This window comes from Coregonus lavaretus (assembly GCF_964263955.1).
Source record: "Coregonus lavaretus genome assembly, chromosome: 26".
NCBI classification, from domain to species: domain Eukaryota; kingdom Metazoa; phylum Chordata; class Actinopteri; order Salmoniformes; family Salmonidae; genus Coregonus; species Coregonus lavaretus.
Window position 1 is genome coordinate 24,531,326 of NC_140013.1, and position 144,179 is coordinate 24,675,504.

The 144,179-nt window shown below is 42.6% G+C and overlaps 6 protein-coding genes and 2 pseudogenes across 17 annotated transcripts in view; 2 read left to right on the forward strand and 6 right to left on the reverse strand.

Moving 5' to 3' along the window:
- Nucleotides 1–12,495: 12,495 nt before the first annotated feature.
- Nucleotides 12,496–24,597, forward strand: LOC311101299 (leucine-rich repeat and fibronectin type III domain-containing protein 1-like; the record flags this gene model as incomplete). Its single annotated transcript, XM_084142427.1, has 2 exons — nt 12,496–13,892; nt 23,682–24,597. The coding sequence occupies 2 exons, from the start codon at nt 12,496–12,498 to the stop codon at nt 24,595–24,597; spliced, it is 2,313 nt and encodes a 770-aa protein (XP_083998553.1).
- A 1,148-nt stretch (nt 24,598–25,745) lies between these two features.
- On the reverse strand, nt 25,746–30,435 carry LOC311101319 (uncharacterized protein NKAPD1-like). 2 transcript variants are annotated; one of them, XM_084142445.1, is made up of 6 exons: nt 30,364–30,435; nt 29,036–29,112; nt 28,867–28,961; nt 27,917–28,069; nt 27,731–27,784; nt 25,746–27,603 (listed from the first exon to the last, which is right to left on the reverse strand). In XM_084142445.1, exons 2-6 carry the CDS (start codon nt 29,102–29,104, stop codon nt 27,192–27,194), a joined length of 783 nt encoding a protein of 260 aa, XP_083998571.1. In that variant the 5' UTR covers nt 29,105–29,112; nt 30,364–30,435; the 3' UTR covers nt 25,746–27,191. The 2 variants fall into 2 exon arrangements, with proteins under 2 accessions (XP_083998571.1, XP_083998572.1); XM_084142446.1 differs by having other exon boundaries at nt 29,565–30,428.
- A 4,057-nt stretch (nt 30,436–34,492) lies between these two features.
- On the forward strand, nt 34,493–48,983 carry LOC311101589 (dixin-A-like). 4 transcript variants are annotated; one of them, XM_084142717.1, is made up of 15 exons: nt 34,493–35,090; nt 39,101–39,258; nt 39,479–39,627; nt 41,805–41,894; nt 42,152–42,205; nt 42,317–42,367; nt 42,616–42,720; nt 42,875–42,928; nt 43,050–43,139; nt 43,245–43,319; nt 43,550–43,717; nt 43,932–43,998; nt 46,655–46,763; nt 47,040–47,148; nt 48,597–48,983. In XM_084142717.1, the coding sequence occupies exons 1-15, from the start codon at nt 35,068–35,070 to the stop codon at nt 48,678–48,680; spliced, it is 1,386 nt and encodes a 461-aa protein (XP_083998843.1). In that variant the 5' UTR covers nt 34,493–35,067; the 3' UTR covers nt 48,681–48,983. The 4 variants fall into 4 exon arrangements, with proteins under 4 accessions (XP_083998843.1, XP_083998845.1, XP_083998844.1 ...); XM_084142719.1 differs by having other exon boundaries at nt 34,497–35,090; nt 43,053–43,139; nt 48,597–48,976; XM_084142718.1 differs by having other exon boundaries at nt 34,543–35,090; nt 43,553–43,717; nt 48,597–48,976.
- Nucleotides 48,984–49,352: 369 nt separating this feature from the next.
- On the reverse strand, nt 49,353–51,118 carry LOC311101617 (PIH1 domain-containing protein 2-like; annotated as a pseudogene). The gene is made up of 5 exons: nt 50,933–51,118; nt 50,571–50,699; nt 50,116–50,346; nt 49,669–49,923; nt 49,353–49,486 (listed from the first exon to the last, which is right to left on the reverse strand). The product of its transcript is annotated as a PIH1 domain-containing protein 2-like (transcript).
- A 1,583-nt stretch (nt 51,119–52,701) lies between these two features.
- LOC311102208 (transmembrane protease serine 5-like) lies at nt 52,702–60,771 on the reverse strand. Of its 2 annotated transcripts, XM_084143466.1 has the most exons (13): nt 60,621–60,771; nt 59,296–59,446; nt 58,689–58,775; nt 58,281–58,394; nt 56,038–56,179; nt 55,682–55,795; nt 55,528–55,571; nt 54,579–54,741; nt 54,213–54,397; nt 53,931–54,029; nt 53,642–53,784; nt 53,101–53,259; nt 52,702–52,998 (listed from the first exon to the last, which is right to left on the reverse strand). In XM_084143466.1, the coding sequence occupies exons 1-12, from the start codon at nt 60,621–60,623 to the stop codon at nt 53,107–53,109; spliced, it is 1,398 nt and encodes a 465-aa protein (XP_083999592.1). In that variant the 5' UTR covers nt 60,624–60,771; the 3' UTR covers nt 52,702–52,998; nt 53,101–53,106. The 2 variants fall into 2 exon arrangements, with proteins under 2 accessions (XP_083999592.1, XP_083999591.1); XM_084143465.1 differs by having other exon boundaries at nt 52,702–53,259.
- A 480-nt stretch (nt 60,772–61,251) lies between these two features.
- LOC311101258 (G protein-activated inward rectifier potassium channel 3-like) lies at nt 61,252–67,416 on the reverse strand. Of its 2 annotated transcripts, XM_084142382.1 has the most exons (4): nt 67,334–67,416; nt 64,576–64,765; nt 63,305–64,457; nt 61,252–63,058 (listed from the first exon to the last, which is right to left on the reverse strand). In XM_084142382.1, the coding sequence occupies exons 2-4, from the start codon at nt 64,720–64,722 to the stop codon at nt 62,715–62,717; spliced, it is 1,644 nt and encodes a 547-aa protein (XP_083998508.1). In that variant the 5' UTR covers nt 64,723–64,765; nt 67,334–67,416; the 3' UTR covers nt 61,252–62,714. The 2 variants fall into 2 exon arrangements, with proteins under 2 accessions (XP_083998508.1, XP_083998509.1); XM_084142383.1 differs by lacking the exon at nt 67,334–67,416 and having other exon boundaries at nt 64,576–64,818.
- A 30-nt stretch (nt 67,417–67,446) lies between these two features.
- Nucleotides 67,447–92,934, reverse strand: LOC311101257 (zinc finger and BTB domain-containing protein 16-A-like). 4 transcript variants are annotated; one of them, XM_084142381.1, is made up of 8 exons: nt 92,832–92,934; nt 89,645–90,935; nt 84,048–84,148; nt 81,015–81,101; nt 72,654–72,824; nt 71,166–71,333; nt 70,740–70,950; nt 67,447–67,547 (listed from the first exon to the last, which is right to left on the reverse strand). In XM_084142381.1, exons 2-8 carry the CDS (start codon nt 90,838–90,840, stop codon nt 67,529–67,531), a joined length of 1,953 nt encoding a protein of 650 aa, XP_083998507.1. In that variant the 5' UTR covers nt 90,841–90,935; nt 92,832–92,934; the 3' UTR covers nt 67,447–67,528. The 4 variants fall into 4 exon arrangements, with proteins under 4 accessions (XP_083998507.1, XP_083998504.1, XP_083998505.1 ...); XM_084142378.1 differs by lacking the exon at nt 67,447–67,547 and having other exon boundaries at nt 68,111–70,950; XM_084142379.1 differs by lacking the exon at nt 67,447–67,547 and having other exon boundaries at nt 68,111–70,950; nt 92,761–92,836.
- Nucleotides 92,935–95,996: 3,062 nt separating this feature from the next.
- LOC311101953 (neural cell adhesion molecule 1-like) overlaps nt 95,997–144,179 on the reverse strand; it is a 111,491-nt pseudogene continuing 63,308 nt past the window's right edge. Inside the window, exons 2-21 of the transcript in view lie at nt 125,170–125,244; nt 124,607–124,816; nt 123,637–123,780; nt 123,020–123,157; nt 122,705–122,822; nt 121,672–121,832; nt 121,210–121,352; nt 119,512–119,535; nt 115,549–115,578; nt 112,958–113,108; nt 112,466–112,653; nt 112,024–112,120; nt 111,709–111,879; nt 111,293–111,421; nt 106,385–106,509; nt 105,613–105,793; nt 99,654–99,846; nt 99,224–99,340; nt 96,953–98,236; nt 95,997–96,117 (exon numbers count right to left, since the gene is read on the reverse strand). The product of the transcript in view is annotated as a neural cell adhesion molecule 1-like (transcript). The remainder of the gene's footprint in view (nt 96,118–96,952; nt 98,237–99,223; nt 99,341–99,653; nt 99,847–105,612; nt 105,794–106,384; nt 106,510–111,292; nt 111,422–111,708; nt 111,880–112,023; nt 112,121–112,465; nt 112,654–112,957; nt 113,109–115,548; nt 115,579–119,511; nt 119,536–121,209; nt 121,353–121,671; nt 121,833–122,704; nt 122,823–123,019; nt 123,158–123,636; nt 123,781–124,606; nt 124,817–125,169; nt 125,245–144,179) is intronic.

Sequence of the window (144,179 nt, forward strand, 5' to 3'; positions counted from 1 at the left end):
GGACTATGACGGAGGTTAAGTTGAGGTATCACCCTCAAACACTCCCATTCCAAATGAAGAAGGAAGGATAGGACTCAGCGACATTACATTACCCAGCGCTCTCCTCATCTCCTCCTCTCCTCCTCTCCTCCTCTCCTCCTTTTCCTCCTCGTGTTGTGTGGTCAGATCTCTCCTTCTCACAGTAATATGAGCCTTTTCCTCTCTGGTTCCTGGAATACCAAGTATGGGAGGCTGAGTGAGGCAGAGAGGCAGAGAGGCAGAGAGGCAGAGAGGCAGAGAGAGGCAGAGAGGCAGGGAGACAGAGAGGCAGAGAGACAGAGATGCAGAGAGGGAGAGAGGCAGAGAGGCAGAGAGGCAGAGGCAGAGAGGCAGAGAGACAGAGAGAGAGAGGCAGAGAGACAGAGAGGCAGAGAGGCAGAGAGAGAGAGACAGAGAGGCAGAGAGCGAGAGAGGCAGAGAGGCAGAGAGAGAGAGAGAGAGAGAGAGAGAGAGAGAGAGAGAGAGAGAGTAATAAACTGTAGAGGGGAGGCTCAAGGCATACTCAGGGGGTTCAGGTCTGCCATGATGCCAAGACACTATCTGAATCACAAATTGCACCATATTCCCTTTACAGTGCACTTCTTTTGACCAGGGCCCTTAGGGCTCTAGTCAAAGATATGCACTATATAGGGAATATACTGCCATTTGGGACGCATCCACTTTCTCTGCTGGGCTCAATCCCTGTTATTTGTCCACTAATCATCCACCAAATTAAAACCATATGCCCAGCCGTATCACACTGAATCTGAGGAATAGCTAATTAAATGGAGTCATTTGATGAACATTCCTAGTAGTGAAGTGATGTCTTTTTTGTATTGGATAAAATATGCATCTATCTTAGTCGAGCTTTCAGGTAACATCAAATCACATGAAAACCATAACACCAAACCAGACACAATGGCTGTGTGACAGTGACATGGGGAGCTCAGTGGGTTATATGTTTGGCCTCTTGCTGTTTCCTCTTACTCACAGTCACAACTGCTTAATATCTGGTCACGCTTGCAACGCCAGGGTTGTGGGTTCGTTCCCACGGGGGGCCAGTATGAAAATGTATGCACTCACTAACTGTAAGTCGCTCTGGATAAGAGCGTCAAATGTAAATGTAATGTGCACAGATGCACCCTCCGCTGGTGAACACAAGCAGAACGTAACAGACTCACTGAAGCAGCCTTATCTGATCCACCACTGCACTGACTCATTTAGATTTTCATTGGCTTTTTCAGATGCATTGTTGACTGTTTGTTGTTTATTGTGTGGTTATTGTCTTCTTTCTACTCCTCTGAGATTTCCATAACTCATTCTTCCCCTCAGACACCAACAGGAACAGAGACAGTTCTCCAAACTCTTCTGAAGTCCCTGATCAAAGATATGGAAACATGTAATAGCCAGTTATGATAGATATCTCTGTTACCTCGTTGTTCTACCCAAAAGCAACCACACTAATACAACTCCACAACTCTGTGGGAGAGATTTTAAATACTTTCTTTCAAAGTTTCATCATACTACACGTATGAATATTTATGTAAATTATTATGAATAATGTTTTTACATCTAATGGATATTGTTTGAGTAGTATAAAAGAGTCAACTGGCTAATATAACCAGAGTTTTGCACCTCTATCAAGGAACTGTGGTGAAACATTGCCTTGCATTCATGTATTAGATGAAAAAGACAACAAAATGCATTTATGCGTCAATTCAGTTTCAGTTTCAGTCTATCCATCAACACAGAGATTGCTTTCCCAACAAGATTTGTTATGTGTTCCTCAGTCAAGTTAATGGCACTTGTCGTATGCCAGCTGTGCATAAGAATGTATTTCACTATCCTCACTCTCACTGTTGAAAAGTAGCTATTGCTTCTAAAAATGTTGAATGGCCTGTTCAGTGTATTGGTGCTATGATCAGTGAGAGGGCTAATATCTCATCCAGGCAGTATTGGTGTCCATCTGTGTGACGGCATAAACAAGACCAGGGAAGGAGGAGCCCAGCCTGCTGCTCTCATTTTATGAAGCACATAGAGGGAGTGGGAGTGTACCATGAGACTGCAGGCAGATGAGCAACTGGTTGTGAGCCTCCTCTCCTTCCATTGTCTACTCTAGCATACGGGAGACAGACAGAGTGTCCTCAAAGAGGCCTGGCAGCACTCCTCACAGCCTTCATCTGCCTTCATGCCTGGCCATGGAGCAGAGCTCGCAACACTTGAGATTATAGTCACGTCCAAGCTGTTACTGTAATTTTCATTGGCTCATGGGTAGGGGGGAGTAAGGAGGAGGAGCAGCACATGAAGCAGGCCTGATATAAGTGGCCCTGGCAGCACAATGAGCTCTCCTGGCTTTAGCTTTCTGGATGAGTTGCAGGAGCAGTGCTATATTAAAGTGTAATAATGGCACTGAGCAGGTTGCTTTGCTGTTAAAGATTAAGCCTGGTGCAGGGTGGTAAATTGCATAAACACAGGGTGGGAGATTTGAAACCAGAGAAATTAGGGTTTAATTCAGGGTTTATTAGACAGTCTGTAAATATGTCCCATGCAGAATAATTAATCAGCAGTCTGAACGTTGTGAACATAAAACAGTGCTGCAGCAACTACTCTGGCCAGAACTCAAGTTAAAGGCTTACATTTATATTGACTTGTTTTTCACTGATTATAAAATTAAAACTTTAGGTGCATCAGTAGCAACATTTTTTGTCACTCTAAATCTAAATGTGGTGTTTTACCAGTATTACCACAACGGAGCTTGAAGGGAATGCACTTATTGCAGGCGTATGACCTAAGAAGACATTTAAATAGAAATATGAATTTAAGCATAACTATTTATTTAATATGCCATAGCATAGCTGTCTCAGACCATACATCATAACCAAGAGTCACTGTTCATGACGCTGAAATTACTGAATCTTAATAGTGACATTATTAAATCAGCACCAATATTAGCTTGTGGACCATAATCCTTTAAATCTTGATTTCATGTCTCCAAATTATTAATTAGCCAGTAACAGAAAATGAGAATTAATTTCAGATAAACACCCCCCCTCCAAATCAAATCAAATCAAATTGTATTTGTCACATGCGCTGAATATAACAGGTGTAGACCTTACAGTGAAATGCTTACTTACAAGCCCTTAACAATGCAAATAGTCCGGGTAGCCATTTGATTAGCTGTCTTATGGCTTGGGGGTAGAAGCTGTTAAGAAGCCTTTTGGACGTAGAATTGGTGTTCTGGTACCGCTTGCCGTGCGGTAGTAGAGAGAACAGTCTATGACTAGGGTGGCTGGAGTCTTTGACAGTTTTGAAATTATTGTTTTCCAAACCATCCTAATGAAGAATTTCATGGACCTAATCCGGGCTTTGTGGAGAAGGATGTATCAGGGTACAATTTGTTTGGTATTACTTCAGAGCAGGGATTCTGTACAGAGTACTTACTGTATTCAGTGTTTGTTGGCACTTACTGTATTCAGTGTTTGTTGGCACTTACTGTATTCAGTGTTTGTTGGCATTTACTGTATTCAGTGTTTGTTGGCACTTACTGTATTCAGTGTTTGTTGGAACTTACTGTATTCAGTGTTTGTTGGCAGCCAAGTAGCATTATTTGTTTCTTGAGCATGGGAACTTTTGTGTTCCTTAAACAATAGAAAACAAATTATTCAATATAAATCAAGCACATCATTTGTCTCAAGGCTCAATCAAGGCTCACACACATTTACTCTTCAAATTCATAGCCTGTTCAAATTCACTGTAGAGAAAACCATTTAAATTCCCTTGGATCTCAGGAAAAAGACTAGCAAAACGTCAATGTAGGTGTAGAATAAACCTCTGACAATTACTTATCTTGTTCAAATAACCATTTAATCCTTCCTACAATTTAGTAGGATGGCAAAGTCTTCCTTCTCAGGAATTTGCTACGATTAAAGGTTGTGAGTCTAGTTAGTCCTTTTAAATTATTGTAGCTTCCCTGACAAGTTTTTGAGCGAGGTTCGTAATTGAAAAGACAAGGCACATCACTCTGCATCCTTTTCGCCATTTGCATGTGGCTATAATTATAAAATGCAAATGTCCTGTATTTACCAAGGTATTCTCTCTCAGACAATGTGACCAGAACTCCCTAGGGTTATGTAGCGCCACACAGAGCTTGGCTTAGTGGCGGAGATGGAACTGACTCCAATGAACTCAGCCTGTCAATAATTATGCCTGTTTCCTGACAAGAGTCACTGTGGGCCAGCTAAAGGTTCACTGTCTACATTGTCTAATTGGAATTTACTCTCGCCTGACAGTCACATAGGAAATAAATAAGCATAAATTGACCACGTTGTGGGTGTGTATAGAATGAGGTGGCCTTTTCTGAACTATGGAAAGGACATTGCTTTCCTCATGGTCAGTTATAATTTACCATTTACAATGTCACATTCAAATTCGTATTAATTAGATTTTAATTGATATAAATGTGTTGATAGCAGAGAAGGTTTCATATCATTTACTGTCCTGACATGAAAAATAATTAACAACTCTTTTAGCATTGTTGAAAATACTCTATATTGCTTGCATTGATAATTTAAATGAGAAGATCCCAATGACAATGGGGAATTGACATTCTTGATATTCTGTGTGGATTGGTCAGATGTTTTGATAAGACATTTCAAAGAATAACCTTGAGGAGTTCCCTCTTCTTGATAGGGGCTAATTTGTTAATTAGATATCAGACACAAGTTATGGAGGTTATTTAACTAAGAAATGTTCTGAATAATTAGAGAGGGGATTTATCATTGTGGCCCAGGTGGCACAAAATAATCAAAGGTCTGACCGCACGGAGATGCTTGGGAAAATGGTTACAACAGGGGATCAGAGTGTTTGTGTCTCAGGTGAAGAGGGTGGATCTGATCTCCATCACCTAGGACTTGACATAGATTAAGTAGATTAATCAAATCTCACATTGTTATCAATTTCTGCTCAATTTGCATGCTTTCTCAATCAGCTTTAACTGTATATGCACTCGTAAATCAGGTTATTTCTCGAGTTGGGCTCTGGGATATAACAGCCGTTGAGTATCTGATTTTATGGTGGATTGTGGAGGAGGGGGGTTGAGTGTGTTGGAGTATGTGAGTATGTGCGTGTGTGCTTGTCTGGCATCTGTTGTGGGGGGGTGGGGATGTTGGGGGGGAGGGGGGGGTATGGGATGGACCACGGGAATTATTTGCTAGGATAATAATTGGTTGTCAATGAATTAAATGTAATACAATGGCAATCCGGGTTAAATGTTAGAATCCTACGCGTGAACTGCCGACATTATTACGCATATTAATTGATAATGATGGAAAATAGGATATGCATAATTTTTTTTAAATAGTTATATAGATATATATATAGAGGTGAAAGCAATGGAAATGCTTTTGGCGGTTAATCTGCTTCTGTTTTGTGGGTGGCACTGTGTGCTGTTTTCGATGGATGGGTCCTGGCCTCTCGGGGCCTTAGGGATCCGGAGGGACGTGGGTGGGATGCTGATCACTGGGATGACGGCTCAACTTGGGATGGGGAGGGGCTTTAGCGGGGGAATTAGTGGAGAACAATTGAAGGGTTACTCCGTAGCAATGAAAATATCACGGTATAGCTATATGGACACTCAATCATTACGGTATTTTTTATTGGTAAATTTACAAACATATATAATGATAAATAGACTTGAAACTTGTATCTCATTATGGTGTATGGTGAAATAAGTATAGCCAGTTATAATTGTAATGGCTTAGCTGATAATAACAAAAGAAGAACAATATTTACATGGCTCAAAGAGAAGGAATATAATATCTATTGTATACAGGAAACTCATTCAACAATTCGAGATGAAGTAGCGTGGAAAAAATAATGGGTGGGGGGGGTGGGGGGGGGGATATACTTCTCCCATGGGCAAAGAAATTCAAAAGGGGTGATGATATTAATTAATAGTAATTTCGATCCGAATGTGCAAATTGTCAAAATAGATACGCAAGGTAGATGGATTATTTTAAATATGTTATTGGACCATAAACAGATATGGCTCATTAACCTTTACGGACCAAATAATGATGATCCACAATTCTTTGACAATATATATAATAAATTATCAACCCTGCAAGCAATTCAAGACAATATTATTATGGTGGGGGATTATAATACTGTTTTAAATAGCTCAATGGACCGTAAAGGAAATCACACCACAAACAATCACCCACATGCTCTTAAGGAAATTGTGAATGTCATGGATACATTAGAACTAGTAGATATATGGAGGCTTAAATGTACTGATCTAGTGAGATATACATGGCGGAGACTGAATCAAGCTAGTCGTCTTGACTTCTTTCTTATCTCATTCTCGTTGGCACCAAAAGTAAAAAAAAGTGTTGATAGGGGACAGAATGCGGTCAGACCATCACATAATAGGCATATACATTACTCTTACTGAATTTCCACGTGGGCGAGGATATTGGAAATGTAATCAAAGCCTATTGGATGATAATTTATTTATAATTAGAACAAAGGAATTTATAACTGACTTTTTCCAACATAACATAGGTACAGCGAATCCCCTTATTGTATGGGACACCTTTAAATGTGCCTTTAGAGGCCATGCAATTCAGTACTCATCTCGAAAACAAAAGCAATTTAGGTCAAAAGAGTTTATACTAAGAAAGGAAATAGAAAGTCTAACAGAACAGATAGATGGCAATAAAAACTGTAACATAGAGGCTCAGAATAAATTAGAGGAAAAACAAAAAGAAATGGAGAAACTTATTCAAGAAAGATCAAGTGTAATATATTATAAAAATAAAGCAAACTGGATGGAATATGGGGAAAAATGCACAAAATTCTTTTTTAATCTTCAACATAGGAATGCTACCAAAAATAACTTAATGAAACTGGTTACAATTGACGGAGTCACCCATAATTCACCAAATTATATTTTGAAGGAAGACACAAAGTACTTTAAGCATATGTTTTATTTTCAGTCGCCTCCATCTCCTCTAACTGAAGCTAATTGTAGAGATTTTTTTTCTATTGATAATGTCAAATTAACAGCCACACAAAAAGACTCATGTGAAGGTGAAATTACAGAGGAGGAACTTCTGGATGCAATTAAAGACTTTAAGTCTGGGAAAACTCCAGGGTTGGATGGCATACCAGTCGAGGTATACCAAACCTTTTTTGATATACTAAGAGGACCGTTATTAGCATGTTTTAACCACTCCTATGTAAATGGTAGATTATCTGACACTCAAGAAGAAGGTCTGATCTCATTATTACTGAAACAGGATACAAGTGGAAAATATAAAGATCCAGTCCATTTACAAAATTGGAGGCTCCTTACACTTCAGTGTTGTGATGCAAAAATCCTAGCAAAATGTATAGCGCATAGAATTAAAAAGGTATTGTCGGATATTATTCATTCTAATCAGACAGGTTTTTTACATGGAAGATACATTGGAGATAATATAAGGCAAGTATTGGAAACAATAGAACACTATGGAAAATATGGGAATCCAGGCCTGCTATTCATAGCAGACTTCGAAAAGGCATTTGATAAAGTTCGACTGGGGTTTATATATAAATGCCTGGAGCATTTAGATTTTGGAGAATCTCTTATAAAATGGGTCAAAATCATGTATAGTAACCCTAGGTGTAAAATAGTAAATAATGGCTATTTCTCATAAAGTTTTAAACTGTCAAGAGGACTGAAACAAGGTTGTCCACTATCGGCATATCTATTTATTGTGGCCATCGAGATGTTAGCTATTAAAATCAGATCCAATAATAATATCAGAGGATTAGAAATCCAGGGCTTATAAACAAAGGTGTCATTGTACGCTGATTATTCATGTTTTCTTTTAAATCCACAACTAGAATCCCTCCACAGCCTCATAGAGGATCCAGATACATTTTCTAACCGCTCTGGATTACAACCAAATTATGACAAAGGTACTATATTACGTATTGGATCACTAAAAAATACAATTTTTACATTACCATGTAGTTTACCAATAAAATGGTATGATGGTGATGTGGATATACTTGGAATATATATCCCAAAGGAAATAAATGATCTCACTTCAATACATTTTAATAGAAAGTTAGATAAGATCTTACTACCATGGAAAGGAAAATACCTGTCAATTTGTGGAAAAATCACCCTGATTAACTCTTTAGTATTATCCCAGTTTACCTATTTGCTTATGGTCTTGCCTACGCCTAGCGAACAGTTTTTTAAATTATATGAGAAAAAAATATTCAATTTTATTTGGAACGGCAAGCCAGACAAAATTAAAAGGGCATATTTATATAATGAATATGAATTCGGAGGACAGAAATTATTAAATATTAAAGCATTAGACCTATCACTAAAAGCTTCAGTCATACAAAAGTTATACTTAAATCCGAACTGGTTCTCAAGCAAATTAATAAGATTGTCTCACCCAATGTTCAAGAAAGGCCTTTTTCCCTTTATTCAAATTACAACAACTAATTTGCAGTTATTTGAAAAGGAAATCATCTCCCAAATATCACTATTTCTAAAAGCCATAGAAAGTTGGTTGCAATTTCAATTTAATCCTCCAGAAACGACAGAACAAATAATGCAACAAATATTGTGGTTAAATTCAAATATACTAATTGACAAAAAACCTTTATTTTTTGACAGAATGTTTAAAAAAGGTATAATCTTCGTAAATGATATAATCGGTAGGACTGGTGGAGTTATGTCGCACATGCAGCTAACAAAAACATATGGACATATGTCTGCTCTACCCAAAATTACAACCAAATAATTGCAGCCTTACCGCAAAAGTGGAAGAGGAAAGTGGAAGGGGGAGAAAGTAAGGAACTTGTCTGACGGCCTTGCATTAAAGAACATAATTGGTTAAGAAAAACTGTGATAAATAAAAAAGTATATCAGTTTCACTTAAGGACCAAAGGATTGAAAGCCGTCCCATATAGATTGCAAAATAGTTGGGAAGAGATCTTTGACGTACCGATCCCATGGCATAGTGTTTATGAACTGACACGCAAAACGACACCGGATTCAAAAATTAGAATCTTTCAATTTAAATTATTATATAAAATTCTTGCTACCAATAGAATGTTATTTATATGGGGGATACAATCTTCCCAGCTCTGCAGATTTTGCTGTGAAGAGACAGAATCATTAGATCATTTGTTTTGGTTCTGTCCATTTGTAGCTTGTTTTTGGACACAGGTCCAGGAATGGCTAAAGGATTGCAATATTTACCTGGAGCTAACCTTGCAGATAGCATTACTGCGTGATCTGAAAAGTCATAGTCAATCGATCAATAATATAATAATACTTTTAGCAAAAATGTTTATTTTTAATTCACAATCTGTAGAAACAATGAGAATAGAAAGGTTCAGAACTTTTGTAAAACATCACAGTACGGTTGAAATATATATGGCAAATAGAAATCCTATATGGATGGTATTAAGAGATAGATGGGAGGTATTGAATAGAGTTGAAGGATGGGACTAATAACAAATAACAACAAATAATAACAAAGATAGCTAATAATGTAAGAGTACTGTGTCCATAATAAGTATATAGGTTGTATGTTGGGAGCTTTTGGGAAAGAGCACAGTTAGAAAGATATGGCATATAGAAGCAAACCGGATGGACATCATGAAAATGATCGGAGAGGTTGAGAGTAGAAGTAGTTCAGGAGCCAAAATATATATATATATATATATATATATATATATATATATATATATATATATATATATATATATATAATATAATTATTGTAAAATTAACTGTGTCCATAAGGTGTAGATAGTAAGTATAGACCGGAAGTAGAGGCCTGGGCATTGTTGTTCACTAATTTACTCCAAGTAGGGAAAGGATGGCGGGGTTGAAAAGTAATAAATGGGAGTATATATATAAAAAACACAGGGGATTGGAAGTGATGCAGACAATTACATTGATAGAAGATACAATCTATCTGCAATATTAAGCTGATCCACCCCCCCCCCAAAAAAAGAGACATGTTCTGAATAATTAATTAATGTCGTAATTAGACTTTTAATTGATAATGAATAGGCTTGTTGTGGTTGGCTAAGGTAAGACTGGACCACTAGGTAATCTTATTAACTCTGTCTTTTGCCACTCAGAGCAAATATGTAATGAGCTCCTCACATCTTCATCTGCACTCTCTCCAAAAGGGTGGCACTCTTTTGTGGTTTTGAAATATAGCTGGTGTATAATGCAATAATACGATTTTGAGCCGGAATAATTTGAGAGTTCTTCCCAGATACAAGAAAGATCCTCAATCAAATACAAAGACAGCATTGCCACCAGTGTATTACTCATTCATTAATTTCAGTTTGCACTTGAATTCCAATACATAGTTGTATATGCTCCTTGCGTCCTCCTCACCTATAGACACATTTAGTGTGGTTTTGAAGTGGGTGGCTGATACAAGGTCTTGTAAATGTCCTTATCTTCCCTATCTCCATTAGGATTGAAGCCTCGTTTTTCTGGCAGCTTAACATCTTAATGCGATTCAAAGACCTACATTCTACACCGGAGTTGCCTTGGCAACAACGTTTTTTTTTTCTTCACCGGAGATACTGAGAGATCAATAGAGTATCTGCGATGGTGATGGCAGGAAACGCTAGAGCACAGATGGTCCTCAGAGAAACCATGAGCTCTGTGGCCTAGTTACCATTGAATGCTTACACAATTATTGGAGAACAATATTCTATCTAAAAGTATATGAGACAAATGATTTTTTGCAGTGATGAAACATATGTTCAGCCCAACCGAGAACACATTGTATAAGACTTTTGTTCTATGAAATAAGATTTGTTTTGCTATAACCTACTTTATTAATGTAACCTCCCCAGCTTCTAAAAAAGGGTCACATTGAGATAATTAATTTACACAAGCCAGGCACAGTGTGCTGCCAGCAATAAAGGGGCTTTTCTAAATAAATGGATTCTCTCTGGAGTTTTGAAATTATTTCTCACAGAAGAACCCCCCCGGTGTGACATTCTCTGAGTGTGAAAAACAGATTTGACCTCAATGTAAATTTACATATAGGAAATATACATAAAGGAATACAATAGGTTGTTGTAGTCAAACTTAGTAGATATTGTTCACGTTCTGCTCTCTATATCTTGAGTTTCATTGAATAAAAAGTTGAATATATGTTTTCTCAATACAGTACAATAATCAAAAGATTCATTTACATTTTAGCAGACGCTCTTATCCAGAGCGACTTACAGTTAGTGAGTGCATACATTTTCATACTGGCCCCCCGTGGGAATCAAACCCACAACCCTGGCGTTGCAAACGCCATGCTCTACCAACTGAGCTACACGGGACTACATGAATTACTTAATGTGTGATATATACGATAAAGAAATGGAAAGATAAAGAACATCTGATCCAAAGGTGAAAGGCAAGCTAAAGATAAATCAAAAGACTGACAGTCTAGAGGACAGCAGACGGTTGTTATTTTCAAAGCACATAGCCAGGAATGATTGGCTACCCATGGAGAACAGTCAGTTATCATCATATCCCTAAATGGACTCCATCTGTGATAAACATCAAGGGTTAAATGTATGAGCAACAAAGATTGATGCCAAAAATAGAGAAAACTATTGCATGGCAATATGGAAGACGTCATAAAAGAATGGGGTTCCATTGGGATTTGGTGGTTATTACACCCAAGGATCTCTTTTTGCACCTGTCACTTATGTTCTCACAGAGCTGGAATCAATAGCACTAAATGGGGATCAGAGAATCTGAAGATCAGCCTCAACACCTAAGAACCACCTAATAATACCTCCATCTGATGGATTTAGAACAAAGGTCTCTCATCTCACTTTTCACCTTCACGTTTTGTTGCTATGATTTACTTGACAGACTGATGTCTAATTCTGCAGCACATTTCTGAAGCATGAAGAGTGAAGGGAGCATGAAAAGGTCATATAAATCCTTAAGCAGTGCTGACAAGCACCCTTTCTCCCCTTAATTCCCTACACTGTTGTGATGTTCAGAGCTAGAAAAACACACAAACCATAAAACATAAAATCGACACTGCAATTATTCACAATTGGATGGGATCGACATTGACGCAGCAGTCTGCTGGCATATTATCCAGTTCGTGTTTGTTTTGCCTGACCATTCAGTGTTTTTTTTACTGGAATAATGCGATGGCAGGGGCGCAACAGTTCAGTCATCTATCATCTCACCACACTATCAACAACCTCTGACATGTCTCACATGTCTCTCTGGTGATCGGTACCCTACTGGCAGTTTCCATCATCTTGGTTGATGACTTCATTTGTGTAACATATGTTAATTATAAATGGTATGATTTTAAACCCCCCAAATATACCTATTTTAATGTATCTCTCCCATTTCTCTTTCTATCTCTATCTGTTCCAGGATCTGGAAGCTGACAGACAGACAGACAGACCATGGAGCGGCTGGTTGTGTGTATGCTGCTGTGTGTACTTCTGTGTGCGGTGCTGGTGAAGGGCTACAACTGCCCCGGCCGCTGCATCTGCCAGCACCTCTCCCCCACTCTGACTCTGCTCTGCGCTAAGACCGGTCTGCTGTTTGTGCCCCCAACCATCGACCGCAAGACCGTGGAGCTGCGCCTTACAGACAACTTTATCACCATCATCCGCAGGAAAGACTTTTTCAACATGACCAGCCTGGTCCACCTCACCCTGTCCCGTAACACCATCAGCCAGATCACGCCCCACGCCTTCCTGGGCCTGCGCTCCCTACGAGCCCTCCACATGGACGGCAACCGCCTCAGTGTCATCAAGAGCGATCACTTCAAAGGCCTGGTCAACCTCCGCCACCTCATACTGGGAAACAACCAGATCCACCACGTGGCCCATACCTCCTTTGATGAGTTTGTGTCAACCATCGAGGACCTGGATCTGTCCAACAACAACCTGAGGACCCTGCCCTGGGAGGAGATAGGCAGGATGAGCCACATCAACACCCTCACCCTTGATCACAACCTGATCGATCACATCGGAGCTGGGACTTTCACGCTCCTCACCAAGCTGGTTCGGCTGGATATGACCTCCAACCGGTTGCAGAAGCTACCTCCGGACAGCCTGTTTCAGCACGCCCAGGTGCTGTCAGACGCCAAGAGCTCCAACCCGTCCTCCTTGGCAGTGAGCTTCGGGGGGAACCCTCTCCACTGTAACTGTGAGCTGCTGTGGCTCCGCAGACTGACCCGGGAGGATGACCTGGAGACATGCGCCTCCCCGGAGCACCTCATGGACAAGTACTTCTGGTCCATCCAGGAGGAGGAGTTCATCTGTGAGCCCCCGCTCATCACCAAGAACCTGTCCACCAAGCCCTACGTTATGGAGGGCCAGGGGGTCACCCTCAAGTGCAAGGCCATGGGAGACCCGGACCCGGCCATCCACTGGCGCTTCCCCGACGGCAAGCTGGTGCACAACAATTCCCGCACCATCCTGTATGACAACGGTACCTTGGACATCCTCATCACCACCCTGAAGGACAGCGGTGCCTTCAACTGTGTGGCCTCCAACGCTGCAGGTATTGCCACAGCTGCCGTGGAGATCAACATGATCCCGCTGCCCCTGTTCGTCAACAACACATTGCACCACATGCGCGAGGCCGATCGGGGCCTCTCTGACATCACCACCTCTTCCAAGTCAGGCAATGACACCAAGGGCCATGACAAGCACCAGGACAGGAGGGTGGTGGTGGCCGAGCTGACCTCCTCCTCAGCTGTGATTCGCTGGCCCTCCGAGCGCCACATCCCAGGCATCAGGATGTACCAGATCCAGTACAACAGCACTGCAGACGACACACTGGTTTACAGGTAAGCCATGTGGGGGCTGGGGCTGGAAGAATGTGAGCGCTGGGGCTGGAGGAATTTGAGCGCTGGGGCTGGAGGAATGTGAGTGCTGGGGCTGGAGGAGTGGGAGTGCTGGGGCTGGAGGAATGGGAGTGCTGGGGCTGGAGGAGTGGGAGTGCTGGGGCTGGAGGAATGGGAGTGCTGGGGCTGGAGGAATGGGAGTGCTGGGGCTGGAGGAATGGGAGTGCTGGGGCTGGAGGAATGGGAGTGCTGGGGCTGGAGGAATGGGAGTGCTGGGGCTGGAGGAGTGGGAGTGCTGGGGCTGGAGGAATGGGAGTGCTGGGGCTGGAGGAGTGGGAGTGCTGGGGCTGGAGGAATGTGAGCGCTGGGGCTGGAGGAATGGGAGCGCTGGGGCTGGAGGATTGGGAGTGCTGGGGCTGGAGGAATGTGAGTGCTGGGGCTGGAGAAATGGGAGCGCTGGGGCTGGAGGAATGGGAGCACTGGGGCTGGAGGACTGGAGCTCGTGGAAAGGGTGTTTAGTTTAGTTTATTAGGATCCCCATTTGCTACTGCACATGCAGGAGCTACTGTTCCTGGGGTCCCCATAAAACGTACAAATACATGACAAAGTACAGAACAGTTATAGACAAGAACATTCAATTCAACAAAAAAAGGGGGTGCGGGTGGGGATGAGGTTGTGGTGGTGGGGTGGCAGAGGGGGGGAGACGGTCTGAGCCAGCTCTGGAGACGGTCTGAGCCATCTGGAATGCCCATCTGCTGAATGGCATGACAGTCCATTATAATACATCCATAACTCCCAGAGCTGCATAGGTGCTGTATGATTAACTATGTCACTAAATTTAAGTAAGCACACAATTTATTATGGTTTTGGGATAAAAGAGTGTATAAACAGCCCATATGTTGGTTTTAATAGATACAAATGAATAGTATGATTTTACATTTCCAGTTGTTAGCTCTAGGCCTATGGGAAAACAAAGATTACACGATTAAGACATACAGTATCTCACAAAAGTGAGTACCCCCCTCACATTTTTGTGAATATTTGAGTATATCTTTTCATGTGACAACACTGAAGAAATGACACTTTGCTACAATGTAAAGTAGTGAGTGTACAGCTTGTATAACAGTGTAAATTTGCTGTCCCCTCAAAATAACTCAACACACAGCCATTAATGTCTAAACCGCTGGCAACAAAAGTGAGTACACCCCTAAGTGAAAATGTTCAAATTGGGCCCAAAGTGTCAATATTTTGTGTGGCCTTAACTCTCTTGGGCATGGAGTTCACCAGAGCTTCACAGGTTGCCACTGGAGTCATCTTCCACTCCTCCATGACGACATCACGGAGCTGGTGGATGTTAGAGACCTTGCACTCCTCCACCTTCCGTTTGAGGATGCCCCACAGATGCTCAATAGGGTTTAGGTCTGGAGACATGCTTAGCAGGTCCATCACCTATACTCTCAGCTTCTTTAGCAAGGCAGTGGTCGTCTTGGAGGTTTGTTTGGGGTCGTTATCATGTTGGAAAACTGGCCTGCGGCCCAGTCTCCGAAGGGAGGGGATCATGCTCTGCTTCAGTATGTCACAGTACATGTTGGCATTCATGGTTCCCTCAATGAACTGTAGCTCCCCAGTGCCGGCAGCACTCATGCAGCCCCAGACCATGACACTCCCACCACCATGCTTGACTGTAGGCAAGACACACTTGTCTTTGTACTCCTCACCTGGTTGCCGCCACACACGCTTGACACCATCTGAACCAAATAAGTTTATCTTGGTCTCATCAGACCACAGGACATGGTTCCAGTAATCCATGTCCTTAGTCTGCTTGTCTTCAGCAAACTGTTTGCGGGCTTTCTTGTGCATCATCTTTAGAAGAGGCTTCCTTCTGGGACAGCGTATGGTCTGAGCACTGACAGGCTGACCCCCCACCCCTTCAACCTCTGCAGCAATGCTGGCAGCACTCATACGTCTATTTCCCAAAGACAACCTCTGGATATGACGCTGAGCACGTGCACTAAACTTCTTTGGTCGACCATGGCGAGGCCTGTTCTGAGTGGAACCTGTCCTGTTAAACTGCTGTATGGTCTTGGCCACCGTGCTGCAGCTCAGTTTCAGGGTCTTGGCAATATTCTTATAGCCCAGGCCATCTTTATGTAGAGCAACAATTCTTTTTTTTCAGATCCTCAGAGAGTTCTTTGCCATGAGGTGCCATATTGAACTTCCAGTGACCAGTATGAGGGAGTGTGAGAGCAATGACACCAAATTTAACACACCTGCTCCCCATTCACACCTGAGACCTTGTAACACTAACGAGTCACATGACACCGGGGAGGGAAAATGGCTAATTGGGCCCAATTTGGACATTTTCACTTAGGGGTGTACTCACTTTTGTTGCCAGCGGTTTAAAGTTGGCATTAACATTAAAGTTATTTTGAGGGGACAGCAAATTTACACTGTTATACAAGCTGTACACTCACTACTTTACATTGTAGCAAAGTGTCATTTCTTCAGTGTTGTCACATGAAAAGATATACTCAAATACTTACAAAAATGTGAGGGGTGTACTCAATTTTGTGAGATACTGTATGACTTGGCCTTTAGAGAGTAAATATACCCTTTTGTCTCAATATTATCCAGCTTCAGCAGGCACTATCACATCCTAGTCCTTAACCCCAACCCAACAATAACCCCATCCCTTACCATAATCCCAATAGGACATCATTGTGCCTAGGACACCCGTGAGTCCGATTGTGGGGCATGAGCTTGTTTTCTATCTGCTGCAGTTGGAGGCTTCTCCCATTTGAATAACTGTCAGTGGAACATTAGGGCAACCTTGTTTAATATGATGGATATTACAACATGTAATTTATTCTACATTGATGAATGACTCATGTCTACTCCATTTCACTAAACACATACAAGGTGATGAGCTGCTATTTAGCACCAATTAAGTAGTCAACCATAGAGTAATAATAGGTTTGGTTGCATCGCATTGATAAGTAAAAGCACAATGGGTCAAACAAACTTCATATTGTAAATACAGAGATTATTATAGCAATGTCACATGTATAGCTGATAATTTGACAAATAAATATTATATTAATACCAGAATGGGAATTTTAAACCAAAGTCTTTGCGTATAGCCTATAGCCAAATGTGAATTGCAGAAAGTTGTTGTACTGTCACGCTCGTTTACAGACGGGACGGACCAAGGCGCAGCGTGATATGCATACATGTTTATTTATACTGAATAAACACCACGACAAAACAACAAATGAAACGAAACGTCCAAGGTAGACAAACAACATACCTCACACGGAACAAGATCCCACAACCCACTAGTGCCAATAGGCTGCCTAAGTATGGTCCCCAATCAGAGACAACGAGCGACAGCCGCCTCTGATTGGGAACCACACCGGCCAACATAGACCTAGACATAATAGAAACTACAACATAGAAATACACAACATAGAAACTACGCACCCTGACTCAACATATACGAGTCCCCTGAGTCAGGGCGTGACAGTACCCGCCCCCCCCAAAGGTGCGGACTCCGACCGCGCAACATAAACATAACAGGGTAGGGGCCCGGTGGGCATTCCGCCTAGGAGGCGGATCCGGCTCAGGGCGTGACGACCTCTCACTCTTCGGCTCCCTGTTGCGCCCCTGGTCTGGTCTAGACCTCGGCGCGTTGCTTCCCCTCTCCTTCCTCCCACGATACGCCAGGCCCAGTCTGGACCCTGGTGTGGGAGACCCCGAACCTGGAGAGGGGCTGACGTCTGGGTCTGGACCGGAGCCGCTGACCGGAGCTGGACCGGGCACCGGTGGAGCGGACTGCACAGGCTCCGGACTGGAGCCGCTGGCCGGAGCTGGCCTGGGCACCGGTGGAGCGGACTGCTCTGGCTCCGGAGTGGAGCCGCTGACCGGATCTGGACTGGACCCCAGTGGAGCGGACTGCTCTGGCTCCGGAGTGGAGCAGCTGACCGGTGCCGGACCAGGCACCGGTGGAACAGGCACGGGCCGTGCTGGACTGGACACACGCACCACTGGCTTGGTGTGGGGAGCAGGAACGGGCCGTACCGGACTGGCGACGCGCACCACTGGCCTGGTGCGGGGAGCAGGAACAGGCCGGGCCGGGCTGGCGACGCGCACCACTGGCTTGGTGCGAGGGGCAGGAACAGGCCGGACCGGGCTGGCGACGCGCACCACAGGCTTGGTGCGAGGGGCAGGAACAGGCCGGGCCGGGCTGGCGACGCGCACCACTGGTTTGGTGCGAGGGGCAAGAACAGGCCGGGCCGGGCTGGCGACGCGCACCACTGGCTTGGTGCGAGGGACAGGAACAGGCCGGACCGGGCTGGCGACGCGCACCACTGGCTTGGTGCGAGGGGCAGGAACGGGCCGGGCCGGGCTGGCGACGCGCACCACTGGCTTGGTGCGAGGGGCAGGAACGGGCCGGGCCGGGCTGGCGACGCGCACCACTGGCTTGGTGCGAGGGGCAGGAACGGGCCGGGCTGGCGACGCGCACCACTGGCTTGGTGCAAGGGGCAGGAACGGGCCGGACCGGGCTGGCGACGCGCACCACTGGCTTGGTGCGAGGGGCAGGAACGGGCCGGGCCGGGCTGGCGACGCGCACCACTGGCTTGGTGCGAGGGGCAGGAACGGGCCGGACCGGACTGGCGACACGCACCACTTGCTTGGTGCGAGGAGCGGGACTGGGTTCCTTTATTAACCCCCGCTCCTTCTGCTGCCTAACCAGCTCCTCTCGCCGTGCCTCTACACTTTCCTTCTCCCTTTTAGCCTCCTGTAGCACCTCCCTCTGACCGAATAACTCCTGCTCCCTCTGAACCAATAGCCCCCGTAACATGGTGGCCTCCTCTCCTAACCTGCAGATCCGCCCTTTAACGGCCTCCTGCTGCCTCGTCGTCCACACCTTGTGCCCCCCCCCAAAAAATGTTCTTGGGGTTGCCTCTTGGGTCTCCGTCGTCGGCACTGTTGGTGCCGTTTCTCCTCTCCTACCTGGGCATCCTCCTTCATCGCCTTCCGGTAACGGACGGCATCCTCCTCCGTAATTCTCCCCCAACCGAGGAGGACATCTACTAATGTAACCTCCTGTTTAATTCCCGGCGTTTGCTCCTGAACACGCTGCTTGGTCCTCGTTTGGTGGGATCTTCTGTCACGCTCGTTTACAGACGGGACGGACCAAGGCGCAGCGTGATATGCATACATGTTTATTTATACTGAATAAACACCACGACAAAACAACAAATGAAACGAAACGTGAAGTCCAAGGTAGACAAACAACATACCTCACACGGAACAAGATCCCACAACCCACTAGTGCCAATAGGCTGCCTAAGTATGGTCCCCAATCAGAGACAACGAGCGACAGCCGCCTCTGATTGGGAACCACACCGGCCAACATAGACCTAGACATAATAGAAACTAAAACATAGAAATACACAACATAGAAACTACGCACCCTGACTCAACATATATGAGTCCCCTGAGTCAGGGCGTGACAGTACCCGCCCCCCCCCAAAGGTGCGGACTCCGACCGCGCAACATAAACATAACAGGGTAGGGGCCCGGTGGGCATTCCGCCTAGGAGGCGGATCCGGCTCAGGGCGTGACGACCTCTCACTCTTCGCCTCCCTGTTGAGCCCCTGGTCTGGTCTAGACCTGGGCGTGACATGTACCTATGTGATTTGCTGTAGAATAGATTAATATAATAGCTATATACAGTTCTTGAGATCTATGTTTCAATTAGTGTAGGTTCCATTTCCTTATATTCAACATAAATTCATGATGAGGAATATTGTAGAACTGACTATTGCAAAGTGGGCACTCTAATGCCAGGGTTATAGAGTTGATACAGGGAATTAAATCATTAATTTCAGTCCGTCTTAAATGAGCTACAGTGCATTCGGAAAGTATTCAGACCCTTTGACTTTTTCCACATTTTGTTACGTTATAGCCTTATTCTAAAATTGATTAAATTGTATTTTTTCCTCATCAATCCACACACAATACCCCATACTGACAAAGCAAAAACAGGTTTAGACATTTTTGCAACAAAAAAATAATAATAATAACTGAAATATCACATTTACATAAGTATTCAGACCCTTTACTCAGTACTTTGTAGAAGCACCTTTGGCAGCGATTACAGCCTCATGTCTTCTTGGGTATGACGCTACAAGCTTGGCACACCTGTATTTGGGGAGTTTCTCCCATTCTTCTCTGCAGATCCTCTCAAGCTCTGTCAGTTTGGATGGGGAGCGTCGCTGCACAGCTATTTTCAGGTCTCTCCAGAGATGTTCGATCGGGTTCAAGGCCGGGCCCTGGCTGGGCCACTCAATGACATTCAGAAACTGTGGCAAAGGCCACTCCTGCGTTGTCTTGGCTGTGTGCTTAGGGTCGTTGTCCTGTTGGAATATGAACCTTTGCCACAGTCTGAGGTTCTGAGCGCTCTGGAGCAGGTTTTCATCAAGGATCTCTCTGTACTTTGCTCCGTTCATCTTTCTCTCTATCCTGACTAGTCTCCCAGTCCCTGCTGCTGAAAAACATCCCCACAGCATGATGCTGCCACCACCATGCTTCACCATAGGGATGGTGCCAGGTTTCCTCCAGACGTGAAGCTTGGCATTCAGGCTAAAGAGTTCAATCTTGGTTTCATCAGACCAGAGAATCTGGTCTGAGAGTCTTTAGCTGCCTTTTGGCAAACTCCAAGCGGGCTGTCATGTACCTTTTACTGAGGAGTGGCTTCTGTCTGGCCACTCTACCATAAAGGCCTGATTGGTGGAGTGCTGCAGAGATGGCTGTCCTTCTGGATGGTTTTCCCATCTCCACAGAGGAACTCTGGAATTCTGTCAGAGTGACCATCTGGTTCTTGTTCACCTCCCTGACCAAGGCCCTTCTCCCCCGATTGCTCAGTTTGGCCGGGCGGCCAGCTCTAGGAAGAGTCTTGAAGGTTCCTAACTTCTTCCATTTAAGAATGATGGAGGCCACTGTGTTCTTGGGGACCTTCAATGCTGCAGACATTTTTTGGAACCCTTCCCCAGATCTGTGCCTCGACACAATCCTGTCTCTGAGCTCTATGGACAATTCCTTCGACCTCATGGCTTGGTTTTTGCTCTGACAGGCACTGTCAACTGTGGGACCTTATATAGACAGGTGTGTGCCTTTCCAAATCATGTCCAATCAATTGAATTTAACACAGGTGGACTCCAATCAAGTTGCAGAAACATCTCAAGGATGATCAATAGAAATACGATGCACCTGAGCTCAATTTCGGGTCTCATAGCAAAGGGTCTGAATACTTATGTAAATAAGATATTTCCGTTTTTTATTTTTAATACATTTGCACAATAAGGCTGTAATGTAAATGTTCTTAGAAAAAGTTAAGGGGTCTGAATACTTTCCGAATGCTGTATGTGCTAACACTGCCATTTTGTATTACTCATTCCAATACCCTTATTGAATTGAGAGTACGTAAGCCTATTTGATGTGTGTCTATTTGACCCCGTGTGCACCACTGCACTAGCAGGGCAGGAATTAGAAGTTTAGAGCTGTTGTTGTTGGTTGACTTTGCTATTTTTATCGCTTCTGATTTAATTAGCTATTCTCCTGTATAATGTTCTCCCCCATGTTTAAACAGCGACCTGTGTTGTTTAGTCTTTAGGTGATACATTATTACCTACAAGTGAGAACCATCAAAGTGTTCCTTGAGGGGAAAATGACCATGTTTCTAATTATATTAACACAGATGTCGGCCTAAAGACAATTTCTTTCTCCTTCATGTTCACTGACAATGTGTTTATTTCACACAACATCAAACTTGTCTTCGCACCATTGGCATTTGGCCAGAAGCCTGCATTGTCCTTCCCTGTAGATGTTGTGACATATACAGTATATATACACTGGTCAAAAAAATAAAGGGAACACTAAAATAACACATCCTAGATCTGAATGAATGAAATAATCTTATTAAATACTTTTTTCTTTACATAGTTGAATGTGCTGACAACAAAATCACACAAAAATTATCAATGGAAATCAAATTTATCAACCCACGGAGGTCTGGATTTGGAGTCACCCTCAAAATTAAAGTGGAAAACCACACTACAGGCTGATCCTGATGAGGTGGCGGATGGTCTCCTGAGGGATCTCCTCCCAGACCTGGACTAAAGCATCCGCCAACTCCTGGACAGTCTGTGGTGCAACGTGGCGTTGGTGGATGGAGCGAGACATGATGTCCCAGATGTGCTCAATTGGATTCAGGTCTGGGGAACGGGCGGTCCATAGCATCAATGCCTTCCTCTTGCAGGAACTGCTGACACACTCCAGCCACATGAGGTCTAGCATTGTCTTGCATTAGGAGGAAGCCAGGGCCAACCGCACCAGCATATGGTCTCACAAGGGGTCTCAGGATCTCATCTCGGTACCTAATGGCAGTCAGGCTACCTCTGGCGAGCACATGGAGGGCTGTGCGGCCCCCCAAAGAAATGCCACCCCACACCATCACTGACCCACCGCCAAACCGGTCATGCTGGAGGATGTTGCAGGCAGCAGAACGTTCTCCACGGCATCTCCAGACTCTGTCACGTCTGTCACATGTGCTCAGTGTGAACCTGCTTTCATCTGTGAAGAGCACAGGGCACCAGTGGCGAATTTGCCAATCTTGGTGTTCTCTGGCAAATGCCAAACGTCCTGCACGGTGTTGGGCTGTAAGCACAACCCCCACCTGTGGACGTCGGGCCCTCATACCACCCTCATGGAGTCTGTTTCTGACCGTTTGAGCAGACACATGCACATTTGTGGCCTGCTGGAGGTCATTTTGCAGGGCTCTGGCAGTGCTCCTCCTGCTCCTCCTTGCACAAAGGAGGTAGCAGTCCTGCTGCTGGGTTGTTGCCCTCCTACGGCCTCCTCCACGTCTCCTGATGTACTGGCCTGTCTCCTGGTAGCGCCTCCATGCTCTGGACACTACGCTGACAGACACAGCAAACCTTCTTGCCACAGCTCGCATTGATGTGCCATCCTGGATGAGCTGCACTACCTGAGCCACTTGTGTGGGTTGTAGACTGCGTCTCATGCTACCACTAGAATGAAAGCACCGCCAGCATTCAAAAGTGACCAAAACATCAGCCAGGAAGCATAGGAACTGAGAAGTGGTCTGTGGTCACCACCTGCAAAACCAGTCCTTTATTGGGGGTGTCTTGCTAATTGCCTATAATTTCCACCTGTTGTCTATTCCATTTGCACAACAGCATGTGAAATGTATTGTCAATCAGTGTTGCTTCCTAAGTGGACAGTTTGATTTCACAGAAGTGTGATTGACTTGGAGTTACATTGTGTTGTTTAAGTGTTCCCTTTATTTTTATTTTGAGCAGTGTATATAATGATGGCTTGTTTGTCACCATGCTGTTTAACCTTTGCCATCATAGTATACATAAAATGCTGGGGGAGTCATTTCTCTCTGTCACCCTGTAACATTGTCTAGAAGTCAAGTGTCAGCACTGTTGTCTTTACTTGGGCCCCAAATATATGGGAGATATTTAAAGCCTAACTGGAGTTGAACTAAGTTGGCATGGCTGTCTTTTTTCAGTGTTTTTTCAAACACTTTTGTGTCAGGTTATCACTTCTTATGTGCATGCCGTTAATGGGAATGCAATGTGACACTGTCTGACACTCTTTTGTTCCATACAGTATATTGGTGGTAATTGAGGGGGGCAGTCAATACTGCCCTGGCAAAGCTAACCTTCACCACTCCTGTGTATTCCTTCCTTTTTTCTGCAGAATGATCCCGTCCACCAGTAAGACCTTTCTGATCAACGACCTGGCGGCAGGGCGTGAGTATGACCTGTGTGTCCTGGCAGTGTACGACGACGGCATCACCTCTCTGACGGCCACGCGCGTGGTGGGCTGCGTCCAGTTCCACACGGCCAGTGAGGTCAGCCAGTGCCGCTTCATCCACAGCCAGTTTCTGGGCGGCACCATGATAATCATCATTGGCGGCATCATTGTGGCCTCAGTGCTGGTATTTATCATCATCCTCATGATCCGCTACAAGGCCCACAGCTGCCCAGAGGACAGCAAGGTCAAGGTCAGCTCCAGCATGCACTCCCAGACCAACGGCAGCCAGCACAGACTCCAGCGCTCCACCTCCAAACAGCCTGCTGAGGACAGCCACCAGAGAGAAGCCCTACCGGTTGCAGCCAAGGAGTGCATGGCCCTGGTGCTGAAGGTGGACAGTGACAAGAAGGAGTGGGACACCCCTCTGGCCACCACAGCCATCCTGGAAGTGGAGCTGCCCCCCCTGCCCACGGACAAGGTGAAGAGGACCAGCCTGGACGCACAGCGCTCTGGATCTGGCCCCCCGTCGGAGGACACACAGACAGACAGCAGCCTGACGGGCTCCACCATGTCCTTGTGTCTCCTAGGCCCCAACGCCGGCACCAAGGAGGCCCCCAGGCTCAAGGACAAGAAGAGCGCCCTGGCCAACATGGGGTTTAATAACGAGCTGGCACGAACTAGGCACAGGTTCAGCTTTGACGGGGGAGACTACTCCATATTTCAGAGCCACAGTTACCCCCGCAGAGCGCGGACGAGGCGGCACAAGTCTACAAACCAGCTCAACGTGGAGTCCTCGCCGCTGGCCAACCGGAGAGTCACTTTCAGCAGCACTGAATGGATGCTGGAGAGCACAGTGTAAGAGATACAGCCTGGCCTCTCTGGCTCTCTCAAAGACACACACACACCAACAGTTTGACACATACACCCTCATGCATACACATTTACACATCTAACAAATACAGTTACATGCATACACACACAGACTCTCAGAGAGTTGCTGGAGAAGAACACAGTCTCCTTCCATCCTGCCTCCCGTCATATTCCCAGAGCGACAGAGAGTTGTCGGCCATTTCATTATTTTATGCAGCAGTGCCTTATTCTAAAATATGTACGAATGGAGGATGCTGCTCGCTGTAGTCATAAACCTTCCTTTCTATCATGGTTTCCCCCTGTTTCATGGGGAGTGTTGCTTTTTTTCTATGACTTTCCAAGGGGTGGGGCAAATGTGACTTTTCCTTTTAATGTAAAAAAAAAAAACATCACACTGTAAAGTGAACAACCAGGTATTCCGTATGTTGATCATCCTTTGGGTTCTTTCAAAGACTTTTGCACACGAAGACACGACGATATGAGGACAAGTATCACACCAGTCTATACAATAATAAAAAGATTATAGATCTATACACATGCCGATTTCAAATGTTAGTATAAAGAGGATGGACCTGATAAACCTGTGGATTCCTCCATGCTGGTTGGACTGTATGATATTACTTGGTATTGTTCCTGATGTGACTGTATGATATTAATCGGTATTGTATCTGGCTGGTCTAGATAAAAAGACAACAAAAAAATACATATAGAAGTATATTAAAAACATTGGTGTATGTGTACTAATAACTATGTAAGTAAGTCATATGTCCCAACTTTTTACTGAGCATTTGAGTGTTGGTCACAAGTTTTTACATTAAAAATCTGTGTCATCACACTTCCCCCTATTTAGTATGACATGGTTTGGACCACTTATCCCTTATGAGAGGGTATTAAATTTTTTGTGTGGGTTAACTGTACATGTTGTGCACTGTGTCCTTTTCTTATGGTCATCCTGGATCCTTTCATCAATGTCATGAAAGCTGCTTGCACATGGATCAGTGAGAAGGTCTATATGCATGAAGGCATGTATCTTATCATATATTAAGATATATCATATCTTGTGCCTGTTGAGACAAACTTGTGGGAGACTTCAGGGGTCTCAAAGGAAGCTGTTCTGAAAGTATACAATCATCAGGTCGGAAAAAAAAAGTTGTTTTATTTGTCACAAATAAATTATTTATTCTGATGTTGAATCCAAAATAATACATTCTTTATTCTGATGTTGAATTCAGAAGAAGCCATGAGTAATTAAATCCTCAGGGTCTACTACACTGATTGAGCCACCAGGTGGAGACAACGGGCAATAGATACAGGATAATAGACACTGTAGGCCTCCTAGTCTTTTCACTAAATAATACATTAACCTTGTACAGCGTGATGATCATTAAGGAGAAAGGAATGAACTTGAAAAGATACCTTCTAGCAGTGGCCTGCTCTCTACATTACAATGAAACTCAAACCAGTTTTAGACAATAGCACCTTTTTCAGCAGGTCTCTTAAAGGAGTTTAAATAGAAATTTCCAAATGTACAAATTCTCATTCAGTGCTGATCTATTCCATTTTCTTGCACATTGCATCTGCAGTGAGTACTGTAGAAACTGAACACTAGAGGGAAACGGTACAACATTTTTACAATGTTCTATTGTAAATGATACCCAGTTATGGACATATTCAACCAAAGGGGCATATGGAAGCAATATTTCATGTAGAATTGGATGCATGAAGAGTACAATTCATGCTCTCAAGCTCATGGAATAGAAAGGCTATAGGCCTACTGAGAAGAATAGTAAATGATAGTCATGTAGATATCCTGTAGTCAAAACAAGACATGAGATTCATGTGATATGTCCTTCATGTCTAAACGTGTGGTGTGATAACTAGAGCACATTTTCAAAAAACAACAAAATATGCTTTTTATTTTTCAATGTTGTCCCACCTGACATTCCGTTAAATCCTGACTACCATAAATTACAAAAGTTGTAAAAATAAATACAGAATAAAAAAGCAGAAACTCACTAACTGTAAGTCACTCTGGATAAGAGCGTCTGCTAAATGACTAAAAAATGACTAAGCTAGGACACTATGAGACAAGGTTCTACAGTCAATCAGTTTGTCAAGAGGTGGAATTAGGTGGCTTTCCTTGAGTCCATATTTGTGCAGTGTCAGCTCACTATCTGAGCACTGCAGCAGCACAAGTAAAAGAAGAAGAGGTGAGGTATTGCTGAATGCCCTAGGGGAGGAGAACACAGGTTTGTGCTCAGCAGTACACAGAAAGAGAAGTACAACACAGAGGAAGGTCGTAAAGGGAAGAAGAGCGATATGCTTTCCCCTGCCAGTAGGTCTGTTCAAAAGTTGTATTTGTACTTTAGCCAATTCCTCGGTTGCCTTGTCGTTGGATAAATCACAAACATCTCTAGCAACTAGCTATGGTGATGGCCGTGTTCACAAGAAATCTAGTGGGAAACATTGGACACTAAAGTGGAAGTGGGGTGTAACTGAATGCTTCGCACCACCCCTTTTCAGCAACTGAAAGGGGCTGGGCAGTATGAGGGTACAGGTTACTCGCTGCCAACGGAAAAAGGTTCAATCCTCAGAACTGTGCTCCGATTTGTCCTCTCCTGCTTTCCAGTTTTTCCTCCTCTTCTTGTGTGACTCTGGTCCTGAGTCTCTGTGGGAGTCCCTCTGTCGTTTCCTCCTTCTACCTCTCTCCTCATCATTGTCCTCCGAGCTGCTCTCCTCCTCTCTTCCTCTCTCACTATTTTTCCTCTTATGTTTGCTCTTGCTGCTTTTCCTCTTCTGTTTCTGTTTGACACCGTCGCTCTTGTCGCTGCTGGACTCACTGTCTGACTCACCTGTCCTCCTTCGCTTTTCCTCTTCCTTCTTTTTCTTCTTCTTCGAGGATTTCTTCAAATGTTTTGATTTGGCTGTTTTAAGTCTGGACTTAGTATTTTTCTTTCTGCAAATCACATTCTGGTCATCACCACGGCCTCTTTCCCTGAAACGACAAATCAGGCATTATAACAATGCAACATTTATTGTATTGAAGCAAATAGTGAGATCCTTACTACAGCTACTACTGTTATGAGTCATGGTATTTCATGTTAATGCAGTTCATGTCTTACCAGTCACTTTTAAACTCATCTGGATATAGCTCCTTAAAACCACTGTGTCCCCATCTGTAGAGGAAACATGCACAGTACCAATGACATCCACCTTTCATAGCATGTCGTCGTTTGTCAACTCAAACACAAACTTATGAACTCACAAGGCTATAATACTACAGAGTTGTAGATAGAAAAGGGATGCACCTGTCTGGATCATTGGCCTCGAAGTCATAGAGTTTCTTGGTCCAGTAGCGTGCCTCCCTCTCGTCCTGGCCAGAGCTGTGTTCTCTTCTCTGCAGCCGGTCTCCCAGTCGGTCTACAGACCCATCCTCCACATGATCACAGTGCATGTGACTCCTGAGGAATAGACAACATGGGTAAACTCTAATTCTGATGTCTGTCAACCTGTTCCATTTAACACGCTTCTAAGCTATTGTAAGGCTCCATCCCGATTATCCACCGTTCTCTCAAAACGTGCACTTGCACACTTCCCATCATGGCCAGGTCGCAGTTGTAAATGAGAACTTGTTCTCAACTGGCTTACCTGGTTAAATAAAGGTGTAATAAATAAAAAATTTAAATGGATCTAACAATGGTGGAAACTGCCTCCAACCAATGATTACACAAATACAAAGTTTTTAAATCCATGACGGGAAGTAAGTGCACACTTTGGGAAAAGGGTGGTGAATTGGGATGCAAGCCTAAGATAGCTAGCTATCACCGGCTGATGTATCAGGCTAACACTAACGCTATGTACCATCTGAGACAATGCAATGTAATTATTTGGAAAGCCTCCTCTCAGGACCTCTACAAGCCAGAATGTTGAATAAAATGACATTTTAACTTATTCTACCGGTTGTCTGGGTGGTTGGTCCTTATGCAGCTGAAATTTGAGACAATAGCCTATATCCACTGGAAAGTATCATTAAACCACCTTTTCAAAACACTAGTAGTGCATTCAGATTTCTATCACCTGAAGCATATGCATGCGATGCATGCATACTAGCTGAGCTCGTGCACGTGTTTACATGGTTTTACACACTCCAAATAATTACATTGCACTGTCTCAGACGGTACATAGCATTAGTGTTAGCTAGCCATCACCAGCTGATGTATCAGGCTACACTACTTCAATTCTCGAACAGTGAGCGGACCTGGATGGATTTGAGGCTGGTGGCATCGGTCTGTGGCTGGTGGACGGCCCCTTCTCCATCCCCCTCAACTTCCACATCTCTGACTCCTCCTGGATCTGAAACGGACCACATCTATCATCAGGAGAGTACAAAGCCACACACACAGATTAGCCAACTCTCCCACTCTCACCTTGTTGTGGGCATCTGTGTGACGAATAACATTTCGCAGCAGCACCTTGCCCATCGGCACCCTGGACATGATGATACCTGCAAGTAGAGAAAAGGTATAAGGTACTGTACACACAACACTGAATTACATTGACAGCAATATACTTGGCCTGGGGTCACACTGCAAACAGGTCAGGACAGGTGCATTGGAGAAGATATTTTGTTTCAAATTCCCCTGTCATAATCACCAACCATCCTGCCCACCAGCACAGTAAGTTGAAATGGAATAGTATTTAACTTCCCACAGACTGTTTTTGTGCTTCCAATACAATTGAAAGCAACTCTGGTGTTAGCCCAATATTGGACTAAATAAAGGTGCCTAATGTTGTTCCTTAGTCCAAGGACCTTACATGTTCTGTTTATAGGGAGAATTGCCTCTGGAAGCCAAAAATCTAAACATAAATCAATTGCAGTACAACTCTACAAACATAAATCATTGTACTTTCATATCACATCAAAATAATTTCACAAACATAAAAAGACACACTTACTCTGCAGTGGAGCCTGATGAGGGGAGGACGGCTCATAATAATGGGTGAAACGGAGTGAATGGAATGGCAAACAACACGTTTGATGTATTTGATACTATTCCACTCCACCAATTACCAAGAGCCTGTCCTCCCCAATTAAGGTGCCGCCAACCTACTGTGCTGCACACTGTTTTAACACTAGTGCAGCCGACAGTATTTTTCTGTGACAACACGTTTGTGGCGTCTGTCTTCGGTTTACACACAGGTGTTCGGAGACGCAGATAGCTAATTAGCACAGGTAGTCCACTCTTCCGTATGGTTTCTGTAAACAAACTCGTGTAGGAACCCTAACAAGGTGTGCGTCAATTTAAACTTGTTTTTTGACATATTCATCGCCGACATGAAAGGTCCTTATGCTTCCAAAACCGTGCCGCAAGCGATGCATGTTAACGTTCTGGCCGAGCTTCACGGCTCTGACAAAACTCCCCCTACAGAAGACGCCTTCGTCCAATGATGTATGTGTTATGTAATGGAAGGGCATGGTCAAGGGCTACACTAGTGTATGTAAATACACCCGCGTTGCTAAAAGCACCTACTAGCTAGCTATGAAGCTACAGCTGGTTCGCAACACGTTTAGCTGGCTAGCAAATCACAACTAGCTAAGAGATCACAACCTAGCTACAACTGGCTAGCGTTAATTAACGGGTACTTTTATCAACAAGAGCTTTGCTAGTTAAAAATTCTGAACGATGAGAAATGAAGATATTAATCCTATATCGCTCATTACAAACTTGATTCAATATTTATTAATCAGAATTACCGTTTGATCTTTAACGTTTACTAATAGAAATACACAACCAGATGACTTCTCTGTCCGTGGCGTACAGCGGAAGAAATACATGGGTAATAACCTTCTGTATAATCCCGCCCATGTGGGACTTGTTACGTCACAGGACGACTAGGACGCTGATTGGTTAAGTGTCTGTCAATCATTGGTATCCAAGTAAAACATTGGTGGAGGGGCCAAAGAGGTGGTGGATGTGGTGATTGAGAAATTGCACAAATTCACTCTCTGTGAGCCAGTTGTTCTTACTTGGTAATTCTAGTCAAATGGCTATTAAAGGCCAAGCTACATGGCATCTCACTAGCCACTATCCACTGTATTCATCACACCTAGGTCTTTAGGGCCGATATCATCTGAATAAAATGCAATGATTACATGTAGTAGGTTATGTAGCCTATTATGATTGACTACATTTCTAACAATAACCTATTTCCTAATTAGCACAGATGGTTTGACACACAACGATACAGAAGGCCTATCCACGACATTTCAGTGTAGGCTCTGAAGCATTGAGAAAATGTCCTCAGTCTTTTGCATTATGAACTGTTGTACTACTGTTGTGTATAGAAGCGTGATACACTTTTCATACTGTTATAGACACAATAGAAAACAGATAGCAATGAGCTGTGTTTGAGAAACGTTGTTGACTGATGCAAGGAATGGGTTTTATAACAACAACAGACAGTTTTGTCAATGGATGTGCCCTGTTCCCCCTCAGGAGGCTTAAAAGATTTGGCATGGGCCTTCAGATCCTCAAAAAGTTATACAGCTGCACCGTTGAGAGCATCTTGACTGGCTGCATCACCGCTTGGTACGCCAACTGTAAGGCACCCGACCGCAAGCGCTACAGAGGGTGATGAGTATGGCCCAGTACATCACTGGGGCCGAGCTCCTGCCATCCAGGACCTCTATACCAGGCAGTGTCAGAGGAAGGCCCAAAAAAGTTTAAAAGGCTCCAGCCACCCAAGCCATAGACTGTTCTTTCTGCTATCACATGGCAAGTGGTACCAGTGCACTAAGTCTGGATCCAACAGGACCCTGAACAGCTTCTACCCCCAAGCCATAAGACTTCTAAACAAGACTGCTAAATAGCTAATCAAATGGCTACCCGGACTACCTGCATTAACTCTTTTTTTGCACTAACTCTCTTGCACTGACTCTATGCACACACACTGGACTCTATCCACACACACAAATACTTACACTGACACACAAACACACACACAACACACACACATACTACATATGCTCACACACACATAGCATACGCACAAATGCATAATGATGCCACACACACACACACACACACTCACGCGCAATTTCACACTAGCTACCTCAATTACTTCGTACCCCTGCACATCGACTCGGTACTGGTACTCCCTGTATATAGCCATGTTATTACCTGGTACTCCCTGTATATAGCCATGGTATTACCTGGTACTTCCTGTAAATAGCCATAGTATTACCTGGTACTCCCTGTATTTAGCCATGTTATTACCTGGTACTCCCTGTATTTAGCCATGTTATTACCTGGTACTCCCTGTATATAGCATATGGTATTACCTGGTACTCCCTGTATATAGCCATGTTATTACCTGGCACTCCCTGTATATAGCCATGGTATTACCTGGCACTTCCTGTATATAGCCATAGTATTACCTGGTACTTCCTGTATATAGCCATAGTATTACCTGGTACTCCCTGTATATAGCCATGTTATTACCTGGTACTTCCTGTATATAGCCATGTTATTACCTGGTACTTCCTGTATATAGCCATGTTATGACCTGGGACCTCCTGTATATAGGGTTCAATTCTTGGGCCGACACTTTTCTCCGTGTATATCAATGATGTCGCTCTTGCTGCTGGTGACTCTCAGATCCACCTCTACGCAGACGACACCATTTTGTATACATCTGGCCCTTCATTGGACACTGTGTTAACAAACCTCCAAACAAGCTTCAATGCCATACAACACTCCTTCAGTAGCCTCCAACTGCTCTTAAACACTAGTAAAACTAAATGCATGCTTTTCAATCGAACGCTGCTGGCACCCGCCCACCCGACTAGAATCACCACTCTCGACGGGTCTGACCTAGAGTATGTGGACAACTACAAATACCTAGGTGTCTGGTTAGACTGTAAACTCTCCTTCCAGACTCACATTAAGAATCTCCAATCCAAAGTTAAGTCTAGAATCGGCTTCCTATTTCGCAACAAAGCCTCCTTCACTCATGCTGCCAAACATGCCCTCGTAAAACTGACTATCCTACCGATCCTTGACTTCGGCGATGTCATTTACAAAATAGCCTCCAACACTCTACTCAGCAAACTGGATGTAGTCTATCACAGTGCCATCCATTTTGTCTCCAAAGCCCCATACACTACCCACCACTGTGACCTGTACGCTCTTGTTGGCTGGTCCTCACTACATGTTCGTCGTCAAACCCACTGGCTCCAGGCCATCTATAAATCACTGCTAGGCAAATCCCCGCCTTATCTTAGCTCATTGGTCACCATAGCAGCACCCACCCGTAGTCTGCGCTCCAGCAGGTATATCTCACTGGTCATTCCCAAAGCCAACACCTCCTTTGGCCGCCATTCCTTCCAGTTCTCTGCTGCCAATGACTGGAATGAATTGCAAAAATCTCTGAAGCTGGAGACTCTTATCTCCCTCACTAACTTTAAGCATCAGTTGTCAGAGCACCTTACCGATCACTGCACCTGTACACAGCCCATCTGAAATTAGCCCACCCAACTACCTCATCCCTATATTGTTATTTATTTTGCTCTTTTGCACCCCAGTATCTCTATTTGCACATAATCTCATGCACATCTAGCATTCCAGTGTTAATACTATTGTAATTATTTTGCACTATAGCCTATTTATTGCCTTACCTCCATAACTTGCTACATTTGCACCACTGTATATATATTTTCTGTTGTATCTTTTACTTTTTTTTTTTTTTACCCCATATGTAACTCTGTGTTGTTTTTATTGCACTGCTTTGCTTTATCTTGTCCAGGTCGCAGTTGTAAATGAGAACTTGTTCTCAACTGGCTTACCTGGTTAAATAAAGGTGAAATAAATAAAAATAAAATAAAATAGCCATGTTATTACCTGGTACTTCCTGTATATAGACATGTTATTTTTACTCGTCATTGTATTTTGTTATTCACTGTGTATTTATTCCTTGTGTCAATATTTCTATTTTCTATTATTATTATTTTTATATTTCACTCTGCATTGTTGGAAAAGGACCCGTAAGTAAGCATTTCACTGTAAGTCTACACCTGTTGTTTACAAAGCATGCTAAATGGCATATTATTATTATTATTATTATTATTATTATTATTATTATTATTATTATTATTATTATGTGACAAATAAAAATGTGATTTGATTTAATGGGGCAAATATGATACTTAGTTACAAGAACAACTCAATCCCTACCCCCTGATGCTGCTGCTAGGGCCCAAAAGAGTAAACACGTATCATTACCATTCCATGTCACACAAAGCCTTTTGTCTTCATTGCCTCCCTTATTCAAACCAAGATGATCCCAATTTCCCACAGCTTTGGTCAGGCTGGTAATATTGTGTTGTGCATGTGCCCTATCTGTCTAAAATCAACAACAAAAAAATATAAAATGTATTTGAACTCAGGTTGTGATTATTTGATCTAATAGAAAACGTATGCTTATTTATGCAAATCATATAGTTGATGTCACATGCTATCATTATAGCTTTAAAATACTATTATTATCCGTGCTTAAGCATTATATGGCCCAGTGTCCTCTATCTGGTTGTTTGAGGTACTCACTCTAAGATAATATATCATTACCCACTCACACATGCTTCAACTTGTTTGACATGGCTCCATGCAAACCTGTGATTTAGAATCAGCCAAAAATGGCTCAGTTGGAAACCACATACCACACAGTGTTAGTTTAGAATATACTGTAGATTAACAACACAATGTAAATGAGATATGCCCAATTTCAGCTACAGTAGCAGCACATACAGACCCCCTCCTGCTCTAGTGAGAGGGGAAGAGTGTGGGAGGGGGAGGTATGAAAGAGAGTGTGGGAGGGGGAGGGTAAACACTCAGACAGAGCCATGTCTGACAGCCTTGCTGCTCACTGAAAGAACAACGGACAGGGGAAAAAGCCTGTGCGGCTGAGCATGAGAAAAACAGTGAGGAGGGAGGAACGAAGATATAGGGTGAGGGTGAGAGAACGCAAGAGAGAAAATATATGGAGGAGGAGAGCTCAGCCACAGCAGGAGTGTGTTCTGAAAAACCAGGCAGAATTAAACCGCTGGTGAGCCTGAACACCAATCCTCTCCATTCTGCCACAGGCTGGGAGGGATTGAGCCTGGATTTCCATTGGGTTCTTCCAGGGAGTGATTTAGAGAAAAGTCCAGGGCTGTTGGTTAGGATTTGTAGCTTTATTTAGGGAATATGCTGGAGAGGATTTGAACACGCTGTTCGCTGTTATTGCAAATTGCACACAGTAGTGTCTGCGACGTGGAGGCTCAGTCTGCTGGTTAGTGTTGGCAGTGCTGCTCCCACCCCTGCTGCTAGGGTTGTTTTGGGGCTATGTTTCTGACTGATTAGGGCAGCATCACCCACATGCAGGGCAGAGGCTGAATGGGAGGTAAAGAGTGCAACTAACCAGCATGGGAGCCAAACAGATGAAATGGTAAGAGTTGGATTTCACAAATGATATGCAATATCTCTTGATTTACATAACATAACTGTCTCTCTCCCTCTCGTTGTTACAATCAGTGGTTGTAATATAGAAATGCAGTGTTTGTTCATTGACCATTGCCTTGACAGTAATATGCTACCTTTACAGTGACGGGAGTGGCTATGACACCTCGATACAGTGCAAGCACTATGTCATTTAGAAGATGTCATTTCTTTGTCTAATCAATCTTATGTTACACGTGTTAGATAAACTAATCAGAGTGTGATAGCTTGTAGAAATTGAGTAGTTCACATAATTTTAGGGCTGGGCTTTCGCTTTTGGCTTTTGTCTGAATGTAGGTGTGGGTGTGCCTCTCTGGTATGGATACTGTGCGTCCGTGTAGGTGTTTGTCTGGAAGAGGATCTATAGTCTTATGTGAATGAATGAGTGACATTGCCGGCAAACTACAGTGTTTGGCATTGCTGTGATATCCATTTGCAGATCGGCTCACATCTCAGATTTACTTTGATCAGACTGATTAGCATCACACTGTATATGAGCATGTCCAATCTCACATGGTGTTTTAGTGTTATACAGTATTTAGTTCCAGAGATTAGGATAATTTCTGTTTAATATTTGCCCACCATAGTGGAGGTTTTATTTCCAACCCCAAATATATTGACAGTAAATACAAAAATGACAGTATACTGTAAAATAGGCCACAGGTACATTTGATCCTCTTTCAGAGATAACATTGAAAAGTTAAAGCAATGCACATTCAGTTAAATTGAAGACAGATTTGAATTAAAAACATATTATTATTTCAAGAGGATTTACTTTATTTTATATAAAGGGATTACAAGAGACATTCAAAGGCCAGATATGCTGAAGTGAAGCTCATCTCTTGCTAATCTCAGTGGCTAATCTTGGTATCTCTACTGTATGTTGTTGTTTCAGTTGGCACAACAAATCAGCAGGGTACATCTTTTAAGGGTTATCCACAGAAATTACAATATGTACCTATAACAAACTACACCCAGGACAAAGGAAAGGCGTGCCACGATAGAGAGACTTACACAGAACATTGGTTGGCATGTACTTCATACTTCTTTGCCTGTAGTTCTTATTTACATTTACATCATTTAGCAGACGTTCTTATCCAGAGCGACTTACAAATTGGTGCATTCAATTTATTACAATATTATTTTAATTGAGTTGCAGTGTTCATCAATGGGGAGTACTTAGGGATAACTACTTCAGTAGAATCAGATAAGATGGCCACCAGACCACAGAGGCTCTGTTTATGTAACCTACTGTCCCTGTTTCTCAGCAGCTCAGTAGAATCAACAAAGTAGGCCCCTTATGACAGAAAACGTCCCAAACTTCCTGAATATGATAACTAAATGGTATAACCTAATTCTCACAACTCTATTCAAGTCATCATACTGTATCTACGAGACAGTACATCCCTACCAACTCAATTACATATCAATCCAAGCAAGCATTATGTGGTACCTGCCTCCACATACAGTACTAATAATTTACAGCTGAGGCACAGTAAGAGAGCACATACAGACCGTCCTGTTACCCAATTAACCCTAACTAATCTCCCTCTGTTCACAGTATTAGTGAATGGATAAAGGGTGGATAAAGGGAAATTCCATGGTAACAGAGTGATGCTGAGACTCAGATCTTTCACTTTAAAATGTATGTCAAATAAAAACCAGAGATTGCAAAGTTAACAAATCATATAACCATATGCATCACTCTTTTACCATGTAATTGCCCTAAAGTAAAAACAATGTGTAGTAGGTATTCTTTCCCTATAGCAACCCCAAGTCAATGTAATTACATGGTATTACAAAAGGGACAGATCAAGCCAGGGCAGGTATACAGTTGCAGCCCTCATATTCAGTCATGCAATGATATAAAAATGACAGATGCCATCCTAACACTACATTAAACCAGACATGAATCTCACACACAGGCTGTAATGTGAGTCTAATTACCTTATGTCAACATTATGCTATGGTTACAGAAATGCAATCCATCATCATCCACCCATCTTTCATTTTTCTTAAGAAAGATAGTCTCTCTCCCCTTTTCAACATGTTATGCCCAAGGGTTTTAGGTTGAATAGTGGCAGAGAGGGGCAACAATTACAAAATACAAATATAAAATACAATTACAAAATACCCTAAAGACCAATGTATCAAAATAAAATACATTATACTTTTGCAAAGTATTGTATTGAATTAAAATACAAGTATTTTGTATTTTCAAAATACATTTGCAAGTACACCCTTAACCTCAACAACATTTTCAGTAATGGTAAAAAAAAAAAAAGTGTTTTACTTGCTATGACTGTGATAATGTGGTTGTTTACCTGTTTCTACTTTAGTTGAATGCACTGACTATAAGTTGCTATGGATGCTAAATGACCAAAATGCACTTGCAAAGCATGCTAGTTATTATTATTCTAATGAGCTCCACCCCCGAACGAGACCATATTTGAATAAAAATGTGAATGACTGTAGAGATAGGCAAAGATACATCAAAATGTATCTTGTTATAAAATACCCTAAAGAATGTATGAAAAGAAAATACAAAATACCATTGTCAATAATACAGAAAAGTATAATATATAATAAAGAAATATACATTTAAAGTAGGCAAAAAAAACACAAAAAAATCATAGACAAACTATTTCAGTGAAATATTCCTGTGCAGTTGTAAATCAAACAAATAAATGTATGAACCCCAAACGTTTTTTCAATTTCAACTTATTTTAGAAGAAATAGACCCTATATAATTGTCTGTCCGACTGTTTAAAAGTATTTTGTATTTTGAAAATGCAAAATACAGCTCTCTGAAGTATCTTGCTACAAAATACATTGGACTGTAGTTTAGGCCAGTGAAATACAAATTACAAAATACGCAAAGGTAATTGAAATACATATTTCAAATACATGTAACATAAATACTGCCCATCTCTGAATAGTGGTGTATTTTATCCTTTGTCTGGCATATGACTTAACCACACAGACAGAAGCATGGTTGTTTTCCCACAGATACCAATAAAAGGATCACGGAATCCCCTCTCTGGGAGCCATATCTAATGCCTGGGGTCATAGAACACATGTGGCTGGATCCCATTTCTAAAAAACACACAAGAGGGAACATGACAAGAGGCCCAGACCTCAGGGTGCTGGGAATGTACTCAGCACAGACAAAGATCATCATAACATACAGACTGAGTACATAACAGACTGAGTACATAACAGACTCAGTACATGCTGAAAGAGGAAATCATCCTCTCAGAGACATTGAAATCATTGTTAGTTTTGAACTGATGTCTCCGGAGGAAAAAACAATCCTAAGAATGTGTTGTTACAAAAACTGTTTCTAAATCCCGCCCCTATCTGACTGTTTGAAAAAGGAAATAGTTAGTTGTTTGACTCAAATGTGTCCCATTTGTCTGAAGTTGCCTGTAAAGTGCATTTTAATTTAAGTAAAACTTAATATTTTGGACAGTCACTTATGTTTGTGTCAATTAAGTTGAATTAATTAATTAATGAACAAACAAATTCCATCTCTGTGTTAACTTACACCCCCCTCCGTATTTATTTGGACAGTGAAGCTGAAACTTTTAATTTGGCTCTATATTCCAGCATTTTGGGCCACTATTAGGCCACTGTATAGAATGTCGCCTCTTATTTGAGTGTATTTTAAAACAGAACGTCGCATATGAAACATTTGATCTCAAATCCAAAATGCTGTGGTATAGAGCCATATTAAAAGTTTTAGCTTCACTGTACAAATAAATACAGAGGGAGTGTATGTTCACAGTGTATCATTCTGTTGAAATATTGCTCAGTCCAGATGGCATTTACAGTATGTACAGTATATGTAATTTCAAGAAGAATGTCTTCCATGAATATTTATTTACTGTTTCTTTATATTTGGCTCAGCAGCAAACAAACTTATTCCTTATTCCTGTCTTTTCCCACCATCTGTTGCAGCCTCAGTTCAGCCAGCCCTGCACACTCCCCTAAAGAAGAGTACATCATCGCTCAGTCCACAGACACTCCTAAAGAAGCATTTATCTCAGCTCAATCTGAAGACCACGCCGAGCCTGGAGATGACAAATCAGAGTTGACGGAAAGGAAATCTGATACAGGTTGACTGCACATCAATTTGCTCGTGCTGAAATCTGTTTTCATTTGATTTATCTGCTATAAAAATGACGTTTTATCATGCCCGGTCTGTTTCTGTCTGTCTGTCTATCTATCTGTCTGTCCATCCATCCGTCCATCCCTCTGTCTTTCCATCCCTCCCTCTGTCTGTCTGTCCTTCTGTTTGTCTGGCTGTCCATCTGTCTGTGTGTCTGTGCCCTCCAGAAGAGGTGTTGTCTCTCTGCGGCCTGTGTCCGACCCCGGGGCATGGTGGGCCAGAGGAGGAGAGATCATGGGAGGAGCAGCTGGAGTGTCACCAGGAGCAGCTGGAAAAGGAGATGCAGGAAGCCAGGAGGATGGTGTTCCGCCTGCAGGTAACTAATGACTCCTCACACACACAGACACATACGCACGCATGCATGCACCCGCACACACACACACATACGCACACACTCACACATGCATGCTCCCGCACACACACACACGCACACATACACACACACTAACACACACACACACACCAAGGTTATTGTAGTAAACTAAAACTGATTTTTTTATTTTTTTTTATAATTGTAAACTGAAATAAAATAATTAACAAACCCATTTGAAATTAAAACTATACTGAAACTATTATATTTGACTCCAAAACTAAGTAAAATAAATAAAAACCATCATGAATTATGTTCAGTTTTACTTTTTTGGGGGGCAAAAATTGAATGGGGTTTTCAAGCTTTTTTTTTCTCTAATGGGTGTTTTCAAGCTTCTGAATCTGTTGAGTTAGAGATTAACTTTATAATTTAAAGGTAGACTCAGCGAGCTGACTTTGCCACGAGCAGCACCACAGATATTTGGCTCGTTTGAGTGGTAAGGCTAAACCAACCGACTGTAGACAAAAGTTGAGGAGTGAAGTCAGGGGAGGTGCATCTGCGACAGCTGAAAGTCGGACACTAATGTGGTTTTCCAACAGCAACCCACTGGGCACAGACGTCAATTCAACGTCTATTTCACGTTGGTTTAACGTAATTTCATTGAAATGACGTGGAAACAACGTTGATTCAACCAGTATGTGCCCAGTGGGAAGGCTCAGATCAACATGGCAGTGTTGCCATTGTCTATAAAAGGTTTTCTTTATAATGTTGAAAGAAACATGTTTCTAACCCCCATGTCACACAGTCACAAACGGAAATCCTAATATAATGTGTGTAAACATTGTAAAATCAATTAGTGAGACAGAGCCTCAAATATCACATTTGTTTGTGTATACTATGTCTACTATACACATAAATCACAGCTAATTGGTTCTTGTTCATTCATGTCTTTGGTCACGTTCACGTGGGTCAAACAAAAACAGCCTAATGATAGGTTAACAATAGATCCTCACACAATGCAGGTAATGGCTGCAGGAGGAAGTTGGTGAAGGGCAGAAATTTGCGTCGACTGCAGTCAAAACTTCATGACCTTTGATCACATGATTTTTGTAAAGTGCGTGCAGTCAACATGTAGGCACAAGTCGGGCAATTTTTATCCCCACGATGCAACACACTTTGAAAGGCGGTGACACTTAACAAAAGTGATCTGCTCGAACGCGGCCATTGAGATGAGCACGATGCAAGACCTTTCTCTCACACAGTCACACAAAGTACCTGCGCATGTGCACGGTTGCGCTTCATGCTGCTACAACATGGTAGCTACAGGACCAAAACAGCTGAGAAGTTTAGCCTCGCGCTTCAGTGCTCCTGGTTGTTGCGGAAATTGACCCACTACTACTGCTTACTTGGTGCATCTACGTCATCTGAGTCTACCTTTAAACCTAACCTAACCTATAACCTGACCCATCTCCTTATGCATTACTGCCCCACAGTGGCAAGAAGTGACCTCCCAAAAACCCCAAACACTAAACAACACAGAAATGGCTCCTAGCCTCCCACGCATAGGCTTCTTTCTGTCCGTAACACTAAAACTAAATTATATAAGAACGAAATAGAAATGTTTTTATGAAACTTAAATTAAACAAAAATGAGTAAAGTGGAACTGAAAACTAACTGAAACTAAACTGATTTCAAATGAAAATGTTAGAACTAATAGAAAGAAAAACTAAACTTATGTTTAGTATGTTTAAGATGTATCCCTCCAAGGCTCCAGCTAAGGTAAGTATACAATGAGATTGTGATCATTCAAGCTTTATCTGGTATCAAGGAGCTGAGTGCTCTTAATCTAGCACGATCTAATCTATCCTGTCAGGTATAAACCCCCCCCAACCTCTACCCCACCCTGCCCAACTGAGGATGATCACATAAAAGGGTCCTGCACATGTCCAAGCCAAGCATTTGCTCTATGTTCACTGTCCAGTTCAGGTTGGCAGCCTTCTGGTGTAGGAGAGGCCGTACGTCCATATCGGTGTGTGTGTGTCTGACATGTTTTTATGCATGCATGTGTTGTGGTCGACAGGCTTTCTTTCTCTCTGGTGTGTGTTTATACTGTGAAATGTATTCTGGGTGTGTAGGCTTTATCTTATGTGTACAGTATGTGTCTATCACTCTCTTCTCTCCAGGCTCTACTGCTGCACGGCTCTCTCCCTGAGGACGAGCAGGACGTCTCCATGGGCTTCGGGGATAGCAGAGCTAACTCTGAGCAGCAGCTGGTACTGTGTCCGCCCCCATCCTCTCTGTACATAATACGGCATGTTCAGCCACCCACTGTGATGTAGCGGTGTCAGACCCTGGCATGCTATAATGTTTTTACTGTCACTCTAGAGTCCAGAAAAGACGCAGATACTGTAGAAGCGTGAATGAGTATATGTTATCTGCTTAGCCTGTTTTCATGCAAGGCCACTGTCTCTTTATAAGCGCTGACATTTCTCTATTCTCTCATATTGCCGCTCATCCCATCGCTTTGAAGGTTCTAATCCGCAGTCGTCTGGACCAAAGCATGGAGGAGGCTCTTGATCTGAAGGTACAGTAAGTAAAATTAATTGGGCTTAATGTGGATGAGCTGCCATAAGATCAAAGACCTCCCCCTCCTAATGAAATGTCTCTGAGTCTGTCTGTCTTTCTGTACTCTCAGAGGGAGCTTCTGAGGCACAAGCAGGAGGCACGCCACCTTCAGGCCATTAAGGTAAGACCTGCAGTCAAACCCTCTTAAGTTTGTTTGGATCATTACTTATACATGGATTAGTGGCATTTATTCAGTTCTCATGCCAGCTCTGGGTAGAGAAGCAGCACCTTTTAGCCTCCAGTGTTCCTTTACAGAAGAGTTGTGTGCTCTGTTTTAGGCTTTATAAGGATCCATATTAGTGGGTCCTTACTCTTTGGTATCCAAACAGGCCTCTCTAGCATTGTCTTTGATCTGCCTTTCCTCATTAGGATGCTCTTCAGCAGCGTATGTCTGTACAGGAGGCTGCAGTGCTGCAGCTGAAGCAGGAGCTACTGAGGTGCAGTATGGACAAAGAGCAACTGGAGGGGGAGAACGTGAGTCAAATGATATGATAATACAGACGTTGACATTTAGAACGAATATTTGACCTTTTTATTCAATGGCTCTATCTATTTATGTATTCAAATATTCACAAAGTGTTTTGTTCATCCACATTACAAATATAAGTATATATTTGTACATTTGTAGGCAGAGCTCAAACGGAAGTTGAGCGATCGGAACAAACTGCTCAGTGAATATGAGGTAAGATAAGAAAATATGTGCATTTTCACCATTTCAACACACTTTAACATTTGGATATGATTATGTAGTTGAAACGTATCAAAGTATCACAGATATCACAGTGATATGTCTATAAAACCAGCAGCAACTTGGAAAAAAGGATAGACTACTTCAGCAACAGCAATTGAAACTGGACGATGCTCGCCACAACTCTACTGAAGGAAGCCACAGGGTATGGTACCATAATCAAACTGCTTCCACTACACTTACAGTAAATGACATGTATTTGTTGTAGATTGAAAAGTTGGTAAGATATATTATATCTGTTTTTCTTCAGTCATTTAGGAGTGAAAAGAGTGGGTTCAGTAACTCTGTGGGCCCACCCCCTGGTCCGGCCTTACAACACACAGCGGTGAGTCATGTACACCTATGTACATTTCCTACATGTGTTTACATGTTGGTGGGAGGGAGTGTGTGATTGATTAAATGTGTGTTTTAGATATGTTTCATGTCGTCATTATAGCTTTTTCTAGAGCTAGAGACCTAATGGAGATTAAAGGCCATGGCCAAATGATCAACAACCTTCAAATTTGCCTGGCCACCAGTTCTAGTGGTTTATGTCATAATGTGTGTGTATGTTAGCAGGGGGAGGAACTGCAGCTGGTGAGGGAGGCCCTGCGTAGTCTGAGGGATGGCTTCTCAGGTCACGACCCTCAGCATCACACCCTGGACACACTGGAGCAAGGGGTGGCCAGTCTCATGGACCGCCTACACACACTCGACCCACGCCGCAGGCAGCAGGACAGAGGGGTACATACACACACACACATACACACACATACACACACACACACACACACACACACACAGCAATATACACAGAGGACCACAGAGGTGGGTGCTGTGTGAATGCTGTTAGCGTTAAATTATGCACCTGATGTGATAATCATGTGTTTATCGTGTGCACATCGTGACTGACTGAATTGGCATTTATCTTAGTAACTGTGACTCTGTCTTCTTGTAGGGTCAGTACAAGTCACCAGGACGAAGAGCCAACCCCACAGACAGGGACTCATGGCCACCCAGCTCAAGTAAGATAAACTGTTTGTTTTGCCGTTCTCAACAACCTTGCTAATTCTCTTCATGCAACTTTATATAATTGTGTAATTAAATTACATTGAGCACATGTTAGGAGGTATTGAGCATTTTAATTAGCTAGGGTGGCTATCTGTAGAGAAAAGGGTAATATTAATCCAACTTGGTCTGGTCCACATAATTATTAAAGACTTAGCCCTCAGGTACCTATCAAATGATTTGACTTATATTAGAGATGTCTACCAATACAACACCAGAGCAATAGACTCTGATATTGCCTGTTTTAAATGTAAGCGTCTATCTGGTAAGAACACCTTTTTATATACCGACGCTGTTGAGTGGAACAAACTACCACATAAACTCAAAGCCATGGTGACCATAGTTGAGGAGACTAAATTACTTGGTGTTACCTTAGATTGTAAACCGTCATGGTCGAAAAAATATAGATTCAATGGATGGGGAGAGGTCTGACCGTAATAAAGAGATGCTCTGCTTTTTTGACCCCACACTCCACAAAGCAAATCCTGCAGGCTCTAGTTTTATCTTATCTTGATTATTGTCTAGTCATATGGTCAAGGGCTGCAAAGAAAGACCTAGTTAAGCTGCAGCTGGCCCAGAACAGAGCGGCACGTCTTGCTCTTCATTGTAATCAGAGGGATAATATTAATACTATGCATGCCAGTCTCTCTTGGCTAAGAGTTGAGGAAAGACTGACTGCGTCACTTCTTGTTGTAAGAAACATGAATGTGTTGGAAATTCCAAATTGTTTACATAGTCAACTTACACACAGCACTGACACACACACTTACCCCACCAGACATGCCACCAGGGTTTTCACAGTCCCCAGGTCCAGAACAAATTCAAGGAAACGTACAGTATTATACAGAGCCATGAGTGCATGGAACTCCCTTCCATCTTATATAGTGCAAGTAAACAGCAAACCTGGTTTCAAAAAATTAATAAAGCAACACTTCACGGCACAACTCCTCTTCCAATGTGACCTACTTGTTGTGTGTATGTACTGACATGTACTGTATGTGTAACTGATAGATGCACACACACTACATGTTCATGTTTTGAATGTATGCAAATTGTAAAGTATTTTGTCTGTAATGTCTTTTTCGTTATGTGTCGGACCCCAGTAAGACTAACTGTCGCCTTTGGTGTCGGCTAATGGGGGATCCTAATAAATCAAATCAAAACCATAACTTCATTTAAAAAGAATGTCAAAAGCTGGCTAATGATCAACATTTTTCATGTCTCTATCTATGTAATGTAATGTTTTAGCACCATGGAAATGTCTGACTTTCTTGTGATATCCCTGGCATGTTAATTTGTAATCTTTATGTATGTATGGTGTGTATATGTTTTTTAATTGGCAAATAAAATCAATCAATCAATCCTATCTTTAAGCTGTAGCCAGTAAGCGAACCTATACTACCGGTCAAAAGCTTTAGAACCCCTACTCATTCAAGGGTTTTTCTTTATTTTTACTATTTTCTACAATGTAGAATAGTGAAGACATCAAAACCATGAAATAACACATGGAATCATGTAGTAACCAAAAAAGTGTTAAACAGATAAAAATATATTTGAGATTCTTCAAATAGCCACCCTTGCCTTGATGACAGCTTTGCACACTCTTGGGATTCTCTCAACCACCTTCATGAGGTAGTCACCTGGAATGCATTTAAATTAACAGGTGTGCCTTCTTAAAAGTTAATTAATTAAGTTCAAGTAACAGACACATCTCAACATCAACTGTTCAGAGGAGACTGTGTGAATCAGGCCTTCATGGTCGAATTGCTACAAAAAAACCACTACTACAGGACACCAATAAGAAGAAGAGACTTGCTTGGGCCAAGAAACACGAGCAATGGACATTAGACCGGTGGAAATTTGTCCAAATTGGAGATTTTTGTTCCAACCGCTGTGTCTTTGTGAGACACGGTGTGGGTGAACGGATGATCTCCGCATGTGTATTTCCCACCGTAAAGCATGGAGGAGGAGGTGTTATGGTGTGGGGGTGCTTTGCTGGTGACACTGTCTGTGATTTATTTAGAATTCAAGGCACACGTAACCAGCATGGCTACCACAGCATTCTACAGCGATACGCCATCCCATCTGGTTGGGCTTACTGGGACTATCATTTGTTTTTCAACAGGACAATGACCCAACACACCTCCAGGCTGTGTAAGGGCTATTTTATCAAGAAGGAGAGTGATGGAGTGCTGCATCAGATGACCTGGCTTCCACAATCCCCCGACCTCAACCAAATTGAGATGGTTTGGGATGAGTCGGACCATAGAGTGAAGGAAAAGCAGCTAACAAGTGCTCAGCATATGTGGGAACTCCTTCAAGACTGTTGGAAAAGCATTCCAGGTGAAGCTGGTTTAGAGAATGCAAAGAGTGTGCAAAGCTGTCATCAAGGCAAAGGGTGGCTATTTTGAGGAATCTCAAATATAAAATATATTTGAATTTATCTAACACTTTTTTGGTTATTACATGATTCCATATGTGTTATTTCATAGTTTTGATGTCTTCACTATTATTCTACAATGTAGAAAATAGTAAAAATAAAGAAAAACCCTTGAATGAGTAGGTGTTCTAAAACTTTTGACTGGTAGTGTATATGTTTTTATTTGTTTTCAGAAATAGCTCACTCTCACAGTAGCCCTGGCCTGGACTCCACAGTCTCCACTAAAGTGCTCTACTTCACTGATCGCTCACTCACTCCTTTCCTGGTCAACATCTCCAAAAGGTACAAATCCAGAATCCCTCTTTGGATCTTGATGATGTCCATTGCATGTGTATCTTTGTGTTGTATGGTTGCGTGCTGCCTGTAAGTTGTGGATGGAATGTATGTGTTAGTACATGTGTACATTGTTAGGGTATTGAATGCATGCATGTGTATCATTGGTGTGTGTGTGGTGTGTCTATGTGCTGTAGCATTGTGAGGGAATGTGCATGTCTGTGTCTCTGCACAGATCAGTGTACCATGATGCCATCTGACAGTGAGACTGTGCTGTGCTGTTAGGCTGGGGGAGGTGACTCTGAGAGACTTCAAGGCAGCGGTGGACCGCCAGGGCAGCTTCAGGTACCACTTCAAAGCCCTCGACCCAGAGTTTGGGACTGTGAAGGAGGAGGTAGGCATGTTTTGGATTACAGCTTTGGGTTTACATTTGGATAGGGTTAACTGTTACCACTGAGGGGGAAATGACTGAATGACCAAAATGAAATAATGAAACACTTGGAATTGGCAATAGTTCCAAAACCCAGTAACTATTTTAAAATCATAGAGATGAGGATTCTCTATAAAGGTTTATAAACTTTATATACAAAAGTATATGGACATCCCTTCAAACTAGTGGATTCGGCTATTTTAGCCACACCCGTTGCTGACAGCTGTGTAAAATCGAGCACACAACCATGCAATCTCCATAGACAAACATTGGCAGTAGAATGGCCTTACTGAAGAGCTTAGTGACTTTCAACGTGGCACCGTCATAGGATGCCACCTTTCCAACAAGTCAGTTGGTCAAATTTCTGCCCTGCTAGAGCTGCCTCAGTCAACTGTAAGTGCTGTTATGTAAGTGCGGCTCAGCCGCGAAGTGGTAGGCAACACAAGCTCACAGAACGGGACCACCGAGTGCTGAAGCGTGTAAAAATCATCTGTCCTTGGTTGCAACACTCACTACCGAGTTCCAAACTGCCTCTGGAAGCAACCTCAGCACAATAACTGTTTGTCGGGAGCTTCATAAAATGGGTTTCCATGGCCGAGTAACCGCACACAAGCCTAAGATCACCACGCACAATGCCAAGTGTCAGCTGGAGTGGTGTAAAGCTCGCCGCCATTCGACTCTGGAGCAGTGGAAACGCGTTCTCTGGAGTGATGAATCACGCTTCACCATCTGGCAGTCTGACGGACGAATTTGGGTTTGGCGGATGCCAGGAGAACGCTACTTGTCGAATGCATAGTGCCAACTGTAAAGTTTGTTGGAGGAGGAATAATGTTTCAGGCTAGGCCTCTTAGTTCCAGTGAATTGAAATCTTAACGCTACAGCATACAATGACATTCTAGACGATTCTGTGCTTCCAACTTTGTGGCAACAGTTTGGGGAAGACCCTTTCCTGTTTCAGCATGACAATGACCCCGTGCACAAAGCGAGGTCCATATAGAAATGGTTTGTCGAGATCGGTGTGGAAGAACTTGACTGGCCTGCACAGAGCTCTGACCCTCAACCCCATCGAACACCTTTGGGATGACTTGGAACGCCGACTGCGAGCCAGGCCTAATCGCCCAACATCAGTGCCCGACCTCACTAATGCTCTTGTGGCTGAATGGAAGCAAGTCCCCGCAGCAATGTTCCAACATCTAGTGGAAAGCCTTCCCAGAAGAGTGGAGGCTGTTATAGAAGCAAAGGGGGGACCAACTCCATATTAATGCCCATGATTTTGGAATGAGATGTTTGACGAGCAGGTGTGCACATACTTTTGGTCATGTAGTGTATGTGTTCAGAGACTGTCTGTCCCTGTATATGTCATAGTTTATATTATAAGAGCATGCATGTCTGGTTCTGATTGGTGTTCTCAGGTGTTCCAGGATGGAGCCCTGGTGCCTGGCTGGGAGGGGAAGATAGTGGCCTGGGTGGAGGAGGACCATGGAGAGAGACGGTAGAACTGGGAACCAACCAACCATAGAGGGAACCACCAGCCTCAAACTGTGACCACTGGACTATGATGCCATAACACCCTCTCAGTATTCTCAGCAGCCCTGCAGAGGTAGTTATTATAACAATTGGGATCAATCTATTTATTACTGTTTCGAGATAAAACCATACTTTCAAAAATGGCTCTTTCCTATGGACATTTTACTTACAGTAACTGTTTGAAGTACAAGTTGTAGTTGCCAAATATGAATGAAGTTGTTCACAATACAATTTTAAAGTTTTAATAAACATGGATTACTGCATGAATATTTACTATTTGTGAATTATTTCCTAGACATGCAGTTAATGTAACTCATGATCATGGAGGACTATAACTCCACTTGAGTCATTAATGTTGCTGTGAATGTCTTTACTGAGGTACTGTTTACTACTACAAAGGTTCAGACGCACAGCTTGTAGGATGCATAGCAGAAATGACATTTATTTTGGTCCATTTGCTTTGAGGTAACTGAAGTTACTACCTTCTCTAATGGCCTTCTTATATTTCCAAAGTCCGAGTCTCTTCAGAGAGACAAATTACCTACTGGGTGTAAGTGTGTCTTGCCAGAACAGACACAGTGTTTTTTTTTTAGTTTGTCTTTGAATTAACTTGTGTGCGTTTAGTGTCGGCAGTACCGGCACTAGAGTATAGACACTTGCAAGTTAATGTCCGTTTCTTCTTGTTGAACGTGGCAGAGGCCGACTCCTCATTCACAGTCTCAGGCAGCTCCAGGTGTAGATGGTACATATCCTCCACTTCTAGTAGTACATAATCCTACAGAGAAATACACACAGACTATTAGACCCAGAAGACCACAGAAAGGATCACTTACAATGTAACATAGGCTATTATGTCAACATAGGAAGTGTTTAAGCAAGACAGACAGAATTTTTGTTAATCTGTCACAGGGCCTTATTCATAGCACAAGGGAAAGGGGAAGCAGAGTGGTCCCTGACCTGGGAAATGTTGAGATGGCACTCTGTGATGGACTGAACATTTGGTAGCTCCACAGTCAGTTCCAGGCTCCAAGAGAGGTCCCTGGGGTCAGCGGCCACTGAGCTGGAGATCACCCGGATCAGGTTATTGGTCTTGTTGCTTTGGTCCACTGGCCCAGGTGTTAGCTAGACAGATGTGATGAACTGCAGAGGTGTACTGTCCTCAGTCTGCCCTTCACACAGAGAGGAGATCTGCTGGAGCAGCGAAGCTGGGGTCTGGGAGGCTGGGAAATGAATGTCAATTGAAGGTAAAAACATTAATCTTTAGCTACAGTACACCTTTAAAAAATCTTGAAGATACTAAGTAGTTAGTAGGTATTGCTCAATACATTTTGATTAAATAATCTCTCCTTTATTTTTATCACCTTGATAAAAAATAACTGTCCCCTTGAACCAGGGAATAATTACATAGAGGCTATAGGTGTTGGTGGCGGTGCTGGACTGTTTTAGAGAACTCAGGCGGTACTGCATGTCCTCTAGGCTGCCCTTTAGCTTACTGCTGCTGGGCCAGACGCAGGCCATACTGCTGCTGGGTGAAGCTCAGGGCTAACAGGTGGACCTCGTCCTTCTCCCTCTTGTCCTGCTGAGCCTGCTGCAGCACCGCAGGGCTGAACGCCACATCCACCACACTGTAGTCGTCTAAGTACAGGGAAGTTGTAGTACTGAAAAACTGCAATGAAACACCTTTTTAGTTCAAACAGTGTTAGATAACATTGGCATCAAAACCATTAAAAAGTTATAAGAAAGTCAGCTGTCACAATGTTCACTTTTTTGCCTGCACATCTTTTAAAACAGGTTACAATCCAGGTAATTATGCAGAAATACAGGTTTGTGTGCTGCAGGACAACAGTGACTCTTGGTACTTCCTCCTTCATCAGTGTCTGTCTCCAGTCTCCCTCCACACACAGGCACAGGCTTGTTCTCATCAGCAGGGGCAGGGACGCGCTTCCAGCCACACACACATTGATGTACAGCAACCCTTTCTTTGGCTCCTGACACAAACAATAAAACAACTGTTCAGCCTCTTTATAGTTCACACTTCCATATTATTAGCCAGCGGTGCAAGGTCAAACGTGCACTGCAAACAAATGAACAGTATTCTCTTACCATCACACTTAGTTATGTAATTTCTATGTAGGCCAGTGTTCTAAGTTTGTGTGTTTTGAATCTAGAAACACTACAGTGTGGGTGTAGCTGCTCATAGAAAGCAGGTAATTTGTGGTACCAGCATTTCAGTGAGTAGGCAGGAGTCAGGCTAAGGTGGTGCATTACAATCAGCTCCCTGTTTAATCTGTTTCTCGATAAACATCTGGTAGCTTTGGGGGTAATTCTGTGACAGGTCGTCTAACATCGACCAGAACTGGTTGACCTGCTGCAAAACTTCCTTTGTACACCTCAGGGAAGAAGACATATTTCTGAAAAGATGTTGAGGGATTTAGTTTAGTATACACACAGCTCATTGGAGTTTTGCATTTGATTATGGTATGGCAAGGCAAGATAGCTATAGATGAACAAGCATGGAGAGAATTCCTAGCTAGGTTAAATAACGTTACGTTAGCTAGCTACAGTACTGTAGCTAAATAGCTAGCGCTAGGCCTACCACATGTAGCAATACACCAGACAGCAATGCCTTGAATACAATCAAACTATTTGGTACAAATGCTGTGAATCAGATGGAGAACAGTAGTAATCCTTTTAACACAAAACACATATAAATACTCACAGTAAACTTGCTTGCTTCAAGTTATTTTCTATTTTTACCAATGACCTGCCACTGGCATTAAACAAAGCATGTGTGTCCATGTATGCTGATGATTGAACCATATACGCATCAGCAACCACAGCTAATGAAGTCACTGAAACCCTTAACAAAGAGTTGCAGTCTGTTTTGGAATGGGTGGCCACTAATAAACTGGTCCTGAACATCTCTAAAACTAAGAGCATTGTATTTGGTACAAATCATTCCCTAAGTTCTAGACCTCAGCTGAATCTGGTAATGAATGCTGTGGCTGTTGAACAAGTTGAGGAGACTAAATTACTTGCCGTTACCTTAGATTGTAAACTATCATGGTCAAAACATATAGATTCAATGGTTGTAAAGATGGGGAGAGGTCTGTCCATAATAAAGAGATGCTCTGCTTTTTTGACACCACACTTAAAAAAGCAAGTTCTGCAGGCTCTAGTTTAATCTAATCTTGATTATTGTCCAGTCGTGTGGTCCAGTGCTGCAAAGAAAGACCTAGTTAAGCTGCAGCTGGCCCAAAACAGAGTGGCACGTCTTGCTCTTCATTGTAATCAGAGGGCTGATATAAATGCATGCCAGTCTCTCTTGGCTAAGAGTTGAGGAGAGACTGACTGCATCACTTCTTCTTTTTATAAGAAATATTAATGTGTTGAAAATCCCAAATTGTTTGCATAGTCAACTTACACACAACTCTGACACATACACTTACCCCACCAGACATGCCACCAGGGGTCTTTTCACAGTCCCCAAATCCAGAACAAATTCAAAAAGGGTACAGTATTATATAGAACCATTATTGCATGGAACTCCGTTCCATCTCATATTGCTCAAATAAACAGCAAACCTGGTTTCAAAAACAGATAAAGCATCACCTCACGGCACAACGCCTCTCCCCTATTTGACCTAGATAGTTTGTGTGTATTATGTCATGTTTCATGTTTTGTGTGGACCCCAGGAAGAGTAACTGCTGCTTTTGCAACAGCTAATGGGGATCCTAATAAAACACCAAAAATACCAAATACCCCTGTGCTAACGTTACAGCTAAATGTTGACAAAATCAATTTTGTAGCTAGTGTCCTCTGTTACTCTGGAAACGAGATGAGAGGGGTGCATGCACGCCCTCTCCTGACAGGAGAGAGGTGCTACTACTTTGCACTCAACGGTGGACAGTGTCTGCATTCTTCTGAAATGATGGCTCTGACACATAAAGCTCTTCCATCACACCAGAGTAGACAATGGACATGTTTAGATATGAAGCATAATTTATTTTCAATACAAGACAAATATATGGTATAAATATGTTCTCATTCAGGTGCTAAAAATAAAATGTATGACAAACATGTATAGTATAAAAGATTTCCTACTGTTAAATAATGTATGCATTTCTGCAATAAACATGGCCGTTATAAGGAGGTAAAATGACAGTTACAGAACAGGAGGAAGAATGTCAGGAACAACTTATTTTTCAGTTTGCTCTAGGCCTGTTCTGGTCCTACATGAGTCTCCCTGATCATCCATTGTTTTATTCCTCTTCCTCCTCAATAGCTCTGTGGATAGAAAAACAAATGTAACATACAGTACTATGCAATTTCAAGAGGAGAAACAGAACTGCATAGCAGATGTGGTCCTGATATGTAAAAAATCAATACATAGGCCTATGCAATGTCGTAGATCCAGCCGAGGAACTCGGCCACCTTGGTGTAGACTCCGGGGTGGTTGGGCTCAGCGCAGCCTGTACCCCAGCTCACCACACCCACCAGTCTCCACACGTTGTCAATTTGACAGACCAGAGGACCCCCACTGTCCCCCTGGGGAGAGGACAGGAGCAGATACACACTGCTGTCAATCACACTGGTTACCAGACCACCACACTGATTGTTAGGGGTTGAGATATTGTTAAATCACAGTGATTTAGGGATTATGGGTTGGGATATTATGGAATACCAAAACCTGAGCTCCACTGAATTTGATCGGTAGGACCTTGAATAAAGCTGGTGTGCCCGCTCAGGCACATGCCTAATGAGCTTTGTCTTTGATAATTCAGAACAGTAATGGGGGACACCTGGGGGAAAATATTCTCATTATCAAAAACCAGTTCTACTTTTGTAAGACAACAACTCTCTAATCTTTGGTACCTCTTCATAATACAAGCCACAGGAGGAATAACTCAGGTATATTTTATGAACTAACCTGACATGCGTCCACCTTGCCCTCGGTGTATCCAGCACAGAGCATGCGGGGGGTGATCTCTCCATTGTACATGCAGGAACTGTTGCATTTCTTGGTGCTTATCAGTGGAACCGGAGCTTCTTTTAGCGTGTCAGGGATGAGAACTGTCAAAGAAAGTCAAACTAATGTAAATATACCTCTTATTTTTAGGATTTAAGTGACTTTGTGCTATGAAAAAACATTTAACCATTGATAGAGATACATTAAATTATTATATTTAAGTTATATTATTCATTATTCATAGTCGTACCATCATCCGGTTGAGTGTAGCCCCAGCCAGAGATCCAGCACTGGGTTCCTCCTGGAAGATCATGCTCGTACTGTGGCAGACAGATAGGCCTGATGGTATCTAAAAAATACAATATAAGAGAATATTAAGAACATTAGAACAGTGTAGGTCATTTTGAAGTTAATTTCAGTAATATTGGAACATGGTTTGGAACTGATTGCTGTAATAATATAGTTGAGTGTTCCAGTCAGCCAAGGGACTATGTTGTGCATTCAAAACGGAAGCAGTCAAGTTCCCTGTCACCTGAGAAATTCATTGGGGTTCGCAGTTTCATTAGAGCAATGTCATTGTCGTGGCTCCTGGGATTGTAGTTCTTGTTGTAGATTATCTTTTCCACTGCATATCCAGTGTACAGAGCCATTTTAGCTGAAATGCGTGTGACAATACCAGCATAGACCACCCAACTGGACACCTGTGGTAGCCTATAGCTGGAATGTGAAAAAAGAGATGAAGGCTCTCCAATTCTCAATTGTATAAAGTATAACTGACTTTGTGCAAAAGAAAGTGAGAGCTACTACTGTCCCTAGTCATCACTACACTGTCATGAGTCAGTGACCTCGGACCTCTAACCTCTGACCTCTTACCCCGAGAGGTCATTGGGGGTCTTACTTGTGCACACAGTGGGCTGCGGTGACCACCCATTGGCTGGTGATGATGGTGCCTCCACAGGTGTGTCGGTTGCTGTAGTAGAGACTGACTTGCCAGGGCCACCTTCCCAAGGTAGCCTCCACTCCCCCAATTATCCTGGGCAGCTTAGCCCGCGTCCCACACTCTACACAGGCAAAGGAAACAAACATGAAGGCATTTTTACCCAGATCACTTTACATACATTGTATTGAGATAACTCATCACACTACAGTATATACTGAGTGTACAAAACATTAGGAACACTTTTTAAATATTGACTTGCACCCCCTTTTGCCCTCAGAACAGCCTCAATTCGTCGGGGCATGGACTCTACAAGGTGTGTAAAGCGTTCCACAGGGATGTGGGCCCATGTTGACTCCAATGCTTCCCTCAGTTGTGTCAAGATGGCTGGATGTCCTTAGGGTGGTGGACCATTCTTGATAAACATGGGAAACAGTTGAGAGTGAAAAACCCAGCAGTGTTGCAGTTCTTGACACGCTCAAACCGGTGCGCCTGGCACCTACTACCATACCCTGTTCAAAGGCACTTAAATATTTGGTCTTGCCCATTCACCCTCTGAATGGCACAGATACATAATCCATGTCTCAATTGTCTCAAGGCTTATTATTATTATTATTTTTTACCTGTCTCCTCCCTTTAATCTACACTGGTTGAACTGTATTTAACAAGTGACATTAATAAGGGGTTATAGCTTTCACCTGATTCACCTGATCAGTCTATGTCATGGAAAGAGAAGGTGTTCCTAATGTTTTGTACACTCAGTGTATACCACCAATGTGTAGCACTATGAAGTCGTGACTGAGAGGTCATATGAAAGTAATTGGGTCCTACCTGTGTGTGAGATGCACAAATTTACAATGTAGTTAATCCACTATTATGTTAGTGTTGTTAGTACCCTGCAGAAACTTACCAAAACATTTCAAAGCTATAACCTTCCCTGTGACGCAACTCCCCCTAAATAAAAACAAATCAGTCCATTAGAAAAGCTTCATTACTTTGTTATAGCACATCAATTTTTTCAGCATCATTAGGTAATGTATTATCTCCTCAGACAGCTGCTGTACCTTAACTGCCATATATTTTCCAGGCTGTTCTTGTGTTCGGAGGTAATCTGTATAAAGCCATCTGTGTAGTTTGGTCCGATGTCCGTTAAGTTCACCCCTTTTTGCTTGGTCAGTCTGGAAGGAAAATAAATCATAGTTATATCTTCTATAAAAGCAGGCAAGACGGGAGTGTCCATTTTAAAAAAGTAATGTCTGATCCATGGGTCATAAGGCAAGCTTATAAACAAGGTATTAACAGAGCATTAAATAATCCATAATTAACTGGGAGAAATCAGCCTTATAGTTAGGTGAATAGCCTAGTATGTTCCCAAGATACTGTGGGCTTTATAGTAAGAAAGTGGTCTCAGTAGACTAGCCTTAGATATCCCAGCTGGCGGCAGACCAGGGTCCCCAGGGAAGAGTTCCATCTCTCATAGCACACAGGCAGCCAGGTGGGCACCTTCTCTAGCTGGATCTCCAAGAGCGAGTTCTCCGGGCTGATTCTGTAAAGCACTGAACCTGATTGATAGAAAATAATCCCTCCAGAGACCAACTAGATTAACAGTAATGAACTGTGGTCTTGTTTGAGAGGGAAATGCTGAGCATCTTATATCCAATAACTAATGTAGTCAATATAAACAGATCATTATTTCATGTTTTGATGTCGGTCAATAGACAGTCTCAACTCCTCTCCAGTGACCGTGACCATGTAGAAGTTGTTAAGGAATGTATTAATAAACATATGTACTGTTATAAAGACAAGTATAGGTGTAATATAAACACATTTAGTTTATCACAAATGTTGTGATAAAGCATAAAATTACTAGGAAGGTCTTTCTGCCTGACCAATCAAGTGCATCCCAAATGGTACCCTACAGTGCCTTCAGAAAGTATTCATACTCCCTGACTTATTCCACATTTTGTTGTGTTATAGCAGCCTGAATTCTAAATGAATTTTTAAAAAGAAAAAATATTTCACCCATCTACATAATAATAATAATAATAATAATAATAATAATAATAATAATAATAATAATAATCTACCCCGTAATGATAAAGTGAAAACATGTTTTTTGAAATGTTAGCAAATGTATTGAAAATAAAATTCATAAATATCTCATTTACATAAGTATTCACACCCCTGAGTCAATACTTTGTAGAAGCACCTTTGGCAGCTGTGAGTCTTTCTGGGCAAGTCTCTAAGAGCTTTCCACAGCTGGATTGTGCAACATTTGCCCATTATTATTTTCAAAATTCTTCAAGCTCTGTCAAATTGGTTGTTGATCATTGCTAAACAATCATTTTCAGGTCTTGCCATAGTTTTTCAATAGATTTTTGTCAAAACTGTAACTCGGCCACTCAGGAACATTTACTGTCTTCTTTGTAAGCAACGCCAGAGTAGATGTGGCCTTGTGTTTTAGGTTATTGTCCTGCTGAAAGGTGAATTCATCTCTCAGTGTCTGGTGGAAAGCATACTGAACCAGGTTTTCCTCTAGGATTTTGCCCATGCTTAGCTCCATTCCATTTATTTTGTATCCAGAAAAACTCCCCAGTCCTTAACCATTACAAGCATACCCATAACATGATGCAGCCACCACTATGCTTGAAAATATGGAGAGTGGCACTCAGTAATGTGTGGTATTGGATTTTCTCCGAACATAACACTTTGTATTCAATACAAAAAGTTAATTGCTTTCCAACATTTTTTGCAATATTACTTTAGTGCCTTGTTGCAAACAGGATGCATGTTTTTGAATATGCGTATTCTTTACAGGCTTCCATATTTTCACTCTGTCAATTAGGTTAGTATTGTGGAGTACTACAATGTTGTTGATCCATCTTCAGTTTTCTCCTGTCACAGCCATTAAACTCTGTAACTGTTTTAAAGTCACCATTGGCCTGAGTGGTTTCCTTCCTCTCTGGCAACTGAGTTAGGAAGGACGCCTGTATCTTTGTAGTGACTGGGTGTATTGATACACCTTCCAAAGCCTAATTAATAACTTCAACATGCTCAAAGGGATATTTATTTTTATCCATCCACCAATAGGTGCCCTTCTTTGCGAGGCATTGGAAAACCTCCCTGGTCTTTGTCTTTGTGGTAACCGTGTTTGAAATTCACTGCTCGACTGAGGGACCTTACAGATAATTGTATGTGTGGGGTATAGAGATGACGTAGTCATTCAAAAATCATGTTAAACACTATTATAGCAACTTATTATGTGACTTGTTAAGCACATTTTACTCCTGAACTTATTTAGGCTAGCCATAACAATTGAATACTTATTGACTCAAGACATTTCAGCTTTTTATTTGTAATTAATAAAATAAAATAAAATAAAAAACATAATTCCACTTTGACATTTTGGGCTATTGTGTGTAGGCCAGTGACAAAAAAATCTCAATTTAATCCATTTTAAATTCAGGTTGTAACACAACAAAATGTGGAAAAATTAAAGGGGTGTGAATACTTTCTGAAGGCACTGTATAAACTATATAGTGCACTCTTTTTGACTGGAGCCTATGGGGCACTACACAGGAATATGGTGCTATTTGGGACATAGCCAATCAGATAGACAAGATGACAGTCTCTGTGGTGAGTGAGGGGCTGAGAGGCACAGACCTTTCCTGGGATCAGCCACAGAGATGTCCTCGGTCACGTTACAGAAGGACGTCTCCTTGGTGTCCCCCAGCCCTGCTGGGCTCTGGGAAGAGGTAGGCCGCAACAACAACCTCACTATGGGAGGGAAAACAACAACATGCAGAGTGAACTATAGTCGCAGTGGATGTGAAACAGATGATCTTAATCTAGCTCTGTCATTGTGTGAGACATGATTATCATGCATAGTTAATCAGTTATAACAGTCTCAATGTAAAACATTAAAATACAGTGTTCTATATTCTGACATGTAGGGCTACTTCAGTTTGTTATCCACCATGGCAAGGAATCTGTATTGCACAAACACTAGAACATTGAACATGTCATCATTCTCTTCATACTTCGTGATTTGATACTTGCAGGGTGTCTCACCTAGGAACCACACTCCGATTGCTAAGCCTCCCAGAAGTCCTACTGCACACACAGCAGCCAGTACTCTCACCAGTCTATGGGCTGACACTGGAGCACAGCTGAATTAGACACTGATTAGAGATAAACTGGCCTGGGTATACTGATGAAAGGCATGTTAGCTGTCTGTCATACTGACAAAGAGTGGAAGAGATAGCGGCACATCATGTAACAGCCATTACACAGTCTACAAGGTGCACACAACCTAGGATGTGAACAAAGCATACCACATGTAGGGAACAGGTGACAAAGATGAATGCTGAGCATTTCACAGGCAGTGTCATAATCAACTGACTCATATCAAGTCTGCATGGCAGCTGTGTGGGGTAGATGTTTACTGTACTACAGTTTGTGAAAAGGATAGCTAAAGCACTGAGTCTAGCTGGATTTGGCTTTAACTTAAGACAATGAGATATTAAAGTACTAAAGCTTAATGCTGCTATATACTCTAATTAGATAAGACTTTATGTAGCATGCCTTGTTTGTGCACTAATTGGATAATGTCATCTACTAATGATAGCCTGTGGTTTCAGCCCTATTAGACACTGCACCACCCAGACATTGACCTTACTGTGGTTTGTAGAGTGGATTCCTCTCAGCCAGGCATGGCAGCTCTGACTCTGAGCTCCTCGGGCCGCTCCCTCTCCTGTCTTCTCTGGGTGGAAAGGATGACTGACAGCCACAGGATTCTCAATCACAGATGATGTAACTCCATCAAGATTCTGCAACAGATGCAATGAATACAACACACACACACACACACACACACACTATTCATATCAGTCTTCTGGGACACTGGATATGAACATAACCTGTTCTTGCTGGCTGACTAACCCTCCCCTTCTACACACACAAGCCTTACTCATCCCCTTTATCGAACAGATTTAATTAGGATGACTGTGAAACCCAGAGATCTCAGGAGGGTTTGTCCAGGTGTATGGAATTTGAATGGCAGGTGTTTAAAGGTGCGTAGATAATGTCACAGGTGTCCAGGTGTGTGAACTGAAGCACAATGTATCATTCATAGCCATACGTGAGAATCCCAGCCAATGTGTCATCCTTGTGCGGCAGACATACGGATTTACTCTACACGGTACCGGACCTATGCAGCAGACCTTTCACATGCAGGTGAATCAGACCACCTACAATTGTTTTCTATTGCAAGACATCATTTGTAATTTTTTTTATCAGTTAAATATTACAGGGTATTTCTAGCTCATGCAGTGAGATATTGTGGGAAAGGTAGCTTAGTGGTTAAGAGCGTTGTGCCAGTAACCGAAAGGTTGCTGGTTCTAATCCCCGAGCTGACTAGGTGAAAAATCTGTCGATGTGCCCTTGAGCAAGGCACTTAACCCTAATTGCACATGTAAGTCGCTCTGGATAAGAGCGTCTGGTAAATGTAAAATAGGATGGCATTATATATTTACAAATCCCCTCTAAAAACTATCTGCTCCAATATGGTGCTTAAACATTGTAATATACCCCTAGAATCAACACCAGTATGTTAACCCAAAGCATGCACTGTATGCATATATTTCTCTTTAAGTTATCCTCTAGCAGATAATACATTACATTAGTAAAAAGTTCACCATGTACTTGAAATACATTATGATGATTGACAATAGATTATTAAAAACCATTAAAAAATCAATAAAATCATCATAGTTGTTGTTAAACAACATGCACAACAGCTAGTACATGTACAGTAAATAGACAGAGGCATTATGAAAACAACATCTGTTGTCAGTGATGTTGACACTCAATGAGTGAGTCGATGGCCTAAAGACAGAGGGTGTCAGGGGAGGTGAGAGCAACAGAGAAGGTATCAAGGTGATAATGAAAGTAAATAGGGGTAAGGAGAGAGACAGAGATATATAGATATGCCTGGAGTCTTACCATGTTTTCCTTGTATCTTCTGTTGTTCAGAGGAGAGTGTGGCACTGGGCTCTTCAGCGCTCATCTGTAGGCCTGTGTTAGGTTAGAGACAGAGATGTGCTCCGCTCGCAGCTGGTCGACCATTTGCCATTTCACAGAATGCAACTCTGGATTTTCCCTTCACAAAGAGACAGTGAGGTCAGCAGTGTTACTGCGCTGTTGAATTAACCTGTTGTTTTGCCAAGCAGGTCATGGGGCCTATGGAGGCAGGCTCAACCAGTTCTTTGTAGGAGGGAACATCTCCAGAGATACCCCACAAGCCACTGATAGGGTGGGCAGAGGCACGGGTTGCTTAGTAACAACCTTACCTGTGCCAACAGAGCATCCACTTGGCAGACAGAACATTATTAGCTGAACATTGTAGCTTCATGAGCAAAGGTCATAATTACAGATTGTTGAAAAGCCATATATATCACGTCAATCCCAGTCAGACTCATTTGGAATTCTAAGGTATCACATCTCTCACCAGGCCACTCAAGAACAAAATTAACACTGTTCTGCCTGCTGGTGAGGTGACAGATTTTCACTCTCTCTCTCAAAATAAATAAATGCATTTGTACAGTTTTTGTTATGAATTATTATTTTATTTATTTATTTCTGGACACCCGTAATGGTATATACAATTTACTCTGCATCAGGTGCAGTACAAAAAATTACCAACCAACTAACCATATTTTGAGTGAATCATATTTTATTTTACAAGGATATAAAAATGAATGTGTTACTTAAAACATGATAAAATCAGGACTTTTTCATCTGTTTACAGGTAAATAATGGGTACGAAGTATTTTTTGAAAATGTATCTTCTACCTTACCGCAAGCTTAATTAACCCAGTCTCACCTATTTAAGTTGAGAACATCACGGTGTTTCAAAAAAATTTTTTTTTAAATTAATCTGCCAGCTAGATTTCTAGCCAGCAGAAGGTACCTTTGATATGCAGTATATCCCATGGGTGTGGTATCGGATTAGGCCTGGAGACAGCCAGTGAAAATATTCCATACAGTCAGACTGTCCAGGAAGCATCCTGGAAAGATGTGGCCTTTACATTTTAGTCATTTAGCAGATGCTCTTATCCAGAGTGACTTACAGTTTTCATACCCCCTGTGGGAATCAAACCCACAACCCTGGCATTGCAAACACCATGCTCTATCAACTGAGCTACATCCCTGCTGGCCATTCCCTCCCCTACCCTGGACGACGCTGGGCCAATTGCGCGCCACCCCATGGGTCTCCCGGTCGCGGCCGGCTACGACAGAGCCTGGATTCGAACCAGGATCTCTAGTGGCACAGCCTTAGACCACTGCGCCACTCGGGAGCCTCTCTTCACTGTCAGATGAAACGATGTACAAGTCAAACCCACTCTAATAAGTCTGTCTGTCTGTCTTTCTGCCTTTCTGTCTGTCTGAACACTGTGACCTGAGGTGGACGTGGCAGACTAATACTGTGTGCTGACATGCAGACTGGGAATGAGCATGGTTTACATCCAAAAACATAATGGATTGATTAAAGGGAATTGTAACACATACGGTAGATTTAAATAAATATCAACTTTGGCAAGAGTCTATGATGGTATGTGAATGAGATGTCCTCTTTGCTGGTGAAGAGAAAGTAAAACTGACATTCATTTGTCTTGTCATGTGAGACTGTCCGTTCGATCTTCCATTTATCAAATTGGCACAGCACATGGCAATACAATCATTAAATGACACTCATCATTTAAATCTTAATTAGGAGAGCTTGATGTATGGGCAGTGAGATACCTTTTGTTATTTCTCACATACTGTATGGAGACCACTAAGAACTAATTCAATTAGCATAATTGTAACTGTATATCACACAAGTGCTTACCTAGCACAAGGCATGCTGTGCTCACTTTTACAAATTGAAGTATTCAGAAAGTTTGATAAGTTAGATGTATAAATGGCAGCTTTAGATATTGGTCATCAGCATTCGTTTATTCACATTGTATAAACATTCTGAAGGATATGTATAGTGTGTCTTTATTTCATCAACTTTGATTAACACTTCTATGCCGACTTGTCAAACGTCAATATTTATATAAAGAACTCATTCTTACTAAGTTCCCTAGTTCCTGTGCCATTGTTATTAGCGACTGAGTTGCACAGTAACATTTGATCATATAAATACTGGTAATGTACTTTCTTTGTAGACATGTTGGAGGGGACAGAGTCTGTGTCGTGTCCAGGGGATCTCTCATGTCTTTGTCTCACTGCCATCTCTCTGTCACTGTGTGTGGCAGTCTGGACCTTATAGTTCTTATCAGAGGTCTTGTGATTGGAACCAATCCCCCTCTTGTCTAGTGGCATGTATGACTTAAAGCTCTGTCCCCAAATAATCTCATCTTCAGTGTAGGAGGTCCTCACATGGAAGGCTGTGCCTGAGAAGAAATACATATTTACAGTCAAGTTATAAGATTATATTATATACATCTGCTGTCGGAACCAGGCATTAAGGATACTGTAGGTCCCTTTCAATTTAACTATATTAATGATTTGATAATGATAACATAGAAATAATTCACAACCATTAATTTGAAAACAACAAGTTTCCTTTTCGCACTGATTGAATAGCCCAAACATTTATTTTATTCCAACTCCAGATTTCCCCACCTCTCAGTACAAACCTGCGTCTTGGACGGCTCCGTCCACCATGACAACAATTTCAAAGGTCTCCCACTTTAAAGAGTCAGCGCTGATGCCCCAGAGAGGACTTTGTTTATCAATGACATGCTCCACAGTCTGTGCCTCCACTGTGAACAGCCTGGCTCCATCTGGCCCCATCCCCAGAGTCAGCTCTCTCTGCTCCAACAGGATGAACTCTCCCTCTTTGGTATGGTGAGATTTGATCAGCTTGGCTCTTATCTCTGCCACCAGCATGTGTGTTTCTTTCAGAGTCTTGACGTTGAACATCAGGCACAGCCTCTCATCCCTCTCAGAGACCACACAGTGCTGACTGAACAACAGAGTGGGCAGCCTCCTCTTAGGCTTGGCTAGCTTGGCCAGGATGCAGCCCAGCATCAGAGCGTCTAACACTGATTCAATGATGGACTGTGCCATCATGAGAACCACCCTGTCCATGCAGTTGGCTGAGGCCACTCTAGAGCTGTAGCCATTGATGATTTGGCTGTCCATGGAGACAGAGAGGGCTGAATGGAAACTGTCCAGTTTCTCAAAGCATGGGTGCCATTGCGGGTCTTGTATGTGTTCCATATCACCACACAGCCAGGCACCCAGGAAGTAGAGCTCTGCAAAGGCTGTCCAGGTGACGATGTAGCACAGGGTAAAGACAAATAGGATCCAGCTGTACTTCAGATCCACCAGGGTGCCGATCAGGTCACACATCTTGTTCTTGGAGCTGTAGGATGAGCCGCGACACATGCCATCCTTGGTGAAGTAGCGATGGTGCTGGCGACCATTAGAACTGGAACTCTTGTGTCGTATGTCTCCTGTACTCTTGGAAGAAGAAGATGTGGCCTTGTTCTGTGTTTTCTTCCCTTTACTAGGTTTACTAGAGCCTTTCTTAACCCAGGAGCTTCTGTCATAACTGGAGCAGCTCTCAGCACTCCTGGTCTGCCTTGCTTTGTGCTGTGATTGGATGATCCTCTGACTGACCGGCAGTGGGCTCTGTCTGGTGTTGGGCCGGGGAGGCCCCATGCCTAGCCCCAGTGTCGGAGAGAGATGCAGCTTTGGATGGTGAACAGGCACGGTGACATACTGACCCCTACTGGAGGTCCTGGAGATTTTCTTGGGATCGGCTAAAGATACTCTAGTGTCCACCTGCAATCAAGACATCAAGACAGTAAGGTGTCATCTGCAATCGAACAGTGAAGATATTGATAACAATACAATTATAAACTAGTCATCTTTGCAGTGAATATTGAGATGTTATAATGACCCTCCTCAGGTATGGTCTGCATGGGTTATATGGGTTGTGTCGAAGTGAAGCTCTGGGTCTGATGTTCTTCCTGGGGTATGGGGGAGGTCCATAGTTGCCATAGTCCCCATAGAGTGAACAGCTGTTGGAGATCACCGTGGAGAGCATGGCTGGAATCCCCCTCTGTGGACCATAGACCAGTCACCAACACCTGAGAGACAGAGAAAGAAACCGAGACAAATCGACAGGGGTGTCCAACGTTTATAGTGTCAACAAGACAAGCTAGAAAAAACGTTTATCACCTGTGCAAGTCAAAAAATCAGGTTTACAATAATATTATTTTATGATGTGTGCAGGGTGACACTTGTATCCAGACTGAGAACATAAAGCTAGAGTTGACATGTCCCTGTTTGTGTCTTGTTGTAAAGACTAAATATGATGGAGAGGGTGGATAAGAGCAGGCCTGCTGCTCCAGTCAATCTCCAGTCCAGATGGTGTGTAATGTGCTGCCCACCATGCTCACACTAATTAAACAGAGGAGATTACATTAGCACCAGCTCTTAATCAATCTGCTCGTCTACAGAGCATGACCATGGATTTCAGGAGATTACAGAGGAGATAATCCTTTTTGCACATGTGTAACTAAATTTAGCCCACCTTTCATCTTTTCAAAATGGCTCCATTACATTTGGTGGATCTCATGCTCATCAACTACATAAACAGGACAGGATCGTTCTGTGTCAGCACAGTTGTAATACACTAGTGGACTATTCCATCATTGCAAACAAACTAGGAGCTTCTTTACTACGTCCAAGTCATTGTGTGTTGTCACTATGCTCTGCTGGTGGATAAACTGTGTTGGTATAGACATGTGTTGGTATAGACATGTGTTGGTATAGACATGTGTTGGTATAGACATGTGTTGGTATAGACGTGTTGGTACATACGTGTTGGTATAGACATGTGTTGGTATAGACGTGTTGGTATAGACATGTGTTGGTATAGACGTGTTGGTACAGACATGTGTTGGTATAGACATGTGTTGGTATAGACATGTGTTGGTATAGACATGTGTTGGTATAGACATGTGTTGGTATAGACGTGTTGGTACAGACATGTGTTGGTATAGACATGTGTTGGTATAGACATGTGTTGGTATAGACATGTGTTGGTATAGACGTGTTGGTACAGACATGTGTTGGTATAGACATGTGTTGGTATAGATGTGTAGGTATAGACATGTGTTGGTATAGACATGTGTTGGTATAGACGTGTTGGTACAGACATGTGTTGGTATAGACATGTGTTGGTATAGACGTATTGGTACAGACATGTGTTGGTATAGACATGTGTTGGTATAGACGTGTTGGTACAGACATGTGTTGGTATAGACATGTGTTGGAATAGACATGTGTTGGTATAGACATGTGTTGGTATAGACATGTGTTGGTATAGACATGTGTTGGAATAGACATGTGTTGGTACAGACATGTGTTGGTATAGACGTGTTGGTATAGACATGTGTTGGTATAGACATGTGTTGGTATAGATGTGTTGGTACAGACATGTGTTGGTATAGACATGTGTTGGAATAGACGTGTTGGTACAGACATGTGTTGGTATAGACGTGTTGGTACAGACATGTGTTGGTATAGACATGTGTTGGAATAGACGTGTTGGTATAGACATGTGTTGGTATAGACGTGTTGGTACAGACATGTGTTGGTATAGACATGTGTTGGTATAGACGTGTTGGTATAGACATGTGTTGGTATAGACATGTGTTGGTATAGACATGTGTTGGTATAGACATGTGTTGGAATAGACGTGTTGGTACAGACATGTGTTGGTATAGACATGTGTTGGTATAGACATATGTTGGTATAGACATGTGTTGGTATAGACATTTGTTGGTATAGACGTGTTGGTATAGACGTGTTGGTATAGACATGTGTTGGTATAGACATGTGTTGGTATAGACGTGTTGGTATAGACATGTGTTGGTATAGACGTGTTGGTATAGACATGTCGGAATAGACATGTGTTGGTATAGACCATAGCAATGCTGTGTTTCTATTTTTATTGTGTTTTTCGATTCAGTAAGTTAGAATTACATTTTTACTGAGTTTCCATTACTCAGTAAAAATGTCATTCTAACTTACTGAATCGAAAAACAATAAAAATGGAAACACAGCATTGCTATGGTCTATACCAACACATGTCTATTCCGACATGTCTATACCAACACATGTCTATTCCAACACATGTCTATACCGACATGTCTATACCAACACGTCTATACCAACACATGTCTATACCAACACGTCTATACCAACACATGTCTATACCAACACGTCTATACCAACACATGTCTATACCAACACATGTCTATACCAACACATGTCTATACCAACACATGTCTATACCAACACGTCTATACCAACACATGTCTATACCAACACATGTCTATACCAACACATGTCTATACCAACACGTCTATACCAACACATGTCTATACCAACACGTCTATACCAACACATGTCTATACCAACACATGTCTATACCAACACATGTCTGTACCAACACGTCTATACCAACACATGTCTATACCAACACATGTCTATACCAACACATGTCTATACCAACACGTCTATACCAACACATGTCTATACCAACACATGTCTATACCAACACATGTCTATACCAACACGTCTATACCAACACATCCCAAACCCACAAATAAACATAGAAACAAGTAAATATAAACAAAAGGTAGTACCTGTGATGAAGAATTCCCTCTGGTTATTGACTGGATGCAGCTACTGTATGGGTGCCTTTCTGCTTAGTGGTGTGTGGTAGAGTAGAGGGAGGGTAGAGAGGCAGTGACTTATCCCTTCCCTCATCTGTAGCAGCTAGACAAACCCACACAGCTGTTAGTCTGGCATCGTGCCACTAAGGGTCACCAAACCGCCTGTCATGACTTCAGCTGCATGCTACAGTGAGACAGGAAAACACAACCGTTTTTTATTGTCATGTTTATTTTTGCTATTTTATATGTTTTACTCTGTAAGTGTCCTTGGGGTAATTTGAAAGGCACAAATAAAATGTATTATTATTATTATTATTATTATTATTATCAACACAACCGTCATGGATTTGCATTTTGATATTTTATAACATATTCAAACACTGAACATTTTCCTGTAGTGCATGTGAATAGTATGCAAAAAAAAACAGACAGTACAAACTCACTTTACTTGACTGATGACACAATAAAGACCTGCATTGTAAAATAGTTCCTTTTTAATTATTTTTTCATCATGCCACAGAACACTGATGCGTAAAGAGAGCTGTACCTGAATCCACACTGAGAAAACACTTGTACACACAGTGTTACAAAGCAGTAATGCAAAAGGATTTAACACACATGGCAAGAAGAACAACCCTGATTGGACACCAGGACAAGCACTGACTGAACTGGTGCTGAGGTAGACAAACATTTACATAAACTCTACCTAAATGATGATCATCGCATCCTTATAGTACACACACCAAATAAAACGACTTCTGCTTTATTATAACATAGAAAGATCAAAGAAAAACATGTTTTTAAAGTGCTCTGATAGTTTTGGTCCACCACGGAAATCCTAAAATCTTTATAATGCATGTGTATATGTACACTGAACAAAAATATAAACGCAACATGTAAAGTTTCATCAGCTGAAATAAAAGATCCCAGAAATGTTGCATACGCACAAAAAGCGTATTTCTCTCAAATTTTGCACACAAATTTGTTTACATCCCTGTTATTTACACATTTCTCATTTGCCAAGATAATCCATCCACCTGACAGGTGTGACCTATCAAGAAGCTGATTAAACAGCATGATCATTACACAGGTGCACCTTGGGCTAGGGACAATAAAAGGCCACTCTAAAATGTGCAGTTTTGTCACACAACACAATGCAGATGTCTCAAGTTTTGAGGGAGCATGCAATTAGCATGCTGACTGCAGGAATGTCCACCAGAGCTGTTGCCAGAGAAATGGATGTTAATTTCTCTACCATAAGCCGCCTCCAACATCGTTTTAGAGAATTTGGCAGTACGTCCAACCGGCCTCACAACCGCAGACCACGTGTAACCACACCAGCCCAGGACCTCCACATCTGGCTTCTTCACCTGCGTGATCATCTGAGACCAGCCACCCGGACAGCTGATGAAACTGAGGAGGATTTCTGTCTGTAATAAAGCCCTTCAATGGGGAAAAACGTTTGATTGGCTGGGCCTGGCTCCCAAGTAGGTGGGCCTATGCCCTCCCAGGCCCACCCATGGCTGCGCCCCTGCCCAGTCATGTGAAATCCATAGATTAGGGCCTAATGAATTCATTTCAATTGACAGATTTTCTTATATGAACTGTAACTCAGTAAAATCATTGAAATTGTTGCATGTTGCATTTATATTTTTGTTCAGTATATAATAGATAGTAGTACAATGAAGATGAGTTGGTACTTTTAATTGTTTTCATGGCACTGAGTGTTGGCTGTTTGTTCTAGAAGACCATAGTGTTAGATAGACCCATATTTGCCCAACGTCTAGCTTTATAAAGATTATTAACAATACCACTATGTATTCTGTGTTTTCTGTAAATGTATTCCCATTCAATAAATTCACAATCCAAATGTTACTTTGACATGACAGAACATTTTGAAAGAAAATCTCACTTGTAAACTTTGCTTTGAGGCATGAGGTACCTGGGGCATAATACCATAATCATTAGAAGTATCTTGTTTCAAATGACAATGTTTAGACAATAGGGTCTTCTATGGCATAGCAGTGAAAATATGTTCTTCACTAACAATAAAGAAACACCATGGAACAACAACGATCAATACAACATACATGTACTTTATACATGTATTCAGCACATCTATTCTCCATTTATAAAAGAGGCACAGGGAGGGCTCTTACTCAAATCATACTCCAGAGACTTACAAAACACACAAGAAAATATGTTTCTTAAATCAAAACAAATGTAAACAAATTGCAAATCACTCTAATACAAAAATACAACATCTTTAAATCAGAGAAGCCCTCATTTGGCTCTCTTCTAGAAATAAGATACAATTACATTTTGTACATTTACAGAAACAGACATTACAACTGACGATAACCTGCTTTTAGTGATTTAACTTTACAGAATCATCTTTTCACATTTAGTAAAAAAGACAACACTTTTATTCACATTTTCTTTCTTTTCATCACTTAGAGAAAAATCGAATTCTGTGATTTAACAGACTGCTATATTTCTACTGATAAAAAATTCTACACATAAAAGTCACTTTGAAGACTTTCAAATCTTTTTTTTCCACCCAACAGGCAACCGTACGAATCAATTCCATGAATTAATTCTCAGAAGATTTAAAACCGCTTGACCAATATAAAAGGCCATTTGAAGTTAAAGCTACAGATGATGGATGAAAACAGGATGAGAAACAGCAGTTCTAAGATGTGCTATTGCCTCTGAGCAAAAGTTGAAGATTGAAGAGGTAGCGCTTATTCTAATAACAAAATAAACGACCTTGAGGTTGGGTCAAAATAACCAACCTATTTCGTAAACAAAATCGATGCATGACATAAATAGCAAAACCTGTTACACCTTAATGCTTGTCAATCAGCATGAGCAGAAATAATAACTGACAGGTAGGGGAAATCATATGCGTAATATGCGCACTGAAAAATAAGACGCAAATTAAATAAAGCACATGGAGGCCATTCAAGTAAAACATGCAGAAAACAAACAACACACCAAAAAATCTATAACAGGAAATAATAAGAGAGGAAATGTTTGTTTATCTCAATCAATCTACGTAGTATAGTACTGCAATTCCACCAGAGAAGTTCGGTTCTACATCTCACAATCACAGTCACAGCAGATAGAACTCAATATCCTTTCTAGTGCAACACTTTCACTGCTGTGGTAACCTGACCAGTAGTCTTTCAGCCTTCAACACATATGCAGGTTTAATGTAATGACAGATCATTGCGGCAATTCGTGATAAAACCAATCAAACCACAGAAATTAGAAACATACTTTTCTTTAGAGGAAACAATAAGATGAAAAACCTGCCCACACATAGGATAGTGTGTCTTAGTGTCTAAGTCCTGCTCAGACGTAGCATACGTACAGGTAGGTCTTCTCTATCCCCCAGTCCGTGGGCACATCCTCGGGTCTGTGGCTCTTCATGTGTTTCTGCATGGCTGCCAGGCTGGGGCAGAAGTCCTGGCAGATGGTACACTGGTAGGGCGACGCTCCGTTGTGGGTACGCAGGTGCTTGATCATGGCAGAGTAGTCCCTGGATCGCTGGTGACAGATCTTGCACTCAAATGGCTTCTCACCTATAGGAATACAACAGCATACTTGTGAAACCGTTCCTTGACTATATGCTAAAACCAGTGGTACTGGCACACATTGGTTTGACCTATGTGTATGCTGTCATGAACACAAAACAATCTGACATGTGAGTGTGTTGTTATTATGACCATGCACTGTTCTGATTTGTGGTCTGATTTGATTGTGTCTGTGTTATTACGACCTGACACTGCTCTCTAACCTGTGTGTACGCGGTAGTGGGTCTCCAGCTGGTGCTTGAGGCTGAACCTTTTACCACAGCCGTTACACTCGTAAGGCTTCTCTCCTGTGTGGATACGTTTGTGTCCCCTCAACATGCCATCGTCCCGGAAACAGCTCCCACAGAACTCACACTCAAACGGGTGGTCACCTGGAGACACAGGTTAGACACAGGTTGGGTAAAGGTTGGATACACGTCATTACAGGTGTCATAATGCTAAACAGTATCTAACAGTTCAGGTAGGCCTCCGCTATTCAGCAAACAAATGGTATCAAAGGGTTACTTTATCGTGAGTACTACTTGCATATGATAAATGTAAAGTTGTACAGGTCAATAAAAACAGAACATTTTTGCATATCAGGCTAAAAAAAAAGAATGTGCTTTCAGATATATATAATAATAATAATAATAATAATAATAATAATATAATATACTGTATACAATAATGTTATGACATGTGAGGACACTCCATCCGGCTGCCTGCTAACAGCTAATAGAAGTCCTCCAGACAGGTGGTGCTCTCCATAGTTGATCCATTTCTCTCTGAGGCTGTGGCTTTGAGTCATCTGCAATGACCTATGTGTCTCATTAGCTCAGTGTCCACAGCAACAGCCAAGTGGGAGAATACACTGCACTGTTCATTATAGCCTGATGCTTCACAAAGCCCCCCATGCTACAAGACACATGACATTTACACATGATACTACCAAGATGACTGTGATATAAACAAGATACACAACGATGGGCAAACTCCGCTTCACATCAATTATGTTTTTGTTCAATATAGATGTGGATCAGAAGAAGGGGTCTCTCTCTCTCTCTCTCTCTCTCTCTCTCTCTCTCTCTCTCTCTCTCTCTCTCTCTCTCTCTCTCCCTCTCCCTCTCCCTCTCCCTCTCTCCCCCCCTTAGGGCACCACTGACTAACTCTCAGAGAAAAACACAGATATTTGCTGTTCTTTAGATATTTATTTAGGTTTGCTCTGTCATTTGGGGAGAACTGCAGTAGAACTGACAGACATGAATCGCGTGTCTAAGAACCTAAAAACTGTGTCTAAGAACCTACAAAATAAACTGGATGATAAAATAGCCTCAAACGTAACACTGGCTATATCGGAGCATTACTGTCTACAGGAAAGTGAATCATTGCGGAGTTTATTAACGTTAAGAGAATGTAGACATGATCAAATAAGTGAAACTGACTGTAATTGAAAAACTCTGGTCTTATGCTATTTCAGTCTGGTGCCAAGAGAGAAGTAGTAGTTCAAGGTATTTAAGGATTAAAGGTTTGAGGTTTATGGGAATTGATCTCATTGCAGCTTTGGATTGTGTGTTATTGTAGGCAATGATGTTGACAGATATGACAGTGATGATGATGATTACGATGATGATGATTATGATGGTGATGAAAACATTGATGATGATGATGATGATGATGACGAAGATGACAATGGACACAGATGCAGTCCTTACCTGTGTGTGAGCGCAGGTGGCGTTTGAGGGTGGTGTGGCTGGGGAAGAGGTGGTCACAGTGGCTGCAGACGTAGCTGTGCATCCCTGCATGAACCTCCATGTGCTGCTGCAGAGCCTTCTGGGTCTGGAACCGCTTGGCACACAGCAGACAGAACACTGCCATGTCTGTCCCTGGAGACCACACAGAGACACAGACACAGTTATTTCAGGACCAAACATACACTCAGTGGGGAAACTGGGTCACTCAACTCTGAGCCTGAGACTCTCTGAGTGTTCTGAGGAGAATGGTTCTTTCAAAGAGCAAAGTGTTTCTACCTAAACTAACCCCCCTGACAGGCGTGAAATACATTCAGTTTGACTTTATACACTTTTCTGATTGACGTTGACTTGGAAGTCATTGTCTTTTAGAGATAAAAAAATAAAATAATACACAGGATGCTAGAACTGTCAATCACATAATCAATGCCTTCTCCTTATGGGATGATAAAATAGGAATTATTCTCCTCAATCCCCATCAAGCCTGTGCTCCAGCAGCCTCTGGAGTCCTCTGTGTCTGTTCACAGAGAGAGGCTGATAGCAGCTCCACCCTGAACGATGCCTACACTATGAGCTATGTGCTGAATGTTAAGTAGCGATATCAAGCCATTAAAGGCAGGACTGCAGGAAAAACACAATCCTTTTAATCCCGTGTGTGACCTGGCATCACTTTGGGGCTGCTCTCCTGTTGCGCTGAGAGTGGAGCAGAATACAGATAGGGAAACACAGGCTAGTTTTACTCACACAGGATCTGTGAAGAACCACCATTAAATACTCACACACAATATACAGGGTTCTCACTTTTTCTTAACACTATTCAAATGACCCCTTTGCTTATCCTTCTCATGAAAATTCTAATGTGAGGTAGGACTGAATCATCAGTTCATCGGGTAATCAATTCCACTGATAATAATGTATGAGTCCTGCAGAGAGGTGGTCCATGTTAGGTTATGAGGTCGTTATTTCCGTGTCTGCTCGGTTTAGGATAATTTACAAAGCAGGTCCCATTGCTCACGACTCGGATTCAATCAGACATCTCCAGCGGTGGATCATTAGCAAGCAGAAGGCTATGCAAGCGTTTCATTGGAATTCAAGTGGGGTTGCTGAGTTGCATTTAACATTCAGTCTGATGAGGTCCACTAAATCAAATCATTTGTTACTGTTATTGAAGTGCCTTGAGGCAACTGGCAATTAAATTGGAATTAGTGCATTGCAGGGAAAGAGAAACAGCACACACATACTAAGACAGGAGATTTTCAGACAGTGTTTGGAGTTCAATCAAGTTAACAGACAAGGATATTTATAGTCAATAATTCATTTAATTTCAGCAATAAATCATATTATCTCTCTATTGTTGACCTTTTCCTGCAATCCACATGACAAAATTTCTCAAAAATCGTCCTTTTATTTTAGTCATGATGATTCATAGATACACTTCACTTACTGAACCACTACATAACCTACTCTGAGTGAGTCAGTCAGTATCTTAGTGCCTCACATTACATGTGGTCCTCTTCACAAACGACTGGGAATACACAACATGAAAGGCCTAGCTTACATTAGGCCTAATTTATAGGATGAATTGTGTCACTAATATTCAGAATATTTCTAAGACTACATGCATCTGTGTTGTTTTTCTTTTCTCTCTTGTTATTAGATATTGATCATAGGACTTGATTTAATTAAAGTAGAGCTTGCTGTGATTTGCCCTAAACGGCACTAAGAGAATTTAGCATTATTTCTACTCATTAACAAAGAAGAGAGAAGATGAGAGATGTTCTCCACTCCACACCATGCAGCAGAAAGAGAGCCTACTGGAATGCACTGCACCTGTTCACTAGCTTTATTCCAGTGGCCATCTATCGTCACAATAGAAACACAATGTGGTTCGGACCCCTCAATGGCCAGGTCCATTAGTCATAGGCTCCTCATGCAACTCCTACTCTTCCAGCCTTTGTGTAGTAGCCTAATGATCAGGGCTTTTCTCACCCACGGATCACAATGTTTTACCGATGGACAAAAGATCTTCCCTGTACCGCCCCCAACCCTGACTAGACAGGAAAGTTTCTCTGTTATGTCTCACTGTCCAGCTGACTATGTACTTTCTTTGGTTTCTGATTATTTCTAAAGAAGCAGAGCTACCCCTTGACTGGAATGCACCAAAAGTCTAGGCTAAATAGAGATGTATCCTAAAAAGCAAAAAGACCTTTAGGAACTACTGAATCCATTCTGTGCTGCTTGACCTGTGGTACTACATGAACAATCATCGATCAATCTCAATGCAGCCAGCAGGAGGAGTGCTCTTTACTCTTCTACTCCTTCTAGCCTCCAACATGCTGGAGGGGGCCTCAAATGATACAGTACAATTAGTTACTTCTGTATAATGAAATGTTTTCCTCAGTACATTTTCTCACTCAGTATCAACATTTTGACATGAGCTGTCATTCCTCAATTCTTCTTATTCCTTCATTCTTAAAATGTCCATTTAATGACCATTCCCATAAGTCTGCGTTCTGCCTATTTTGAGAACTAAACCATTAAACAGTCTGGATTCATTCTTGTTCTGCTCGTCATTTCCTGCTTCTAGACACTCAGATGCTCAGTCAATACCCCCTCATCCCACTGCCATGAAAAGAATGTGAAACTGTCAAAACAAAAGCTCTCACTTAATAACGATCTCAGTCCCACATCCACAGTGACAACACCTTGAATAATACACTAGTTACCAGTAACAACTCAACTTCATTGAAAGAAAATAGTCCCTTAAATAAAAGCAGTAGATAAAAGTGACAGAGACAGAGGTGCAGCACATACAGTATGCATATATACTGACATTCATTAGTTTGATGACTACCTGCACCAGTGCACCCTGTTAACTTTCACACAAAAACACTTGCTTTCACAGCAGCTTTTTCCAGAAAGCTTTGCTCCTTAGTGCAGAGCAGCCCTTCTGTGAGAAAACACGATCTCCAGTAGGCATGCCACTGCCCCCACTGCCCCCTGCTTTCTCACCCTTAACCAGACAAAGGGAATGGGATTTGGTGTTCTGACCTCTTGACCCTAGGTCCTCAGTGCGGTAAACACCATGTAATCAATGGTATTCCTCAAAGGCTGGATGGCTGACTGAGCATTGTGCCTCTCTATTGAGTCACACAGGGGAGGGGCCTTGCAGACATTCCACAGAGAAAGATTATTTAACTTCAGTTTAGTTTCTCTCAGTAAACTTTAGACAGTGTACCCAGAGCTAAACTCATTCCAGAGTTCATTCATTCTATGTTCCAATCTGAAAAAAAGGAGCCAGGAGAATTTCTAGCCAGGAGAAGGGAAGAGAAGATCAGCCTGGTAGTTTAATTAAACGTCAACCATTTATCAGATCAGTCATCAGATCAGAACATGACATGGGAGCATTTAACAGCCAATCAATAGTCCAACTAAGGCAGGGAACACAGAGGAAGTGGCTTAACAGACAAAAACATGTCTCTAGGCAACCAGATTGGATCATGGCCCTCCTTGGGGTGAAGTATTCAAACTAATCCCTCCATTCACAAATAAGCAAAGCCTGTTCCTTTTCTAAAGACTAACAAAAGTTTTCCCACCCTGAGAATCCCACAGTAACCCCACTGCAAATTGAACAAGAGATTGCATTATGTTTATACAGATCTCTGCAACATTCTCTATCTTTAGGTTTAGTTCACCACAGATCTCCATCTAATCTCATTGGTCTGTGTTAACAGCACGTTTCTGTGCAGGTCTCACCATAACTACACTACAAAGCAACCATGGACTGCTCCTTTAAACCAGTATACAAAATAAGATATGAATGGTTTTAGAGCTGTTTAGCTCAACCTACACAGTGGCTCTGGGAAATATTGAGCCATGAAATCAAAGAGTCTAAACTAATTTTCTTAAGATCGGTGAAAGAGTTGAAAGTACTATGCCACACTCTTCAAAGAGCTTGCTTGCTTATTGAAGTCAGATTCACTGAAAGGAGCTATAACTGATTGCTGATTGGCTCAACATGAAGGTGCTATGAGTAAAACTACTAATATGCTCACCTCAGCATTTATCACTCACTAGCTGCTCCTGTGACCCAGTTACACATATACACTATGTACATTACATCAAGCAATGAGCCTCAGACCAGCAGGGGGAAAACCTAGTGCCTTCCCTATGAGCTCAAGATGTAGAAAATAATGTTGAAAATATGTATTTTTGGTTAAAAATACATTGAAAAGACGTTGAACAGACATCGGAAAGATGTCTTTCAACCAATTTTGGTCACTGGGTTCAGACTAGGCCTACAGACAGACAGTAACCATACAGGACCTCAGATGACCCCAGGCAGGCCAGCCACTGATCAGCAGACCGCTAATCTACCAGAGTGAGGAATAAACAGCTCAATAATTAACGCATCAAGAGATACGTTGCTCGTGTTTAACCACCATTTCATCTTCCATGGCCTGTTTCATTGAGGTCACCCGCTGTCTCCAATCTGTAGTTTGGATTCAAACATTTTTTGCACATTTTCCAAATAGCATTCATCATACATAAAGACAGAGTAGAGGCCTGCAGGGCCTGAATGAGTGGAGTAGCACTAGGCAGTGTGTACTGTGTACACAACCCAAAATAGCTAGAGGCCAGCAAAATAGACTAGGGGGTAAGTAGAGTACAGTATGACTCAGGACTTGAAGATCTGTACCAATGATTAGCTATTTATAAGTGGAATAGGGGGTATACATTTCAACCGATTGCATATTAATTATTGTGAATGCAGCTTGCACAATAATTATTGCTCAATTAAATTAGGTCTATTTCATTATGCACTTAGGCAGTATTGAATGTACAATAAAGTGTGATGGAGTACGATGTGTTCTCTGTATAATAGGGGTTATGTGTACTGTAGACATTCAGCAGAGGAAGTGTTAATGTGTAGGATAAGGGCAGCTGTTTGTAAGAACACACAAAGACAGCACTCTCAGGCTCTTCTCCTGCAGACGAGATGGCAGAATGGTTAGCCACTATCTTCTGCACCATGTCCAGTCCATTTCTACGCTCTATGATTTGCTCAAATTCCTGGGTTTTTCCAAAACTGCTCAAACAAGATGATACCACAGAGAACCTAGTTAACATGGTCTGATGAAATAAAGTCATTGTTGGCTGAGAGGTTTCGAGACGGTTCCATTTTTTTTATTTTGGGCACTCACAAGTAGGTCAGAGGCAGAGCGGATGGAGATCGTGACAGAGGGGGCTGTGGCGGGGACTGAGTAAACAGCAGCACATGATGTTGTTTTCCTGGGAGTCCTTGCATCCAATGCCACCAACCCTCCCAACCAACGCCCTCAGGAACTCCCCCCTAACCAGCCCCTTCCACACGGTCCCACCCCCTTCCCATAACGCCAACCCATGGCCACTCACCTCTGACATTCACATTGCCAAAACACACTCTCACTCACTGGAAATAAGCTAGGCTCTGCAGTGCAGTCCCTGTAGTGTGATCAATATGAGAGCCAACAAGGTCTTTGTTAAGTAGGGGTGTTTTCCTTCTTGAGGAGGCTGGATCAGTAAACGAAAGGGCTACAGCTGCTAAGGTCTGACCTGTGATAATGTGCCAAGAGGAAACTTGTTTGGCTTACTGGCCTACTGTCACATGGCGATATACAAAGCCATGGTAACAAGATTCATTCAGCCAGTGATCTCAAAGGTTATAAACCTAAGATGTGTTGAAAGTATAATCAAAAGAGGACCATAGCGCTCTCCCAAAAGTTTGGTTGGTGCGTTAAACCCGTGAATCCTTCTTCAGTGTGAAGAAGGCAAATAAGCCTAAATGTCTGTGTATGCTATCCTGATGCAGTAAGAAGAATATACAGTGCATTCGGAAACTATTCACACCCCTTGACTTTTTCCACATTTTGTTACGCTACAGCCTTATTCTGAAATTGATGAAATAGTTTTTTTTTAAACACAATACCCCATTATGACAAAGCAAAACGTATTTTCTTGTAATTTTTGCAAATTTATTAAAAATAAAAAACGGAAATATCACATTTACATAAGTATTCAGACCCTTTACTCAGTACTTTGTTGAAGTACCTTTGGCAGCAATTACAGCCTTGAGTCTTCTTGGGTATGACGCAACAAGCTTGGCACACCTGTATTTGGGGAGTTTCTCCCATTCTTCTCTGCAGATCCTCTCAAGCTCTGTCAGGTTGGATGGGGAGCATTGCTGCACAGCTATTTTCAGGTCTCTCCAGAGATGTTTGATCGGGTTCAAGTCCGGGCTCTGGCTGGGCCACTCAAGGACATTCAGAGACTTGTCCCGAAGCCACTCCTGCGTTGTCTTGGCTGTGTGCTTAGGGTTGTTGTCCTGTTGGAAGGTGAACCTTCGCCCCAGTCTGAGGTCCTGAGTGCTCTGGAGAAGGTTTTCATCAAGGATTTCTCTGTACTTTGCGCCGTTCATCTTTCCCTCGATCCTGACTAGTTTCCCAGACCCTGCCGCTGAAAAAGTTCCCCACAGCATGATGCTGCCACCACCATGCTTCACCGTAGGGATGGTGCCAGGTTTCCTCCATATGTGACGCTTGGCATTCCCCATCCAACCTGACAGAGCTTGAGAGGATCTGCAGAGAAGAATGGGAGAAACTCCCCAAATACAGGTGTAGCGTCATACCCAAGAAGACTCAAGGCTGTAATCGCTGCAAAAAGGTGCTTCAACAAAGTACTGAGTAAAGGGTCTGAATACTTATGTAAATGTGACATTTCCTTCTTTTTTTTTTTTACATTTGCAAAAATTTCAAAAAACCTGTTTTTGCTTTGTCATTATGGGGCATTATGTGTAGATTGATGAGGAAAAAAACGATTTAATCAATTTTAGAATAAGGCTGTAACATAACAATATGTGGAAAAAATCAAGGGTCTGAATACTTTCAGAATGAACTGTATATATTTAAAAAATAAAATAAATAAAGCTTTATGCAACATCTTTTTGAGTGCAGAAGACCATCACACTTTTTTGCTTGTGTTGAAAGTATAAAAACATTTGAAGGTTTATACTGTACAGTGAATGTATATTCTAAAAGAGAATGTGTACAGTAGCTGAATTCCCTAGAACCACCAAACAGCTCCAAAAAATCATACTATTCCGGTCAGAGCACAGCCTGAGTACAATGTACAGCCTGAGTACAATGTAGCAGTAAGAGGGTAATGTGTCACACTAGACCAAGCTGAGATCATGACAAAATGAGTGAGTAATGCCCTCTTGTACCCTGCACTAGATACGCTGCCAAGCCAAAAACTGAGCCCTGGATGTTTACAACCTGAGGGAGAGGAGGTAGAAACTTTGGGCATCGTTAACACCCCTCCCTGTCTCCAGGCATTAACTATTCATACTGTGTGTGGCACCTGGAGTTACAGTTACATGCCAACACTTCGGAGCGGGTTATCAGCTTTCTCTGACAGTAGCAGCAAAGGTGTGGATTCAGACACTCAGCGTGGATCGACTGTAGGGTTTGATTAAGATGATTAAAAATAGAGTTTAATTTAGATACTGTAATGACTGGGATTCAGGCACGGGGAGAGGGTCTGAATGTTTGGAAGGATGACAAATACACGCAGCTTTGATTTCAACTTCATTTGTATAACTTCAATACGAGATACTCAGTCAGCTGATTAGACGAGCGTCTAGCTAATTAGAACCATTGGGTTTCAGAATAGTTCCCAAGCACTGATGTCCATTATCTTCTGAGCTGGAGAGGATAAATACTCAGAGTCTATCACCATGAGATCATTCCCAAACAAAATGTGTTGATCCAAGTTGTTGACGTGAGTTGGAGCAATAGAGTAAATACCCTCTCGGCTCCTCACGCACATAGCCTAGATGCATGGCATATCTATGACAATGTCATGTACTTGCAGTGTGGCCTAGGCTTGCCTGGTGTGTCAGGCTTGCCAGCACAGTGGTAAATAGGCATGCACCCACATGGGATGCCAGGAGATATTAGTGGGTGATATCTGAGAGGGCCTTCCCGTCCTCGCTAGCCACTGATAAATTATGGAGCAACATGACAGGGACAGTTTAACCCTGCCAGCACAATGACAAGGATGTTAATCCCCATAGACATAGATTTATGAAACGTTTTTTGAATAAGCTGCAAGAGAGTACGTTACATATGCGGACCTCAAACAGTGTCCTGTCAATTGTAGCCTCCTTGTTTAAGGGCAATGAATGAGTGTCTGTGAGTCATTGGGTACTTGTACGTTTTCAACCGTGAGCTATGTTTGTCTGTGGGCCTTACCTGTGTGTGTGTGTGTGTGTGTGTCAGACAGTACCTGTGTGTGTCTGTCTGTGGGCCTCCAGAGCGTCTTCAGCAGAGAATGTAGCTCCACATTGATCACACACCAGGGCCTCAGCTCCAGCTGCAGGGGGAAACCACAGTCATGTGTCATCATCAAACACTCAACATATTGTGTATATTATTTTGTGAGATGTAAACATTCAAGTATACAGTATGAGAAAACGATCAGCAACTCTGAATCTCAGATGGCTATAAAAGCTGCACTTTTATTTCCGAATCAAACCACATTTCTTATAGGTGATTAAAATCCATATCAAACCTTGAGCCAATGCAACGCTCTATTTAAAAGTCCCTAAGTACCCATCCTCTTCTGTGAACATTTTTGGTTGTTTACAGTTACACAAGGAGTCACACACAGTACAAAAGAACAGAACCCAGTCGAAAAGACACAACTCTGGCCAAACAAAGGCACCAGACAGTGTTCCGTGGCTTCTCTCTTTCACAGTGAGGAGCTGAAGAGTAGTATTTACCCTGTTATCATGCTCTGAACAGTGTGCAGCCTGTCTGCCTGAGTTGCCACAAAAGGACTGGGTGTTCTGTGCACAGCAGACGCTCTGCTCTGAGCCCGCGGCACATGCCTTTATCAGAAACAGTCCAGAGAAAACACTCCCTACTCTTCTCCGTCAGTAACACACAGCACCCTGCTCACCTTTAGAATGCCCTTGTCTTTTCCTATGAAGAGATCAGAGAAGACAAGGGCACTAACACCACTCAGCTATAGGAGATGCCAGTTGCTCTGACAAATGGTGATTCTGCACACACATGTGGGTGTGGGCAAATACATGCATACTCACACACACACACACACACACACACACACACACACACACACACACACACACACACACACACACACACACACACACACACACATGGATGTGGGCTGGCTCTCGGTGAGATGTAAATCGGTTTCAGATCCATACTGGCCCAGGGCTCATTCACTGATCTATTTTCTGCTCAGCTGGCTTTAAATGAAGTTAAAATGACTCATTAAAACGCCCACAAGCTTTGGAAACTGGGAGCGCTACAGCCTAAATGTAGTTCTCTTTCAACTCTCCCCACCTCCCTGTACAGCTGCACCACTAGTCCCAATGCTGTAGCTAGATACAACCACCTCATCCACAGATTTTACCTCATTTCAGATCCTTTAACATTTTTGTGAAAACAAAACATTTCAGCATACTATGTAGCCTTTACCTAGATGTATTGTGATGTACTGCAGGGCTGTCCTTGGCTGAGAGAAGTATTTTAAGGACGGTAAATTCTATGTTGTGTGCTGTGTTATGTTCTGTGACAGTGTGTCCAGTTTGTTATGTTCTGTGACAGTGTGTCTAATGTGTTATGTTCTGTGACAGTATGTCCAGTTTGTTATGTTCTGTGACAGTGTGTCCAGTTTGTTATGTTCTGTGACAGTGTGTCCAATGTGTTATGTTCTGTGACAGTGTGTCCAGTTTGTTATGTTCTGTGACAGTGTGTCCAGTTTGTTATGTTCTGTGACAGTGTGTCCAGTGTGTTATGTTCTGTGACAGTGTGTCCAGTTTGTTATGTTCTGTGACAGTGTGTCCAGTGTGTTATGTTCTGTGACAGTGTGTCCAGTGTGTTATGTTCTGTGACAGTGTGTCCAGTGTGTTATGTTCTGTGACAGTGTGTCCAGTTTGTTATGTTCTGTGACAGTGTGTCCAGTGTGTTATGTTGTGCTGTTGGGAGATTGTGTGTGATTAGGGAGGAAGAGAACATAGTGCATTGTCTTGTGCAGTCAAAGGCATGGAGTGTGTTCTCATCCATAAACCATCAAACTGTCTCCAGACGCAGCTGCAATAGTCCTCCATCAAAACACTTTGTCTGGCATACCAAAATACGAACCAGCATCGAGCTGAATACCAAATCAGCCCATTAGAGCTGTGGAGCACTGGCTCCTTAGCAACCAACAGAGGATCTAAAGGCTGCTATGGGCTATACAGCAACACACAATGAAATAAGATCAAACTCTCTTTTTTTGTGCAATACAGAGGCTATATATTTGGTGTGTGAATACAAATCAGATGAAAGAAAGTTTCAGAAATATATTTCGTAATGAAAGATCAAAGTATCTAAATGATGTCTAACAGGCCTATATTACACACACTATAGCCCGTATGTCTCATCAGGTCATACCGATGCAGACAGGATGAGTAAAGATAGTAGCCACTAGCAGAATGTGTCTAGACCTGATGCAGCTATTGTGTTCCGATCACAGAGTTCCGAACATGGAATTCCAAACTCATCATTGCGTCTACACCTGGATTTAAAATGTGTCTACTGTGACGAGGTCAGGTAGTTTATGAACACAGTTTGGAAAAAGGGAACCTCTCATCTGTCAGCCGTCTGTCATCTCCTAACACTTTTACAGAGATCAGAGGAGAGGAAAGCCAGGGAGATATAGCAGCCTTGTGTCTATTCTTCCTAACATCAGAGTGGGGTTTCTGTTTATATTTTATTTTCATTTTTAGGCCCTCTCTCCGCCTACTCCACTCCCCTTCTCCTGCTCTATTTTGGATAAAGTGGCTGGGAGAGCAGTCAGGTCTGATTAAGTCGGCGTTTGGGTACAGTGTGTTCCTGGACACACATCTGCGAGCGAGCCATCACACACGCTTCGGAACACTGGCAGAACACCCAGGCCTGCCGGCAGCTGATGATGTCATCACTCAGAGGGACAGAGCTGGCGAGGAGCCAGACAGACTCTCCGAAAACACACACAAACACACACACACACACAGATACAACAGAGAGAAGACAAAGAGAAGACAGAGACCCTGAAGAACTGACACATGCAGAGACAGTCACAGACAGGAGACAGACAGGAAGAGGAAGCCTCTTTCCTAGGGATCCTTTAACACATATCTCATGTTCCTCACTCAACTAATATACGTGTGACATAATGAACAGGTGCATGTGAAAACAGTACATCCTTATTATGTGTATTGTAAATGGAATGGACTCTATTATTGTCATCATATGGCAGTGTTACCTGAATGAGAGAGCATGTGCATCCTGAGCCGTACACTGTCCATGAAGCGTTTGCCACAGAACTCACAGCCGTGTCCCTTCTCTCCTCCACTGTGCAACTTCCTGTGAGGACAGAGAAGAAAGGACTGGGATGAACCAATGACTGAGGTCTCAAAAATAGCAGACATTGGGCTCTAAAATGTTTTGGTGCCTTTTTCTGAAGGGTTTTCAAAAGGTAGAGGTATCATTGTCCTTGTAGAGAAAAGCATGTTTCATTCCATCATGAAAGCAACCCTCTCTGTGTACTGCTGCATCATTAGAGTAGAGCGGTCTCTAAGAGTCGTGAGTCACACAGTATCACACTGTACCAATGCAAAAGGAGAACAGACAATAGAAATATCAGGGATCATTTTAGAAAGCACAATACAAATAAACGTGCTGATACCCACGTACACATACAGACACAGACACAAACACAAACACATACAGACACAAACACCCACGTAAACATACAGACACAGACACAAACACAAACACCCACGTACACATACAGACACAGACACAAACACCCACGTACACAGACAGACACAAACACAAACACCCACGTACACATACAGACACAGACACAAACACCCACGTACACAGACAGACACAAACACCCATGTACACATACAGACAGACACAAACACCCACGTACACATACAGACACAGACACAAACATTAAACACCCACATACACACACAGACACAGACACAAACACCACACGTACACACACAGACACAAACACAAACACCCACGTACACATACAGAAACAGACAGACACAAACACCCACGTACACATACAGACACAGACACAAACACCCATGTACACATACAGACACAGAAACAAATACCCACGTACACATACAGACACAGACACAAACACAAACAACCACGTACACATACAGACACAGACACAAATACACAAACACAAACACCCACATACACATACAGACACAAACACTCACGTACACATATAGACACAAACACAAACACCCACGTACACATACAGACACAAACAAAAACACCCATGTTCACATACAGACACAGACACAAACACAAACACAAACACCCACATACACATACAGACACAGACACAAACACCCACGTACACATACAGACACAAACACAAACACCCACGTACACATTCAGACACAAACACAAACACCCACATAAACATACAGACACAGACACAAACACAAACACCCAAGTACACATATAGACACAGAAACAAACACCCACGTACACATACAGACAGAGACACAAACACAAACACCCACGTACACATACAGACACAGACACAAATACACAAACAAACACCCACATACACATACAGACACAGACACAAACACAAACACCCACGTACACATACAGACACAGACACAAATACACAAACACAAATACTCACATACACATACAGACACAGACACAAACACAAACACCCACGTACACATACAGACACAGACACAAACACAAACACAAATACCCATGTACACATACAGACACAGACACAGACACAAACACAACCACCCATGTACACATACAAACACAGACACAAACACAAACACCCACGTACACATACAGACTCAGACACAGACACAGACACAAACACCCACGTACACATACAGACACAAACACAAACACCCACGTACACATACAGACACAGACACAAACACAAACACAAATACCCATGTACACATACAGACACAGACACAGACACAAACACAACCACCCATGTACACATACAAACACAGACACAAGCACAAACACCCACGTACACATACAGACACAGCCACAAACACCCACATACACATACAGACAAAGACACAAACACCCACATACACATACAGACACAGAAACAAACACCCACGTACACATACAGACACAGACACAAACACAAACACCCATGTACACATACAGACACAGACACAAACACAAACACCCACGTACACATACAGATACAAACAATCACATACACATACAGACACAGACACAAACACCCACGTACACATTCAGACACAAACACTCACATACACATACAGACACAGACACAAACACCCACGTACACATTCAGACACAGACACAAACACAAACACCGACGTACACATACAGACACAAACAAAAACACCCACGTACACATACAGACACAGACACAAACACCCACATACACATACAGACACAGAAACAAACACCCACGTACACATACAGATACAAACACCCACGTACACATACAGACACAGACACAAACACAAACACCCACGTACACATACAGACACAGACACAAACACCCATGTACACATACAGACACAGACACAAACACAAACACCCATGTACACATACAGACACAGACACAAACATAAACACCCACATACACATACAGACACAAACACAAACACCCACGTACACATTCAGACACAAACACTCACATACACATACACATACAGACACAAACACCCACGTACACATTCAGACACAAACATTCACATACACATACAGACACAGACACAAACACCCACGTACACATTCAGACACAAATACAAACACTGACGTACACATACAGACACAAACACCCACGTACACATACAGACACAGACACAAATACCCACATACACATACAGACACAGAAACAAACACCCACGTACACATACAGACACAAACACAAACACCCATGTACACATACAGACACAGACACAAACACAAACACCCACGTACACATTCAGACACAAACACAAACACTGACGTACACATACAGACACAAACACAAACACCCACGTACACATACAGACACAGACACAAACACCCACATACACATACAGACACAGAAACAAACACCCACGTACACATACAGACACAAACACCCACGTACACATACAGACACAGACACAAACACAAACACCCATGTACACATACAGACACAGACACAAACACAAACACCCATGTACACATACAGACACAGACACAAACATAAACACCCACATACACATACAGACACAAACACAAACACCCACGTACACATTCAGACACAAACACCCACATACACATACAGACACAAACACAAACACCCACGTACACATTCAGACACAATCACTCACATACACATACAGACACAAACACAAACACCCACGTACACATTCAGACACAAACACTCACATACACATACAGACACAAACACAAACACCCACGCACACATTCAGACACAATCACTCACATACACATACAGACACAAACACAAACACCCACGCACACACATGCAAATCCAGACAGCCAATCCTCTCGTACAAAATGAAAAAACTGACTCGCCGCTCTACCTGCAGCAAACCCCATCATATCATATCACACGTCCAGCCATGCCAGGCATCATCTGCACTGTTATCCTAATACTCCCCTCTGCAGCACAATGGCCAGACAGCAGTCCTCTAGACAGTTATAAACAAACCACAGTCAAAGAACAGGTGATCTAATATATAGTACCAATAAAATATTATGTCAACAAAACTCTCTTCAATTAAATCAAGAACACCCGCTACATCAAAATACAATAGAAAACGAGGATTTTTAACAGAAAACTAGAGAACAGATCCACTATAAACCAAAGACACCTCATACAATTCCTAGCTTTCTCCTTTAGATAATTCACTTAATCAAAGCTTGAAGTTAAAGTTCTGAAAAAGTGTGCTATGCCCTAACAAACTTCTCTCTCCCTGTTCTCTCCACTCAGAAATGTCAATGTGACTGAGGTGGATGATGCTCAGTGACCTGTCTCCTGACATGGACTAGCTTCATTACAACATCAGCAGTCACCAGAAGGACTGACTCCTCCAACCTTCAAACCTCTGCCTATCTCCATGACTGAACATTGGCTAGCTAACACCCTGCTGAGTGTTCTGTGTCACCAGGCTCTTTCAAACACTGGAATGGCACAGGCCTGAAATGTCAGCCATCTGCGTGGGAGGAGAAAGGGTAGAGGTTGGTGTTCTGATACTGATGATGGCTTGGTTGATTTGATTTAGTTATGGGACCTGTGGACATGTCTGTAGCTTTTGTAATGTGACTCAAGAGTTTACATTAATCTTACAAAAGTCATAGGAGACCCCCCCCCCCCCCCTTCTTTAAACCCACCAACCTCTTTAAACCCACCAACCTCTTTAAACCAACCAACCTCTAGTTTAAACCCACCAACCTCTTTAAACCTACCAACCTCTAGTCTAAACCCATCAACCTGTAGTCTAAACCCACCAACCTCTTTAAACCTACCAACCTCTAGTCTAAACCCATCAACCTGTAGTCTAAACCCACCAACCTCTTTAAACCTACCAACCTCTTTAAACCAACCAACATCTAGTTTAAACCCACTAACCTCTATAAACCCACCAACCTCTAGTTTAAACCCAACAACCTCTTTAAACCCACCAACCTCTTTAAACCCACCAACCTCTTTAAACTCACAAACTTCTAGTCTAAACCCACCAACATCTAGTTTAAACCCACCAATCTCTTTAAACCCACCAACCTCTTTAAACCCACCAACCTCTTTAACCCATCAACCTCTAGTCTAAATCCACCAACCTCTTTAAACCCACCAACCTCTAGTCTAAACCCACCAACCTCTTTAAACCAACCAACCTCTAGTCCAAACCCACCAACCTCTTTAAACCCACCAAGTCATGAGGCAGCAGTTAAACCATCTAATAAAAAATAATCATACAGAATTGTGAAATGTTTTGCAACTTTGTAAGCAGCTTCATTATGCCACACCATGTCTGCTAAGCGGCTAACAAAGACCTATTTCATACCTCTTATGAAGTCCCTCTATTCAGGAATAAGAGCAGGTGTCTTTTTAAACAAATTAAAAGATTTCATATTGTTGCTCCAGGCTCTTTCCTTTGAAGTCTTTTAATGTGTTAAAAGTTAATGAAGACAAAAAAAAAATAGCCAACCTTTAAATTAGAAGTTGTGCACTACAATCTATCTCTTCCTTCACACCCTAACAAAACAATTAACCATTTAGCATGAAGACTCCAGACTCACCACACACACATACACACTCCACATCCCTGTCTGTCTCTCACAGACCTCCTAGTGCAGGGTTCTTCAATTCCGGTCCTGGAGGGCCGAAACACTTCTGTTTTTTATTTCTACCTGGTAGTTAATTGCACTCACCTGGTGTCCCAGGTCTGAATTAGCCCCTGATTAGAAGGAGAGGATGAAAAACAGAGGTGTTTCGGCCCTCCAGGACCGGAATTGAAGAACCCTGTCCTAGTGTATAGCGAACAGACAGAACACTTTGTGGGTGAAGGAGTGACATAATTGAATTGCAATTTACTTTGAATAACAGCATTTACTAAATGATCACAGCATTATAATAATTTTACATTTACATTTACATCTTTGGCAGACAATAATCTGCATTCTGCAAAAATAAATGCTGTTTCACTCATTCCACATTCAACTACATTTACCTGCTGGCACTCTCTAACAAAATACCTCCTTCAATCATACCTAGAGATCCATAATGCGTAAAGACGCCCTACAGATATAACAGTGAGTGGTGTATGCAGCCAGCTGTACTCTGTACTCTACCTGTGTTGCTCCATGTCCTCTCTGTCGTGAAGCTGGAGACCACAGTCCCCACTGCTCTGAGTCTGACTCTGGCCCTCCCGCCTCATCCCTGCTGCAAACTGGCCCAGCCTGCTGAGGATCTCCCTGTGGAGCAGGCCCTGGGGCAGCAGCCCCCCATAGGCCCTCAGGTCCAGGGACATGGCCAGGGAAGGGGCCACCGACATGGTCATAGGCAGCCCCCCCTCCCCTATGTGGTTGGAGGGCATGGAGGAGTAGAGGGAGGCCAGGTGTTTCTCAGCCAGCCCAGGGAAACTGTCCAGAGGAGAGTTGTTCCCCACTATGCCCCCCTCCTCTTGGCCCGAGTGCTGCTCTCTAGCAGAGGTGATGACACTGCCTCTTTGGGGGGTCCACGGGCCCTCATCTCTGGGCTGGTCCGACTCACAGCCCCCCTCCCCTCCGCTGGAGGACCGGCCCTCGTAGCCATTGGCTTCATCCACCTGCATGTTATTGTCCTCTGTCTTTATCCTCTTAGCCAGAGGCAGGGAGGGGTCCTGGGCTCCATTTAGGCTGTACTGCAGTAGAGACTGACCTTGGCCCTCCAGACTAACCCCTCCATCTTGTGTGTGGCTGGCTACAGGGAGCCCCATAGGTAGTCCCCCTGGCCCAGAGGGACTCCTGTCAGTCATGTGGTACAGTGCCAGGTGGTGCAGGGCAGTGGGGTTGATACCACCCTCCTGCATGGAATGCTTCTTGGAGATTAGCATGTTCCTCCAGTGCCTTGCCCTGCCATGTTCGCTCTCTCCAGACACGTGATTCCTCCCACTCAGACTCAGGTGGTCCTGCTTCTCCTCTGACTGGATGGTCTCCAGGACCTTGAGGCACTGCTCCTCCAGGTACTCTATCTCCAGGATCTCAGCGGCGTACAGCAGGTCATCCAGGTCCTCGGCCGTGGCCTGCAGGGAGGCTGTGTAGGCGTAGTCCAGGATCTGCTGGAAGGTCTTAGGGGAGAGGAAGTCGAGAGCGTAGCGCAGGCTGCTGCGGTGGAATAAGATCTCAAACATCTTGCTGGTGCAGGCCAGGACGGTGCGGTGGGCCGGGAACTCCTGGCCGTCCACCGTGATGATGACGTCACACAGCGTTCCTGACAGACGCATATGATTGGCCCTCTGCAGGAGCGTGGCGGGAAGGGTGGGGTTGTGGAGCTGGAGAACACCCATGTTAGTCAGATGATCCGTACGGCCTCGGACCCTCTCTGAGCCCACGCATGAGCTGTGTTCTATCCCACCTGCTTTCCTTCAGTGTGTTTATAAGTCTAGAGGGAGATAGAGGAGAAACAACATTAAATATTAAATCTCAGATCATGGTAATGAAGAATGGTCTGGTTGATTGCCATGGTTTTTGTAAAAACATTAGAATTATGTCAATAACTTGCATGTTCAACAATTGTAGAGGGAAAGGTAATAATACTTTAGCATTGGCTGACCAAATGTCAGGGACTGGGCTGAAATGTCGATATTGTATAGTAATGTCACTATAAGGAAATACACTGGAAGCAAAAACTGGAATTATAGGCTCCCCAAATCCAGCAGTGCCCCATGAGGTCTGTTTGAGGCTGGTTACATATGTCTATATGCCATAGGCTGCAAACGGACAGAGCCATACACTATCACGTGTTGTAAATGTATTACGCCTCGATCACACCTACAGTCTATTTGCGCAAAATAGTACGCAGCATCATCTGAATATGTGTGCAACATAAAGTTCAACATTCACCTTCTGCTTCATTTCTGTCCAGCTGTCTACGCATACAGTTTGACTAATAGGTTTGATAAATCCAAAGTATGCACCACACAGAATGCACTGCAACTGCCTCTGCAACGCAATGTTGCAAGGCAAAAGCAGCGTCCATTGGAAATGAATGTACTTCTGGTGTACCAATACACAAAACCATGTCGGTGTGATCGAAGCGTTATGCTTTGAACACACCGACTGTGTTATTGCACACCAGAAGTACATTCATTTCCATTGGAACGTTGCGTTTGCCTTGCAGAAGCAGTTCCAGTGCGTTCTGTGTGGTCAACGGGTTGAAAGCAATGATAGCAGAAGGTGAATGTTGAACAATCACACACATCTGGAGCGCTTTTCTAACGCCTCGATAGGTTCAACATTTTGGTATAACAGAAGTACATTAACTTCCAATGGAACGCTGCGTTTGCCTTGCAGCACGTTCTGTGTAGTGTATACGTTGGATTAATCGAATGTATGCATCAAACTGTATGTGTAGAACGCTTGACAGAAATGGTAGCAGAAGGTGAATGTTGAACTTCTGTTGCACACATTTTACATTTTTAGTCATTTAGCAGACGCTCTTATCCGAGCGACTTACAGTTAGTGAGTGCATACATTTTCATACTGGCCCCCCGTGGGAAACGAACCCACAACCCTGGCGTTGCAAGCGCAATGCTCTACTAACTGAGCTACAGGGGAATAAACATACATCCAGATGATGCTGGTACCATTTTGCGCAAAAACACTGTCGGTGTGATGGAGGCGTAATGTTTGTAGGGGTGGCCACTCCAACCAATATAGCATATGCTCATTTAAATAAATGCTACGACAAATAGTTACATGATTATTGGTTATATTTTCTGACCTTCAGTGACCACTGACCCATATCCACTTAATGGGTCATGTTGAAACTCAGCCTGGGTAGTTCCGCAACAGAGCGCATCAGGTGCAAACTGAGCTCTGATAGAATCACGAATTCCTACCCCAAAACACCAACATTTAAAATGATCTAGTTACTAAAGTAAACATGAAATAATTCATTATCGCCATAATGTTAAACTGTATAGGAGCAACACATAGCCTGGGCGCACGGCACAGCACGGCTCAGTCACGTCTCTCTCTGTCTGATCGTACCGCGAGCATACTAAGCAGTCAAGTTTGTAAATCCCTGTTACTGTAACTGCGGGCAAACTTTACTCTCAATAACATTTTTGGAAATGCGACCGTGTATACAAAAACAAACACAAAGGGATTGCCATTTAGTAAATATGTAAATTAATAATTCAACATTTTTCATGAATTGCATATAGGTTGAATAATAGCTATTTCAGAAAGTATATTCGAATCACCTGTGCAATGGCAGTATTCTTGCAATAGAGAACGTAGAAAGACAACTATTTTTCTCTATCATTCCCCTTACCTTAGTGGCCTGTTATGTCCTCATTTAGCCGATTGCATTATCATTAAGGCAACATCATGGCAAGGCAATTCACAGAACCCACTCCAAACTCATCCACACTCCAAGTAGGCAAATCATCACCCAGGCGACGTCACAGCTTTGGATTGTCCTCTGTTCCCGGTTCTATCAAGGCTGGAAAGAGAGACATCTACAGGGCAACAGTCCTCACGACCTGGGTTTTGGGAAGGGTGAATAAAAGTCAGTAGCCTTTAGATCCAGATGCAATTGAAACCAATTAGTTCAATTAACCATTATTAATCACTTAATGAAATATTATAAATTCAGATTTTTAAAATACTGGTAGAACTGCCTGGGTGATATGGATCTGACCTTGACTCATTACAATTCTATTAGTCCCTCTAGTCTAGACAGAGGAGCAACAAGAGTCACTAACTCAGGGACTCAGGGAATACAGCAACACCAACACATTATTATACTCTATTACCATCTAACATTCTCCCATCTCTTCACCTAATCTAGAAGGTAATCATTTAATAACCTTCATCAAGGAGTCATATTACTTTATCCTCAAGGATATTGATATAATCTGGCAAAAAATACTACATTTGTAAATTGTCATTTCATGCCACCTAGTGCTCACACTTGTATATTACATCTACAAACATGAGATGGGAAAAAGGGCAGACTAGTAATATAATATAATGATAGAAAACAAGGATTTGCCATGAAAACAATGGTAAACAGCGTGAGGTTCCAAAACCTTGTTTTATTTTGTAAATGGGTTAGTACTCAGACTGTACACCACTGAGAGCAGAAAGGTGCACTGGGTTTGACCAAATAAAAACAAGAGGCTCCAGAGACAGGGGACGGGGTAGGAGGATGACAACAGCAGACAGTTGTATTGTACAGGTTCTGGCATGACTGTTCCATGCCACTGAAATACTGAGGGGAATGATTGTTTACATGAAAGTGGCAGTAAAACATATTAACATTTTGGAGTGTTGTTTTCTTCTGTTGTCAGATTACCACCCTGCCCTCTGTCTCTGGTATTATAAACTCAACAGGCAGCAAGCTCATGATGCCTGCTATTGTACAAAAACAAACTAAATTCAAAGACAACATTACAGAACACTTGAACAACACCTGGGGACTAAAAAAAAGCGTTTTATAGGCCTGAACAGACCTCATTCTGATAACTCCCTCGCATAACTCAATATGAAACTCGCATTGCCTAAATAAACATAGGCATGTCTATTTGGGTTTCTGTTACACATATTTTATAAAGTACAGTTTGAATTTATCATGCCAAAAACTCAACTTATCTCCCCAGGCTGTGTTACAGGCCACAGTAGACCGCTGTGTGATGGGGAGAGATCTCCAACTGTATATATACTGTATGTGTCACAATGACCACATTAAGTCATTTGCTGTACTGTTTTTATAGATACAATAAAAAAAATTATATATACGGGTAAACCTTTCACAACAAAGCTATGCAGATATTATTTAAAGTGACGACAAGACAATCCATTGACACAGTCACAGTGCACAAGCTCGCAGTCAGGAGTGGAAAAGAAACCTTTCCATTTAGAGCGTACAAAAATGCTTTTAAAGATTTTTGCTTCAAAAACACCATTTTAAATGATAAGTCAGGCATTTGATTTGTTTTCTTGTGAATATGATAAGATACTAATCATAGTTGATGTTAAAACAAGGAGGTGGTGAAGCTTGGGTCATGATGAGACATTCACATAGATCACTTAAAGTTCTTCTCTACAACCTTTCTCTGTGAGAACCACTGGATCTGTTTGGCTTTGTTCTATCTTGTGTTCCACTGTGAATACCGGGACAATATTAGCTGCTCAATACGCACTTCTCCATTTAGCACAATATAGTATTCATTTTATGAACCCCCAGGTAAGGTGAGTTGAAGACATCTCATATGATAACACCTGATACATGTCTATGATAACATGACTTTCTCCGAAACCCGAAAACCTGTGGGCTGCTAGCTGGTCAGTCTCTGTCAATCAGAGCTTGCCTTGGAGCATGGAAAAGTGGTGTTAACCAAATCAATTAACTTATGTTTGAAACATGAAAACAATCTGTATGATAACCCACCTTAATACAGACATAAAGAGTAAAACAGTCAAATGTTTAAAACAAAACATTAAGAACCATTTGCAAATCAGACATGCAAACAAACTATTCGATGAGACTATTCGATGAGACTAACCCTCAAACATTTGAACAATGTAACATGGAAATAATAAAATAATGTCTATATAGTCAATCTCTTCATATATATTATACACTGAGTGTACAAAACATTAGGAACACCTGATCTTTCCATGACAGACTGACCAGGTGAATGCTATGATACCTTATTGATATCACCTGTTAAATCCGCTTCAATCAGTGTAGATGAAGGGGAGGAGACAAGTTAAATAATGATTTTTATGCCTTTAGACAATTGAGGCATGGATTGTGCATGTGTGCCATTCAGAGGGTGAATGGTCAAGACAAAATATTTAAGTGCATTTGAACGGGGTATGGTAGTAGGTGCCAGGCACACTGGTTTGAGTGTGTCAAGAACTGCAATGCTGCTGGGTTTTTCACGCTCAACAGCTTCCCATGTGTATCAAGAATGATCCACCACCCAAAGGACATCCAGCCAACTTGACACATCCGTAAGAAGCTTTGGAGTCAACATGGGCCAGCATCCCTGTGGAATCCTTTCGACACCTTGTAGAGTCCATGTCCCGACGAATTGAGGCTGTTCTGAGGGCAAAAGGGTGTGCAACTCAATATTAGGAAGGTGTTCCTAATGTTTTGTACACTCAGTGTAATGTTCCTGAATAATCCATTGTTTATCTGCAACCGCACTGAAAACAATTCTAAACTTGTAAAAACTAGACTTTTGTCTCCTATACCACTTGAGATCACTCGAATGGTGTTCTTTAGTGTTCCATGGGTGTAGAGAAACAAATCAAATGTGAGAGTAACATTTTTTGCACAATCAGATTGTGCTCTAATGAACTCTATTGCACAAACACATGTTGTTGTTGTTCTGGAAATGCAGTAAGGGCACTGGAAATAAAAACTCCTGCAGACTGTAATGAGTGTTGCTGCCGCCGCCATTTTAGATGGGCTAAGGCTGCCCAATCATGCTTTGCTGTCGCTGGCGTTTGTCTGTGTGACATCGTTGTGTTCTGTGGTCACCTCTGACAGGGCTGTCTTCACCTCCGACTCCTCCACTTTACTTTTCTCCTCTCCAAATATCTTCCTGCAATGGAGAAAATGTTAGAAATGAACACTCATTACAGTCTACCTGCAATGTAATAGAAAAACAACAACATTCATAAAAAAACAACAACAGCTGTGTTCAAACAAAAAACATCCCAAATACACACATTTAAATTTTAGCAGATGCTCTTATCCAGAGTGACTTACAGGAGAAATTAGGGTTAAGTGCCTTGCTCAAGGGCACATCAACAGATTGTTCACCTAGTCGGCTTGGGGATTCGAACCAGCGACCTTTCGGTTACTGGCCCAACTCTCTTAACGCTACCTTTCCAATATATTTTTTGACAATAGCCATAGGTAGTAATTGTTAGACGATTGATACCAGCACAAGTAATATAATTACAGAGCACCTCTGAGTCAAAGCGATAGAGCAGCACTAAGGACCACATAATAACCAAATGATTGTCTGTTGCAGTGTCTGCCCTACCGTTGTATAGACATTAGGCGGGGTGAGTGAAAGGCCTGATCTAGTCTTTTGGCCCTATCCCCAGCATAAGCGCAGCATTACAACACTGCTACTGCACAACCTCCACAACACGCTCTACAAGGAGTACCATACTACCATACAGTACAGTACAACTCCACATGATGTTGCACACACATCCACACAACCACTACCATGGCAATGACTACAGCACTTCTGTCACCATTACACAGGTCTCATTAATTATCACCACTGTTACCACAATTGACTACTACAATTTCACTTTACTTCACAGGACAAATGGCAAAGTGGAGACTGAGCGATAATAAAATAGAAGTTGAATGGGCACACAAAAACATTGACACGTATAAACCTCTAGAGGGAGCCATACTCGTCGTTGAGTGGAGCAGCCTTGGCCAGACTGTCTTACTCCTCCAGAGCAGGGGGGACTGAGGCCTGGAGGTCTGCCCCAAACCCGTCTCCGTTAGCCATGAAGGAGGTGGAGGAAGGGACAGGGGCAGGAAAGGGAGTGGGGCTACTCTGAAACCTAGTGGGCTCTGCTGGGGGCAGGGATGGGCTCTTAGTCTCCACCCCATTGGTCAACTCTAACTCTCTGGGGCTTGGGGCTTGGGGCTCTGTGGTGGTGGACATGTGGGTGGTCAGGGTGGGTGTTACGGTGTCGTAGGTAGTAGAGGCAGGTGTGATAGTGACCGTGGGGGCAGTTGTGGCAAAGCTCGGGGCAGTGGGAGCATTAGGGGCAGGTATGGGGGCACTTGTGGGAGCAGGAGTAGGAGTGAGAATTTCTGGGAAAACAGGGGCAGATTTGGTTGAGTCCTCATGAACGATAGCAGCAGTCCTGTCAGCATTGAAGGCAGTAGTAGGAGCAGTAGGGACAGATATGGGAGTGCTTGTGGTAGTGGGGTCTATTTTAGGGGCAGGAGTGTGAGTGTCTTTGGTAGTAGAGTCAGGGTTGTCAGTGTCATGGGCTGGTGTACTAGAGTCCAGGACAGTGGGGGTGAACGCCGTAGGAGCAGGAGAGGGGCTGTCTGGGGCAATAGGAGCAGCTTTCCTGGTGTTTTGGGTAGGAGAGGCAGTTGAGGGGGCAAGAGAGGGACTGTCTGGGGCAGATTTCTTGGGGTCCACGGTAGGAGAGGGTGTGGAGTGGGTAGGTGTGGGGCTCTTGGGAGTGGGAGGAGAAGGAGCAGGTCTGTTAGAGTTTCGACGCCGAGGTGGTATTGGAATAGAGGACTTTCTAGGAGATTTAGGGCTATCTGTGGAACTAACAGCAGTGGCAGACATTTTGTCCTCCGCTCTAGGAGAGCTGTCTCCCAGAAGGTCTAACAGGGGGGCTACTCTAGCTGTGATGTCTGAGGTCGAGATGAGGGGGGTTGGGGGGGCTGTGTTGGACTCTGGGGTGGGTGCCGGGGCAGGGGCAGCGGCAGGCAGGGGGTCAGTGGCTGGGGCAGACAGGGGGTCAGTGGCTGGGGCAGACAGGGGGTCAGTGGCGGGGGCAGACAGGGGGTCAGTGGCGGGGGCAGACAGGCTACAGGTGAGGGTGGTGCTCTCGCTAGAGGGGCTGTCCTGGGCGGGGTCATAGGTTGTGTTGGCTGTGTCAGAGATGGTGGCTACGGACGAGAGGGTGTCCAGAGCCAGGGCAGCAGTGTGAGCGGCCAGCCTGAGAGAGAGAGCAGGGAGAGAACAGAGACACACACTAGACACTGAGGTGACTGGGACACGACGTGAGGGACTGAGGAGGAGGGGTGGAGAGGAGGAGCAGGTAGGAGGTTAGGGTTAGGGGAGGCATGCCGTTTGAGATCACACACACAGAGCAGCCAACATCAACTTGAGAGAAAGGACACACAAGGGGGTTCCATGCAGTGAAAACACATCAAATAACAAAGGACACTGCCAATGCACAGACTAACATGGAGAACATGAACTGAAAACACAGAGGTCTTTCTAAAGGAAACCACATCACTACACACAACCACCTGAAGGGTTGAATAGAACCAGACACTCATATCATGTGACTCCAGTTTTTCAATGTCTCAGTTTTTAGACTGGTTTCATCAAGTTCACCATATACAGGAGGACAAAAGCACAGTGGATCTATCCACGTCTTTGACTGGTAGCGATTCAAACTTGATATCGAAAAGCTAAACCTCCTGAGAAATTTCCTGAGAAAATCCTCCTGAGAAAAATGTATTGTTGCAGCAAAAACACCCCCTCCCCAAAACAACCACACAAGAAACTACAACACACACAAGGATTTTTCACACTGCATGTTGTTAGACCAGGGCTATCCTTAACCCTGGGTTAAAACTAGCCTAGGGTTAGCTAACCCTCCTTTCACACAATCATTTGTTAACCCTGGGCTAAGTGCAGTGTGAATGTGACTATAGAGAAATTTCAACAAAAAGCATAAACACATGAGCACACGACGGTGCACTCTGCTTATAGGAATCACAGACATATGTATAAACCAACTGCCTATGCTCAAAAAGTCATAAACATTCCATTAATTACAATGTACTCAAAATTGTGCAGGAATACTGTGATTCTTACAAGAGGAGTGTACTGTGCTTTAGCCTAACAATGACATGTGTGTGTGTGTGTATGTATGTATGTGTGTGTGGGTGTCTGTATGTCAAGCTATACTCACTCTGGCTCTGTAAGGGGTGTGGTCTCATTGGGTTCTGTGGGTCCTCCTGCGTTGTGATTGGCTGTGCACTCAACCTCTGTCCTCACCTCCACTATCGGCTCTTTGGACTCGTCCTTTCTGTGGACCAAAGAGGATTCTAGGATTATTACATGGACACCATGACAACAGACTCCAGGATCTCAGTAACACAGAACTACTGCATAATGAAAATGATGTAATGCCTGATCAAGAGAAGGTAGACAATAGACAAACCATTACGGACCCAAAGATTAGCAAATGAAAACTGTGAGATTGCATCTGATTGAAGTGTGCAGAATCCTTTTTCAGTCTATGGCTGCATCCCAAATGCACCTTACTCCCTATGGACCCTGGTCCAAAGAAGTGCACTGTCTAGAGAATAGGGTGCCATATTGAGACAGTAGACACTCACAGGAATGCAGCCTTGCCCTGTTCTAGGTTGTGTCCCTTGGCCCCGCTGCCTGGCTTGCCACACAGACACATGATGAGGCCACACTTGTTGGTGAAGTAGCAGGTGACATCCACAGCCAGGAGCAGCAGGACGAAGGCCAAGATGAGGATCCCTGCCATGAGGCCCGTGGAGAGGGCAGACTCACCGTCTATATCTACAGTACAGACACAGCATGACTCACTAGGAACATATGGCACCATAGTTAGACAGCAGAATGCATGTGGACATCCTGTTAGAATATGAAACCATCTCTGTTTTCTACATAATGGTTTCATAAAACACAGACAACTCACCTGTCATGCACATTGACATAGTTTGAAGATATCACAGCATCTAATCGGATGTTTTGTAGATGTGAACTGCATACTGGTACCTTGATGTGCTCAAATTGGGAGATCAATGTCTCCTTGACAGGGCTCAAACAGACATCACATGTGACTTGTACCTTGTCTTTGGAACAGTAAAGGCATCTATCTAAATCACCTGCCCTCTAATAAATGCAAACCCATTAAGATGCATTAAATCAACTTTATTTGATATTAGTCATAACCAAAAACACCTGAAGAAAATGCATAATATGTGCTTCAAGAGATCGTTTGTAAACAACCATTTAAGTGTGGCTAGCTAGGCACTACCCCACACAATACATGATCTCTAGCGGTATCTGTCCAGTTTCCATTCTAAACAGAGCACCCTGAACTTCAGCTCCTCTGTACTTCTGCTTCATTTACAAAAAAAGAGTATTAACAATTCAGTAATGACCTTAGGGTCTATTTATGATGCAGTTGTGGAACAAAATAATCACACAACTTAATTGTATAAAAACATAAATTGCTAGTTTTCAATGACATTTGTAGTTCTTCAGGAATCAATAACCACAATTGACTGCTGCAGTTCCAAATTGCTTCAATACCACTTATATGTATGTACACAATGTGTCATAATACAACAATATTAATATTAGCATATTATAACATGGTTATTTGTCTATATTTTTGTCCATGTAAAAATTAATGTCATTAAAAATCTTTACAGTACATACAATGTAGTAAGTGAAAAAAGAATATACATCCTTTATGTACAGTGGGGGAAAAAAGTATTTGATCCCCTGTTGATTTTGTACATTTGCCCACTGACAAAGACATGATCAGTCTATAATTTGAATGGTAGGTTTATTTGAACAGTGAGAGACAGAATAACAACAAAAAAATCCAGAAAAACGCATGTACATTTTTTTATTTATTGATTTGCATTTTAATGAGGGAAATAAGTATTTGACCCCTCTGCAAAATATGACTTAGTACTTGGTGGCAAAACCCTTGTTGGCAATCACAGAGGTCAGACGTTTCTTGTAGTTGGCCACCAGGTTTGCACACATCTCAGGAGGGATTTTGTCCCACTCCTCTTTGCAGATCTTCTCCAAGTCATTAAGGATTCGAGGCTGACGTTTGGCAACTCGAACCTTCAGCTCCCTCCACAGATTTTCTATGGGATTAAGGTCTGGAGACTGGCTAGGCCACTCCAGGACCTTAATGTGCTTCTTCTTGAGCCACTCCTTTGTTGCCTTGGCCGTGTGTTTTGGGTCATTGTCATGCTGGGATATCCATCCACGACTCATTTTCAATGCCCTGGCTGAGGGAAGGAGGTTCTCACCCAAGATTTGACGATACATGGCCCCGTCCATTGTCCCTTTGATGCGGTGAAGTTGTCCTGTCCCCTTAGCAGAAAAACACCCCCAAAGCATAATGTTTCCACCTCCATGTTTGACGGTGGGGATGGTGTTCTTGGGGTCATAGGCAGCATTCCTCCTCCTCCAAACAGGGCGAGTTGAGTTGATGCCAAAGAGCTCCATTTTGGTCTCATCTGACCACAACACTTTCACCCAGTTCTCCTCTGAATCATTCAGATGTTCATTGGCAAACTTCAGATGGGCATGTATATGTGCTTTCTTGAGCAGGGGGACCTTGCGGGCACTGCAGGATTTCAGTCCTTCACGGCGTAGTGTGTTACCAATTGTTTTCTTGGTGACTATGGTCCCAGCTGCCTTGAGATCATTGACAAGATCCTCCCGTGTAGTTCTGGGCTGATTCCTCACCGTTCTCATGATCATTGCAACTCCACGAGGTGAGATCTTACATGGAGCCCCAGGCCGAGGGAGATTGACAGTTATTTTGTGTTTCTTCCATTTGCGAATAATCGCACCAACTGTTGTCACCTTCTCACCAAGCTGCTTGGCGATGGTCTTGTAGCCCATTCCAGCCTTGTGTAGGTCTACAATCTTGTCCCTGACATCCTTGGAGAGCTCTTTGGTCTTGACCATGGTGGAGAGTTTGGAATCTGATTGATTGATTGCTTCTGTGGACAGGTGTCTTTTATACAGGTAACAAGCTGAGATTAGGAGTGTGCTCCTAATCTCAGTTTGTTACCTGTATAAAAGACACCTGGGAGCCAGAAATCTTTCTGATTGAGAGGGGGTCAAATACTTATTTCCCTCATTAAAATGCAAATCAATTTATAACATTTTTGACATGCGTTTTTCTGGATTTCTTTGTTGTTATTCTGTCTCTCACTGTTCAAATAAACCTACCATTAAAATTATAGACTGATCATTTCTTTGTCAGTGGGCAAACGTACAAAATCAGCAGGGGATCAAATACTTTTTTCCCTCACTGTAAACTGTCTGGTACTCACCACCATTCACTCAGTACTCTACCACAATATTCATTAATTCATAATAACATTACCACTCATTCAATACCCTAGTGTTCATTAATGTCAACTGGAAGCTCCATTTAGTTCTCTAGTGCTGAGTGCTGCTACGAGCTGTGCTATGCTGCTGAGCGGAGTGGTACAGTACTGAGTTGTAGGAGACAGCTGATACTAGCCAAGTCCCATACATGTTTGTCCTGTATAGCCAACACCTATGGTTGTTGTCAACGACCATACGTGTTGGCTATACAGCACAAACAGATCTGGAACGAGGCTAAGCTGATACCACTGCCTTTGGTTCAGTTCAGCCAATCGGGCTGGTCTGTTCTCTAGTTACTCCCCCACCCACTGAGAGACATGTGTCTGTCTAGGCATCCATCCAGAGAGATAGCCAACCAGGGCAGAGAAAGGCTAGCTTTCTTTCCTCTATGTGTGTGTGTGAGAGAGAGACCAGCGTCGCCTCATATAACTAGCTATGAGAGCAGCAACACAGCTACTATGGACAGGATGAGGGAGATCAGAGTGTATGTCACAGACGAACAGCCCTGGGTCGCTGCTCAAACCAAATATAGTCAAAACCAACCGAAAGATGCGACACACAGATTTAGAAAATAAGAATACGTAATGAGGAAAATGTTCATGTAGTGAAGTCACCAGTGTCCAAAACCAGGCAAGATGCAGAGACATAGAGAGATGGATACAGAGAAAGGGGAAGAGAGAGGGGGAAGGGGGATGGAAATTAAGAGCGGGAAACGGAGTGGAAATGGACAGAAGGGTGGGGAAATGGGATGAGAGGGAGGAGAGGAGAGAGAAGAGAAAATATGTCAAGTTTGAAAACAAAGCTGAATTGAGGAAAAAAGAAAAGTTAAAGAAGTAGTTTTAAACTGACAAGCAGTTAAAGCTAGAATCCGCAAACAATAACAATGCCGACACCCCGCCTCTGTTTTGGTAAAAAGCTGAGGGATGGGCCTAGATAAATGTAACCACTCTGAAATTCATTACAGAGCTATGGATGCAAGGACTGACCATCCATGATCTCTAAATGATAGTTTTAACCATGCTGTGAGGCTATACAGTGTTTGTTTACATTTATGTTGTTTACAAACTTAGAGTAAAAAAAGCTTACATTTTGGGTTCTGATGGGTTACAACTGTTGAACTAAGGCCATGAGGCATTTATAAGTTATATTCTTCAAGATTCAATGGGTATCTATCATTCATTTAAAAGTTTTTAAAAAAAATGTATGTAGCAACTAAGGATTCTAGCTTTAAAGCAAGTTAAAGCAAAAGCACAGCATGTGAGAGAGGACTACGCCACAAACCATGAGTTAGGTAACTGGGGGTTGAACGGTTGTGAATGGGATGCGTGTTTGTCTGGGAGGTGAGTTAGAAAGGAAAGAACAAACAGGAGAACTGAGAAGGAGGGATAAGTCCTGTTATGTTTCAGTAAAGCACTCTGCATCGCCTGAGGCCTGGTAGGGGTTTGTCGTAGCATAGCTGTGTAGTGTTGCAACACAGGTGTCTGTGGGTGTCAGTAAAAGCAGTCCGTTTCAGCTAGCTAAGACCTGCTATGGTACAGGAATGCTGCTGCATCAGTTAAGGCCAAACTATGTAGCAACAGGCTGCATCCACACACATGGACAAAGACCATCCATCTACATACTGTACCCATCACTGTAGTAGGATAGACCATCCATCTACATACTGTACCCATCACTGTAGTAGGATAGACCATCCATCTACATACTGTACCCATCACTGTAGTAGCATAGACCATCCATCTACATACTGTACCCATCACTGTAGTAGCATAGACCCACCATCTACATACTGTACCCATCACTGTAGTAGGATAGACCATCCATCTACATACTGTACCCATCACTGTAGTAGCATAGACCCACCATCTACATACTGTACCCATCACTGTAGTAGGATAGACCATCCATCTACATACTGTACCCATCACTGTAGTAGCATAGACCATCCATCTACATACTGTACCCATCACTGTAGTAGGATAGACCATCCATCTACATACTGTACCCATCACTGTAGTAGGATAGACCATCCATCTACATACTGTACCCATCACTGTAGTAGGATAGACCATCCATCTACATACTGTACCCATCACTGTAGTAGGATAGACCATCCATCTACATACTGTACCCATCACTGTAGTAGCATAGACCCACCATCTACATACTGTACCCATCACTGTAGTAGGATAGACCATCCATCTACATACTGTACCCATCACTGTAGTAGCATAGACCATCCATCTACATACTGTACCCATCACTGTAGTAGGATAGACCCACCATCTACATACTGTACCCATCACTGTAGTAGGATAGACCATCCATCTACATACTGTACCCATCACTGTAGTAGGATAGACCATCCATCTACATACTGTACCCATCACTGTAGTAGGATAGACCATCCATCTACATACTGTACCCATCACTGTAGTAGCATAGACCATCCATCTACATACTGTACCCATCACTGTAGTAGGATAGACCATCCATCTACATACTGTACCCATCACTGTAGTAGGATAGACCATCCATCTACATACTGTACCCATCACTGTAGTAGGATAGACCCACCATCTACATACTGTACCCATCACTGTAGTAGGATAGACCATCCATCTACATACTGTACCCATCACTGTAGTAGGATAGCCTTTGTCTATAGCGGAGGCAGCCTGTTGTAACACTGAGAAGGCAAACTCATACAGTGTGTCACACACAGCTTCGGTGTAGGAGTTTAATTCTAACAGATTGGAAATTGGAAACAAATTGTGCGATGTATGCCAGCATCACGAAAAATAAACAGTTAAAAACTAACTCTGGATATGGTCAAAAAGAAGTGTTCGTTTGGGTGGCCCTCACAGACAATAATACCCTCTTGGCATACCCTCTCGGACAGACAGTGGAGAGTTCTAGTTAGAAAGTTTTAACAGTTTCTGCTGCACAGCGAACACCCAGGAACAGCTCTGACCAACAGCTGGCTTGGTCTTCTATCTTCTTCTATTTTGCCTGCCGAAAACATCTAGACGTCTAATTCTTATTAAGTGTACTGTCAAATGTATGTGGTTGTGAGAACCGAAAAGGCTCCTGTTTGGGACATGTTTGAGTTTGCTGTCTCAGCTGTGTGTGGCAGTGCCAGTGTGAGTGCCCTGTGCACGGTGGGGTTACCTGGGATGGCAGCAGGTTCTGGAGAGGTTCTGAAGGTCAGGGTTCCAGGTTGGGACTTCCCCTGCTGGTTCTCTGCCACCACAAACACATCGTACTCCATGTTCCACTCCAGTCCGCTCAGAACCACATACTCACTGCCACTGGGCAGCCGGATCTCTGGCTTCCAGTCGGCCTGACGCTTCTAAAGGACACACAAAATAGGCCAGGGTCAACTTAATGATACAATACCTGACAGTCTCTTTTAGGAATGTATTCCTTGAAAGGGCATGGGCACATTAGCATACATTTTATGCACATAAGAATGCACATTGTCTACAACTGTCTATGGTGCTTTGTACAGTGCGCCACACTCACTGGTTTATAGCACACTAGGTATTGTGAGTACTCACTGGTTTATAGCAGACTAGGTAGTAGCAGTACTCACTGGTTTATAGCAGACTAGGTAGTAGCAGTACTCACTGGTTTATAGCAGACTAGGTAGTAGCAGTACTCACTGGTTTATAGCGGACTAGGTAGTAGCAGTACTCACTGGTTTATAGCAGACTAGGTAGTAGCAGTACTCACTGGTTTATAGCAGACTAGGTAGTAGCAGTACTCACTGGTTTATAGCGGACTAGGTAGTAGCAGTACTCACTGGTTTATAGCGGACTAGGTAGTAGCAGTACTCACTGGTTTAACGGACTAGGTAGTGTGAGTACTCATTGGTTTATAGCAGACTAGGTTGTAGCAGTACTTACTGGTTTATAGCAGACTAGGTAGTGTGAGTACTCACTGGTTTATAGCGGACTAGGTAGTGTGTGATGGGTGAGCCTCCATCGTCCTGCTTGATCCAGTTGACTTTGAGGGAGTTGCCTTTAGTTTGGAGTGTTCCCTCCAGCTTAGGCGGTTCAGGTTCCCCTAAACAGACACATCAATGATATCAAGGTTAGTTGGTGAGCTGAAGTGGTCATTCAGACGATGTAGAATGTATTACGGCTGGTCAGCAGCTGCTGTGAAACCTTTAACTGGTTTCTCATAAACCTGTTTCAAAGATGTGAAGAAAGCTCTGTTAATATTCTGTACTAGTGTTCTCCAGATGGCACACTTCCTCCATACTGTTTTGCTAGAGGCACTTGTCTGCCTCTCCAACTAAAAGCCCTCATGAACAAGCTGTGAGACTACTGTGGCGTGCTAAAATGTAAGTAGCATTTATACAGCAATTACACATGATTGGATAGGACACAGCCACTAGGGGGGATGTTTGTGCACTGTAAACTACTTGAGAGGGACAAATGAGGGTTAGTACGAAAAAGTTATTACAATGTGATAAATCTGTGAAATTGTTGGGATAAATCCAAAGTTATATCAGAAGGTGTATTTGTTTGTTGAATGGATAAATACATATGTTATTAGGATGAATAACTCCCATTACAATCTGTGAGAGTGATCATCACTGAAACAAACACGAAGCACACTAGACAGGAAAAGTGGGAGTAGGGGGGGACCATAACAAGGAAGTTAAATTGAGACAAAATGTAAGACTATCAGAGCTAGTTTCAAGGAACTTGATTTAGAGCTAAGTCTGTGGCCTAATGGTATTCAATAAACATGTGTAGAGGCCAATTTTACTTCACAAATGCCTTGTAAGTCAAACATTACTGACAGACAAGTTGGATGAAAATTCCATGCTCATAGGAGAGGATGACATGCACTTCTGAGGTCACAAACTTGCTTTGGATAAAATCATTAATGTCAGGTTTCATATTTTAAACTTATTTGATTGGCTGAAAATAGGCCTGCTTCGTTCAAGGCAGGAAGGATTTTTTGGAAAGTCACAAAATCAAATATATGGGATTTCTGCAGAGATATACAGTAGTTAATACAAATGAGTATTGCGGATAGAGAATCCAGTAAAATATATAATCAAGTTAATAACTCTGCATGACAGACAGGGAACACTTCCTTGCTAAAGAACTGTGGCAGTTCCTGTGAGCTCCAATCAGTCTAGAGAAGGGGAATGGATACACATGATGGGTTAACAAGATGGAATATAAATGGAAATAAATGGGAAATGTTTGAATTGGGACATTTAGTATTTATATTATGAATGACTCTCCAGTAAAATTAAGATTCTTCTGATGAAAACTGGGAACGAAAAGTTACCTTCTGCAGAGTGGATGACATCATCAGCACCATGCAAGCCACATGATGACAGTCACATGAAACGCACGCATGTGATTGGTTGAAAGGAAAGTGGAAACATGAAAGATATAAAAATAGACAACGTAAACTTGGACAGGAAAAACAGTTATAAGACTTCAAGACAAAATTAAACAAAACAGAAACTGAAGAGTAACACAAAACAACAGTGAACATTTGACAACACTGAAAACACAAGCAGGGACAAATGACAGGTTTTCCTCTGAGAGAAATGATGACTTCAGCTACTGTAGCATATGCTCTAGATTTACAACTTTCAAAATATGCTAATAAATGGAAAAGGGTACATCCCAAACCATCCTTCTCCTGCAAGACAAAATGATTAACAACAGAGGAAACGCTGCAGTATTTCCAACAAAGACATACAGTACCAGTCAAAAGTTTAGACACACCTACTCATTCAAGAGTTTTTCTTTATTTTTACTATTTTCTACATTGTAGAATAATAGTGAAGACATCAAAACTATGAAATAACACTTATGGAATCATGTAGTAACCAAAAAAGTGTTAAACAAATCAACATATATTTTATATTTGAGATTCTTCAAATAGCCTTGATGACAGCTTTGCACACTCTTGGCATTCTCTCAACCAGCTTCACCTGGAATGATTTTCCAACAGTCTTGAACGAGTTCCCACATATGCTGAGCACTTGTTGGCTGCTTTTAATAATAATAATAATATGCCATTTAGCAGACGCTTTTATCCAAAGCGACTTACAGTCATGTATGCATACATTGTTACGTATGGGTGGTCCCAGGGATTGAACCCACTACCCTGGCGTTACAAGCGCCATGCTCTACCAATTGAGCTACAGAGGACCACTTTTCCTTCACTCTGCCGTCCGACTCATCCCAAACCATCTCAATTGGGTTGAGGTCGGGGGATTGTGGAGGCTAGGTCATCTGATGCAGCACTTCATCACTCTCCTTCTTGGTAAAATAGCCCTTACATAGCCTGGAGGTGTGTTGGGTCATTGTCCTGTTGAAAAACAAATGATAGTCACACTAAGCCCAAACCAAATGGGATGGCGTATCGCTGCAGAATGCTGTGGTAGCCATGCTGGTTAAGTGTGCCTTGAATTCTAAATAAATCACAGACAGTGTCACCAGGAAAGCACCCCCACACCATAACACCTCCTCCTCCATGCTTTACAGTGGGAACTACATATCCCACAGCAGAGATCATTCGTTCACCCACACCGCGTCTCACAAAGACACGGCGGTTGGAACCAAAAATCTCCAATTTGGACTCCAGACCAAAGGACACATTTCCACCGGTCTAATGTCCATTGCTTGTGTTTCTTGGCCCAAGCAGGTCTCTTCTTCTTATTGGTGTCCTTTAGTAGAGGTTTATTTGCAGCAATTCGACCATGAAGGCCTGATTCGCACAGTCCCCTCTGAACAGTTGATGTTGAGATGTGTCTGTGACTTGAACTCTGTGAAGCATTTATTTGGGCTGCAATTTCTGAGGCTGGTAACTCTAATGAACTTGTCCTCTGCAGCAGAGGTAACTCTGGGTCTTCCATTCTTGTGGCGGTCCTCATGAGAGCCAGTTTCATCATAGCGCTTGATGGTTTTTGCGACTGCACTTGAAGAAAAGTTAAAAGTTCTTGAAATTTTCCGGATTGACTGACCTTTATATCTTAAAGTAATGATGGACTGTCGTTTCTCTTTGCTTATTTGAGCTGTTCTTGCCATAATATGGACTTGCTCTTTTACCAAATAGGGCTATCTTCTGTATACCCCCCTACCTTGTCACAACAGAACTGATTGGCTCAAACACATTAAGAAGGAAAGAAATTCCACAAATTAACTTTTAAGAAGGCAGACCTGTTAATTGAAATGCATTCCAGGTGACTACCTCATGAAGCTGGTTGAGAGAATGCCAAGAGTGTGCAAAGCTGTCATTAAGGCAAAGGGTGGCTATTTGAAGAATCTCAAATATAAAATATATTTTGATTTGTTTAACACTTTTTTGGTTACTACATGATTCCATATGTGTTATTTCATAGTTTTGATGTTTTCACTATTATTCTACAATGTAAAAAATAGTACAAATAAAGAAAAACCCTTGAATGAGTAGGTGTGTCCAAACTTTTGACTGGTAGTGTACATATTGGAAATACTGACAGAAAACAGCAGCATTGAAAAAGAGGACAGAAATACAGACATATTCCTAATATGACTTAGTATTGCCAATACTGACGGACACTATAGTATCAGTTGTACATGTACAACCTACACATGACATGAAAACACAATAATATTTGGGGAGAGTTAAGTTGTATCAGTAAATTACCATAGCTTCTTACTGTAGGTACTGTACAGTAAACTGAGTAGCAGGTAATAGGGGGGTTCTAGGCTATTTGTCTTGGTATAACAGTGTCTAAGTCAAATGCTAACTACTCATAATAACTAGGATCTATAGGTCTAATCCCCAGTAACCACATAACAAACCTGAGTCCTCAGTGAAAAAATGAAAAATGCCATCTAAGAAACCATGTAGAAGAAGAGATATCAGGCAAAAACAAAGGCTTCACAAATAGCTAGTATGTCTGTTCAAATATGTTATCTGCAATATAATATTCCTGCAGATTAAAGGTATTAAACTATTTATGTTAGACTGATCAGAGAACAGAAAGGAAAATAAACATAATACAATATTTAATGACTGTCAAATCTCATTGGAAAAGATGCAGAGGCAGAAAAACCAGAAGCCACATGAAATCCAATGACGGTATAAATAGAATACACCGTTTTAGAACTGGAGACAGACTGTTTTGAAAACACTTTGAAAGTTTGTCCAAAGTTCAAACTAATACTCAGAGTGAGTGTGTATGATGATGAGGCACTTACTTGCGTAAGAATAACCTGAGCGGTCCAACAGAAAAACAGAAAATAAATCAACAGAAAACTACAAGTGTATGACAAAAAAGAAAGAAATGAAACTAACAAGGCTTTATGATAGCAGCATCAACCATAGAAAATAACAATCAGAATATCCTTGGATACCAAACTATCAGTTGAACTCTACACATGCAGGGCATGGCATAATATTCCTGAGTTAGCAAGGGGCAGACATTCCACTTCCAGTCACATTTGCAACCAACAGGGGGAGATCAAGGGTAAGGAGAGAGAGGGAGAGAGAGAGAGGGTAAAAACAAGGGTTGTCGTCATCATCCTAGCAGTGAGAATTCAAGCCAATTGTACAGTAGAAGCTACTTCATAGATTTGCAAGCACAGCATAGGGCAAAGATATGTCTGATCTAAAGGTTGTAAGCAAGTGCTGACCAATATGTCTATGGTGGAGCTGACAAACAGATTGTACAAACAGGGCTGCATGTATTGATTCATTTTAATGAGGAGGTGCAATGGGCGGTGGCAAGGTGAGGTAAAGGGGGTGGTTGTTGGGGAGGTGAGAAGGTAGGTGTGAAGTGTGTGTGTGTGTGTGTGTGTGTGTGTTCGCGTGTGTGACTTACGGACAGGCTCTGTCTTGAAGACGAGAGCGGGGCTAGTTTCACCCTCTCCCTTGCCGTTGATGGCTGACATCTTCACCTCATAGTTGGTCTCAGGCTTCAGGCCTGTGATGGTTACCTCACTCAGAGCTCCTGAGGATACAATTGAGAAGTACAATTACTGACACATCCACAACAGACTCTTCACTCAGACAGAAATACCTGTTTGAGGAGTAACAGGGATGCAATAATTACAGACAACAACATTTTCTTTTTTTCTCATTTGAGGGTAAATCAAACCAGCTAAATTATTATATTGGAAAAAAGGCCAATGAATGAGAAAAATAAACAGAAAGTAGCAAAGCACATTTCCTTTTTTTATCCCCTCACATACTCTCTCTCTTTACCCTTGTATCCCCACATCCTGCCCCTGTACTCACCTCCATGGACCTCATAGACCCTCTGCACCCAGCTGCCCCTGCCCACAGTCTTCCACTCGGCCCGGTACCTGAGGACGGGTACACCCCCGGTGGCGTCAGGCTCCTGGAACTCCACCCTGGCTGAGCTGGAGAACGGTTCCACCTCCCCGAGGGACGGGGCTGACGGGACATCTATAGAGGAGAGGAATCACACATAAAGGTACTCATTTGAGAACTACAGTATATTTCATTCGATGCCGACATTCAATATTAGATTCACAATATAGAAGCATGACGATTTTGGATAATTAGCTACAGATTGTGATTGTGACTGACCAGCCTGAATGAGGAGGAACTCCTTGGATTCTGTGCCCATCTCATTGGAAGCAGTACAGTTGTAGCTCCCAAAGTCATTCTCAGACTCTGGGGTGACCTGGAACAGAGGAGGGAATCGATGCATGAAAGTTACTGAGGGCAGCAAAGCATTACAAACACAAGGTGACTAAGATGCTTGAGTCAGTTTGTTCCACTGTTGTTTTTCCATTAGAGATGCCTATTTGTATTCCTCTTTCTCTGTGCTTCCCTCTACTGAATAATGGAAAACACCCTCAGTCTCCCCACAATGGAACTGGGCACGAACCCTGCAAATACTAGCTGTCACACATTAAATCTTAATTTTGTGTGTGTATTCGTGTGTGTGTGTGCTCATGCATGTGTGTGTGTGTGCGCACAGTATCCCGACGTGTATGCGTGTGTGTGTATTTGAGTGCGTCTCTACCTCCAGGTAGCTGGCTGTGGGGCTCTGGAAAACCTTGGCTTTGGTGACGTTAGCGTTGGGAAGCTGAAACCCGTCCCTCAGCCACAGTATGGAAACGTCACTGGGGTGGGCAAGGACCTCACAGCTGATGTTAGCTGCATTTCCCTCCCAGGTATACACTGTCACTGAGCCCTGGATCTTAGGGGCATCTATGAAGGAATTAACCAGCAATGTGAATAAGAGATTTCTGTCTTTTGTCTTAAATATTTAAAAGAGGAGGCTTTGGCACAAACGTTGGAAGCTGCAGGCAGTATGTCAGGCCTGATTAAGACCGTGAGCACTAGAGACAGTGGTTGCGTCCTTATTTCCTATATAGTGTACTACTTTTGGGACCCTATGGGGAATGACAAAAGTAGTGAACTATAGGGTATAGGGCTCTGGTCAAAAGTAGTGCACTGTATAGGGAATAGGATGCCATTTCAGACGCAGCCTTGTGACATGTAGAGGTCTTACAGCGGACTTCCAGGTAGGCGGGTTGAGAATCCACTCCGATGGCGTTGCGTGCAGAGCAGAGGTACTGGCCAGCGTCAGTGAACTTGGCGTACTTCAGCGTGAGGGAGGACACACGAGCATCACTTCTCACTACGACGTTCCCATCCAGACTCTATAGGGCAGGAAATCACAGGTTAGCGAGCAACAAAGGACCTCTGTTTGCAGTACATCAATGTTAACCTCATATCCCATTGTGATCCATGCATTATTGAGAGCCCATACATTATAACACACTCTAGTTATATCATAGTAATATTGAACTCTGAGCCTAGAGACAAACCATTGTAGCATTGAGTGCTTTTCCTATGGCTGTAACATCAGGAGGTGATGACACTACACATGACCTGCACTTACAAGAGAGACAGAGATACTTTAGAGTAAAGATGTCAACCCTCTGTATTGTACAGTAGAGATGTGTACAGTAGCAGAGCACATCAATAATGGTTAAAGAAGCTGTATGGATGGAGCCATCAAGAGCTTTTCACACACTGGCTATAGAGTGAGGTGGCTAAAATCAGATACAGCAGGCTATTTAGGTCTCAGCCTGTTAAATGCTACTAGTGTATTGTAGTGGTTCCTGTGGACAAGATAACATGCCTAGCTTGCACTTTTACACACAGCATGCTGAGTGGTTCACTTTATCTTGTGAAATTCAACTAGATAATAATAATATATTGACATACATAGTGTTGAATTATTTGTGTACTTCCCCAAGAGCAACATACTGTCTGATGTACAGTTCATACATCTACTGTATACATATTATAGGTCAGGCATTCTAGTACTGTACAAGACCCGTGGTTGATCCATGAAATGTCAACTCATTGGGGTGATTCTATTCTGCAGAATTAACTAGCTACCTAGTCAGAGCAGTGCAAACTGTGAATTGTCTCTGTAATTCTAAACTAAAGCAACACCATGCTGACTAAATTCAATAGAGGTTAAGACTCCAGCTTCAGAACTAGAACCAAAGCATATGAAATGGGGAAGAGGGCAAGAACATTCAAGACCTTGCCAATTACAACTATAGCAGAAACCCTGCTAATAGCTAATAGGATTTATGTTTGTCTTAAGATACACTACCTGACTTCATTAACGCCATATACACAAGGTCTAAATAAACAGCCATGTACGTAACCTTTAGCGTAGGGGTCGGCTACTCTTGTTGTTGTTGACATTGGACAGGAACTCTCACGCCATTCCAAACCACTGTTAACTCATGTTAGGTGTCGTAGAAGCGCTGAACTTCTGGGGACCTCTGCATTTTATTTTGCATGGCTTTGAAGTTCAACACCCACACATTGCATGTGAACCATCTCATTAATGCCTCTGTGTTGTTCAATTAGCTACAGTAGGGACCAGTCTGGGGGACAAACTAACTAAGGCTGTGGCTCAAATGTCACCCTATTCCCTACATAGTGAACTACTTTTGACCAGAGCCCTATAGGCCCTGGTCAAAAGTAGTGCACTATATAGGGGATAGGGTGTGATTTGGGAAACTAACTAAGAGAAGAGTAGCGCTCATTAGTTCTGTATTCAAACTCAACAGAAGCAGCATGTCTGGGGCATTAAGTATGCCTGAGGAAACGCTTACATAACACAGGCATGGCAGTCTGTGCCCTTTTCATTCCACCCTCCTCCACCTCCTCCCTCCATCCCCCCACCTTCTCCAAACACTGACAGGGATAATTACATCACAGCTGAAAGGGTGACCAGAGAGTGTGACTGTGTCCCACCAGCCTTGTGCTGCACTCACATATGCCACCCCTTATGTACATGCAGTTCCTATTGTGGTCCTTGATGAAAAAATTAAGTCCAAGTACCAGGCACATTAATATGATCTTGGTGTAGTATAGATAGAACATTCAGTTCCCTGTTTTTGGGCTGCATTGTGAGGTCAAAGAGGGTAAACTACAACTCATCATCATGGCCAAAGACTGGACAACCACATGGCAGACCAGACCATGATATACAATCTCATTTGTGTCCAGAGGAAGAACATCTCCTTTTGTTCATATGCAACGTGAGAACATAGATTCATTAAAGTTTCATAACTATGGTTTTCAACAACAGAGAGTTTATTAATAATGCCTAATTGCTCCTGTAAGTCGCACTGGATAAGAGCGTCTGCTAAATGACTGAAAATGAAATGAAATGAAATAATGCAGGGTAGTGTTGCCTATTGGAAACATCAAGCAATTTTCGCTTAGCTCGATCATTTGTGTATCCTAGACCTTATTCCCTGGAAAGAATGGGAACAAACATCCTTCACCAGTTGTCTGATACCTGGCTACAAAATGGATGAGCTAGGAAAAAGAACATTCAGGTTTCAAGGATAATTTTTCAGCCTGATGGTTCTCAGAGCGAAGCCACTCTAATAAACCAAACAGGACTGATAAGAGTTTCTCCATCAGTTTCCATGACTACGGCAACAATAAAAAAACAGTGTTGAAGAGAATTGTAAAGTCAAAAATCAATATGGTAAAAGAGGATGCATGGGCATGGTATACGGTAGATAGTGATGGGTACTGGGTATACTATAGAAGCTATACCTTGTGTTGCTCGGGCCGAGTCCAAGAGGCCTGTAGAGGACACAGACAGAATAGAACAACAACAAAAACCAAAGCAATCCTTAGACAGGAATCCAGTACCTCACAGCTGGGACAAACAACACTGCACGAGCATGCAACTGAACAACACTGCCCCACTCATATACAGAACCTTTTTCCTGCTGTAGTCCAGTGAAATGGGCTACCGCTAAAACTATAATACAAGCACGCCATTCAAAAAATTGGGCACAATTAGACTCATCAACCTTTACCCTCCTCAGTAGTATTAAACTACTCAGCATCAAACTATAAATAGCCTAGCCAGCGAGCTAAACAGGTTTTAATGACGTCATTTCAACCCGTTTAGCCTGCTGGGTACATGTTAATGTGTAAATAATAGACACTACATTGTGGAGTTAGTGGTTAGTAGTTAGCATGGAGGGATGCTACAAACATTTCTCCATATATCATCTTAAAAATTGAATTATTAAGAATTGTTTTCATGATTATGAATCATGATGAATCGACATTTAATATGAAGTTATATAATCAACACAACATTTAACACTCAATTCAGTACCACAAAAGAAAATCAAACGTGATTTTAAAAAGTATTGTCCACCTCTGAAATAGATTTACTTATAGAGGATAATAAATATTATTTAAAAAGCATGCTTTAGGGGTTTCCTAATGTTAAGGAGAAACAGGAGGCATGAAGGAGTGATGATTGATAATGGACGATGACGTAGTGATGAATGGAAAGGAGTATGGAAGCCAGACGACAAGCAAAATGGTAAACAGCTTTCCATCAGACGCAGAAAACAACAAAGTGTCCCATCTGCTGAAACGTACTGCAGGCATCATATGATATCACTATTTTTGACGATCCACTGGGGTGTGGCGAGACAGGAGAGACACACACAGCAAGACAGGCACAATTAACACCTGATTTTAGAAAAGTAGTTAGGCACCAGACCCCACAGTGCAGAGGAGGAGCTTCTGCTCATTATTACAGGACGCATAACTAACAGCACCCCTGGTCCTGCCTGGCCTGACACAGCACTGTGAGGTATGGAATTGAGTTGACACATATCACTGTCAGACCCATGTTTTCTGTTTGTTTAAACAGTGGGACATGGACCAAAAGCAAATGACAAGCTGATGGTGAGAGCTGTAAACACCATGGCATCTTATCAGTTGTGCAAACCACACTAAATAACATCCCCTCAGACAAATCAAATTTCCAGGCAGCACTCCTCATCCCCTGTGTAAGCAGTGAGCAGCGATCCTCTCTCTCTCTCTCTCTCTCTCGGTTATGATGTTGAGTATGAAGGTGGGGGAGGGGAGAGGAAGAGAGGCACTGTTGTAGAGGAGATTCTAGAGAAGAAACACTCACATAACTATCTCACCCAGCACCACACAAAATGCATCATCTCTATAGTCATAAACAGCCCAACAGTATGGTATGGTTACAGGACTAGGCTGGGTCAGTGTTTTTTGATGACCCCTGACTGGGATCAGTTAGGAACCTCTCCATCATTTATCCTGGCTAGCAGCATTCCAACTGTCATACCATCAGAACAAACTGCCATTCAATGTCCAGAGAACCACATTGTACCACCACTGACCAGACAGGCACATAGATGAGCATTGTGTTGGAACTGTAGCTAGAGAACAAGAGCCTCTCTACAGTCACACGCTACTGTACCAGTGCTTAGTAAAGCAGGCCCTTGGATTGAAAGCATCCTTCTGTTTCAACACCCCTCCCTGAACCAATCATGTACTAGTGCAGCAGCCAACAGCAGCCAGCAGCACCACATGACTGAGCTCTCTGATCATTCAGAACACTTCACCTTCAAATGTTCATTGCCAAGAGTTAATAGCTACTTTCCTACTCTCAACTGTCTGAATACTAGACCGATCTCATTGTGTTTCCATGGAACACATTATCATAAATTAGACAGCTCCCGTAAGATTAAATACACAGCAATGTACAGCATATGCTGTCAACGGAACGATTCAATATCTGGTCATCTGTACCACGTTGGAGCGTTGATGAGCTTTGAAGAAACCAATTTTCAAGCGAGTTTGCTCCTCCTTTCCAGAGCCTGAATGTTCTCAGATAATTGCAGCTTGCAAACTTTGTAAATCAAGTTGAATGTTTAATATATATTCAAATAACCCACCCTTTCATTGTGTGAGATAATGTCCAAAGCATGCATTAACATTTCATTTACATTTTAGTTATTAAGAATTGTTACAACAAATAACGGGGCTGAAACAACAATGTAATTACAACCCTTGCAAACAAAACCTTTCTTCAAAAACAAATATTAGTATCAGAGCACTAGAATGGAACAGTAAGCTGGTTTAAACTTGTTTATGTAATTGCTAAATCATAGTGTCCTCTTGGAACACAATGTTACCATGGCATGTGTGACCCACATTTAGGCTATTCTATGGGTTCAATCCTTTTGTCAATCTGATCCTCTCAATTGACATCTCAATGTCTCTGTAGTTATAAATATGTGACAATGTTCATTTGTCTGCCATCACTATTGTAAACGTGTAAGGAGAGACTCTGCTGTGTAGAATAGAAAAGAAACCCTATCCTTTATAAAAACCTTTTAGGCTATAGCTTACGTTACCTCAGACAACAGTTAGACTTGAATGCCCTGTCAACAGGGATAATGGTAATCCAGCACCTCTTTACAGCAGGAACTATGAATCCGTCCATTTCTATGAGTACAACAGTCAGCAGACTGGAGAATGTAAAGGAACATTAAAGCACTGAGAGTGGTGGCAATGATATATGTAGCATGATACACTACTGAATAGCACACCACAGCATGCACATGCACACACACTTGTAACACAGACACAATTCTCACAAATATCCCTCAACACCAATTCCACATAGGGAAAACAAAACTGCAATTGTCATGCTGATAGCCAATGAGCCAATACAACAGCACTGATTAAAATAATAGGCCAATATAAACAAGTCACCATAATAGCTGGATAGATAGACGACTATGGCACATATTTAATGTGAGAGTTGATCATTAGCTTCCCCTTTCACCCAATTGAACCACAGCCGCTATGATTAGTGATGCTAGCATGGCAGAGAGACCACAGACGAGGGACAGCCAGGTTCAAAAACAATTAGCAGCCATTTTCCAAATCACACTATCCTGGCTTCTCGCTAGTAAAGAAGACATTACCTCTGGATCATTGCCCACGAGACCCACAGCGCCAGGATAGTGTGAAGGGGCTTCTATTCTTCCGCTGTGAAGGGGCTTCTATTCCTTAATGCTCCTGTTTTTAAATATGCTCCTAACGATAATTCAATGGAGGCTGCTAATCATTTCTTCACCCCCCACCGTGGAGAGACGGCTGTACCAGTACAACACAGGCCCGATACAGATAAAGACTCAGGCATTTTGCTTTTAGCTTCAACCTTGACGGAATGATTGATGACAGATATGCAATGAGACAGATAGTCTACATGACAGGACAGAGAGACACAGACTGAGTAGCAGTAAGACATGGAGCTGCCCCTATGGATGGAGACGGAGATGATCGGACCGGGAATGGCAACACAGAAATGAGGAGGTCCTGTTTTTAAGGTCATTACGGTAACCGTGTTTTCTTCTGACCTCAGTAGACAAGGCAGAGGAAACCCCCACAGTTTAAACACCCAGAACCACTCTCTTATGTAAGGACCAGTGCAACGCAATAGTCAGGCTATATTTGTAAAACATGCAACTTTTGAATCGATTTAATAAACCCTGATAAGACCATATCTTGAGGATTTTCAAGGAATATTGACTGAAGAGCAGACAAGAAAATTCGATAAAAATACTTATTTGATTCTATCAGGGTTTTTGTCGAATCTCATACCCCATACGTAATTTGTTCTATCAATTGATTTTGTTCCATTTCTGTGCCACGCTGATTTCATACCTGATAGATCCTGTTTAGATGTGCCTGCAGGGGAGAGAATGTAGCGATGTAAACGGACCATCCCGGCGGCTCCGCCTATACACACTCCTCCTATACTGTACAGGTACCTACATTTGTACTACAGGGAATTAGCTATATGGACAACGGGGAATTATATGAAAATATAAGATCCATAATGGCTGTATGTAGCGGTCTGCAAGGGACTAGCAGAGGCTGCTATAGGGACATACACTATATATACGAAAGTATGTGGACACCCCTTCAAATTAGTGGATTTGGCTATTTCAGCCACACTCGTTGCTGACAGGTGTATAGAATCGAGCACACAGCCATGCAATCTCCATAGAAAAACATTGGCAGTAGAATGGTCTTACTGAAGAGCTCAGTGACTTTCAACGTGGCACCATCATAGGATGCCACCTTTCCAACAAGTCAGTTCGTCAAATTTCTGCCCTGCTAGAGCTGCCCGGTCAACTGTAGGTGCTGTTGTTGTGAAGTGGAAACGTCTAGGAGCAACAACGGCTCAGTCGCGAAGTGGTAGGCCGCACAAGCTCACAGAACGGGACCACCGAGTGCTGAAGCGTGTAGCATGTAAAAATCTTCTGTCCTCGGTTTCAACACTCACTACCGAGTTCCAAACTGCGTCTAGAAGCAACGTCAACACAATAACTGTTAGTCGGGAGCTTCAGGAAATGGGTTTCCATGGCCGAGCAGCTGTACACAAGCCTAAGATCACCATACGCAATGACAAGCGTCGGCTGGAGTGGTGTAAAGCTTGCCGCCATTAGACTCTGGAGCAGTGGAAACGCGTTCTCTGGAGTGATGAATCACGCTTCACCATCTGGCAGTCCGACGGACAAAATTGGGTTTGGCGGTTGCCAGGAGAACACTACCTGCCCGAATGCATAGTGCCAATTGTAAAGTTTGGTGGAGGAGGAATAATGGTCTAATGGTTTTTCATGGTTCGGGCTAGGCCCCTTAGTTCCAGTGAAGGGAAATCTTAAAGCTACAGCATACAATGACATTCTAGACGATTCTGTGCTTCCAACTTTGTGGCAAAAGTTTGGGGAAAGCCCTTTCCTGTTTCAGCATTACAATGCACCCGTGCACAAAGCGAGGTCCATACAGAAATGGTTTGTCGAGATCGGAGTGGAAGAACTTGACTGGCCTGCACAGAGCTCTGACCTCAATACCAATGAACACTTTTGGGATGAATTGGAACGCCGACTGCAAGCCAAGCCTAATCGCCCAACATCACTAATGCTCTTGTGGCTGAAAGGAAGCAAGTCCCCGCAGCAACGTTCCAACGTCTAGTGGAAAGCCTTCCCAGAAGAGTGGAGGCTGTTATAACAGCAATGGGGGGGACGAACTCCATATTAATGCCCATGATTTTGGAATGAGATGTTCGACGAGCAGGTGTCCATATACTTTTGGTCATGTAGTTTAGGTCTAAGCTGCTATAGGGATGAGGTCTAAGGTGGGATGGTAACTAGGTAGCTACTAGGTAGTAATATGAACTTCTCTGTGTGACCTTCTATTAGCTAGCTGCTGCTCTGGGGCCATACTTAATCAGTAGAGGTGAACCTGGTTAAGGGAGCCTTGCCATGTCTAAGTGAAACACATCCCCTGAGTGTCCCTCTGACTGCAGTGGGCCACAGCCCCAGGCTGGCCTCTCTCTGTGGGCTGCCTGTCCCGTACCTGCTCTCCCTCAGTGAAGGTGCGCAGGCCGAAGCTCCAGTTGATGGTGGGGGTGGGGTCCCCTGACGCCTCACAGGTCAGAGTCACCTGCTCCTCCATCTCAGACGTGCTCTGGTTCAGCAGGAAGGTGATCTTAGGTTTCACTGTAGCAAAGACAGACACACACAGAGCCATTATAAGCAACCTGTAGAGACAATCACCTGTATGAGCTACAGTATAGCTACATTCACAGCATGCACACACCCATTACAACCAGCATGCAATCCCATAGTGACAACAATCACCTGCCAGATCTGATGATAGTACTTAATACCTACAGCTATAATCACAACATAACCCCCAAAATAATCCAATGTTAAAATCCTCCCAAAGTGAATAGATATAGACAAAGCCATGATTAACCATCAGAAACCCATCACACAGTCAATCATCTGTCAGCACCAAGTGAGAGGAGCCCCTCACCAAACACTCTGAGGCTGAGTTCCTGTTCGCTCTCCCCAGCCTTGTTCTTAGCGATGCAGGTGTACTCTCCCTCATCCAGCTTGGCCACCTCCATGATGGTCATCTCTGAACCGTCCTCATTAAAGCTGTACTTCTCTCCTGACTCCAGCAGAACACCGGCCCTGGGGGAGAGGAGACGGGGAACACACACACACGCACGCACACACACACACACACACACGCACGCACGCACGCACGCACGCACACACACACACACATTATTCTGATTACAATCAGCTTTTATGAAACGAAGAGAAGCAACTTTCACGACACAACTAAGTCTGCTGCTAACTACGCTTGATGATACATTTTATCAAATAAATCGAATAAATAAATAACTTCCAAACAAGTATTTTCCCCGTTGAATTAAGTCAGACTTAATTCAAATTAGCACAATTCAGTTTGATGTTTCAGTGTGACATTGAATCGCTCTTTCCAATTTAATGACATTGAATATTTTTCTTCCAGTCTTCAATCATGATCCCTCTAGAGTCTACACCAGAGAACCATTTATTTATTGGCAATGACAATGACCCTTAGGGTCAAGGTTTGACCACAGACAATAACATTGTGGTCTCTTGGACCTTGAGCGGGAGAGAGAGATTTTGAGTGTGAGGGAAAAGCCTATCACCTTGACTGGTGTGTTAAAATAGATCCTCCCCCTTTACCGAACACTCAACCCCAAAGACAAGTGTCACATGGAGTTCACACCAGTCCTTTCCCTCACCTAGCACCAAGGGGAATAGCTCCTCTAACTCCTCTAAAAAGGTGAGAGCAACACACTACACTGCCAACAGATAACCAAGGGCAGGGGACTATCACTCGCAATGGTGTTGGTAGCCTATGGGTTGGTCAGATAGACATCTGCAAAACAATGGTTAGTGGTATTTCAGTCTACCAGGCTTGAGAGTGTGTGTGTGTGTGTGTGTGTGTGTGTGTGTGTGTTTGTGTGTGTGTGTGTGAGAGAGAGAGAGAGTATGTGCTCCAGTCTTACCTTGCCCAGGTCACCATGGGCTCTGGGTATCCATCAGCCGCACAGGTCAACATGGCAGACTGCCCCACGCCTGCTGTGGCATTCACCTCAGACTGCCACACCCGGATGGTAGGGAGCACTGAGGGAGGGAGGGAGAGACATTAACACACCTGAGACCATGCATAAGACTCCCTGTCAGCAAAGGTATTACAGCTGAAATCCAGCCCATAGTCATCTGCTGTCTAGGATGTTGATAGATGGCTTAACACCTTCAAATGTCGGCAAACCCTTGAATAAAGAGACAAGGGATAGAGAGGAAGGAAGAAGTAGGCTGACCGTTGACGATGACCCTGATGATCTTGAGGTCGATCTCTCCCCGGGCCATGAGGCGGCCCTCACATGTGTAAGACCCCTCGTCCGTCTTCTTGATGCCTCGGATCTGCAGGTGGTTGTTGGGCAGGATCTTAAAGCGGACTGAGAGGAGAATCAAATCAGAATGAATATGTAATGGATGAGTCTTCTGACTGAGGGAGGGATAAGAAGGGGCTTTTCAGACGGAGATCCCTGGACACTAAAAATTCTCACTTTCTATGTAAATTCTTGAATTAAAGTGTTTAAACCGTTTCATATTCATACCCACCAGCTTTAACATTTGTCAGAGAATCGCTCAAATGGAACACTGTCTGACAGCTGGAGAGGGACTTTTCTGACATGGTTGAGTAAAAACGGGTGACAAGGCTGACAGTCAAAGAGGGGAAAAAAAGTGGAAACAGGAAAAATGTAGGAACCCTTTCGGGATACACAATTCTGATAACTTTCCCCAAATTCCCAAACTTTGGATTTAAGCAGGAAATCCTGATTCCTTCAAACAGGATTTCTGGAAAACATGGGAATTTTGGGAAAGTTACTGGAATTGTGCAACCCTACTCAAGGCTAAATGGCATCTATCTCACCATCCTTCTCCATCTGAATCTTAGCTCCTTTGTGTTTCCAGATGATGGTGGGCGGAGGGGAGCTGATGACATCACACACGATGTTGGCGTTGTCCCCTTCATTGAACTCTTGGGGGGAGGGGGCGTTCTTGAAGGTGATCCTTTCTACAAGACAAAATACAAGAATGTTAGTCAACCATTTAAAGCAAAACCATGAAGAACATAATGGGTGTGTCTCAAATGGCAACCTATTCCCTACATGGTGTACTAGTTTTGACCAGGGCCCATAGGGTGCACTACATAGGGAATAGGGTGCCATTAGAGATGTAGCAATGAGTTTATTTAATTGTTTTCCTCTACACCTCAGCCTCTTAACTGCCTTTCTTCTGATCACATTAGTATGATGTGCCTGGTGGGAAACCATAAAGGATTTAGATGATGGATGTCTGCTGATGCTTGGCAGTGTTTAGCTATAGAAACCATTAGTCAGAAGACACGCACAACAGACAGGTTCATTAGGCCTTGTTTTATTGGTCTTTGGAGGGGTTTATTGAACTGATGGAAAAATCCATCTCCAGTTGAAAAACATAAAAGAAAGACATTTTGCCCTCAAGCACTCAATAAAATGTTAAGAGCTTTTCCGTCAACACTATACTGAAGGTTGAGGAAATTTCATCAGCTAATTTTCCTTAAAGAAAGCTTGGGGTGCTTAATATAACAATTTAACGCTCTGTGATCAGGACATCCCCCTGAGTTTATACTATGTCATAATGCAAACACACACCGGTTTTGAACGGGACATCTAGCCTGCGTCCCAAATGGCAACCTATTCCTTAAATAGTACACTACTTTAGACCAGGGCCAATGGGACTCAAAAGTACTGCACTATATAGGGAATGGGCACTTGTCAAAAGTAGTGTACCTTATAGGGAGGGATTAGGATGCCATTTTGGACACATCCCTAGAGAATGAAGAAGGAGGAGCAGCTTACGGAAGAACTTGACGTTGACGGTGGCTTCTGCTGACTGGTCTCCGTTGGTGGCCAGACACTTGTAGGTCCCAGCGCTATCCACCCCGGCCTTGTAGAGCGTGAGGGTGGATGAGGACTCGTCGTTTCGGGTTACGGTGATCTCTGGTTTGTTGGGCTCTATCCTCTCCCCGCTCGGCGAATACCAGTCAATCTCCTTTGCTACTCCAACAACTGCACAGAGACAAGAGACGGTTAAATGTGTTAGTTTTTGTATCTAACTAGAATCATTACGATCACATATTGGTATCACAATATTGAGTCTCTCTACGAGACAAATAAAGAGCCACAAAGAAGAGTATCAACCTAGGAAACAACCTATACACCTTATAAGAAATAGTACTCTGTTATCCTTGAAAAGGTTACAGCTACCTTGTTCCTGTCTAGTGGCCTCACAACTGTGGTCTACACACAGCATATTAGGACAGGACACAAAAGGTCACAGTGTATATGCAGTACTGCACAATGGGATCCAAATAATTCCAACGAGATGATATAATGACATAATGATACAGGGGCAAGCTTACCTTCACACAGAAAGAACTTGGACTCTCCAACACTGATCTCTCCCTGGGTGGGGGTGATCTCCACTTCCAGACAAACTGAGAACAGAAGAAAATAGACATCAGATTACACAGAGCAGTACTTGGAAGCAATATGTTACGTGTGTGTGTGTGTGTGTGTGTATGTATGTATGTATGTGAGGGGGAATGAGAGAGAACATTTCATTATTGACATATGATATTAAAGCTTATGTCTGCAGCGCTGCTTACAATTTATAATTCAGGCGCTGTGCCTGTGTCTCTCAGTGTTCTTCATTCATTCCTTAGCAATAGTCTCCTTATCCTCTCTGCTAGCACAGCAGCCTGTCATCATGGCATGCATTGCTTGCTCTTTGGGGTTTTAGGCTGGGTTCTGTATATGTACTTTGTGACATCTGCTGTAAAAAGGGCTTTATAAATTAATTAGATTTGATTTGATGGATACCTCCAGTTCTGCCACAGCTAATCATCACAGACACATTAGAATGCTAGTTGGCTTTATTAACACATGGACATAGGCCACTCCTCTGGTTCTACTATATATCACCTATCTTGCGTTCCAAATGGCACCCTATTCCATATATAGTGCACTGCACTCTTAGAAAAAAAGGGTTCCAAAAGGGTTCTTCGGCTGTTCCCATAGGATAACCCTTTTTGGTTCTAGGTAGAATGCTTTTTGGTTCCAAATAGAACCCTTTTAGGTTCCATGTAGAACCCTCTGTGGAAAGGATTCTCTACATGGAACCGAAAAGGGTTCTACCTGTAACCAAAAAGGGTTCTCCTATGGGAACAGCGGAATAACTATTTTAGGTTCAAGATAGCACCTTTTTTTAGTTTACTTTTGACCAGGGTCCATAGCTCTAAATAGGGAATAGGGTTCCATTTGGGATGCAGCCTGGACCCCTCTACAGCAGCAATATCTTACTGTACACCAAGCTTGGGTGAACCAGTAGGAAACACATGAAATGGTAAACAAAACACAGCAAAGAGAGAACTGGCTGCAGAGAGAGAGAAAGCAGTTTATCCATGACTGAGGTGATACAGTAGCCTCCATCTCAGTGGTGTTGATAGCAGCATGCAGGTAGGTAAGGTTCTACTGCTCTTATTGACAGTGGAGCAGCCAAGGGGGGAGAAAAAAATGACCCTTCCAAATCGATAGTTTCAATCACAACACAGAAATCTATTCCAAGCCATGGCTCAGGCCTCAGAGAAGCACCTCTGGCAGATCGATTGAGGCTTTGTTTAATTGAATGGTAAGACCAAGCCTTGTTCACACTGGCAGTTTGAAGTGACTCAAATAAAAAATAATTGCATATCCGATTTGAATCTCATATTTTTCCTGCAGTCTAAACAGACAAAAAAAAGCACATGGAATCAGATATTTCACACCACATTTCAAACCACCTTCGTAGGTGGTTTTAAATAAGATACAAATCTGATTCCTGGCCATGTGACCTGTGTCTGAAAGGTCAAATCTGATTTATTTGCCCTTAAGTGATTTCTACACTGTTATTTGGCCTATCTTGTTGCTTGCTAGCTACACTGTTGACAGTTTGACAAGAACATGTGCTAGCTAACTAGCTTGTTAATAGTTTACAAACAATGGGTGAATGTGCTAGCAGGCTAAACAGCTACCTAGTTAGCTAGTTGACTGCTGTGGCTAGCCAAAACTGACTTATTTTGAAAGTTGCATCATCTTATCCTTTGAGGCTTTAAAAGTGTTCTTACACTATGATTTCAAACATTCAAAGCAACAGGGAGACTTCCATGGCAGGCATTGTTGTCACCTTAGCTTGCTACAAAACAACTTCTGAGTACACACACACTCACCATTACTATGACAACTAGCGTAGCCATGTCAGTCTGAACACACACAAATCTGATTTGGTCACTTGTAACTTGCTGTTTGGACAGTCAGTATTCCAAAAACGGATTTGAAAAACAAAACTGATTTGAGCATTAAGGCCTGCAGTGTGAACAAGGCATTAAAGACAAGGGAATACAGATCAACCATCTCCCTAGTGATAGTAATATGCTGAGAAGAGAAGAGAGGGTAACTTGGTATTGAAGGGCTGCAGCATATCAATCTGTATTTGTTGGACATTTCCTATAAAATATTTGATTGCATCAGAGGTGATTGATGTGAGATGTTATCTACCATCCGTATAAGCCAAATTCATCAACCCAGATAAATAACATTCTGGAAATGGCACTTCTAATTTATAACAATGTCAACTCAGCTCTGATATCAGATTTATAGAAGTTATAAATAGAAGTTAAGAGCCATACATCATCAGATTGGGCTAGTCCACTGAGTATGAAAATGGCAATTGACCAAAACATCAACAACATTCCAAGTATCCTGGAGAGAACGAGCGGCAAACAAACTGGTTACAACTGTAGCCTTGGAAGAACCTCGTGCCAATCAAATTCATATCAATTCTATGGGGAAAACACCCTACTTATACAGCAGCTTTCAGTATGACGAATCCCATGACTTATTCGCCCATTTGGAAGAATGTTATATATATATTTTTGGGGTCATTTTAGAAGACGCTCTTATCCAGAGCGACTTACAGTTAGTGAGTGCATCCATTTTCATACTGGCCCCCCGTGGGAAACGAACCCACAACCCTGGCGTTGCAAGCGCCATGCTCTACTAACTGAGCTACAGGGGACTACAGGGGACTAAGAATAACTTAAGACACATCAATATCAAATTTACATAGAGCCGTTTGGAAATAAACAACATCATACCAGAAATTATACTCATAACAAATGTCTGTCTCCATTCCACTTCTCAGGATAGATTAATACGTTCAGCGTTCTCCCACACACCATTAGTACCACCCACTTCTGACTGGAGAAGACAGCCCTCAGAGGCCAGGCAGCTATCGTCTCATTCACCAGCCTTTTGTCTCTGGTTATCCAGAGTTATGCCGTGAGGAGGCTGGTGAGAGGGCCAATATGAGACCTGGGCTGCATCCCAAATAGCACCCTATTCCCTTTGGCCCCTGATCAACAGTATTGCACTATATAGGGAATAGGGTGCCATTTGGGACTCAGCCCTGACCTATCAAAAGGGCTCCTGCATTAGCTAGTTTTCTCTGAGGAGCCTCTGTCTGGGCCAGCCCATATGGAAGATGCACAGCTATAATGGGTCTCCACCGCCAAGAATAGCAAGTAAGTAGTCATTTACAATATAGGGCAGGCAGAAACATCATAAACCAAGCAAAACTAACATCAAGTACCAAGCAGTAGATTAACTATGCATGTTCGGTTGCTTTCTGATGGAGAGTGTGACATGTAATCCTTGCCCTTGTGATACATACTGTATCTCTGTGTGCAAACATCAAAGCTCCATATGAGTATTAGCTACAGATGTCCAGTAAGATTAGGTTCTCTCACTCTGTCATCCACTATAACCTCATAGCATGGAATGTCCCATCAAAACAAAAACAACGGTAGCTAGGTATCATGGAGATATCCATTTGTGCATGCAAGATTAGCTTGCTTTTGAAATGTAAATAACCCTAATTGTGGAAGGTATTATTACCAAATGGGTGATATTAAGGATCTGGCTGTCTGGTTATCTAGGCTGCAGTAGACTGGATTAGGGGGAGTCAATTTACTGAGGCACCACACAAGGGAAGGATCAGATTTCTGAGAGAGATGGGATCAGCCTCTAATAAATTAGAGAAGATAGGCTCTAGATACTGTAAGTTATCGTAAAGCCTGCTCTGGCCTTTGGGAACTTGAAACCAATGTAAGATTGAGCAACACAATCTCACACTCAATTCGTGCAAATATCTACAAAAAGTATTTCAGCAGTTTTCTTGTGTTTTTGTGCATTTGTGTGTGGCTTAATTCTTGTGAAAATACACACATTTTTGTGCGACGTCATTCATAGGAAAATACATTTTTTGGGGGAAAACTTCTGAAAAATCTTTCTAAAGTTATTGGAGTAATGCATTTTGGGCAATGGTGTTCTACACTGCCTTTTTTTGAGTCACACTATCATTTATATAAAAAAAAAACTTGTTAACAACCCAATATTGTTTATCCATGTTGGCACTGAAAAACGTATAATATAATAGTAGCCTTACGTTTGTTTATTGTTTTTATTAATGCCAATGCTGTTTTCTATGCTTGTTTTCGCTTAATACTTTGGGATACTGGTGCTATGTCGGATTATATGAGGGTTACCAGATTGGAGTATAAAGCTAGATTTGTCTTTTTTTTTGGTATTTGATTGGGGATAAATGTTCATGATGGGAAATTAATTCATCAATAAATGTGGGGAAACAGAAGACATGCAAAAAAAATCTGTTTGGTTTAAATTCCCCTGGTGCAACTGCATGGTATTTTCAACTATAACGAGTCTGGACTATGATCAATTAAGCCATATCAATGCAGTTAAACAGGTTAATGTAAAATAATGAATTATGTCGGCTTACACTTATTGCACTTCCAAGGCCGTTTCATGATGATTATTACGGTCGTGTCAATCATGTTATATACTTAGGCTATTGTAACAAAGCATATGCCAGCATTGTAGGCCTACTGCCTCTGCTCAGAGGCCTACTAGACTTTCATGGCAACGGCCGTTAGAGCTCACTTTGCCACATATGAGCCCTGGTTAGAGTCCCTGTTGCAGCTTTCACTTTCTTCCGCTACACTGGTTGGAGCGTTGGGATCACGTCCTGCTCACGTCTAGTTATGTGATCTAGTGATGGGAAGCATTCTGTTTTTCAACATTGTGTTGGGTGTAATTACATTGATGTATCTAATGAACAATGGATTAGCAACAATGGGTGTGACAGATAGAAGTAGTCACTACAGGTGTGATCAAGCCTTACATCAAAGTTGCCTGAAGCTGAATGGAAAGTGCTATACCCTGACCAGTTATTCAGAAGCCACTAACAACGCATATGCCTGGAATCCTTACATCGTAACGCAGCAGGAGAGAGTGGTTTCATCGCTGTAGCACATTCCGAGATTGACTAATAGACAGTAGTCTAAAAAGTATTGATAGATTTTAAACAAAAAACACTTTCTGTTTGTCATAGACGAACAAGATTAATATGAGATGAATGGTGAGTTCCTAACGAGTTCAGGAAGCCAAGCTAGAGCTCTGTGAGAAATTCACAGCGATAGGGGCAGATGTTTTGATCAAGAGAGACCTTTAGAAAATATGCACATTTTCTCTAACACTAAATATACAAATAATGTATTTTACAGTTATAAGGAAGGTGACATCTTATAGTTAGTCAATTTCAGTTTTGTTGAATAGGAAATACATCATTCAAAATATTTCATATTTTCATATTTTTTATCATATTTATCATATTTGTTTTCAGTTTTGTTGAATAGGAAATACATCATTCAAAATATTTCATATTTTCATATTTTTTATCATATTTGTACTGTGTACTTGAGCTTGTGTCCTCAAAAGTGACTACGCCTCAGCAATTTATTAAAAATATTACCAGAAAGGTGAGATTTTTTGGAGTATGCAGTATTACTAGTTATTGTTTATGGCCCTCTCATGATAAATAATTACTTTTGGGGATTACATAAATTACATTTTCGATTACATTTAACAGGTTTTAAACAGTTAAACAATTGTAATAATTAAAATAATTAACCATGAAGTAGCAAGATAAGCAGCGTTGCCATGGAACTAATATGTTGACCTTTAGATTATTGGTTAGGCTACAGTGAAATGTGTGAGCTTTTAGATAATAGTACTCTATAGGCCTAATAGATACAAATATTGAAGCGGCTCAGATGTAGCCTAATGGCTTAATACTAGGTAGGTCTATCAATTGCAGATACATAAAAGTGATGTCAATATTTAGCCTAACAATGTAGCTAATATATAATTTGGTTATCTCGGTTTTCATATTTTTTTTCAATGTATCCTTGCTTCGCTTGTTTATAACAGTGGAAACTTTTAGGCGATTTACATTAACCTATGAAGTTTTTGGCATTCACAAGGAGAGAGATAATGTCTTAATTCTCAACCTGGTCTCAGAGCATTAAACGTAACATATCATACTAAAAGGCTGTGTCCCGGATTTACATACAGAATAATATGAAAGGCTCTGAGACCAGGTTGTCATTCTATGTTTAGCAGAGATTTTCTGTGTGTAAAGTAACACGGGAGGGCAAACGGTGATCTAACGACACATTTAGCTGTTCTATGAGTGGTCTGAGGCAGGCGTTAGATTAAGAGCGATTTCAAGTGCACGTTAATAATGACGGTTTTGGGAAACGGCTCGGAAATTTAAAGAGGCTCTTATAAAAGGTTCTGATTAACTTAGCCTGAAAATACTTTTGGGAAACCGAGCCCAGATGACCCTGAGGTCCAGAAGAGCAAAGTGACCGTGAACACAAAAAAAAAAAAAAATAGCCATATCTCAGACTGGCCAATAAAAAGAAAAGATTAAGATGGGCAAAAGAACACTGGAGTTTTTCTTTGCAACTCTGCCCAGGTCAGCATCCCGGAGTCGTCTCTTCACTGTTGACGTTGAGACTGGTGTTTTGCGGGTACTATTTAATGAAGCTGCCAGTTGAGGACCTGTGAGGTGTCTGTTTCTCAAACTAGACACTCTAATGTATTTGTCCTCTTGCTCAATTGTGCACCGGGGCCTCCCAATCCTCTTTCTATTCTGGTTAGAGCCAGTTTGCGCTGTTCTGTGAAGGGAGTAGTACACAGCGTTGTACGAGATCTTCAGTTTCTTGGCAATTTCTCGCATGGAATAGCCTTCATTTCTCAGAACGAGAATAGACTGACGAGTTTCAGAAGAAAGTTATTTGTTTCTGGCCATTTTGAGCCTGTAATCGAACCCACAATTATTTTATTTTTTATTTTATTTTTTATATATATATATATATACACACACACATACATACATACACATACATACATATATATATATATATATATATATATATACAGTGAGGGAAAAAAGTATTTGATCCCCTGCTGATTTTGTATGTTTGCCCACTGACAAAGACATGATCAGTCTATAATTTTAATGGTAGGTTTATTTGAACAGTGAGAGATAGAATAACAACAAAACAATCCAGAAAAACGCATGTCAAAAATGTTATACATTGATTTGCATTTTAATGAGGGAAATAAGTATTTGACCCCTCTGCAAAACATGACTTGTTGGCAATCACAGAGGTCAGACGTTTCTTGTAGTTGGCCACCAGGTTTGCACACATCTCAGGAGGGATTTTGTCCCACTCCTCTTTGCAGATCTTCTCCAAGTCATGAAGATTTCGAGGCTGACGTTTGGCAACTCGAACCTTCAGCTCCCTCCACAGATTTTCTATGGGATTAAGGTCTGGAGACTGGCTAGGCCACTCCAGGACCTTAATGTGCTTCTTCTTGAGCCACTCCTTTGTTGCCTTGGCCGTGGCCGTGTGTTTTGGGTCATTGTCATGCTGGAATACCCATCCACGACCCATTTTCAATGCCCTGGCTGAGGGAAGGAGGTTCTCACCCAAGATTTGACGGTACATGGCCCCGTCCATTGTCCCATTGATGCAGTGAAGTTGTCCTGTCCCCTTAGCTGAAAAACACCCCCAAAGCATAATGTTTCCACCTCCATGTTTGACAGTGGGGATGGTGTTGTTGGGGTCATAGGCAGCATTCATCCTCCTCCAAACACGGCGAGTTGAGTTGATGCCAAAGAGCTCGATTTTGGTCTCGATTTTGGACTCGTTTCAGGAAACTAGGCGTATGTCGTGCATCACTACTTCACAGGAGCGCCATTTGAACATAAACTGTTTTTTAAATCAAAATGCGTTTTTTGGCAGAAATGCCTTCTGGAACATGTGAACTTTCATGTGCCTTAATAACAAAATTGTATGCCATCTGTAAATACTAATACAATTGTTAAATTACAAGCCTAGTTGGTTTAGCCATGGAAAAAGACAGGAACCTTCCCGCTAGCCATGATTGGCTGAGATAATGAGTGAGCTCGACATGCCGAGAGATGAGTTCGGTTTGGTCTGCCATGTAGCACGCTTCTGTCTATAATATGAGCTGGTCAGTATGTGTAGGTAATCCTTTCTAACGCAGCTTTTTTTGAAAGATATCACGTAGTAGAACAGCATCAGTGTTGCACTCCACTTTCTGGAGGACCGAGTTTTGAAATCAGTGGAATTAGAGTATGATGGCTAAGGAGTTGTAGAAAATTCTGGCATTTAATTGCAAATATGCAGACGGAGTTGAAAAGAAAACACACAGAAGGCTGTTGTATAAAACACCTGTCTCCGGATAACATCTTCAAATTAAGGGCAAACATAACATCCATGACAGAGAGGGAGAAGCGTCCATCCATGTATACGGATAAGAGAGCTAGCTTCATTTTCAGATATTACACACCTCTAATTTTGTCAGAAATTCATTTTCATTTCAAGTTAAAGTGTACTGTTAGCTAGCTAGCTAACCTTAGCTGGCTGGCTAGCTAGTTAACATTACGTGTATAATCTGTGTAGTAATATTCAAAAAAATTCAGAGCCATTTGCATTGCTAGTTATAGCCTAATGTTAGCTAGCTAACATTGGACCTGGTTGGTTAGCTACCTGCAGATTCATGCAGGGTAGTAACGTTATGAGTTGGGATTATGGTTTATTGTTTAGCTAGCTAGCTACGTCTAAACAAAAGACTCCACTATGCAAGTAACTATTTCAATAGAATGTTTATGATGTCACTGCGACAACTGTTGACAGACGTAGCTGGTAAATTCGCTCTGGCTATCTACTCCGATTTCAGAGCACTCTCGTCTGAGTGTGCCACAGCGCAGAATAACGGACGAATTTACGAACGCTCAACACACGTTGAATATGGCCGGTGTCGGTAAAAAAGCGTAATTAAATTGTTGCCAGCAGCACATTTGCAGTCACCAACGCTCTGGATAACATAAAAACAGCCTAACCAGCTCTGTTAGGGTGAGTAAAATGGTCAGAGTGCGCTGTTCTCTCATTTGTGTCTGGAAGTAGCTAGCCAACATTAGCCAGTTAGCTCGGGTGCTTGACTGCTGTTGTTAGGTCAGAACGCTCGGATCAACCCTACTTTTTGGCGAGGGCGTCCAGTGTGCGCTCTGAATGCTCCGAGAGCAAAATGCTCTAAATTGACGAACGGCCAATCTGACAACGCTCTGAGTTTATGAACGCCCAGAGCAAGTGCTCTGGCACTCCAGATAAAATTTACTAAGATACCTGTAGTATAAGCCAGCCTTTAGTCTTGAAATCTTTGGTTGTTTAGTACATAGCCTCACATGTGAATCCTTAAAGAGACGGGTGGGGCTAAAGCTTAAAAGGGTGTGAACGATGCTGAATGGGTGTAGACAAAGAAGAGCTCTCCAGTAGGTACCAAAACATTCAAGGGCCATTTTCTAAAAAGTGAGGTTAAAGGTTTATCAACTTTCAAAGCAGAAAGTCTCTACTTTTATCTAATGTAAAAACACAATTTCAAATGTTGCTACCTAAGACCGAATCGAGTGAGCCGGTCGGTCACATATGTGGGTAAGTGTTTGTGTGCGTGTATTATGGTGTGTATTATAATTTCCCATCATATAAATGTATCCCCATTCCCCAATCAAATATCTTCATCGATACCACAAAAAAAATATTCTCCAATCTGACAACCCTCATAAAATTCGACATAGCCTTGTATAAATTATGAAAGAAATTGTGTAATGTACACAAAAAAGTGGAGCCTTGTATTAATTGCATTATGAAGAAAATTATGTAATTTAGGCTTCATGAAATAAGACATGCGTTATGAAGAAAATTGGGTAGGCCTACTGTTGCCTACACGAAAAAGTGCCTTTCAGGAAAACATTTTTTAACTATGTAAGGCTACTATTATATTATAATTATTTCGGTGACAACCTGGTTGATTAACAATATTGGGTTTTTAACACATTTGTTTTCAAATCAAATCAGTCACATACACAGCAGATGTTATTTACATTTTAGTCATTTAGCAGACGCTCTTATCCAGAGCAACTTACAGTTAGTGAGTGTATACATTATTAATATTTTTTTCATACTGGCCCCCCGTGGGAATCGAACCCACAACCCTGGCGTTGCAAACGCCATGCTCTAGATCCCTGCCGGCCATTCCCTTCCCTACCCTGGACGACACTGGGCCAATTCTGCACCGCATCATGGGACTCCCGGTCGCGGCCGGATACGACAGTGCCTGGTTTTGAACCAGGATCTCTAGTGGCACTGCGCCACTTGGGAGTTATTGCGGGTGTAGCGAAATGCTTGTGTTCCTAGCTCCAACAGTGCAGTAGTATCTAACATTTCACAACAATACACACAAATCTAAAAGTAAAAAAATTGAATTAAGAAATATATAAGTATTAGGACGAGCAATGTCGGAGTGGCACTGACTAAAATACAGTAGAATAGAATACAGTATATACAATGAGGGAAAAAAGTATTTGATCCCCTGCTGATTTTGTACGTTTGCCCACTGACAAAGAAATGATCAGTCTATAATTTTAATGGTAGGTTTATTTGATCAGTGAGAGACAGAATAACAACATACAAATCTAGAAAAACGCATGTCAAAAATTTTATAAATTGATTTGCATTTTAATGAGGGAAATAAGTATTTGACCCCCTCTCAATCAAAAACATTTCTGGCTCCCAGGTGTCTTTTATACAGGTAACGAGCTGAGATTAGGAGCACACTCTTAAAGGGAGTGCTCCTAATCTCAGCTTGTTACCTGTATAAAAGACACCTGTCCACAGAAGCAATCAATCAATCAGATTCCAAACTCTCCACCATGGTCAAGACCAAAGAGCTCTCCAAGGATGTCAGGGACCAGATTGTAGACCTACACAAGGCTGGAATGGGCTACAACACCATCGCCAAGCAGCTTGGTGAGAAGGTGACAACAGTTGGTGCGATTATTCGCAAGTGGAAGAAAAACAAAAGAACTGTCAATCTCCCTCGGCCTGGGGCTCCATGCAAGATATCACCTCGTGGAGTTGCAATGATCATGAGAACGGTGAGGAATCTTGTCAATGATCTCAAGGCAGCTGGGACCATAGTCACCAAGAAAACAATTGGTAACACACTACGCTGTGAAGGACTGAAATCCTGCAGCGCCCGCAAGGTCCCCCTGATCAAGAAAGCACATACAGTGGGGGAAAAAAGTATTTAGTCAGCCACCAATTGTGCAAGTTCTCCCACTTAAAAAGATGAGAGAGGCCTGTAATTTTCATCATAGGTACACGTCAACTATGACAGACAAATTGTGATTTTCTTTTCCAGAAAATCACATTGTAGGATTTTTAATGAATGTATTTGCAAATTATGGTGGAAAATAAGTATTTGGTCACCTACAAACATGCAAGATTTCTGGCTCTCACAGACCTGTAACTTCTTCTTTAACAGGCTCCTCTGTCCTCCACTCGTTACCTGTATTAATGGCACCTGTTTGAACTTGTTATCAGTATAAAAGACACCTATCCACAACCTCAAACAGTCACACTCCAAACTCCACTATGGCCAAGACCAAAGAGCTGTCAAAGGACACCAGAAACAAAATTGTAGACCTGCACCAGGCTGGGAAGACTGAATCTGCAATAGGTAAGCAGCTTGGTTTGAAGAAATCAACTGTGGGAGCAATTATTAGGAAATGGAAGACATACAAGACCACTGATAATCTCCCTCGATCTGGGGCTCCACGCAAGATCTCACCCCGTGGGGTCAAAATGATCACAAAAATCCCAGAACCACACGGGGGGACCTAGTGAATGACCTGCAGAGAGCTGGGACCAAAGTAACAAGGCCTACCATCAGTAACACACCACGCCGCCAGGGACTCAAATCCTGCAGTGCAAGACGTGTCCCCCTGCTTAAGCCAGTACATGTCCAGGCCCGTCTGAAGTTTGCTAGAGTGCATTTGGATGATCCAGAAGAGGATTGGGAGAATGTCATATGGTCAGATGAAACCAAAATAGAACTTTTTGGTAAAAACTCAACTCGTCGTGTTTGGAGGACAAAGAATGCTGAGTTGCATCCAAAGAACACCATACCTACTGTGAAGCATGGGGGTGGAAACATCATGCTTTGGGACCAGGACGACTGATCCGTGTAAAGGAAAGAATGAATGGGGCCATGTATCGTGAGATTTTGAGTGAAAACCTCCTTCCATCAGCAAGGGCATTGAAGATGAAACGTGGCTGGGTCTTTCAGCATGACAATGATCCCAAACACACCGCCCGGGCAACAAAGGAGTGGCTTCGTAAGAAGCATTTCAAGGTCCTGGAGTGGCCTAGCCAGTCTCCAGATCTCAACCCCATAGAAAATCTTTGGAGGGAGTTGAAAGTCTGTGTTGCCCAGCGACAGCCCCAAAACATCACTGCTCTAGAGGAGATCTGCATGGAGGAATGGGCCAAAATACCAGCAACAGTGTGTGAAAACCTTGTGAAGACTTACAGAAAACGTTTGACCTGTGTCATTGCCAACAAAGGGTATATAACAAAGTATTGAGAAATTTTTGTTATTGACCAAATACTTATTTTCCACCATAATTTGCAAATAAATTCATTAAAAATCCTACAATGTGATTTTCTGGATTTTTTTTCTCATTTTGTCTGTCACAGTTGACGTGTACCTATGATGAAAATTACAGGCCTCTCTCATCTTTTTAAGTGGGAGAACTTGCACAATTGGTGGCTGACTAAATACTTTTTTCCCCCACAGGCCCGTCTGAAGTTTGCCGATGAACATCTGAATGATTCAGAGGAGAACTGGGTGAAAGTGTTGTGGTCAGATGAGACCAAAATCGAGCTCTTTGGCATCAACTCAACTCGCCGTGTTTGGAGGAGGAGGAATGCTGCCTATGACCCCAAGAACACCATCCCCACCGTCAAACATGGAGGTGGAAACATTATGCTTTGGGGGTGTTTTTCTGCTAAGGGGACAGGACAACTTCACCGCATCAAAGGGACGATGGACGGGGCCATGTACCGTCAAATCTTGGGTGAGAACCTCCTTCCCTCAGCCAGGGCATTGAAAATGGGTCGTGGATGGGTATTCCAGCATGACAATTACCCAAAACACACGGCCAAGGCAACAAAGGAGTGGCTCAAGAAGAAGCACATTTAGGTCCTGGAGTGGCTTAGCCAGTCTCCAGACCTTAATCCCATAGAAAATCTGTGGAGGGAGCTGAAGGTTCGAGTTGCCAAACGTCAGCCTCGAAACCTTCAAGACTTGGAGAAGATCTGCAAAGAGGAGTGGGACAAAATCCCTCCTGAGATGTGTGCAAACCTGGTAGCCAACTACAAGAAACGTCTGGCCTCTGTGATTGACAACAAGGGTTTTTCCACCAAGTACTAAGTCATGTTTTGCAGAGTGGTCAAATACTTATTTCCCCCATTAAAATGCAAATTAATTGATAACATTTTTGACATGCGTTTTTCTGGATTGTTTTGTTGTTATTCTGTCTCTCCACTGTTCAAATAAACCTACCATTAAAATTATAGACTGATCATGTCTTTGTCAGTGCAAACGTACAAAATCAGCAGGGGATCAAATACTTTTTTCCCTCACTGTACATATTAGATGAGTAAAGCAGTATGTAAACATTTTTAAAGTGACTAGTGTTCCATTTTTAAAGTGGCCAGTGATTCCATGTCTATGAATATAAGGCTGCAGCCTCTAAGGTGCAGGGTTGAGTAACCGGGTGGTAACCGGCTAGTGATGGCTATTTAACAGTCTGATGGCCTTGAGTTAGAAGCTGTTTTTCAGCTTTGATGCACCTGTACTGACCTCGCCTTCTGGATGATAACGGGGTGAACAGGCCGTGGCTCGGGTGGTTGATGTCCTGGCGGGCAGGCAGTGTGCCCCCGGTGATGTGTTGGGCAGTCCGCACCACCCTCTGGAGAGCCGTGCGGCTGCGTGCGGTGCAGTTGCCATACCAGGCAGTGATACAGCCCGACAGGAGGTTCTCAATTGCGCATCTGTAAAAGTTTGTGAGGGTCTTAGAAGCAAAGACTAAATTCTTCAGCCTCCTGTCTGTGTGGGTGGACCATTTCAGATCGTCAGTGATGTGTATGCCAAGGAACTTAGAACTTTCCACCTTCTCCACTGCGGTCCCGTTGATGTGGATAGGGGCGTGCTCCCTCTGCTGTTTCCTGAAGTCCATAATCAGCTCCTTCGTTTTGTTGACGTTAAGGGAGAGGTTATGTTCCTGCCACCACTCCGCGAGGGCCCTCACCTCCTCCCTGTAGGCTGTCTCGTCATTGTTGGTAATCAGGCCTACTACTGATGTGTCGTCTGCATACTTGATGATTGAGTTGGAGGTGTGCATGGCCACGCAGTCATGGGTGAACTGGGAGTACACGAGGGGGCTGAGCACGCACCCTTGTGGGGCCACTGTGTTGAGGATCAGCGAAGTGGAGGTGTTGTTTCATACCTTCACCATCTGGGGGCGGCCTGTCAGGAAGTCCAGGACCCAGTTGCACAGGGCGGGGTTCAGACCCAGGGCCCCGAGCTTAATGATGAGTTTGGAGGGTACTATGGTGTTGAAGGCTGAGCATTATTACGTAGGTATTCGTCTTGTCCAGATGGGATAGGGCAGTGTGCAGTGCGATGGCGATTGCATCGTCTGTGGATCTATTGGGGCGGTAAGCAAATTGAAGTGTGTCTATGGTGTCAGGTAAGGTAGAGGTGATATGATCCTTAACTAGCCTCTCAAAGCACTTCATGATGACAGAAGTGAGTGCTACGGGGCGATAGTCATTTAGTTCAGTTACCTTTGCCTTCTTGGGTAAAAAAATGTGGGACACAAAAAAAAGGCAGTGTAGAACACCATTACCCATCATGCATTGCTCTAATAACTTTCAAAAGATTGTTCCAAAGTTTGTCCCCCCCAAAGAAAGTATATTTCCTATGAATGAAGTCGCACAAAAATTTGTATATTTTCCTACGAATTAAGTTGCACAAAATGTGTCTTTCACATGAATTAAGCCACATAAAAACGCACAAAATCTGCTGAAATATGAACATATTTGCACGAATTGAGTGTGAGTGTGTTGGATTGAGAGAGGAGAGCAATTTATAGTTTACAGTAGTTTACAGGGCTTTAAGACTAGATCCAAATACAGTCTACAGTCAAGCCCTGGCTGAGCACAGTGGCCAGTAGATAAATGTTATCTCACAAACACACACACACACACACACACACACAGAGAGAGCGAGAGAGAGACGGGGGTTGAGAAAGCGAGAGAGAGAGACGGGGGTGAGAAAGAAGGGGGGGGGGGGGGGGAGTGAGAGCGAGAGCGAGAGCGAGAGAGTGAACAAGACATGGACTGCTTCAGCAGTGCCAGTGAGTCCCATTATGAATGGCCCAGACAAGCATATCTCCTCCCTGTTTTGCTAGCAATGTTTTTGTACTGGCCAAGCCCATGGTGAAGAAATATGTTCAATATGTGTTTTACAGCTCCAAGAAATCAATGATGCCTGTCATCCTACAGTGTGATACAATAACTCTTTGGGAGTTAAACAAAAAGTCCACTTGCAAGGAATTCATCCCATTCACAATCGGGCAGTGCATACTTTTGGTTATGGATACTGACAATGGTTATGCGCATGCTTAATAATCCATTAACAGCTGGCCAAGTAAATTGTCCCCCATGGCGCTAGCTCTGCTCTTCCCTCCGACTCACTACTGTAAGGAAAGACCACTGGAGTGGAGCAGAGACGCTTGTCCAAACTGCCAACATGGAAGCATCATGTTAGCCCTCCGCATCAACATTATTAATCTATTAAAAGCAACTGTTCCAAGATTATTCATTCGTAACAACACTTTTCATCTCCTGCTGCATTAACTGCATGTCAAACACACGGCGACGACAGAATGATGGAAATTGCATCTGAAGATTTTCTCTCCACAATGCACATAGTACCACCCCCAATTCCCCATCGAACTAACAGACAGAAACACCACCACACCTGCTCTAGTCTACACAGAGTTGGGATTTTAAATACTTCTAAACTGCAAGCGCTAATCGGTTCTCAGTTCACAGTAGCTCCACTGCATTGACAGTGATGAATGAAGGGCATACTAATTGTTCTCCTATCAACAGTTCACTTAAAATAAATTAAAGTCTCTCCAGCTAGCTAAAGTCCAATTGGAGGGCAAATAGAAAAACTAGGTCCGCAATTGACTCAAGGTAATAGGCCTACCAATATAAACTAGGTAATATTGAGATTGTACAAGATACAGTCTTTACAATATAACCAGGAAGGAAGGAAGTGAACTTTTGTGTTTTTAGACGTTTGTCTAGAGAAAACCCAATGCGCCAGTATTCTAGATAAATATAAAACGGGGGTGAAACTTCAAGGAGGGAAATAACTATTATCGTGTGAGATAGATACATTAAACAAGTCAAAAGTCATAAACAACTGGAGATTTGCCGTAACTCTATCCATTTCATGAAACTGGAGCCTTACAAACTCTGGGTTACCGATAGTGTTAACTAATAATCATATAAGGTTGTATACGTGTGAGACCTAATGATCCACTGAAAGTCGCGATAATTAATTGTTTCAAGGAAGGGACTAAAATAGGTCACGTGAGAAAGAATGGTTGTCCCATCCATTTCATGAAACTGGGGTCTTAAAACACTCTGGGTTACGGGTTGAATAATTTAAATGGTTAATTACAAAAGTTGATCATAACATTTGCTCAAAAGTCGCACCTAATAATAAATCCAAAGGAGAATAATTATTGAGTGAATTATTACAAGATTTATGGAGTCCAGGGATAGGAGGAATCTCCATTATGTGACCAGGTGGAAGGAGAGGTATGGTTTTGAGGGACGTCTGGACGCAGACAAACTCGAATCCATGGTAAAACAGATGTACAAGGTGTGTAAAGGCAGAGCAGAGAGAGAGCGAGTGGAAGGGCTAGATACGGCCAGGGTGTGGCTCTCTGAGTCTCGAAAGAGAGAGGAGGGTGAGAGACATAAAAAGAGAGTATCTAAGGAATGACACACCCCAAAACAGGAATAGAAGGGTTTAGAAGGGATTTGGAAGGCTTGGCAGCAAGTTTTAAGTTGAACACTGGGGAAATTGAGAGAGCAGTTAGACAGATGGTGGGAAAGGATTGGGCTGCCGTTAGAGGGCAGTGTGTTCCAGGGGATGCCCAGAGGGCACTTTTGCCATGGGTTGATCACGGAGAGTATGTTGGGAAAATAACTGAATTGTGTAATAGCCTCAGGGAACATTACCATCGTCATGCAGACTTCTCTAAAGTACATGAGCGTAAACAAGAGGATAGTGAGACTGTTAACCAATACTTAGAGAGGCTTAAGGATGTGTTCAACGCAAACAGTGGCATACCCAAGCCAGACCAGGCACAGGGGAATGATACGCCCTACCATCAGCATTTAAAAATAGCGTTCCTCAGTGGAATGAGACCAGAGATAAGCAGGACCATTAAAAATACTTTGATAGGGTGAGGAACGGCACCGCTAGCTGAGATTAAAAGATATGCAATCCATCATGAGCAGAATAACATACAGGACCGAGCCAAGAAAGAGCAGAAGGGAGCAGAGTACCTAATCGCCACTCTGAGAGAGAGCAGATAGGGGTAGAAACCCAGGAAAGAGGGAGGGCTACAACAGAGGGAATAAGTGCTTTAACTGTAGCCAGGAAGGGCATTTTGCCAAAGAGTGTGAGGCGCCGTGCAAATACTGTAAGAGAACAGGCCACAACCATCGAGATTACAGATAGTGGTAGGAAAGGAATGGGCAGCTGTGAAGGGAGACTGGACCACAGGAAGTGGGGACAGAGTTATTTTACAGTGGGCCGTAGACAGAGAGTATCGAGATAAACTTAATCAACTATGTAACAATCTCAGAGATTAATTATTATTATTTATTATTATTATTATTATTATTATTATTATTATTATTATTATTATTACCATAGACATGCTGATTTTTCTAAAATCCATGAGTGCAAACAGGTAGCAGATGGGCCGTATCATCAACAATTAAAAATAGCCTTTTTAAGCGGAATGAGGCCTGAAATTTCTCAAACAATAAAAAATACTCTGATTGGCTGGGGCACAGCAACACTGATTGAGGTTAAAAGGTATGCCGTTCACCAAGAGCAGAACGGGAGAGAAAAGAGGTGTAAGAGAGACCTGAAGGAAGTGAGTATCTCATGCCAACTCTCGGGGAGATAGGAGGCCAGAACAAAAGGGCAGTGTCCTGGAAATCACAGTCTGTTTTTTTGTCAGTTCTGCTGAGAGTATATTTGATGAAGGGGATTTGTGTTGAATGAGAGGCTAGAGATTTCATAAAATAATAATTGGAATAATAATTATATATTAACTTGCTCAACCAAACGTAGACATACGTCATGGGTGAGACATAATTAATATGGGTTTTCTGAATAAACTGACCATAAGTAATGTGGTTAAAGACGTAAGTTATAATATTGTACAAAGCCAATTTAGGGTTTCCATTAAGGAACGTCATTTTGTATCAGATGGTAAGACGACAAACCATTGTGATAGTAGTGGGATTTATTTGTCATTTTCATCACATAGAGTGAATAAATCTGTCTTTATGAGTGTAAATGATCTGCTGGCATGTGTTGCTGGAACGGATACTACAGAGTATCTGGTTTGGGGATGTATAAGGGAAGGTTTGAAATGTTTGCGTGATAGTCATTTATTTATTTGTTTCTTTCGTTGCCTAAGGGTTTGCTAGAGTAATGTCTATAAATAAATAGGATATTGATAATATGGATATGAATTCAATATATGATGGTAAAATACAGCAAGTGTTCGGTGTTACTTGTAGCCTACTTAGAAAGGACAGTTGCCTAGATCTGCTGTATTCTAAACAATGACGGATTGGGGGTTTCATAAGAGGTGGCTATAATTTTAGTTAATAACAGAGGTAATAGGATGTATTTTACGACGCCTAGA

Bases quoted from the DNA above. Each gene is read 5' to 3' on its own strand.
- LOC311101257 (XM_084142381.1), bottom strand. From the start codon at position 90,840: ATGGGTGTTCTCCAGCTCCACAACCCCACCCTTCCCGCCACGCTCCTG. The intron at 72,825-81,014 runs GTACTGTCTGAC...TGTGGTCTCCAG, and splicing joins CCACAGACAGACACACACAG to GGACAGACATGGCAGTGTTC. The intron at 71,334-72,653 runs GTAAGGACTGCA...CTGTGTCTCCAG, and splicing joins CCACCTGCGCTCACACACAG to GTGACCACCCGTTTGAGTGT.
- LOC311101589 (XM_084142717.1), top strand. From the start codon at position 35,068: ATGGGAGCCAAACAGATGAAATG. The intron at 39,628-41,804 runs GTAACTAATGAC...TCTTCTCTCCAG, and splicing joins GGATGGTGTTCCGCCTGCAG to GCTCTACTGCTGCACGGCTC. The intron at 42,929-43,049 runs GTAAGATAAGAA...CTATAAAACCAG, and splicing joins AACTGCTCAGTGAATATGAG to CAGCAACTTGGAAAAAAGGA.
- LOC311101258 (XM_084142382.1), bottom strand. From the start codon at position 64,722: ATGCTCTCCACGGTGATCTCCAACAGCTGTTCACTCTATGGGGACTAT. The intron at 64,458-64,575 runs GTCATTATAACA...TCTTGATTGCAG, and splicing joins GCAGACCATACCTGAGGAGG to GTGGACACTAGAGTATCTTT. The intron at 63,059-63,304 runs GTTTGTACTGAG...ATTTCTTCTCAG, and splicing joins CGGAGCCGTCCAAGACGCAG to GCACAGCCTTCCATGTGAGG.
- LOC311101319 (XM_084142445.1), bottom strand. From the start codon at position 29,104: ATGTCCAGGGTGCCGATGGGCAAGGTGCTGCTGCGAAATGTTATTCGT. The intron at 27,785-27,916 runs GTGCATCCCTTT...TTTCCTCTACAG, and splicing joins GAGGCCAATGATCCAGACAG to ATGGGGACACAGTGGTTTTA. The intron at 27,604-27,730 runs GTAAGACATGAA...TTGTCGTTTCAG, and splicing joins GATGAGTTTAAAAGTGACTG to GGAAAGAGGCCGTGGTGATG.
- LOC311102208 (XM_084143466.1), bottom strand. The intron at 55,572-55,681 runs GTACAGCAGCTG...GTTTTTATTTAG, and splicing joins GAAAATATATGGCAGTTAAG to GGGGAGTTGCGTCACAGGGA. The intron at 53,260-53,641 runs GTTAGTTCATAA...TCCTCTCCCCAG, and splicing joins GCAAGGTGGACGCATGTCAG to GGGGACAGTGGGGGTCCTCT.